At 37.6% G+C, this 144,179-nt stretch overlaps 2 protein-coding genes and 1 long non-coding RNA gene across 11 annotated transcripts; 1 reads left to right on the forward strand and 2 right to left on the reverse strand.

Annotated features, from left to right (window-relative positions):
- Window positions 1-19,767: 19,767 nt before the first annotated feature.
- On the reverse strand, window positions 19,768-82,555 carry suco.S (SUN domain containing ossification factor S homeolog). Of its 5 annotated transcripts, none has more exons than XM_018261047.2 (24): window positions 82,210-82,554; window positions 67,952-68,057; window positions 64,634-64,735; window positions 64,290-64,432; window positions 59,381-59,518; window positions 58,122-58,275; window positions 56,541-56,655; window positions 54,067-54,188; window positions 52,868-52,935; window positions 52,118-52,225; window positions 49,863-49,968; window positions 44,450-44,470; window positions 44,061-44,116; window positions 41,145-41,236; window positions 39,644-39,709; window positions 37,120-37,200; window positions 36,063-36,153; window positions 32,759-33,883; window positions 30,728-30,815; window positions 28,798-28,902; window positions 27,004-27,158; window positions 25,583-25,674; window positions 24,298-24,353; window positions 19,768-22,587 (listed from the first exon to the last, which is right to left on the reverse strand). In XM_018261047.2, exons 1-24 carry the CDS (start codon window positions 82,257-82,259, stop codon window positions 22,123-22,125), a joined length of 3,705 nt encoding a protein of 1,234 aa, XP_018116536.1. In that variant the 5' UTR covers window positions 82,260-82,554; the 3' UTR covers window positions 19,768-22,122. The 5 variants fall into 5 exon arrangements, with proteins under 5 accessions (XP_018116536.1, XP_018116535.1, XP_018116540.1 ...); XM_018261046.2 differs by having other exon boundaries at window positions 19,768-22,590; XM_018261051.2 differs by lacking the exon at window positions 44,450-44,470 and having other exon boundaries at window positions 82,210-82,555.
- Window positions 82,556-82,638: 83 nt separating this feature from the next.
- Window positions 82,639-106,038, forward strand: pigc.S (phosphatidylinositol glycan anchor biosynthesis class C S homeolog). Of its 5 annotated transcripts, none has more exons than XM_018259234.2 (3): window positions 82,702-82,824; window positions 89,246-89,309; window positions 104,733-106,030. In XM_018259234.2, the coding sequence occupies exon 3, from the start codon at window positions 104,767-104,769 to the stop codon at window positions 105,718-105,720; it is 954 nt and encodes a 317-aa protein (XP_018114723.1). In that variant the 5' UTR covers window positions 82,702-82,824; window positions 89,246-89,309; window positions 104,733-104,766; the 3' UTR covers window positions 105,721-106,030.
- On the reverse strand, window positions 90,053-107,765 carry LOC121393331. Its single transcript, XR_005960988.1, has 6 exons — window positions 107,657-107,765; window positions 98,805-98,902; window positions 96,186-96,303; window positions 94,150-94,280; window positions 92,478-92,551; window positions 90,053-90,566 (listed from the first exon to the last, which is right to left on the reverse strand). It is a non-coding gene; the product is annotated as an uncharacterized LOC121393331 (long non-coding RNA).
- Between the last annotated feature and the right edge of the window lie 36,414 nt (window positions 107,766-144,179).

Below are 144,179 nucleotides of genomic sequence, written 5' to 3' on the forward strand. Positions count from 1 at the left end.
AAGATATCATTAGTGATGAGCAAAATTTCTTGTAAAAAAAAAAGATGCCCATAGACTCCAATGGGTGAAAAATATTGTTATGTGTAAATAACATTTTGTCGCCCATAGACTTTGAAGCATTTAATAAACCCTCGATATTCGACCGTCTAAGTAAAATCCTTTGACTTTGAATATGGATTTACCGCAATTCGTTCATTCGAACGATCGTAGGAAAAATCGTATGATCGAACAATTAAATCCTTCAAATCGAACAATTCAAAGGATTTTAATCCATCGATCGAACGATTTTCCTTCGATCAAAAAAAGCTAGGAAAGCCTATGGGGACCTTCCCATAGGCTAACATTGTACCTCGGTAGGTTTTAGGTGGCGAAGTAGGTGGTCGAAGTTTTTTTTAAAGAGACAGTACTTTCGACTATCGATTTTTAGTTTTTAAAATGATTTTTAGTTTGAATCGTTTGATTCGAAGTCGTAGTCGAAGGTCGAAGTAGCCAATTCGATGGTCAAAGTAGCCAGAAAAAACATTTGAATTTCGAAGTTTTTTTCCTTGTAATCCTTCACTCGAGCTAAGTAAATGTGTCCCTAGATGTCCTGCAAAATACCTGAAACTGCACACTACGGGGCACATTTACTATTGGTCGAATATCAAGGGGTGTCGGAGTCGGAGGATTTACCGCAATTCGTTTGTTCAAACGATCATAGGAAAAATCGAACGATTCGAAGGATTTTAATCCATCGATTGAACGATTTTCCTTCGATCAGAAATTGCCTAGAAAGCCTATGGGGACCTTCCCCATAGGCTAACATTGTACCTCGCTAGGTTTGAGGTGGCGAAGTAGGTGGTCTAAGTTTTTTTTTAAAGAGACAGTACTTCGACTATTGAATGGTCGAATAGTGGAACGAAGTCGAAGTCATAGTCGATGGTCGAAGTAGCCAAAAAAAAACTTCGAAATTCGAAGTTTTTTGTATTCTAATCATTCACTCGAGCCTAGTAAATATGCCCCTTCGTGTAATGCTGCCGAAAGCAGTGTCTGTCCCTTTCTATTCTCTGCCCAAAGGCTTAGACTTTTGAAACAATGTAAGACAAGCCAACAGATCTGTCTTTACTGGGGAACCAAGACTCTTGCAACATTGTTGAAAAACTAACAAAGAGGCTTGCTGCTTTTGATAGCAACTGTTTTTTCAAATAACTTTAAAAGCACTGAAAACATTTCATTGATGTATGTTGAAAAGTTGCTTAGAATTCTGTTTTCTATTATTAGGCACATTTTTATTTTGGGTTGATTTGCCCTCTAATTGCATGAATGTTATTGCATACTAAAATACTAAGCCCGTAAGTATGTACAGCAACCTACATCAACTGAACATGTGCAGTGTGGTTGAGAAATTCTGCCAAAAAACAAAAAGGGTGTTATGATGACAGCTGTCATAGAGCTGTTATACCTCTATGCCAGGAGTCCCCAACCTTTTTTTATCCGTAAGCTACATTCATATGTAAAAAAAAAAAAAAAAGATGGAGAGCATCATAAGTACAAAAACCCACATTCTGGAGTTGACCAGCTGCCGAAAACGATAAATATTGGCTTTTTATCGTTTTCGGCAGCTGTTCAACTCCAGAATGTGGAGTCTGAGCGCTGGGACAATGTTGTCTACGGCAGCTGGTCAATGCCACAGTGTGAGTTAGACCGAGTGCTGACGATTTCTTTCTGTGTTACAAATTGCAGCCAAATATTGTCTGGCTGCCGTTTAGCCTTTAAAACAGGGAATCACATATAGATGTATGTTAATTGGCTTGGGGCTAAAAAGCTCTTTGCTATTTCACTATAGCCCCTGAGTTAAGGGAAAGTGCATAGTGGTCTTATTACTCAGTCACATGTTTACTGGGGGACTTGATTTTAAATGCACTACAAATTTATAATGCTCACAAATAGTGTAGGACTCATGTACAATGAGGGGCCTTTACGTGGCACCAGAGTTTATATATTTTGGCCAAAGTGTGGGACTAACACCTCATTTTTTGTAATTATTTTTTAAGGCAAAACCATGCGCTCGCAAATTTTCTCTTTCTACTTCTGAGTGTGTCACTGGTTAAAAGATGAGGAAACTTTAGGAGCAAAGAGGAGTGAACTTCCCCAGTCTGACCCACACCCAACTCAAGGCCCGGATTTGCGGCAAGTCCACAAAGGCCTGGGCCTAGGATGGCAGATTATTAGTAGGACCACATGCTGCCCAGCCGCTCTATGGGGAGCACTGGGGACATGCAGCTCCCTAGTGCTCTAGCACTTTTGTGCACCCGTGAGGACCGCGTGACCTAGGGGCTCCCACTTGGTAAATCAGGTGCTGCCCAACCCTAACCAGCAATGGTTGGTCAAACTTAAACCCTGTTCCACCTAACTGGTGGTAAACCTGCCGGTCAATTCATACACCATTGCTATCTTTATAAAATATTTCCCTGGCCCTTCTTAATGCATAATTATACATGACAAGGTCTAATAAAGGAAGTGGGGAAAAACCCAAACAGGTAATTTGGACCAATCTCACTACGTCATTTATAGATAATGGTAAAGAACATACAACTGTACACTTGGACTGCAAATGCAGGCGAGACTCAACGGTTAAACCAATATAAAGCTCAGTTCTACACAACAGTAATATGAATAGTTATTCATTGATATGCAGCGGATCTCATCCTCATTCTTAAATAGCACCATTACAATCTAAGCATTTGCTTCTTGAGATACAGGGAGAGCTCCCTAAACCATAATCCAATGGTTTACATACTAAGCAATGCCTTTTCTTTTCATAGGACACCCATCCTTACTTCCGGAGCATCTGGGCATATTGTACATGTCCTGTTGGGAGTCATATAGATTTATAATCCTACAATCCTGGTGGGTCCATGATCAGATCTGATGGTAAATGTCTGGAGGCCAAAAAGAAGTGAAGTGGAGCTACAGCTACATTAATTAGGGGTGTGTTTGCTGTGCTTTTCAAAGACCTTTCATATGCTGTTACCAAAGTGAGGAACTTTTTTTCATTACAAGAACAATTCGAGGTGACCTACTTTGATGGCTACAATGTTTTTGAGGTAAGCAAAATATCACTAATCTCCAAACCACCACTTGATTATTATGGGTTTTCAGATTCACTCATGAATTTTTTTTTGGTATATAGGCACTCCCATGATGTCATTTTCAGGTAGCGAAACAGCACTGAATTGGTGGCATCATGCTTCTGTCCTTCATTCAGTTACCCACAAATGCAACATACTGGAAATTTTCACATACAAGTAATTATGAATATTGTATTTGTATTTAAAGGAATTGTTCAGTGTAAAAATAAAAACTGGGTAAATAGATAGGCTGTGCAAAATAAAAAATGTTTCTAATATAGTTAGTTAGCCAAAAATGTAATCTATAAAGGCTGGAGTGAATTGATTTATAACAAGTCAGTCAGAACACTACTTCCTGCTTTTCAGTTCTCTTGGTTTACACTGATTGGTTACCCTGGCTACCAGGCAGTAACCAATCAGAGACTTGAGGGGTGGCCACATGGGTCATATCTGTTGCTTTTGAATCTGAGCTGAATGCTGAGGATCAATTACAAACTCACTGAACAGAAATGTACCATGTGGCCCCCCTTCAAGTCACTGACTAGCTCAGAGTTATAGAGCTGAAAAGCAGGAAGTTGGATTCTGGCTGTTTTATTAGACATCTGTTCACTCCAGCCTTTATATATTACATTTTTGGCTAACTAACTATATTAGAAACATTTTTTATTTTGCACAGCCTATCTATTTACACAGTTTTTATTTTCACACTGAACTATTCCTTTAACAAATCTTAAAAAGAGTAGGAAAATCAAGAAATACTAGGCATGCATCGCATAAACTATTTGCCAATTGCAAATTTTAGCCTGCTTGCAATGCTAAAAAGTAATATGGGGCATGACAATTTTTTTCGGCAAATTGCCTGTAAGCCATCGCATATTATCCCTTTGCTAGTGTCTTTCTATTTTCTATCCAGATACAGTTTCCATAAAAAATGCTCCCGTTGTCCAATGAGAATTCCATGCCATATACGTAGATACTATAGACAGGGTAAACTGGCCTTGGCTCCTCTTCCCCTGTAGAATACTTATAGAAATATAGCTTACTTAAAACAATTAAAAGCACAAAATGAAGACATTTTGTTTTAAACTGCTTTAATGCCAAAATATAAAACATACCAAAGCTAAAAATGTACTACAGGTGTAGAATTTAGGTTAAAAGAATACTTGAGACATGGAGTTTTACAGTTAAGGGATACTGAACTTCTATAATGTGAAGCATCATGTTAGCTCAGTTAATATCAAGTATAAGGCAAAGAAAGAGCAAATAATTTCTCTAAATAGCACATGCTCAGGGATGGCATATATAATCGGAACTTCCAATCAATATATATTTTGGGGTCATACAGTAATGGAGTGTTGCATGTGTCATCATTTCTTGTGCTATGCACCTTTATTTTTGTAATGTGATTTGAGGTTCTCAGCAGGGCCCTGAACTAGAGGTAGGCAGAGGAGGCACTTGTCTAGGGGCAAAGCTGGGGGAGGCCGCCAGGCATGGACCATCTCTGTCTCCTACCCCCAGTCCAGTCCCCTCTCTCCGCTCTGGCCGGCCTCCACTCACACGTGTGTACATCCGCCCAGGTTGCCTAGGGCATCAGGCCCACCACTGCCTTTGCCCATATAACTTCTGTTGTAAGAAAACTCTAGCAAGGTTTACAGAAGCGCCATACCACTTTTAACATAAGAATAAACATAAGAATAAAGCTGCTGTTCTATGCAAATGTCTACATTTGCATAGAACAGCAGTAAGCTGCAGGCTTCATTTTATCTCACCTGCCCTCTGGCACTGAGAACCATGGCTGGGCCAAACCGACCAGGCACCCTAGGCAACCCAGCCACCACGCTCCCCCCCCACATGCATGTGCCCCTCGTAACAGAGGGGGATTAGCAGAGAGGAAGACAGGGGAGGGAGGTGAGAGAGAGAGACAGGGGATGGGAGGGGGGAGGTACAGAGGGGAGCGAACACAGACTAGGGGTAGGCAGAAAAGCCTTTAAGAGGTACCTGCCCAGCTGCCCACCTACTGTTGCTTCCTAGGCAGGTGCCTCTTCTGCCTACCCCTAGTTCAAGCCCTGTTCAGCGATGGGAGAGAAGCTAGTTCAGATACCCACCTGGCAGAAGCTATGGCCATCAGAAAAACACAGTCTTCAAGATGAGGTTTTATGTCAGAAGAGTCCAGAAGCTCAAAGGGTGATACAGAATGTTAAACCAGCATGAAACACTCGCCTGGAGTTAAAGAACTAAAATCCATTGAAAGAGAAAAGGATAGTAAAAAGTATCAACTTCTCACTGCCACTACATATTTAGTGATGTACCAATGGTGTGCCCACCACAAGAGCACTATTGGAAACAGCTCAAGTGGGGCACCTGCAAATTATGACTTAGTAGAAGAAATAAACATACCATCACTAACATTCATGTCCAAGATCTATATAAAATATTGTAGATACATAATCATTGCATTGTGAAGATCATTGTTTCTTAAACACTGAAACCCAGGGCTGCTCCTGCTATGAGTCAAGGTGAGATCCTTGTCTCAGGCAGCAGCAAGCAGCCAATTACAAGGGGAGGCAAAAAGCCGAAGAGCCGAATTTCCAGCTATTGAGGCTATTGCGCTCATTGCACTAGTGATGATGCCCCCCTTTGACCCACTCTAACTCTGATTTTTAAGCACAGAATGGGGGGGGGGCGGCAACAATGTTTTTTTAACTTGTAAGGGGGGCCCTGGTGCCAATGTTTTTTTAAAAAAACTTTTACGGGGGCCCTGGCACCAAAATATTTTGTTAACTTACGGGGGCCCTGACCATCAATGATTTTTAAAAAAACTTAATGGGGGGCCCCGGCACCAATGTTTTTTTTTAACTTATAGAGGAGCCCTGGTCACCAATTATTTTTTTTAACTTGTAGGGGGGCCCTGACCACCAATTTTTAAAAAAAAGCTTTTATGGGGGGGCCTTGCGCCACATTTTTTTAAAATTAAAATAGGGCCCTACCCATCAATGTCTTTTTATAACGTGTTTTAATATTACAGAGAAAATGGAAATCATGTTTAAAAATGTGGATTATTTGGAGTCTATAGGAGACAATGGGTTTTTGGATAACGGGCTTCCAGATAACAGATCCCATACCTGTACATGCTTTGCAGACAATGGTAATTGTTGTCCATCTTGCTAGTACATTTAATCAGGCATTCCTACTCCACATTAACTATCCCTATTTATTTTACTATAATAAGCTTTGCCTTTACAGTACATAGTTTCAAATAAAAGTTGTTTAAATTGCATATCTGGATTAACACACATTCTCTCACGTGCGATCTAGCTGTTTTGTTTAGAAGATCTATCAAAGTACTGCACTATAGAGACACCACTCTGAGCCCTATTGCATTTATTTAATAAGGTCAGCCTATGCGACTTTTCACTCTTTCCTGTGTTGCATGAACCCTGAGTGACAGTCATGAATTATTTTAACTTGCAGATACCAATGCGGGTTAGCACAGCAGTAAATCTGAGAATTTTATATTCTCTCCATTTAATTGTGCTTCCAAATATGAGTGCAACATTTCTGTAGAGCTTGGGGAAAAGACATTACATTTCTAAGGGGAGGATGAGACCCGCAAGATATAATGAAAGAGCAAAGCAGGTCAAAGCACAGAGAGTGCCTGTGGTGGGCTACAAATCTGCTTCAAGCCTGTCTAAGAAAGGACAGTATTACTTCTTAGAATCACCCACTGTTTCCTATGAAAAAGGAGCAGATGCGCAACTACAAAGCAGCACTTTGGTTTTGTGAACTAATATAAACTTAATATCTAATGTAGAGGCGAAAATGTAAAATGGTCGTCCCATACCACAGACTCAGCCTTCAGTTACTCAAAAGTCGTTCAGATTTGCACATTTGCACAATATTCCATTTTGCTGTGGGACAATACAAATGCAAAGAAGCTTGGTGATGTTACAGGGGAGACTGTTCGCGAGCTCTACGAAATTACCCAAAATTGAAGGATGCATTCAAGGTTTTCTGCTTTCTAAGTGACTAAAAGTCAATTATTATGAAGCCAATGTCGATTGCACGGGTGTTAAATCCCCCATTTTCCATATAATTGTGTCTGTAGTGTTCGCTACAAATCAGAAACCATTAGAGAAACATCAGAGACAGTTTTTTTTTTATAAAGGTTTGCAAAATGCATTTAAATGAAAAGGAATCAATGTAGCTCTTCTGGCTTTATTTTCTTTTTTCCCCATGATCTGAAACTAGAACCTATAAGATCTGATCGTGAATTTGTGCTAGGTAAATTTATTCGCCAATCACTAGTGTCTTCAAAGGCACCCGATTAAAATTTTCCGTCCAGCCCGATCGAAGAGCCGACCAATATCCAAGTCTTCTGCCGATATCTTTCGGTTCTTTTCCCACCATACACGCATTAAATATCTTTAGGGTCCTTTTGAGAGGACCTCATAAAAACTATTTCTCTGATTTCTTTACTATAGCCAACACCTCATTTCCTTGGTTCTTGGTCCCTCTGACTCTGCTCACCCAGGCAGACTATTTTTCAGTGTTATACTGTGACACTCAAAAGCTTTTTTTACGTGTGTTTCACTTTTCCATTTGTTGAGTTCATTTTCTTTGTTGTGCTCGGAAATTCTCAGGCTTTGGCCCTTTATTCTTCTGCATTTGAGTGTAATACACATTCAGCAACAGCTCTATCACTAAACTAGGGTGGGCACCTTGATGTTCAGAACTGAATGTTTCACTTCACTGCTATAAATAGCTCCCGCTCTACCTCTGTATCTGATCCCAGCAGTAACCACAAAACACGAGACACTCATTTTATAAAGCAGTCCAAGTTGGTGCAAACGCTTTAAAGGAAGATCAGTCTGCACTAAGTTGTGAGTCTCTGTTATACAGCTGAACCACTCTTTTAAACAAAACTATGGGATTTGACTTCAAAATTCTTCAACACATTTTTTAGAGATAGAATGATCAGATCAGGGACAGGTATATGAGACAACAACTGGATGAAAAATTGGGTAAATATAGTGTGTTTAGCAATTTATAGATGGAGAACAATATATTGCAATCTACCCCATGCTCCAAAGCATATTCAGAGTGATAGTCGCACTGGAAAATATTTTGTCCCATTGAGAAAGGCCTCATAAAGAGGCTCTGTTAGGTATTTAATGTTTGCCTTAAAGCCAACAATTAATAATTAAGCACCTTGGAGCAACATCCAAGGAGTTGGTGAGCAACATGTTACTCAAGAACCAATGGTTGAGGATCACTGTTTCAAGGTATTATCTGAACGTGTGTGGATTTTTTTTTTGTTTTTTTTTTAATATATCCCTTTAAGCTGGGAGTAGATGGTTGGATTTCTTGTGGTGTCCCAACGCTGTAAGTAATTAAAGTAATTGCATGAAACATGCAATATCCATGGTTTATTTCAGCCTGTTTCTGGTAATATTAAGCCCGCAGTGTGACCTGTAAATAGTCTATAATGTATATATATATTGTGCAAAAATCAGGCAGCACTCAAACAGCTTATTGCTCAAAAAAATGCATTAAAATCCTGTGCATCCATCCCATCATAAATACAAAAGGCATTAAAGGCAACATTTCGTGTATGCAATGCCCATAAGCCATCTCACAGTGTAAATCTATTACACAGCAAACAATCTTTGCATACTTCACATTTTAATATTTTAATGTCCATATCTATCGATCCCATCACTGCTTGCAAGTCTATCCAAGGCAACATGTCCTTAGTTACCAGAAGCATCCAACCATTTTTTCTATAGATTGATAGCAGTGTGTCCCACACCAAGGGGGTTATTTACTAAACTCCGAATGCGAAAATCATGAAAAATGTTTGATTTGTTTTTTCCACAAATTTTACGGAAATTATCAAACCCCGAGGATGGAAAACTCCGAATCTGAAAATCCAGCATCTCAGACCTGTCGAGGTTGCATATAAGTTAATGGGAAAGGTCCCAAAAATCAGATGTAAAATATGAAATTATTCGTGAAAATCCGATTTTTTTCCCTCAACGCAAATAATAATAAATAAGCGTTGCTAGACAGTGACCTAAAAAGTACTGATGGGAAAAAATAACAGGCCAGATTTTTTATCTATTTCAGTTACAATGTGGCATTTTAAAAACTGCCACTGGAGAGATCAGTAGTTGATGAGATTGGCTAAATTCCCTGACCATACTGACCCTTTGATAGGCAGCTTTAATGTCAGGAATCATCACCATAATTCACATATGCTTAGTATTTATAAGCCCCTTAGATACGTATTTATTGCCTCTTAAATAAAGCAGATTCTTGTATTTTAACATTTCATTTCTAATGAATTCTAATGAAATATAATATTTCTAATGAATTAGATATTTATTCCGTTTTCACCAGTTTGGGTGCTTCAGTGTTGTTGTGACCTTGCAAGTAATTACATTTAGAGGTCTGTGTTTCTGTGTATCTTTGTGTATCTTTGTATCTGTGCTGCGCTTCGTTTAAACTGTGGTTTGGACTGTTTGATGTTCACAGTTTCCAGAGATAAAAGACACAGCGGCATCTCTCACCACATTCGATTCTTGATTTAAGCCCCAATAACTTGATGTTCCATCAGAAATGGAACAACGCCACCACGTTTTATCTGCAACTTTTTCATGGGAACAACAAATTGAAATATTTCTTTATTCTTCAGGCTAGAATATGAGATACATTAAAAATTTTAAACTAAACCTAGACCATCACACTGTAAGTTCAATACTTGCTCAGTGCTAGACACGCAGATATCGGGCTTCTATGCTCCCTAATTGGATTGAGGGTGACAACTAGAATATGTCAAAAGAAACACAGGGCAAATTCACTATGCGCCGAAGTGCCTAACGCTAGCGTCAATTCGCTAGCGTTGGCCATTTTCGTTACTTTGCAAATTCACTAATGGACGCTGGTGTAACTTCGCTAGTGTAACTTCGCACCCTTACGCCTGGCGAATTTGCGCAACGGACGTAACTACGCAAATTCACTAACGCGCGCAGTGTACTGAACGCTACCTTTTACGCTAGACTTCCTTCGCCACCTCAGACCAGGCAAAGCGCAATAGAGTAGATAGGGATTGCTTCAAAAAAAAAGTTAACATTTTTTCTAAGTCCCAAAAAACGCTGGCGTTTTTTCTATATTATGGGTGATAGGCTGAAAAAGATCGAAAAAATTTTTGGGGCTCCCCTCCTTCCCCCCTACATTTCCTAACTCATGGCAACTTAACTATACCAGCACATGTGTAGGGCAAAATAAAAATTTTATTTGATGTTTTGAAGGTTTCCCAGGCATTTGCAGTGCTGCTACATAATCCTCCATTGAAATTTGAATTTCGCGCCATACGCAAATTAACCATCGCTAGCTTAACTTTGCTTCGCGAATCAACGCTAGCGCAACTTCGCAACCTTACACTACCCCTGAGCGCAACTTTGGATTTTAGTGAAATTGCGGAGCGCTGGCGAAAGTACGCCTGGCGAAGTGCGGTGAAGTTACGCCTGGCGCAACTACGAATTTTAGTGAATGTCCCACATAGTACTCCTGACTTCTTCCAGTTATGCTCAAAATAATAGACCAGGCACAGATCCTACTTAAATTCATTGGTGGAGGAATGTGGTGCCTTGAGCTGCTTCTATAAATCTACGTCTAATGTAGACTTGTACTTGCCATAACCTGATTATGGTGACCGTGCTCAGTTTAGAATTCTCCTCTGGCACATACCCAACCCCAGGCTGTGTGGGTCACATGATTCTTCACTGGTAGGAATCCAAGAAAAAATTTACCTTTTGCTTCTTTTTTAGAAGCTTTTGCTTTATCCTTAATGTACCACACGTAACTCTAACCCACACCCATTGGCTGTTACATTACTATAGTGGGGCTAGCAGAAACTTGACTGCTATCTTGTACTGCTGGGAATTACCATCCTACCAAGTATGACTATGAGGAGCTTCAATCACTCTACCCGTCTCTCCGTGTATACAGTATAGAGTACTGGGGCACTCTCTTAAAGGTATGTCATTTTACTACACAGCTACACCTTTTCTAACATGGACATACTGTATGTGAAACAAGCATGATGGCCACAGAGGAGAACTATCCCTTCACAACATGCACCCATCTTAAGGCTTATAAAGATGGCAGATTTCTCATGACTATCCCCCTATGCTGAAAGCTCTAACATCAGAATGGTCTCATTTTCTGCAAAATGTAAAAAACAAACCCAGAAGTGACAAAAAGTAGAACTTGTACAACTATTTATACTGATTGAACATTCAGCAGGTATACCAAACCACCATGTTGTAGTGAATGCTGACATGCAGGGTCGGACTGGCCCAGCGGGACACCGGGAAAAAACCCAGAGGGCCCAAGCTCCTGTGGGCCCCGCCAGCCCAGACCCGCTCCCTGGATAATCTTCCTGCTGTCCTTCTGCGACCTCCCTTCTGGGCCGCGGCAAAAAAAAAACCAAAAAAAACTAAAGACGGCACGCCTGTCAAAAACCGCACAAGCGAGGAGGGGGGCCCTGGGACTGCAGCACAGGTGGGCCAGGTCCAATAGTTTCATCCTAATACCTAGTGATTCTCAGGATATTGCATATAGTGTGGGATTTAGGTGGACTTTACATTGTACATTCATTGCCTGTAACAAGTGATGAGCGAATCTGTCCCGTTTAGCATCAACAAAACGTTTGTGAAACTCTGAAAAAAAAAATTTGCAAAACGCGAAAAATTTGCAAAACAAATGGACGTCCGAATAATTTTTACGAGATTTGCCGTTTGACGAGCAGTGATTTATTTGATGCAGCAAATTTTGCGGGCAGTTTCGTAAAAACATTCGCAGTCGGTGAAGTGTGGAAATTCACTGCCATTCCATGCCTGCCGAATAAATTCACCCATCACTACCTGTAGCTGATTTTGTCAGTGGCTCATAGAGGTTTAACTACTCCCTTGCCAGTGTCGTAGGATGCACGTTGCAGACAAGTTGCGAGCAACATTCTATGTCTCCAAATTGCTTTCAAATTTATAAAAAGAAACAAGTAAATAAAGCACCTTGACAAAAGCCATGGCCACTTGTAGGTTATGGGTTAATATAATTTCATAAAAAAACAAACTCATACGCAAAGGTTCAGACACAGAAGCAAATATCTTTTATTTAAAGCAAACCATTATACTCCAAATGAATGATTTCTTCTCTCTATAGTCAGAGTATAGATCTGGTCTTTTTCTCCTTGCCATGTGTTGCTAGTTCCCCCTATGGTCTTTATTTGAACTGAGTGAAGTTTGCAATAATTATTAAACAAATAATGAAGTACAATGGTAAATGAGATGGAAAATTGGGCAAGGGAGATGAATCTTTAAATTGTGCTCTAGTGACACAGAAATGAGTCAGGCACTGGGACAAATGATAAATGTACTTACAAGAACTCTTTTTTGTTTTAGCTGCTTGTCACCACAGGTACAGTAGTCAGAGTACAGACCTATATACCGATGTATATGGGTAGAAATGGATCAGCATCTCTATAATAGTAATGATCCAGAACAGTGTCGGACTGGGATGCCTGGGGCCCATCATATGGAAATGGGGCAACTGCTGTTTAATATGCATTCAAGGCAAATCGTTGGGTGAGTAGAAGGGCCCACTGATACCTGGGCCCACCAGGAGTTTTCTTGGTAATCCGGTGGGCCAGTCCGACACTGATCCAGGACTTCAAAGTTGTCACAGTAGTTATCTATCTTGGATTGTGCGTGTCTGTGACATGCACATGCTCAGTGGACTCTGAGCAGCTGTTAAGAAGCCAGGCTAGGGGGTCATCGCAAATTATCAAGCAGAAAATAAGGTTTGCCTGTGATATGAGATGATGCTAATTCTGGTGCTGATTGTGCCGGTTTCTGAGCTGTTGTGTATCAATAATCTGAATTGTTTACTAATCAGCCCAATATTGTGACATTTATATTTTATATATATATATATATATATATATATATATATATATATATATATATTCAATATCTTGTGAATGTGTCCCTAAGATCAGTAAGTGACAGCAGCACAGAGCATGTGCAGTGAATCAGCAGAAAAGATGGGGAGCTACTGGGGCATCTTTGGAGACACAGATCTTTACTGGTAAAGGGCTGTGTTTGCCTTGGGCTGGTACAGAAGCGCACAACATAATGTACAACATGTCTAGCTACTTCTTTAGTTAAGCTTTAGTTCTCCTTTAAGTAATTTAAAGGGAAAATAATATTTAGAATTGTTTTCTTAGCTCCATGAAATTTAGATTCACCAAAAGATAAGAGTGTTTCATGTGAGCAACAAAGACTGAGAAAGGATGCAATGTCACTAAATAAACCCCATGAAACCATTTGACACAGTGAGGGAGCAGAGTTAAAAGAAGTTACATCAATTGAGGCCTGCAATATATAGTGAATAAAGTACCCCCTCTTGTAAAATATAAGGATATTATAAGTTACCGAGGAGTTTCATGACCATATAAAAACACGAGGCCGAAGGCCGAGTGTTTTTATACAGGTCATGGAACTCCGAGGTAACTTCCAATATCCTCATATTTTGCAACTGGGGGTACTTTATTTATTATAATACACAAGTTTCAGTGAGTCATGTGACAGAAATGACATCAGAACTCACCGTTTATAACTGATGACATCAGAACTCACAGTTTATAAGGATATAATTTACAAGCTATTCATGGCTTTTGTGTATTATAAATAGATTAATTACTGTAACAGGTCACACCCACTTGTCAGTAGAGCAGTGTCTTCACTAGAAGTATTAGAATGATGTTCGCTTCTGCTAATAGTCACTTACCTTTTAATGGGTATGCTACATTTTTAATTCTTCATCTTTAATCTTTTAATTCTTGATAGACATATATTTAACATTTTACATTCTTTAAAAAAAATAATGAAAAAACAGCAGGCCCTTTGTCCACATCAAACATCCTTATTAGTGCGCATCATGACATATTTTGTTTACATTCTGTATTCATCTAGAGAGACAGTTAATTTTAATCTGTACATAATCATAAAAAAAAAAAACCTAACGGGGGGGGGGAACACAATCATAGGCTGAGCCCACATCTACCTTGTTGGATTTTACACTTTTCTACCTCTGTATAAACTGATTGATTTGCTCCTTTTTGTTGTATGGCAAAGTGGTTGTTGTTTACAGTATCAATAGCCTGTCCAAGTAATGATTATTAGCACTGGTCTACTTCCAGAGTAGCATTCCTACCCACGTTACATTTATTGGTTGCTGCTGCCTCCACATGATCACATGATGTGCGTTTGGTATGTTCTGTCTTTTGCTTCCACACTTCTTCCTGTTACACTTCTTCTTCCTGTTACACTTCTTCCTGCTACACAAAAAGGTTGTTCAAGGGATAAGATTTAAAAGGGCAATATTTACTTAAATATATATTCCAGTTTGGTAAGATGCCACTTCATTTGATATAAACTATTAAGTATTCATTTTGGGGTATAGTTTCCTTTAGAAGGATTCCCACATTTTTTTATGGATATCTGTCTGAATGCTCATTGCACATGAACAGGGAGAATTCAGTTCTACAAAAAGCCATTCTGCATTCCAGGCTGAGGTCTCTGGAGGAAGGGCAAGGCATAAGCAACTCTCCTGAGGGCAGGCAGCTTCATGGTGCACTGTTGTATGCTAAATGCACTATAAAAGAAGAACTACTGTGAAAAATAATACAAGTTTCAGCTCATGTAAAAAATAACCTATAAACACATTACATTAAAAAATTCTGCACCACGTCTTAATGGAGACAATTGCGCGACAACTGCGCATGCAACGAAACTCACGAAAATTGCCGAAGCACTGGTCTCATTCCGAAGCGGCTGAAGATGGCGCCCGTGAACTCGGATGCCTGGTTCTACACCGAGGGGTAAGTAAAACGTTAGGGGCATTTGCCTGGGATAACACTTAGGCTGGGGGAGGAGGGAAGGGGGTCTATGTAGGGTAGGGGGTAGGTTTTTTTTATCTTTAGGGGTTAGTTCTCTTTTTAAACAATCAAGTAAGTCTTACTGTCTCATTCTCAACCATATTTATCCCTCTTTATGCAAGCTTTGCACTGGATTCAGCTCAGTAGTAAGTAAGGATAGTTCGTGCTAATACATCATTGGCTGGTGTTCTATTTGCCTAGGATTTGCCCTCACCAATAGCATAATAAACAGTAACTTGATTATTCCAGATAAGGTTCAGAACTTTTATCTCATATTTATAGTCTGTTCTTTAGAAGTTCAATTTTGATGGAAGTTTGCCCTAAAAATGGTCCCTGCCTGTAGGCACAACTATTCTCAAATCTCCATTTAATGTGTCTTAAAAACTAATAGATAACATTGAAATAAATGAACTCTGTCCAATAAATGCAATTTTGTGAAGAGAAAAGAGAATAATATTGTATTTAACTCATTCATTAAACGATTATTCTGCTAGCTACTGAGATATAAAAAGATGAAAAGCTTCACCCAGTTAAGTCATCCTTCATCCTATTTATTTATTCCACTGCAGCAAAACCAGATCTATAGTTGGGTTCAGAGAAATAGCAGTCCGACATCAATAACCTGATCAATGACTGTTTTTGGTACAAATTATTAGGGATGCTCCGAATCCAGGATTCGGTTCGAGATTCCGCCTCTTTCAGCTGGATTCGGACGAATCCTTCTGCCCGGCCCGAACCCAATCCGAATCCTAATTTGCATATGCAAATTAGGGGCAGGAAGGAAAATCACGTGACTTTTTGTCACAAAACAAGTAAATTGCCCTTCCCAACCCTTAATTTGCATAGGCAAATTAGGATTCGGTATTCGGCCGAATCTTTCGCAATCCCTAGAAATTATATTTCTATATGCCAAATAATTTACTAATAGGTGTAGTTTTAATGAAAATAATCAATAAGCCCAGCAAGTTGCTTAGATTTATTTGGAAATTCACAGTTTCTAAAATTGCACAAAGTCTCTGGAGTCACAATTTTATTCACAACATAGTTGTAAGCAGTAAAAAGAAAAAAAAAACATAAGAAAAAACAACCCCCCCTATTATTTACTACTTATTTTCTAATAGACAGGGTTAAAAATTAAGGTCAGGGTGATCAGATAGTCTGCATATTCTGTTGAAATGCTCTGCAAAGAACACGTGGATTTGTCAGGAATCTAAATAGTAATAAATACTGTACATGCAGGAGATTCCTATGCAAATGACTTCCATTTTGTTGATGATAAAAAAATGGGATAATTAATGATCTATATATATATATATATATATATATATATATATATATATATATATATATATATATATATATATATATATATATTTTCCAAAGCCTCCCAGCTAGATTATAATAATAAGATGTCAATATTCCCAGATATTGTTTTTTTTTTAAAGGACAAGGAAAACAAATCACTGGATGAAGAGAAAACTCCAACCTTCTGCCCTGGCCAGTGATTTTAATAAAATCACTGGCCAGGGGTACGTGACACAGCACTGCCATCTTCTTTATCTCCAAGTTATTCCTTAAGGTGGGTGCCTGTGCCAAGACTTGCTATTGTCCTATATATCCACCCAAGCCTGCACAAAGAATAATCGAGAGACGAAGAAAGATGCCGATGTTATGACTCAGGCTGGTGCATTATTTTTTATTAAAGACACAATGGCCTGTGCCAGAAGGTTTTTGCTTTAACAAATCTGAACGGCCAGTGATTTAAGGCTCCCCTGTCCCTGAGCCATTTCCTGAGCTAGTCTGCAAACAAGAGTATTAACCAATCTTAACAAATACAAGAACAAAAATATTGTGGCCTAACTGTGCAACTGCAAATATGTATACAGGGATGGGATCTGTTATCCAGAAACCCGTTATCCAGATAGCTCCGAATTATGGCAAGGTTGTCTTCACCATTATAATTAAATAATCCAAATTTTTAAAAACTATTTCCTTTTTCTTTGTAATAATGAAACAGTACCTTGTACTTGATCCAAACTTAGATATAATTCATCGTTGTTGAAAGAAAAATAAGCCTGTTGGGTTTAATTATTGTTGAAATTATTTTCTGGTCAACTTAAGGTAAGAATATCCAAATTACATAAAGATCCATTATCCAGAAAACCCCAGGTCCCAAGCATTCTGGATAATCGGTCCTTTACCTGTATTTGCAAAAATGGTTCTAACTATAAATAACAACAATAAAAACTAAAATAATTAATTGTTAATAGCAGACAAATCATTCTATTTCATACATGCCAAAAGGAGAACCATACAAGCAGAGGGGATTGGTGATGGACCCATAGTTCTAATATAATATGGAAATTTAGACAAAACTTTGTGGTATTAAGCTTTGCCTAGTGTTAACGACTTGCCGTCTGAGCAGTCACAACCTAAGAAGATGCAAGTTAACAAGAAGTTAAAGAAACATACATTTTGTTCCAAGAATATTGAAATACATTACATAGTAATTTGCTGTTTCAAAACATGTTTCACCATGATAATGAGCCATAAAGAGCAACCACATTGTCCACCAATTTTATTTTACTTGACAGAAGGAAACTTGGGCGATTTTGAAAAACAAAGGCACACGAATGCCATCCCGCCAGAGATTCACACTCTTGCTGGTGGGAAGGCATTTTGGGGAGTCTCCCACAGCAGTTAAGATTTATTGATTGGCGACTACTATCACCATTTGCCACCAGCCTAAGTGCCACACTTGAAAAAGGAGAGAATACATAAGCAAAACTTGTAAAAACTGGGTTCAGAATCCTAATAAATGGATAATTGGTCCTCACTGCATACACGGCCTCATCAGACAAAAGCAAATGACTTCATGATCTCTACATACGAACACACACTTCATAGGAAAGTGCTTCGGCTTTTGTGTGTAGTTTTTTTTTTTTTTTTTGAGTAGAACCATTTCCTTAAGACAAGTACAACATTTTTGTACTACAATTTCATAAGAATTAGGTTCAACTAAAAATGTACATGTATAAATTAGAAAAGGCAAAGGGGAACTGATGCAGAAGCATTATTATCATAAACTATGGCTGCCATTATTCCTGGAAAAAAATAGCAGTTGTCCTATTTCTGGTATGTTTCAATTAGCAAGGGTCCAATCATCAATATTTGGTCAGTGTATCATTTTTCCAGCCTTGTTAAAGATATTCTTGTGTATTCGTCACTGCAGGGCCCTGAACCTGCGCCTTGTTGATGGCACTCAAGGGAAGATGACCGTAGTTATAGGACGCCATGGAGCAATATTTGTGTTATCTAGCAGAAGCCCTGGTGGCTTGTTAATTTTTTATACTTTCCTTCAGATACACATACACCTGACAACACACATACCCCACTTACTGGAAAACTGTATTTACATGAAGAAACCTGGGCCAAAGGGACCAAAAAAAAAAAACATAAATCTCAAATATTATTTTTGAGTGATTGAACTCGTACATTGGTATCGGTATGTCTAACCATATTTTAGTTACAAATAAATATAAAACTAGCAAATTAAAATATACAATAAATGGTCCACATGCTGATACTTCAATAGGACAATCACCTAAAACCCCTAACACTTGCCCGAGGGACACTATTTACTAACAAATACAATTGGAAAGCTAGAAAGAAGCACCAGCTAGATTTTGTACCCTTTTAGATCTCTACAGATAAAAGCTGGAAATGAGAGAATCAGCAAAGAGGGAATAAAGGGAATGGCGATCTAGTCAGCTGCTTTGAAGGGCACTGCCGCTCTCCATAGGAGGACTGTTAGTTGCCCAGTTCACACACACTAAGCATTTCATAAAGATTCATGTGACTAAATACAGAACCCTGTTATATTCATATCACTGGGAAAAAAACACTGTATTAATCATAAGGGAGATAAGTTCTTTGACTTTTTCGATTTGTGCCCCCTTTGGCAGTCCAAAAGTTATTTCTCACGTAACAATAAATCAGTATACTCCCCAAATCTCCCTCTCCACTTTGAGCCCCCTAGGAGGGCCAGTCTTGAAGTTTGGGAATCTCTGCATGAAGGTGGCCATAGACGTTCAGATTTTATTTGTAGTAGGACGAACATTCAGATGTCTATCGTACGTTTTAATTAGGGATGCACCGATTCCACTATTTGGGATTCGGCCGAACCCCCGAATCCTTCACTAAAGATTCGGCCAAATACCGAGCCGAATCCGAACCCTAAATTAAGGGTGGGAAGGGGGAAACTTTTTTTTACTTCCTTGTATTGGGACAAAAAGTCACAAGATTTCCCTCCCAGACCCTAATTTGCATATGCAAATTAGGATTCGGTTCAGCCGTGCAGAAGGATTCGGCGAATCCGAATCCTGCTGAAAAAGGCCGAACCCTGGCCGAATCCCGAACCGAATCCTGGATTTGGTGCATCCCTAGTTTTAATGCAACAGTCAAACTAATATACAGATTGAAGTCCTAAAAATAACAAATCTGACAATGTTTTGGCCATTTGTAAACTTTCTTGCAACAATCATACAAAAGTCATGTCCCGAAAATACGTCACCCATGGATATTATCATATAGGTAAAACACGCACAGATATTTTTGTTATTGGACAGACATTTTCCAACCTGTTCTATTGCCATGGTTGTTGGGACGATAATTCAGAACCCACACAGGGTCCGAAAAACCTAGCTCCATATGATTATATGTGTATGTCTATGGCCAGTTTTAAGGTACATAAGGACATTTAAGGAGTATAAAGCTGGCCATAGATGTGAAGGTATAGTTGTATGACAAGAAGATTCTTACAATTTTCTTTATGTGTGTGGAGTAAGAATAATCATCCTGACATTTTTCATAGAATGTCAGTTGGTCGTTTAATCGAATGGAAAATTTAGAAGATATGTCGGCTAACGTATTACTTATCTGATGACATCAATGGGTGACTGTCACTACAATTTGTCGGATACAACTTTTACAATTGCTGTCCGTCAATTAATGGCCATAAATTGGCATTTAAAACCGTACCTTCTCGAGATGTATCATTTTGATTTAACAGTACACAGACTACCTAGCATAGCCTTACTATATGTATATGTCACATAATATCCAAGCATTGCTTTACAAACAAAAATCTATGCAAATGCATTGTTGCTTTCCAAGCAGAAAGAATTCAGAACACGCGAAAATACACTTAATACTGAATTCAGAGACTCGCTGATCCCTGTTAAAGATTGTTTTTGATAATACATTAAAATTTCTTTTTACAGAATAAAACAAAATGACACCAAGAAAGGATCCCCCATTGTTGACATTTTAAATTGGTCCTAAATAGGAACTAACTGTTGGCAAAATGACTGCAGAAACACAACCCAAATAAACAAGAGGGCTATACATTAAAAAGCAAAGTCAGAAGAGAACTTTCCTTTCTCCGATCTGTTTAGAAGTTAAAGCTATCTGTTAATTGGTTGTTATGGGTATACTAGATCTGGACAAACCTGGACAAAATGCTGTGGCAAAGGCCAGCTAGACACATTTTAGTAGGACCATCATAACATCGACGTGGTTAAATGATCACAAATTTGTGGTTATCTTACAAATTGTGGTGGATGATGCAAATGTATGACTTCGGATGTTTTGGGACAAATTGAAAATACTATAGAAAAATCGATGAATTTCCGTGTTTAAAATCATAAGGATTGATAGTGAATGAATTCACCTACGTTCCGACGGTGTTAACAAATTGGGGACAGAGAAATCTAAAGACCTGCAGTTGATTAATAAAGCATCGTTAGTAAAGGAATTAGTACAGGCTGTCTGTGGATTGTGTGTTGCTGCATTATAACAGAGGATTAGCTGCAAGTCTCCAGTATTAAACAGAGACAGATGTCCAATGCAATAATACATACTTATGGTCTCTGGAGGAATTTTCCAAAGAACACAAAACCTTGTAACAAATGCCACTACCCTTACAATGATGCATGGAAATAAAACTGCACTCATGAAACTGAAACTCATGCTACATTTTCTAGTTGCAAACGGCTACTGTGACTATATGAAGCATACAGAGATAAAGCTGTGAGGATGTATAGCACTGCCTATATGGCATATATATTACGTACCTGTACCTAGTTGAGGGCTACGCCTGTTGCAATTTGTGACTTGTGTACAGTACACTTCTCCTGCAACTAGAGAGGTGAGTATTTTCAAGGAGTCTTTGGCTCAGATTGAGTGCATTAATGTGAACCTGCCAAAATTAAATTCGGCTCAGCATCACCTTAACAAATTCAATATCAATAAATATTTCAAACACTCTCTTCTATTGATCATCTCTTCTTAATTATTTTACCAATCCGCTGACTGGAAATTCAGATCCTGTTTTTCTCAATGGCTGATACAAGGATTCAGAAATTGCACGCTAATTTAGTAGCAGAGACTTGCGGCATTCTACAGGAGGTATAAGGTTATAAATATAAATACTCTAGGTATTTCCTAACCAAACCAAAAAAAACAAAAAACACAACACCCATACCACTTAATACATGCAGACATCGTAAAAATTGTATTTTTCCACCAAAATCTGTGTTTCAGTGTTGCTCTAGGAAATGGCCTCATATGCTGTAGTGCTAAACTTGGGAGAGTGAAAAAACTAAACCATAAAAACCTTATCTGGCATACACGCTTGATGCTTTTCCTACCAGTTGCATTATAAATAGACAAAGGCACATAAATATATAAAGGTGCAAAATACAGGAAAAGGGTTACGTATGGAAGGTAAGTTGAGCTTACGTTTCACCCAACAAACTGGGCATCAGAATATTCTTTCCCTCAGTAATTAAACTGTGAAAAATCTACTTGTTTTAACAATTTATAAAATGAAACAGATTCTGCAGGCCGTGTATTAAACTGCATTATGACACAAGTCAAAGCCATTTGAAACTCTGCACATCAGTATCTGCATCTTCTTTGCATTACTGGAAAGTGTATAAATAGGAAGGGTTATACTGTGCCAGCTGCCTGTGTGAGACGGCCAGAAACAGTTGCTACCCCAAATGTTCCCACAGTTAGGTCTTTGTTGGTTTTGATAATGTCATGCAGACTTGGCATGGACCCAGATTTAGCCTGTATTAAGGATTTGATAAACTTCCCTTGGTCCTGTAGTTTTGAGCGCCTGCGCTTTATGGCTCTTTTTTCAGTTTTTGTCTTCTGCAGTGTCCCATTACAGAGGGCTGTGCAGGCACCAATTCCACAGAAGTACGACTCCTCTGACTGAGATGAAGTTTCGGAGCTTCCCTCAGAAGGAGGGCCCTTGTAGGATGAGTGATAAACTTCTCCTACATTTGCAAAATCTCTCTCGTTTGTGAAAGGCTTCTTAGCTTTCAAATCACCATTTGGGAGCACTTTCAATGGATCCATGGGCTTCAGGGTTTCAATTTTTTCACTTTTATACTTGCAACGCTTTTTCTGCTGGAAGAAAATGAATCAGACACATTACGTTGTATATATAAGGCAAAGCTACACAAGGAATTTAATAGCAGGAAGTTTAAAATAAAAGAGAGTGGTATTTTGGTATTTACTGTTTTACAAAAGTAAAAACTATTTTCTTTTAGGAGATTGTTGCTCCTGGCTGCCAAACAGTGGTAATACCTTAAAGGAACTGTTCAGTGTAAAAAAAACTAGGTAAATAGATAGCATGTGCAAAATAAAACATGTTTCGAATATGGTTAGTTAGCCACAAATGTAATCTATAAGGCTGGAGTGACTGGATGTCTAACATAAAAGCCAGAACACTACTTCCTGCTTTTCAGCTCACTTGGTTTCCACTGACTGGTTACCCTGGTGACCATGCAGTAACCAATCAGTGACTTAGGGGGGGCACATGGGTTATAGCGGTTTGCTTTTGAATCTGAGCTGAATGCTGAGGATTAATTGCAAACTCACTGAACAGTTATGTCCCATGTGGCCCCCCCTATAGTCGCTGACTAACTCAGAGTTAGAGCGCTGAATAGCAGGAAGTAGTGTTCTGGCAATTAAGTTACACATTCAGTCACTCCAGCCTTTACACATTACATTTTTGCCTAACTAACTATATTAGAATTTTTTTATTTTGCACAGTCTATCTATTTACACAGTTTTTATTTTTACACTGAACTGTTCATTTCAGCATTATAACGGTTTGAGCTGTCAAAATCAACTCAAACACTGACAAAAAGAAGGGTCAAAGTTACACATTTGTAATATATTTTCTAAGTGATCTTACACATTGATTCCTGCTGAACAGCCCACTGGGTAATAGCACAAATGCTCAATACCATTATGTTCTGCCTGTCATTGATATTAATGGAAACATAACCACTATATAAATCAAGAATAATAATGAAGCAATAATATTTATGTTTTATGATTTGAGTTCCAGGGTGTTGCTAATGCCAACTCGTTTTTCAACCTGGAGGGTGCTAAAAGGGACTGTGCTCATCAGGAGTTTTCACTGCAAATAAATATATATATATGTCCAAAGCTTAAAGAGGAAAAGGCTAGCTCCAAGCAGCAACTGCTCATGCGGATTCATTCATTGGCTGTTTCATTGCTAAGGGTAATAGCACATGCAATGATTCCGGGTCTTTTATTTGACAAAACTTTTAATGGCTCTACTTGTGGGTGACAACACTCTGGAATCACTTGACATTCATCTTGATGACAACCCCCTGGACCAACATGATGCACTCATGGCTCAGGCAATGTAGTCAGCATTTTTGAGCGACAATCACCAGGCCTGTATGTGCACTGTGTGGGTTTAGGAGACTGCTCTGGGATGAATGGGAGGCCTTTCTAAGGGTTTTGTCACCTGCCTGTTCAGCTACTAAATTCTCATGCAGCTGAATGTCTGGAATTGCCAAGAGCCATCCTTCTAAAGCAACTTGCCATTACCTGAAACGGGCAAGCTTACCGAATATGCTGTAAAGTGGGGCACATTTAAAGCTAGATAACACAAAAAGTCATAAAATTCAATCAACACAATTATTTTAAAGAACTATTTTAAACAGATTTTAAAGAGGGATTTCAGAATCACCCTATAAACCACTACCACTACCAAATGCCTAAACAAAACAGTCAATAAACTTATACTTTTTATATATACAATATATATCTATATATATATATATATATATATACCTTTTTCTCAGGCGAAAATTTCAATGGTTCAACAATGTACAAGTCGTCCGGATCCACTAAAAGCAAGTACAATGTATTTTTAGTAATCAGATTAATATTTAAGTTAAAAGAACAAGCTTGCTAATAATAATATAAGGAAGAATCAAAACACATGTCTACTGGATACATATGAACTCAAAATTCTAAATTCTTTATTTTTGACTAAAATAAAGAGAGTTCATATCCTTGCCGTTGAAGTTTACAGAAAAAGCTTCAGGTGGGCTTGGCATGAACGATTGCTGTACTTGGTAGGCCTGGGTCAAAGCTGCAGTTTTATGGGTCTACTACAGCAGCTGGAATAGTTGATACTGCAACAATTTGCACTGTGGCACAGAGCAATACACTTGGATGCAAATGATAGAAGAGGATTTGTGTGGAGCGAAGTAGAAAGAGTGGGATATCTGTGTAGACCAGAAGGTCTTCAGGAAAAACAGGAAGGAAAGAGACTAGAAATCTGAGAAGGAGTAGGAATACAGTATTGAGGGTGTGAATAGGGGAGAGAAAGAGAATAAGAAATGGATCAGAGGTATAGAGATGACATAACAATTTTAAAAGAACAATGTTGAAATATTTGGGATGACATATAGAGCACTGCGATATCAACCCTACTAAAATAGTCACATGGCAAATTAGTAATTTTTTCTTTGTAATTATTTGTAGTGCAAGAGGATCACTTTCTGTAATCTCACAGTATGTGGCGCCCCCACCTTATATTAAAAAAAAAAACAAAAAAAAAAAAAAAGTTTTATGGTGGGCACAACTTTCCATTTTGCTATTATAGGTTATCATCCACATGAAGCCTAGCAGTACCGGTCAAAGTCGCCGGGTTGCCTACGTCACCTCCCCACCGCTCGCACCGAGGATGTGCGAGTGCGCTTGCGTGGAAGACCGGAAGCAATGTAAGTGCGCATATGCGAAAGAGCCAAGGACACTAACTAGTCAGAAGTGCTGCAGGTTAAGGACACTGAACTGCTGCAGGTTAAGGGAACAAGGGTCCGAGCAGGGGATGGCGTCAGAAGAGGTACGTAGGTAGCGCAGTCGAGGCTAGTAGTCAATATATTATCAGGGGATTTCAGTTAACCTTTCGTTTTGTGAAGGTCAGCTATGAAGTAGCAAATATAACGCTGCATAAACATGCTTAACGTACTATTCAAAATTATTTTATATGTTTATATTATTATATATATATTACAAATTAAAACACTAAGAAGCACAAAGCAATTCTAGATAACACCACAGGAATTACCTTCTTTGCTGGAGAGCTGAAATGACTGAGAGCGGATTAAAGGAAACGTGGTCCTTCGTTTAAGATTCATATCATCATAGGAGGAGAAACACCTTTATTAAAAAATAAACCAGACATTATTCGTTATGATTTTTTTCTATATTCAAAACACATATTGCAGAATGTAAAAGTGACAACTAAAAATTTTTTTTTTCTAAACTGTTTTTTTTTTTACGTATGAGAATATACAATCACATTTGCACAAACATAAAATTATATACAATTGTGCGTATTGTGTTTCGACTTTACCTATGGTATAGATTACTAAATGGCACAAATCAATTTTTATGTATAGGTTGCTTTACTTCTGTTTTATTTAGTAATATATATCAAATATCAAGCTCAAATCCAATAATTATATATGATATGGCAAACAAGGAATGACTATGGTTAAAAAAATAAATAAATAAATAAACACTTGAAGAGGAAATATATCCTCTTTTTGACATAAACTCATTCAGTTTGGCTTATGTAAAAAAAAACTATAATATATATATTATTTTTTACATTTTTCACAGCTCATTCTGTTATCCATGATATAGATCTCTTTTGACAGACAGCAGTTTCTCACCCCTGTAAGTTTTAGGCTAGTGCCACTAGGGGCTGCCTCATATGGGCAGTAGCCTCTTTACCTGTTGGCATCTGGAACCATTGTTCTGTCTGGGATACAAGACGCAAGACTTTGAGTGTGTCAGCTCTGGAGCCAACACAACGGTTCCAGTTATGAACAGAAGACTACTACCCGCTGATTTTCAGACAGGTATTTTAGCATGCCGATTTCAGCGCATATGTGTGGCACTAGGCTAACACATAAAGCAACCACACCTTTATCTTGTTCCAAAGTGAAGTGATGGATTCTGGGACTTTCCTTAGTGGGTGGTGCACAGATCCGCAGGAAGCAAAGAGACTTCAAGTCCCAGAATCCATCGCTTTACACTGGAACAAGATATGGGTATGGTTGTATTGCATTGTGTGTCTAAGGCAGGGGTGCCCAAAATGTAGCATGGGATCTACCAGTAGACCTTTAGCTGGTGATCAGTAGATCTCAAGCCACTGTCAACAAACAGCTTGTCTAAACCACCCTCCTATTTCATGCTTTTTATTAGCATATGTATTACATTAAGGTTACATAAGAAATTGTTGTTTATTTAAAATAGTAATATGCATTTTCTCATAAATATTTAAAAAAGAAAATATTAATTTATATTGATCAATAACAATATTGTTATTATTTTGTGTACCTATATTAACAATAAACACTGCAAAGGCAGACAATAATCGAATGTCCTGCTGCACATTTGCAATAGCAGTTTAAAAAAACAGATTCATTAAAATTGACAAAGCTGATTTGAAATGTAAAAAAAAAAAAAAAAAGACCATACCGTTTTGGGCTGGGATAGTTATTGCTTTTTGGTATGTTAGAGAGGTCATCTTCACTGAAATGAGAAGAACTTCTACATCCGTGGAAGCAAATTATAACACCCAAGATAACGCACAAGACTAGGGAAATAACCAAATAACTCTGACGGTCAGACACCTGCAAAGAAAGAAAAATAATTAAATGTTTGAATTTTACATTGTCATTTATGGTACCAAATACAGCCTCTCTCTTGCTCTGAAATTACATAGAACATGGAACCAATAACCTTTCCATTGCCAATATAGGTACCTCACCCCTCTGAATAGCTGAAATTGACACAATTACACCCTTTCCTCATAGATGTGACCTCGTAGAGGTGGCAGTGTGTCATACGTGGGAAATACATTGAGACAGGGCAACATATTTTGTCACTATTTCTTTTCCAGAGAGAAATAATAACTACAAAACGTACAAACCTAATGCTGTGATATTTGCTAGACATACACTTGCAGATTTATATTTTGATTTATTACTTTATAAAAGCCACCCCCACCATATTAACTGGAATTACGGTACATGTTTTAAGGGATATTATAGATCACTGTTTACGGATTTAAACTGAAAGTTGAAGGGGGAAAAGTTTGTTGATCTTAAACTCAAATCGCAATAGATGAGCAACAAACAGATTTTTATAATTTCTTAACAGTTTTTTTCTAATAATTCTTTTTCTAATGCAAACAATGCAACTAAGCAGCTTGTCAGTATTGCATTGCAGAATGAGGATTCAATTAGATCAAGTACAATCTGTCTGACTCGCACCATGGGGCAAATTCACTAAGCGCCAAACGCTAGCGTGAATTCGCTAGCGTTGGGCATTTTTGTTACTTCGCAAATTCACTTCGCAAACGGACGCTGGCGTAACTTCGCTAGTGTTACTTCGCACCCTTACGCCTGGCGAATTTGCGCAATGGACGTAACTACGCAAATTCACTAACACGCGCATTGTTCTGAACGCTACCTTTTACGCTAGACTTCCTTCGCCACCTCAGACCAGGCGAAGCGCAATAGAGTAGATAGGGATTGCTTCAAAAAAAGTTAAAATTTTTTCTAGGTCCCAAAAAACACTGGCGTTTTTTCTTTATTATGGGTGATAGGCGGAAAACGATCGAAATTTTTTTTGGGGCTTCCCTCCTTCCCCCCTAGATTTCCTAACTCATGGCAACTTAACTATACAGTGGGCACATGTGTAGGGCAAAAAAAATGTATTTGCTGTTTTGAAGGTTTCCCAGGCTTGTGTAGTTCTGCTACATATACCTCCATTGGAAATTGAATTTGGCGCCGTATGCAAATTAACCATCGCTAGCGTAACTTCGCTTTGCTTGGCGAATTAACGCTAGCACAACTTCGCAACCTTACGCTACCCCTGAGCGCAACTTCGGATTTTAGTGAATTTGCAGAGCGCTGGCGAAAATACGCCTGGTGAAGTGAGGCAAAGCACGCGAAGCGGACGCCAGCGCAACTACGATTCTTAGTGAATGTCCCACCATGTGCTTTGATTGAAGCCAAAAAAATATCATTAGAGGAACTTCCAAACATATCTTCATATTATTATTATATTACATATGTATGTGTATTATACACCCATGCATACATGTAAAAAAATATGCTACATATGAAATACAATAATTTCAAATCCACTACAATTTAGTGACTTGTACACTTATTCCTGCCAATTTAGTTTTTGAAAACGCATTTGTGGAGGACGCATTTGTGCGGACGATGTCTTAAATTAGTTTGTATAGAAAAAAAAACTCACCTCTGTTTTTAGCTCAACGATACTTGCTGACAGATTAGACACCAGTTGGCTCATATTAAGCAGCTGTGCTTGCAACAACTGAATAGCATCTGACTGTCTCTGATCCTTTAAAATAGTCACAACGTTTACATATTCAGTTAATCATTCTTAGCAAGGTTTCAGAACAGCTATAAATACTGACAGTATACAGTATAAGAAATTACATCAGAGATGGTTCCCCATTTACTAATTTACAGCCTGTAATTATAATGTGCATCTTAAATACATCTACCATTGTAAGGGGACTGTTTTAAAACAAACTTACACCAAATGGTGATAGCACTCCTGCTATGATTAAATCTGTAAAAAATTTAGATGATCAACAGTGCAAACAATTTCAAATAGCCAGTTCTAAACTAACAGTACCCAAGGGAAAAAAAAAAAAATGTATTTATTTTTTTCATTCCTAGTTCAAGAACATCTGATGGCAAGTTGCCTCCATGCTGTGGAAAGAGCCATGCAGTCTTATGGCAGGGCTGACAGACAGAAAACATTGTTATCTTCACAACCCGATGCTTTGTGTCTTACCAGAAGAACCTCACAGTCTTTGCAGGCAAGTCCACCCACTGGACAGAGAAAACAGAAGATTTTTGCAAGGAAAAGCCCAGTTTGCTCATTATGTTCAGGAGTGTAACGTAGGATCAGTGCCCTGATCCTATATCATACGCATGTGAAAAATGAGCTAGCTGAACCACTTGCTAATTTGGTGTATGTCCCAACATAGCTGCCCAACCCCCCCACCTGGTAAAAGGGGCATTTTCTCGGAAAAATACTAGTTTCTTTTATTTGTAGTGATCGCTAAGGGATACTCATCAGGTACAAATTTAACAGGTGCAAATGAATAACCCCCAGTACCTGCTTGAAACGAAATGACACAAACTACAAAGAACTTTAATATCACTGAAAAATGTTATTACTGTATAGTGAAAATGTTGCCTAGAATTAAGATGGCCTGCAGTAACACATCGTAAAATTCTCAGCTTAGGCTTGGGATATTTATCACATTCATATGAGCTATGTTCATGCTTTTAACTATTTTTAATAAATGAAGATTTTAACTAACACACCAAGTGCTCCGTATGAACTATTGTACATTTGTATTCCCAAACGCTGAAGTCCGGAGGCGTGTATACGTGATAGCACTGGTGGAATTAGCACCTCGTGGTTCAGGTGTTGCTATTTGTGTTTTTTGCTTATGACAGTTGGGTTGACTCCAACATTTTAATGTCTGGGAATCCTGCAGAAATCTGTCCTTTATTTATCACAGCAACAGGTGTGTGAAACATGATAAACAATGGCTGCCTTTTCTTAAAGGAACAGTGCAGTGTAAAAATAAAAACTGGGTAAATAGAAAGGCTGTGCAAAATAAAAAATGTTAGCCAAAATGTAATTTATAAATGCTGGAGTGACTGGATGTCTAACATAACACTACTTCTTGCTTTTCAGCTCTCTAACTCTGAGTTAGTCAGCGACTTGAAGAGGGGGGGGGGAAATGGGACATAACTTTTCAGTAAGTTTGCAATTGATCCTTAACATTAACCTCAGATTCAAAAGTAAACAGTTATGACCTGTGTGCCCCCTCAAGTCACTGATTGGTACTGCCTGGTAACCAATCAGTGGAAACCAAGGTAGCTGCAAAACAGGAAGTAGTGCTCTGGCTATTTTGTTATATCCAGTTACTCCAGCCTTTATACATTACATTTTTGGATAACTAACTATTTTAGAAACATTTTATAGTGTTTTTATTTGTATACTGAACAATTCCTTTAACTCAAAAAAAAAAACAATGAATAAAAACGGAAATAGACAAATATCCATTTATTCCATTTTATACAGTTTGGAAGCTGCTTCTATAAGAAGACAGAATACAGTTTATCAAACACAATATTACCTGCTCTTCTGCTATTTTTGAAGTGTTTTGAAGTTTTAATATTGTCTTGTTAAAGGCTCTCTGCATTTCTTCCATCTGTTTTCGGTATCTTAAGTTGTAAAAAAAAAAGAAAAGAAGAAAAAGCAGACGCAGAGCTATTTCAGTTAAGCAAACAACTATTTGAGAAACACATTCATAAAATAGTCAATATCTGCTACCTTCTTTATGTTTCAAGGGTTTGTAGTGGTGACTCTAGCAGTAGCTAAATAACTATGCCAAATGGAGAGAGAGTCCCACAGAGTCCCACAGTGCCTGCATCCAATATGAAATAATATAACAACAGAATATCAGCACTCGCTGTAATTTAGTGAATAGGGATAAGATGCGATATTTTGTGAAATAAATCTGATGCTGATCTTATATAATATATATATATATATATATATATATATATATATATATATATATATATATATATATATATATATATATATATATATATATACACATACACAAACGCACGCACTCTGATCCAGTCTTGAGGTTACTGTGGGTGCAAGGTCAAAGCATTAGCATACAGTAATTGGATAGGGACCCGCACTCCAATGTTTCGTGAAAAAAAGGATTTTTATTTCAACTTGTGCATCCTCAAGTTGAAGTTGAAATAAAAATCCTTTTTTTCACGAAACATTGGAGTGCGGGTCCCTAAAGATTTTGCCTGTTTAATGCAAGAACTGCATATATTTCTTAATTAAAATAATAGTTGAATCAGTAGGGCGTATGCTGAACATTATTTTCCTGGGGTTTGCTGTCCCTTTAAAGAGGCCTCATCAATCTCTTCTCCTTTTCTGCAAGTGCTAATTTTTATGTAATAATTTTTTTTTTTAATCTCTTTTATTTTTCAAAAATAGATATATTGACAGAGAATAACAAATATCTTTTCCAGTACAGAACATTGCAATTAGTTCACAAAAGTACAACTCCAAGTAGTATAAAATACATTAAACGCATTGTTTTGCTCAAGGTTGTAGAAACACATTCCATGGGGCCCAAATTTGCATATGTCTCTCTACCCTGTCTTCTAATAAAGCTGTTAAATATAACATATTCTGTGTTTGAGTAATTTTTGCAGTGACAGCATGAATATCAATAGTGTGTTGTAGCCAGTGTTTCGCTAAATTGGTTCGTGCAGCAGCTAAGATTTGACTCATCAAGGTATTCTGGAGTTTCGTAAGGGCTTTGGATGGGCAGGCTAAAAGAGCCGTAGTGGCTTCAGGGACTATATGCGTTTGAAATACTCGCTCAAGTAAGCTATAAACCTCTGCCCAATATTGTTTTGCCACTGGACAAGTCCACCAGATATGTAGATAATCACCAACTGCTGTACAACCCCTGAAGCAAGAATCGGGAGTGGAAGAATCAAAGCGATGTTTCCTAGCTGGTGTGAGGTGCCAACGCATCAGCACTTTATATGTAGATTCTCTAATGGCAGTGTTAGGGGATATCCGGGAAACAGTATTCCATATTAGCGACCATTCTTGTTGAGATATAGAACGCCCCAAATCTTTCTCCCAGTCCAGCATGTATTTAAGGGGCTTTTCCACATCTATATATGTAATAATTTTTTAATGTATATTGTTTTCTAACAATATACTTTGAGCTTTTCCTATGTACAAGTTTGATTGCTAGTCTTTAAAAAGGCTGCTCATCCTAATTTCACAAATAACTATTTTCTTCCATTTCATTAAGAGAAATGTATCAAATATTGAAAAGTGCCAACTCTGGCTTAGAGAGCTGCCACTATGTAGCATGAACTTGAACTAGAAATGAAACTTGAATTGTAGAAATATTAGGTCAATAATCACTAATGAAATTGTTCTTTAAAATATTACAGAGTGTAATTCTGTAATTTTAATGATCAAAACTGCACCTAATGTTTTTGCTTATGTGTTACTTCATACTTAAAGACATATACAAATTTCAACTACACATAAGCAGCAGTTAAGTATATTTTAATCAATACAAATGCATTTGTGTTGACATAAAACTCACCTTTGACTAAGTTCTTCTAAATAACGACTACTTAGGGACATATTGACTTCCAGAGATTTAATGCGGTTATTTAGTCTCATAAATACAGATTCTTTTTGGTTGGATCCATGAACTTGATTTCCATTAGTGTAACCCAAGTCAGTAGAATTTTGTAGTTCTGCATAAAAATCTGTTGTTGACCTTTGTAGGGCACCTGCGACTGAATCGTCTACGGTCTCTTCTTCCTTTTTGTCAGTTGTAGTTTGGGAGTCAATAGTTTGTGTCACAACTGGCTTCTGTGGCTCCTCCATGTCATTTTCAATAGGGACAGTAGAAGTTTCCTGAGAAACAAAGGTCTCAGTAGTTGTAATATTTATATTATCCACATGGTCTTTGATATTTTGCTCTACTGTCTCATGTATTTTAATGTTTTCCAGGCTTGCAGTTGAGGTCACAACTTGGGCAAAATCCTCACTTGTTTTAACATCAGTGAGCTGAACTTGTAAAGCCTCTGAAGACATTAATTTAGACTCTGAACCAACTTCAGCTTTTGTTGTCTCTAGAACAGGTGTGGGTAATGCAGAGATTTCACTTGATGTTATATGTAAAAGAACGGATAGAGAAATCGTTTGTGTTTGACTTGGTTCCAAGACAATGGATTCAACATTGTTGTCTAAAATATTGCTTGAAGAAATGTCCCCTGTATTCACCAAAATAAAATCTATGCTTCCAATCATTTTGCTTTCAGAGGGGTCAGAAACAGTCTTCCCGTAGGAAGCATCAACTGTAGCTTGACTTGCCAAAGGTTGATAAGTATGTTCATCACTGTCCTCTTTCCTCTTGCTCTCAGAGGTTTTGCTTCGCTGTCTGTGAATAGCGACAGTAGCAGAGCACCATTTGTAAATGTATTCGGAGAAGCTGGAGATGCAACAAATGGTTGCAAGTTCACTGCAGTATATCTGGGTCTCATATTCATACCAGGAGGTCTTTTCTTCCTCCTGATCATCCCTTTCCAAAAGAGTAACTGTTGATTGCCCATGCTGTTCCTCCTCCTCGTCTTGCACCAACTGAACTATGGGGCTCTCTTTTGTAGCTTCCAACTCGATTATAAGTGCTGTGGGAGCAGTTACACTTTCCATTTCCAGCCTACAAAATCAAACAGTGATTAATGCAAAATGAATACCCTATTAAACATTTCATGTCTCCCACACACATTGTCTACATGCATATCTCCTGACCACTGTCTTGCACTATATCCAAAACACAAATCCCTTTTTGTCAGCCTTGGCACAACTCAATTGTTTGTAAACATCAAGCAGATCTGTTGCTTGTTAACTCCTTAAACCAGAAATTTGTATCAATTGGTGCTGGACTGCACAACCTTGATAAAGAAAAATGCTCAGAAAAAGAGCGTTCACAATCACAATTGAACACATTGGACATGTAATTAAAATCTTAGTTACAATCTTCAGAACCTATAATGAATCAATAGATGTTCTAATTTGCAACCGAGTTCTTCGGACTTCGCTTTTAAAAAGATTGATTACTGCAAATACATAATTGTACAGTATATATATTCACTAGTACAGCTCACAGTAAATAAAGAGTGAGAGTTATAAAATACATTCTTATAACCTGCTCCTTCTCTTAATCTTCTTTAAAAATGCATGCAGTCAATTATTTCACCTTCCCGCTCCACATGTAGCTGTGATACCAACTCACTCTGCACTGATAATTCTGGATGAAATCCTATGCAAGTGTTTAAAAATGTCTTGACATGCCCTATGCATGCAGAGACAACATAGCAAAATCTGCATATATCGGCTACAACTTGCCCTCCATAAATGATACATATACAATAATAAATTATTACACGACAGCTTAGTAACTAAGCAAATTCAAGTGGTAAAAAGGTGTGTTTGCATTAAAACCACCACTATACTTTATATAAATAATCTGCTGTGACGTCATGGGGGCATCCATTCAAGCTGAACAGGGCAAAAAGGCTCTATAGAATACAGTGGGTTCCTTCTTACACAGAAATATTAACAGGGGTTAAATGGCTCTCTATAGGACTACAGATTGAAATTGGGCATTTGCTGAGAATAAATAGTTTATCTGTAACTGTTGAATGAACAGATACCAATTTTAAACGGGTTGTCCACCTTCAAGCACTTTTTTCAGTTCAGTAGGTTTCATATAGTTCACCAGAAATAAAGACTTTTTTCGAATTTCTATTTTCTATTTGTGACTGTTTTTATAGAAGTGTAAAGTTTAATTTTTCACCTTCTAAATCAGCTCGGGGGGGGGGGGGTAAGGGACTCTTTAACTAAATTTATACATTGTGTTGATACATTTCTTATCTTTGTCCCAGCTGAGCAGAATCCCTAAGTTTCATTAAGGGCAGCTGTTAGAATTGATACAGTAGTTGCGAATATTCCACAGATACTGCTGAGACATGTATCAACTAATTTCATCAACTAATGTAGTAAATTGTAACAGTTCAGATGCTCCTGGATCACTGAGCTGCCAGAATAAAACCACAAAGTTACGAAAATTAAACTTTAAAGGGTAAGTAAACCTTTACAATAAGGGAATGTAAATTTGATGATGGGGCTATTCTAAGCACTTTTGTAATGTACAATCATTATTTATTTACTCCCCCCCTCCAAGATATTAAAGGAAATATGTACTGTTAATATGAATGGATTTTATTACAACAGCACCACCTGCTGGTCATTTTCTAACCAGTCTAACCAGCAAATAGTCCAGGAAGTTGTCAGGAGAAAGAAAGAAAGAGGCTGCTCTGATGTTCTTCTGCTTAGGAAAACAACTAGAAACCTTTCTCACATCTTTCCTAAGCAGAAGAACATCAGAGCAGTCTCTTTCTGCCCACATAGCTACATAGCAGTTTTTTTTTATATAAACTATAGTAGTCTTTCTGAAGCAAACACACCACTTTTACCACTGCAACAGTACATTACATTGTCAATCCTTTAAAACACTTTCATTTTTTGGTGTTGCTGTTCCTTTAATATCTTGGAATAAAAACAACATAAATATTGAATTTAAATTACAAAAGTGCTTAGCATAGCCCCCTCATCAGTTTTACATTCACTTATTTTAAAGGTTTACTTATCCTTACTTAAATTTGGGGAAAACGATAAAAAATAAAAGATGGAAAGCAATTGAAAAAAAGTCTGTTTATTGAGAACAATTGGAAAACAACTGAACTGAAAAAGTGTTTGGAAGGTGAACAACCTCTAAACATAAACAAAATATTTTCACTTTTTAATGCTGCTTGTCTTTTAATGATTAAACTTACGTGATCTGAGTTGGTGTTTCTTCAGATGGCTTTGCTTTATCTTTATCCACAATTTCTGAGGTTACATTTTCTGCCTTGCTTCCATTTTGTTCTAGCAAGTGTGCATAAGCAAAATCTTTTGTTAAACTTGTTCATTTTATAAATACTGGTTTTGTTAATGTGCTGTAAAAACAAACATGTCTGTGGACACACATAAAGCTACATAACACAGCAATAAGCACAATGAAGTCATTATGGGGTAAAATACTATGCAGCAAAGGCTCATGTCAAATCATGCCCTAGATTTGGTATTATTAAGGTCATGAAAACTTAAGAATTGACTTTTTTAGGCATTCAAGTTGCAATCCCAAAGAGCAAGCAATGTCTATAGGGTGGATTATGCAGCAACTGTTCTTCTTGTTTTCATTACAGACCTGTCATCTAGAGCAAGTCATTTGTCTGGTTATGAAACATAACCAATTGTGCTATGAATACACAAAATGGATGATTACTAATAGAAAATATAATCAAGCAGTTTTTAACTATGAAAGCTTAGGTTAAAAACTACAAAATACAACAGAAAAAGTAATTATCTTCATAGTTTAGGCTTGACCAGTAAAGATCAAGTTGATTTAAATTTAAACACCTGAATTCTGAATTGGATACATGTAAAAGCAAATAGATTGCATTTTGTTTATATAGAGTTTATGTCTCTATTTGTGGCTTAAGTGGTATTACAGCATGTAAACAACTAATTTGCCTTTAATACACACATAATTATGGGACAAAATCACCAGAAATAATCACTACCCTTTTTTAATCTCCAAGACCTAATTTTTGGATTGCTAGAAATTGCTAGACATATGTTGAGCCTTTTATATTTTCCTACCCACAATGTTTATAAGAACAACTTTTGTAAGTAAGGCTGAGCTAATTCCACTGAAAATCAACTTCACATTGATATATTTATATAACATCACTTTGAAGTTCTAGAGCATCTTGATATTATTTCATAGTCCTGTATTTATCACATTACCGTTTATGTTGTACATAAACATAAATATTATAAAATAACTACCTTTCCCTTCAGAGCTTTTCTCCTCTGTGTTCGCACCCAGCATATTAGCAGCAAGATTATTCACCATGCTAAGAATGGCATCTGAAGAGAATGCAGGGGAACACAAACAAATATTATTTTTCTGCAGTCATTTCCATGTAATCGCCATGGAGGGGTTGGTCTGTCATTTACCATCTATTTATATGTTAATGTAACCTCTAAATCCTAACCAAATGATGAAAATATTTATGTTATATTTCAATTAAATAGGTTGGACTAAGACATATGCTACTTAGTCATGATCAAAACAAAAGCAATTATCATACTTCTCAGATCCATGAAGTATGAATTATTTATATCAGTACAACAAATACATTCTGACCAAATGAAAATGTGAAGGCTTGTGGGAATGGTTTGGTTTATTGAATGAATACTTAAAAACAAATAATGCAGGATCAGCATAGTATGTGCCATTGCTTAGGGGATTATTTATTAAAGTTCGAATGCCAAAAACTCAAAAAATTCAAGTTTTGTGGACTTTAAAATCAGAATTTTTAGTGGGAAAAAAAAAAAAACTTGATTTTTCCGGGATCCTAAAGGATGGAAAGAGTCAGAAACCGAAAATCCGGCATCTCAGACCTGTCGAGGTTGTATATAAGTCAATGGAAGAAGTCGTGATCTGCACTGGGTTTCATGCAGTAAACTAAGATTTTGTGATTTGCAGGCAAAAATCTGGAAAAAAAATGATTTTTCAGGCAGAAAATCCAAAAAAATTGTACAATTTTTTTATACAATTTTTGTTCGTTTTTTTTTTCAAATTTGGTCGGAGTATATTTCAGAAAATGAGATTAGTTCGGATTTTGATAAATAACCCCCTTAGTGTTGAAAGTAAAAACGTGGACTTTATTTTATATAGTGTACTGTACTGAAATTACTGAAGTGGCAGTGTGTGTGTGTGTGTGTGTGTGTGTGTGTAAAATGTTGATCACCAATAAATCTCCACTTTCATTTGAATTATTGACTTGATGTATTTCCTTGGAGTGCTGTCAATCCCTGCATTTTGTCTACATACTTCTCAGACTAGCACCCAGGTTTCTGCATACTAATGGTTGTGCATTCCATTCTGTTTGATTATATATATATATATATATATATATATATATATATATATATATATATATATATATATATATATATATATATATATATATATATATATATTTATTATGTTTACTTATACTATGTGTATATGATTATGCATTGTTCTGTCCCTGTTGGATAAAATGCTGAAGCTTTCTTAACTTTGGTAGCAGGAGACCAAGGCAGAAATAAGACAGTACATTGAGCAATAATTTAGCAAGAACAGGTTTGATGACATTGAGCAGTTTAGCTCACAGCAGCATAGAAGCATGCCCTAACAGAACAAACATAACTGCAGCACACTTCAAACAAAGATTTTCAGCAGATTGTTGGGAAAACGTAATCATCATACACATCAGTGATGCAAGCCCTCAGACACTTAGGCGGTTATTTCTCAAAGTCCGAATTTATCTCATTATTTCTATTAAAAAAGTCAAACCAACTCCAAATTGCCCATTGGGCCTTATTTATCATAGAAAAAGCTCACTAAAATCGTTCGGGCAAAAAATCCGAAAAAAAGCAGATTTTCCCAGCAAAAGTTTGATTTCCTGCAAAAAAGTCGGGACTTTTTCTATTAAAATAAAAGCTGGAATAAAAATAAGCTTGCAAAAAAGGATCTGTTATATATAACCGGTGAGTATGATTTTTGGTGTTTTTGTGGGACCACAGCCAAACAAGCCATCCTGTGTGAGTCTAGCATTATAATAAATATATTGCATGCATCTATGTAGTATAAGTGTTCTAGCACTGGCTACTTAATCTACAGACACATAGATAAAAATCCATTACAATTTGTGCTTAAAACCCTGTGAAAGCACTTACATTCTGCAGCTTAAAGGAAAACTATACCCCCAAAATGAACACTTAAGCAACAGATAGTTCATATCATATTAAGTGGCATATTAAAGAATCGTATCAAACTGGAATATATATTTAAGTAAATATTGCCCTTTTACATCTCTTGCCTTGAGCCACCATTTTGTGATGGTCTCTGTGCTGTCTCGGAGATCACCTGACCAGAAATACTTCAACTCTAACTGTAACAGGAAGAAGTGTGGAAGCAAAAGACACAACTCTGTCTGTTAATTGGCTCATGTGACCTTACATGTATGGTTTGTTGGTATGTTTGTGTACACAGTGAATCCTACGATCCCAGGGGGCAGCCCTTATTTTTTTAAATGGCAATTTTCTATTTATGATTACCCAATGGCACATACTACTAGAAAAGTATATTATTATGAAAATGGTTTATTTACATGAAGCAGGGTTTTACATATGAGCTGTTTTATGCAATATCTTTTTATAGAGACCTACATTGTTTGGGGGGTATAGTTTTCCTTTAAGAACATGAAATAGAAAAAACAACTATTTGCAGTTTCTTATAAATAGGTATCTTTGCACTTACTTGTAGCAGAACCAAGAAGATTTTTAGAAGATTTATCATCCCTTGTGTTATAATCAATTGGATAATCTGCAGAAGAAATTAAATGGGAAAATTCTGTAGTAATACCGAAACAAGTTTAAACACCAAAAATATACAGTGGGTAAAAGTGGTAAACTAGGTATGGGATCTCTTATCCAGAAATCAGTTATCCAGAAAGCTCAGAATCGCCCATAGATCCATTTAAAAAAAACAAATAAAAAAAAAAAAAAACATTACAAATCTCTAAAATTGATTTCTTCCTTTTTCAGGTCACTGGATAAAGGATCTCTGGCAATACTCTTGCAATATGTTTTTCAACTGGATAATAGACAGACTTTTTTTCGTATTACCAGTTTTTTGACAGATACTGAGCAAGAACATCAATACATGGAAATGTGTTACTCCTTCATAAAAAAAAATTGAAAATTACATATGTACCATACATCTGCTTGCTAGCTGCCTGAAAGCACAGCAATGTGTGCAAATGTTTGAATACTTCTGAAGTCAAACCTATCTGCTGATAAAAAAACAGAAACCATAGGCAGGTCAGGCAGCTTGCAAAATGAGGCACTAGAATGAAAGAAGGGGTAAAAACAAAAACAGATATAATTATAGCATATAACAGATTTTTTTCCCCAAAAGTGAATTCACCCATTTTCTATGACAGCAGATTAAGCTAGGGTAACAATCTGTGCCTGCCACCAATACCAAATAAACTGTCCCTTTAACAGGTTGTGTAACTGACCGTCACAAACGCAAAAAGCACTTTCTTTAATTTTTTTAGGCTCAGGTCTGATCTTTTTTTATTTTATTTTTATTTTTTTAAATCCAACTCACATTCGTTCAAGAAAAATAACCTGTTTGACAAAAACAATAAAAATCAATAATATATTAGCCCTCAAGTGTAGCTGGCAAGTATTAAAGGAACAGTTCAGTGTAAACATAAAAACTGGGTAAACAGGCTGTTGAAAATAAAAAAATATTTCTAATACAATTAATTAGCCAAAAATGTAATGTATAAAGGCTGGAGTAACTGGATGTCTAACATAACAGAACAGAACACCACTTCCAGCTTTAAGCGCTCTAACTCTGAGTTAGTCAGTGACTATAAGGGGGGCCACATGGGACATAACCAACTATTATGTTAGACATCCAGTCCTCCTCTAAATCACAAACAGTGGATTAGGGAGCCGTGCCAATGAGACGGCTTTTTCAATTTGGTGCCACTCCTCCATGGCTCCCAGATTCCGGAGAGTAAATACTTCTGCTCCTGTGACCCTTCCTCAAGAGAGTGGGATGAGCAGTTGTGCTCAGATCAGCTTCTACCCCTACTTGGGAATAGAGCGGATTCAGAGACTGTAGCAACCAGGCATGTAAATACTTACAAGAGATAGCGTACATACATAAAATAAACATAGCCTTTTTTGAAACTTTGAAGCAATATTTTTTATTATGAAAATGAGATTGGATTTGATAAAATTACCTTCATCTTCATCATATAGTTCTGGACGCTCTAAGCTGTACTGAGAGTCAACAATTTCTTCATATTCCTCCACCATACTTGTGCCAAAAACCCTGGAAGAAACAAAATTACCACGGATATATGTCGAAATATGAAATGTCACTCATGTATCAATCTTTTTGAAGAAGCAGCTTTTTGAAGAAATCTTCAGTACAATTTGTGGTCTATTATTGAGAAATGTTCTTGAATGTTCCAAAATGCCATTAGACAGACCCTAGTTACAAAGTATTAAGTAATACTACTGTATTGTAGGTACCTTGTATTAATATTAACTGAAGTTAGCATAAGTTCACATTGATGGAATAAGTTTTAAGGGTAGATTTATGAAAAGTGAATGTGAATTTTTTTTACTCTGATAAATTCGATTGTAGTCAAAACTAGAATGGGAGGTTATTTAAGAAAAATCTCAAACGTCTAAAATTCGATCAAATGTCACCGACCCGAAAACTTAAATCAAATTCGAATGGAACTCAGTTCTAGTTTTTCTCCGAAAATGGAATGTCAGGAAGGTTATTAACATCTTCAAATGGTTCAACGGACCATTGACTTGAATTTGGCATGTTTAAGGTGGTGAATATTCAAATTAGAACTGTTTCCATGACTGAGGTGTGATAAATCTCACATTCAAATTCACAATCGAGTTGGTGCTTTTAAATTCGATATTGAGAGTTTTGCATTTACCATTCAAACCTTAATAAATCTGCAACCTAATGTTTAAATAGTACTTTTCCATGTCTGCTGTAAGTGCCACTTTACAGACATATTTTTAGAAATACTACTAAATTCTCACCATAATACCAAATCATAATTCAGAGTTCAAAAGCGTCATAATAATCCCAAAGCATGTACTACATGTACTAAAAATGCTGTCTGTGGGCTCCATAAACATTTTTATGTGACAATGTTTTAATATACTCTGGCCCCTTATATATCACATAATCAACCCACCAAACAGAAAATGTTTATTATTAACATTTATTTATAAAAAGTGTCAACATATTCAACATCCCTGTACAAAGGATGGGCGTATACATCAGACATACAGATTACACAAAGCAGATCAGAATTATCATAGGCATCAAATAAGATGCCGATAGTGACTAGCTCTTCCACATGATATCATTAGAGACATACTTCATGCTTCACTCCTAACCAGCAAAAGGTCCAACTCATTTGTTCAAGATGCATAAACATGAATTCTATGACTCTGGGAATCCTTGAATATCAGCACTAATGATGTTAAAATCTACAGCACTTAAAGGGTTAAAGATTACAAATAAGGAGACGAAAGGAATAGAATAATGGTAAAGGCACGTGATAAAATAGTGATATATTAAAGGAACAGTAATACCAAAATGAACGAAAATATCATGTACTGTTGCCCTGCACTGGTAAAACTGATCTGTTTGCTTTAGAAACACTACTATTGTTTATATAAACAAGTTGCTGTGTAGCAATGGAGGAATTTGAAAAAAGGTTATATGCCACAGGTTAAAAATAGTGGATAACAGATAACACCATTATGTTCTACAGAGCTTCTCTTTTATCTGCTGTGTAACCTGAGCCTTTTCTCCTTTGAATAGCTGCCCCCATTGCTACACAGCAGCTTATTTATATAAACAATAGTAATGTTTCTGGAGAAAACACACCAGTTTTACTAGTGCAGGGCCTCAATGCATTCTAATTTTATTACTTTAAAACACTTTCTTTTTTTGATGTTACTGTTCTTTTCAAGGGATTGTGTCACAATTTGTATGGTATAGTTTTTATTTCTAAATTACACTATTTGCTATTTCCTGAACCAGCAAGTGTATGTTTTTTAATTTATCATATTGTTGTGTAGGCAGCCATCTCCGGTCATTTTGCCTAGTCATGTGCTTTCAGAAAGAGCCAGAACTTTTAGATAGAACTGCTTTCTGGCAGGCTGTTGTTTATACTACTCAATGTAACTGAATGTGTCACAGTGGAACCTGGATTTTTACTAGTGAGTGCTGTTCTTAGATCAACCAGGGAACCATTATCTTGTGTCAGGGAGCTGCTATCTGGTTAGCTTCCCATTGTACTGTTGTTAGGCTGCTGGGGGGAGGGTGGCAATATCACTTCAACTTGCAGTACAGCAGTAAAGAGTAACTGAAGTTTATCAGAGCACGTCACATGACTAGGAGCAACTGGGAAACTGACAATATGCCTAGCCTCATGTCAGCTTTGAAAATTAAATGTAAAAAAAAAATCTATTTACTCTTTTGAAAAATGGATTTCAGTGCAGAGGTCTGCGGCAGCAGCACTATTCCAACAACAGTATCTCTTTAAAAATGTAGAACAATGACACAAACCTTACCACAGCATGCTATATGACTTCAATTTTGCATTGTTGTTTTTAAAGACAGCTATAACAATTTCCAACACTGAGGAAGGTGTCAGCAATAGCACAAAAAAAATAAAAATTATATATATATATATATATATATATATATATATATATATATATATATATATATATATATATATATATAATGTACAAGTAGGTTTTAGAAGATTATGATGGTTTTAGCAAACAGCTAAATAATAGATAAACTTGTAAATTAGAAGTTGGAAAAAGAACACAATATCGTTGTAGTATTTTATGAGAAAAAACCCCCCAGAAGATCTAGTTAGAAGAGACGAACATTTACAGAGTTGTTTAAAGTGCTGAAAGTAGGGTAATGACTGGAAAAGAATATTTATAAACTAAAAGTAGGGTGTGTATGGTTTCAGTTTCTGTGAGCTAGTGTTAACCCAAGGTGAAATACCTTTAGCTATACCATCACTGAATTCTGTATGAAGGCATATGTAATGAGAATAATTTTTTATATTTTACAATTATTATAACTAATTTACCTTATGAGACTTAAGGGGCAAAAGTGCTCTGATCCAAAATGTGATATGAGCTCCACCTAAAGAATAAGACCGAAATTAAGGAATACAAATAATCAGATTTATTGCATCAAGAATCAAAAGCAGCAACAATCAAATATGGAGTTGTTCTACCAATAAAGTTTCTCTTGATATTAAGGAAGCGCCAAATCCAGGATTTGGTTCAGGAGTTGGCAGGATTCAGATCTGTCCATATAATATATACTGTGACTTTAAAGCTATGCATAACTGAAAACACGAACTTTTGTATAGGATTTGTTAATGGGCCAAATCCAGAAATTCTTGCTTTCAGTGCATCCTACATGCCATGCACTAGTGAGCTGCACATAAAACATTCAGAGAAGTTTGCTAACCTTTATGTACTTGATGAACATCTGAAGCAAGAAGGATCAGGAAACGAGAAAGAGAAAAAAAAAGTGTCAGTTCAGAGAAGATACATGCAAAAAGAAACATCATCTAAAGAATCATAGCTTGATATGCTTCTTGGAGGAAACTAAGTGTATAAAGTTGTAGTAAATTACAGGTATATGCCCTTTTATAGCCATAAAGCATAGACACAAACACATGCCAGTATAATGCATACAGGTACAGGGTCTCAAGATGGTTATAGACAAGCAGATTTAAACAGCCAGATTTACCTCTATAGATAGAGTTGGAAGCTTATCTGCTTGTGTATGGGTCCTTCCTGACTGCCTTTTCAAATGATATTACGCTGAACATAGTGCAGATAGAGATTGGGAAGGTTTGAAAAGCCATAGGTTTTTCAAGGACACCTGTTACCCTATCATTACTTCAAATCTCTGTAAAGGGGACCTCTCACTCAAACATAAAAAGCTGTATGATAAAAGGTTTTTCAAATTAAACTTGGAGCCTATATTCTTTTAAGTTAAACATCCATAATTGTTATAAATTGTTTAAAAGTCTCAGCTATTATCAGGACAGGAAATTTCTTTCACTTTCAATTCTGCACTTCCTAGATATCACTGCACTCCTCGCATTCCACCTGACCATCTAATTGTGTAACAAGTGAATGGGTATGAGCATCAGGTGTCCCATTCTGGTGCATAAACAAGATTTTGGCAAGATGCAAAGCTTGCCTTAATAGCAAATGTCCATAAAATGGTGCCGGCCTGCTTGATGTAATTTGTAGTTCCAAGACTGAAATTATTATGTAACTTAAGTTGAATTTACTCCAAATCTTGTATTACCCATCAAACTAATGATAGCAGCAAGAAGCCAGGCACCATTTTGTGGAAGTTATCAAGGCAAGGATTACTGCTAAATCACATGAAATGTGCCAAAAAGGCTTGATGCCAGTGCATGCAATAATATCATGCACAGCGTAGGGGATGTGAGGAATAGAAAGGAAGTGCAATGTGTAAATTGATTTTTATGCTAGAGACTGGCAGGTAATAAGCTTATAAAAATTTAGAAATTAAGTCGTTTCCTATTTAACTGGGCTTTTATTATACAGCTTTTTATTTCTAGGTGACAGGTTGCCTAATAAATACACATACTGAATATACTGGATAGCCTACACAGAAAAGGTAAATAAAACATAATATTTTGTTTCTTATTTTGGGACTAAGTTTTACTGAAGAAGAGAAAAGAAAGTACAGGTATTAATGCAGCTTATTAGGAATATGGATTATTGATCAGGTCTAAAGGAAAATTGCAATAACCATTACTAAACCTCAGAATGCTATTAATAGTCATTGTATTACATTTTTACTTAAAGCGATTCTGGCATGATTTTTATGGTACAGTTTTTATTTTTAAATTACACTGTTTACACTGCAAATAATTCACTCTACAACATAAAATTTCATTCCTGAACCAGCAAGTATATATATATATTTTAGTTGTAATATTGGTGTGTAGGCAGCCATCTCAGGTAATTTTTTCTAGTCATTTGCTTTCAGAAAGTCAACACTTCAGGATGGAACTGCTTTCTTGCAGGGTTTTGTTTCTCCAACTCAATGTAAATGTAATGTGTCGCAGTGGGACCTGGATTTTACTACTGTGTGCTGTTCTTAGATCTACCAGGCAGCTGTTATCTTGTGTTAGGGAGCTGTTATCTTGTTACCTTCCCATTGTTCTATTGTTTGGCTGCTGGGGGTAAAGGAAGGGGGGTAATATCACTCCAACTTGCAGTACAGCAGTAAACTGTGACTGAAGTTTATCAAAGCACAAGTTACATGACTGGGGGCAGCTGGGAAACTGACAATATGTCTAGCCCCATGTCAGATTTCAAAATTAAACATTAAAAAAAAATCAGTTTGCACCTTTGAGAAATGGATTTCAGTGTAGAATTCAGCTGGAGCAGCACAATTAACTGATGCATTTTTAAAAAAAATTCCCCATGACAGTATCCCTTTAAATATATAGCTGGTCTTAGATTGAACACTCCCAATTCATTGTTTTCTTTTCAATTGAGAGGAATATTTTGTAATAGTTTATAGTTTAATTGCAACAGCTATGATTTGATTTGATTGCTTTAAAGAGTTATTATAACAGGGACAGACATTATGCTTTATGGTAAAATCAGCTCATAAAAATCCCAGTTGCTCATTCACAATTCAGTATAACTGAAACCAACACATATCAAGATAACCAGATGGAAATGGTAATGTGTACCCTAAATAAGACAAGTAAAACATACTACAACTTTATTCACTTGACTATAGTTTAGTAATGAAGCACAAGCTTTAAACAGACAAATAGTTTAGGGGAAGAAACAGCCTGTTAAGATGCAAGATGAACATAAGTTTGACATTAGACACATCTAATTGACAGCTCCACCCTCAACATTTGCATAAAAGTTCAGCTTTGGATTTTACATTGAGATTTTTTTTTTTATGTAAACTTCCAGATTTAATTCAGAGTGTCATTTTATAGAGTCAAGAGTAGAATCAAAGCATGCAAAAATCGATTTACAACATGATCACACAATTTCATTTCCAAGAATATATCAGGAGAAAGAAAAAAAAAGCACAATGATGGTCAAGGCTGCCGCTACAGATCATAAAAAGGGCCATTATTAGGAATCTTGAATGCAGTTTTTTTTTCTGAAATAATATAAAATTTTCACCTGTACAGTAACTTATGGCAACCAATCAATGATTACTTATGTCTAGACAACTACAGGAAGAACAAAAACAACTACAATTTATAGTAGGCCGTAACAGAACTAGCACAAATTTGTCCAATGAGAACTAGTGTTGTTAACACACGCATCATTAATGAGAGAATTTAACAGCAACAAAGATAAAGCTAACCAGTACTTTGACAGCTGAACAATTACAATTTTGAGTTCTCTTAAAAACAAGATTTGTCTATTTCAGTACTAGAATCAACCAGTACAGTTACAAACAGCATGCAATTATTCTTGTAATCTGCAGGTAATCACTTGATTCCCCAGTTCAATATTCTGTAAAGCAGTATCTCTTGCACTTTAAAGCAAAAGCTCTCAACAGTTAAGCATGATCTAGAAAGCCTCCTTCTGTGAGAATTCAAGCCATTTTGACATTTTTTTCCCATGTTTATTTTTTAAACACAATAGTTATTGAAATGGTCAGAGACTCCAGCAAAGAGCCAGTGTTTGAACAACATTAGGAAATTAAAAAGGAGAGGGTGCAAACATCTTACATTTGCTAAAGGCAAAAAATGTATAGATTATTATAGTTTACTAGTTCACCTTCAAACACTTTGAAGTCTAAAGCTAAATGTCGGAGACTTTTTCTAATTACTTTCTATCTGTGACTGTTGTCCTAATATTGAAGTGTAAAGTTTAATTTTCCACCTTCTAAAGAAGCTCAGGGGGGGGGTCGCCGACTCTTTAACTGTTCTAAATTGTTCATTTAGGGTAGAACTACACAGACGACTTGCAAGCGGTTTTGGCGGATCTGACATGCTGCGCAAAAACGCAGGCGTCAAATCATATGCAACGAAAAATAAGGCAAGAAATAAAAATGTCGACAGTCGCGTCGGACGAACGCTACGACAACATCCAACATTGCTAACCTCATTTCCGTCACATACGATTTGACACCTGCGTTTTGGCGCAGCGCATCAGATCCGCTGAAATCGCTTGCAAGTCGTCATTGCAGTTCTACCCTTAGTTGATACATTTGTTTCCTTTGTCCCTGCTGAGCAGAATCCCTGAGTTTTATTAAAGGCAGCTGTTGCTAATAAAGGCAATTAAAGGCAATAGTTGCTAATATTCCACAGATGCTTCTGAGAAATGTCAACTAATTGTATCAACTAAATGTAGCAAATTGTAACAGTTCAGATTCTAGTTCTGGATCACTGAGCTGCCAGACTGAAACCCCAGAGACACTAACATTAAACTTAAAGTTTGGGAAAATTGTAAAAAATAAACGATGGACAGCAACCGAAAAAGTCTTTGTTTATTGCAAACAATTGGAAAACCAAACTAAAAAAAAGTGTTTGGAAGGTGAACACCCCTTAAACCATGATATTTTGCTAGATGTTTGCTGAAATTGATCAAAAATCATTATTTATCATGGCCCATAACCTTCAGGGACTCAATAGGGGTAATTTATTTCCACAAGTGCAATGAGCAATTATGGATGCCACACCAGTGTTTTTTTAATTCACGGTACAATGTTTTCCCATTATTCCTGGGTCACTGCAGCCTTGAGGGGGTGATGTGCCTGACTAAATTATTGCTAATTAAAGTGAGCACAGTTGTGTTACTTCTAGCACTTGGGGGTCAAAATGACATCTGCAGATTATTAGGTGAAAGTTTGCTACGCCAATTGATGCAGAACGCTGTGGCGCACCTTAGAGAGTGACAGTAGCTCCAAGATTTCCCTTCATCAATAGGAACTTCAGCACAAGCCCTGTACAAGACCTCAGTTCCTTCAAACTGCAAATTTCCATTTTAATGGCAACACGTTAAAGTAATCTACCATGTGCTGATTCTGTGTAAATTTTGATAGGTTTTACGTATTTTTTCCATATACATAATCTCACATTGAGTAGCCGTATAAAATGAGCCACAGGAAACATCCATTACATGAAAATTGCATAACGCTCAAAAGCATTTTGTCATAAAAAATCAAAAAAGCACAAAGAGAAAAAGAGAGGCAGCTGGTGGCTGTGTGCTTTTACGTTGGGCTTGGGTACGGTAGTCTGTGTAATTTATTTAACTACATCAATGTATAGATGTAAGTAAATGTACCTAAAGGAGTTATGGAAACATTCACTGTAATTAATATGTATACAATAAACATATTGAGGTACCTGGATAGTTCAAAAGGCCAGCCAGGCTCAATAAGTAAGCTTCAGCTCTCCTTTCAACAGAATTATAAGGAAGGCAGTAAAGAGAGTTTTTTTTGTATGCATACTGGCCACATGCGAACCCTGGCAAGATGGTAACAGTATTTCTGATAAGTGCACAATGAAACATCTCTATGCGGATTCCTCGATTTGGAACTATTCAGGTACCACCAACTTCTTACAAAATTGTGGAAATCACTGTGCAGGATACCTCACCAATGTTAAAATACGTGTTATGGAGGCATACAACTTTGATGAAGATTTTAAGCAGATAGGTCCTCTTTAATCAATTTTATAATTAGCTGCAACTTGATCAAACATGTTACACAACCTAGGATTTATAGACATATATGTGGAATTATGAAGCATAGAATCTGAGTGTATTATCTAACGTATGTCATGTGCACCACATGAATTAATCCACTCACCATATGACTGCATGAATATTAAAGGAATCCTCACCTTGACATATTTTGCATACATCTGTTCATCAAGTGGAAAACTTTGAACATTTCTCTCATCTCTTGCATGGAAAGTACCAAGCTTTACCCATTTATTTGTGGGATACCTATAAGAAGGAAGGTGTATACTATATATGTGAAATATGTGGTGATTTAATATACTGTAAAACAACAATACTTATGAAATTAAAGCAATTGAACGAACAAAGGTCACAATATCACTCTTTTGTCAACACAGGTGCAAGGCAGCCTTGTCCTCATCACCTGACTTGGGGCAAGTGGTAAGTACAGGGCTCCTTTGCACCCTGCTCCCCCAAATGAATATAGACTTGCTGATAAAGGTAGTGCTGCATTCATGGGTGAAATGAAAGGCATGTGCTCTATTCTAAACACAAATATCTGAGCCCTTAGTGTAAAGAGCGAGCAAGTTACAAGAGTGCAAAAAAATTGTGATTTGCACCCAATTTTTGCACATTACATCCTGCAGTTCGTAAATGAGCCCCCTTGATTATTTGTTTTGGCTGCTATCAACCTAAATGTATTTGGCACATACTTTATATCTCATAGCTGCATGTATATAGTTTGATATAAATAACAGTTATTTGAATAAAGCAACACACATTATTTTTTTCTGGGAGGACAAGTTACTAAAAGCCGTGTAACTTGTCCATTTATAAAGACATGGCCACTGACCTCTAAAAAATCATTTAACATTAAGCCGTGTTAGATTACAATCCATGAGTTACCTTTTTATTGGTTTAGACTGTGGAAAACTGTATAACATGACAAATATAATAACTCACTCAATACATGTAGTGAGTCAGTCAGTGTGTTTTGCATAACTTGTTTTGAAGGAACAAAATATTCCTGTACTTTCTGTCAAACTATTTGCTCACTGTAAGTGATACCAAAACATTCCTGTAACTACTAGACATCTAGTATCAAAATATTCCCTTAAAAACTGCATCTAAGTCACACTGCTTGCCAACACTCTTATGAGACCTATGCTCCCTGAAAGCAAAGACACAGTTGTCACTCAAGGAGAGGTGGAGGCAGTGTGATCCTTCAAGAGGCTGAAGTGTCGTCTGATTTATTTTTTTTCTCCCTAGTCTTGTGGAAGGACTGCATCGCCCTCTGCCCAGTGTGACCTACATAGTAGGTCTGTCTCCATATCTTTGTTAATAGATAATACTGTAGTGCTGCGTTCCTAGTAATACTGAAACATTCCTTACTGGAACAGGCCAGTATCAAGTTAACTTTTAGTTATGCATGATTGCATCTCCTTTGCTTTCATTGGGTGAACACTCTAAAGGCAGTAGGTCCTTATTATGAGATCTGCCAGTTAAGTGTGCAGCCATCTCATTTACTGTGCTTTTGTTCCTATAATGCACGAGATCAAGCAGCTTCTTTTCAGTGCTAAGCAAACACAATGGTAAGCCCGCCCCTCCAGTAGTGCTTTATAGTTATGTCTGCACAAGCTTATAAAATATATTCCATACATAATCTGTGGATGGGTTGAAGAGCTCAGCTAAGTAAGAAAATACAATCTCACTTAAAAGGAGAAATAAATGAGATGTAATCACTATTACATAGCTGATGAACATCTAGGCCTGTATAGCAAGTTCAATAAATAAAATACGAACATATTAGAATTTAAGGTTTAGTTCTCTGGTGCTCCTGTTGGGTTGAGTTATCTGGTGCACCACAGAGTGACAGTCTTCGTCTGCTTTTTGTTCTTCGATGGCACCAGGCTGCATGCACAGTAGAGTGGAATAACTTCTTTTCACTGAACTGTGCATGTGCACCTGGCACAAAGAAGCAGGAAAATGTCAAGTAATAATGTAAATAATGAAAGTACTCATAAAAGGCACAAACTTTAGGGGAAATGTTTGCTTATTGAAGAAGATCCCTCAGTTTAATGCAACACAATAAACTGAAAAGCTATCTGTCAACAAAGCAAAGACAAGAATCACAACACTACATGTTTTCACCTATCCATTAAGTTACCCCCCCCCATTTAGACTGTAAGCCCCACAGGTAGGGTCCTCAATCCTTTTGTATCCTTGACACTAGCACTTTATATGTATTTTAATTATATATTATATTTATGTGAATAGTATTTCTAATAATGCACTTATTGTTACTTATTAATGCAGTAAACCCTTGTTTGTTACTACTAATTTATTGTTTTGCTGCACAGTGCTTTGCCCTCAAGGAGCACTATACAAATAAAAATATACACACACACACACATACCTGTCACTTATAGAAACCAGGAAATCTTTTGGAGTAGAAGAAAATAGCTCGTAGTTCGCTATATCAAGTTGCTTCACTTGGATAGGCTCACACAGTTCAATAACAAACCTGTTAAGAAAAAAAAGATGAAATGCACATTGCACTTTAAATATGTGGATATTAGAAGTTCATTAATAGACCAAGTACTTGGTTAAGCAACTTAATTGCACAAAGAACACACATTTTTTTCTATTGTACCAAACCCTCACATTTAGTACTCAAATCCCTGAATCCTACTTAACAAATTCAGCATATCGAACCGTATCCAAACCATTGTGCATGCAGGAAAATGGCATTGCACATGCTGTAAATGTTTTGCATTACATAGGGTTCGGATTCAGTTCAGACAGATTCTTGTATTTAAATACGAATCCTGCTAAAAAAGGCTTGAATTGAATCCAGTATTCGGTGCATCCCTAGTTCCCTAGATCTGCTGTGGCTGCTCTTCACTTCCATTATGCCAACTAAACAACATTTTCTGTTAGGAAAGATGTAATTGGTGGTCTAGAACAGATATAATGGTGATTGATTAACCTGGTAATGAGCAAAAACAAAATAAAAATGAACACCCTTAATAACTATTCATGTCCAGGGAATTCAACTTAAATACCACTGCTTTATAATGGGGTGTATGTTTTGAAAATTAGCATTTTTTTTTTTTTTTTTTTTTTTTTTGGATTAAAGCACGGTCAGTTACTGATTACGACTTACCAAATTTTTGTGCTACATGGATTCAGCATGTACAGGTCCATGTTTTCTATTAGTATTGCAGATGTGCTCTGAAACAAATCACAAAACAGCATTAGTCTTGAGACAATAAATGTTCACTGTAACCAGCAGAGTTTTTGTCGCCACTGGAAACATGTTCTCTGGAGTGATGAAATTTGATTCACTATATGGCATTCTAAACGAAGTCTAGGTTTGGCAGATGCCAGAACACTACCTGTCTGGATTCTTAACATCATATGTAAAATTTGATAGTGGAGGAATAATGGTGTAGGTGTTGTTTTCAAATGGCAATGGCTAGGGCCCATGGTTTCAGAGAAAACCTTAGGCTATGGGCATACAGGCTGTTGGCTCTGGCTGTTGTCAGCCTGTGTATTTTTGCAGGCTGAGAGAAGCACATCTGCTCTGTGCCCCTGTTCCATTGATTTGAATCTGATCAGTCTGTGTGCGAACACACAGAGCTGCTGAAGTTAAGGTCAGCCCGGAGATGCCTCCTTTTGTGTATTTGAACTGACCTCAGCTTCAGCTCCACTGTGTGTGAGCACACACAAGCTGATGGAGCAGGGTACTGAGCAGAGCTAACATTCAGGACCAGTTAATTCTGGCTACCTTGTATGAAAAGTCTGGAAAACATCCTTTCCTGTTCATAATATTACCCCCTGGTTTCCTCAAAAAAAGATATAGATAGGTCACTGCTCCTGTATAAACTATAACAAACAAGGGAAAGTTGTGCTCACCACTATTTTTTAAAAGCATTAGGCGGGGGTGCAATGAGGCTGTGACCACAAAATACCTATATATATATATATATTTATATAGATAGATAGATAGATAGATAGATAGATACACACATACACACACACGCACACACACATACATACACACAATGGAATTAAAAGAACTTTAGTGCCTGTAAAAAGATTACAATACCAACTGTGAACCAGGGCAAATCCCAACAACAATGCCCCATCACTTATTAATAGCATAGCAGCAAAGGGAGCACCACATAAATATCTATCATTTTACAATAAAAATGTTAAAACAGGCAAGCTTCCAGACACTTTTGGTAATGTAGTGCATATGTCAGCATAGGTATTTCCCTATCTTACATCAATTCATAAACTGCCCAAAGCCATAATTTCTTAGATATGGGCCACATTTATATTAATGCTTGTTTATATTACCTTGGCCTCAGGGCTGGCAGAAAGTATTTTTGCTCCACACTCCACTGAAGCATAATTGTTACGGTTTTTTTGGACCTTCACAGCAAGCTGTCCTCCATTAGACGAAGGGTGCATTGACTGGCCTAGAAAAACAACATATTTATTTATACTAAAGAAAAGTATATGTGAAGAGTTATTTAAAAGTGCTGACACCCATGTGATTAAAGTATAACACGTGCCTATGATTTCTAAGTACATAACTTCACAAGCAGGTGATTGCCCTCTAAGGGGCCTTATGGAATGATCATTTGGCTGTTACTTTATTCCAGAACTAGCTTTAATACCAACGTAAAGTTAGATGGAAATAGATCAAGCAAAGGGCATCTGTTGTACAATATCAATACCTGTACGAAAACCAGTACAAAAAAAAAGTTAAAATAAATAATATGATTGTTAAAAAAAATGCAAGGAGAAATAATTGACTATGTGCACAGATTTAATTTTTGCTGGATATCTCCTTCCACCAGCTGCATTTAACATTTTTACAGTAGCTATCATAGTAGTTCTGTTGCAAATTAAACATATTCTTTACGAAAACTATTACAAAATCCACTGTAAAATGCATAGCCTGAAAAGCTTTGCTTTTAATATACACACTCTCAAAGACCCTGATGGTATGTGGTTTTGGTGTGCTGGGGTTAAGTTGAAAAGTATGTATATCAAGCCACACCTACGTGCATCCAATAAAAAGGGATGAGCTGCATTTTAGTGTATGTATGTATGTATGTATGTATGTATGTATGTATGTATGTATGTATGTATGTATGTATGTATGTATGTATGTATGTATGTATGTATGTATGTATATATATATATATATATATATATACACACACACACACACACATACATATATATATATAGGACCAGACTGTAAATTATATCCTTAAAAGCGGCGTGTTTCTTACATCCGGCCGCCGAATTTGACCTCGCCGCGTTCAAATTGAACGCAGACAAGCCCGAATTGGACGCCGGCGCACCCGATTTGGACACCAGTGACCAGAATTGGACGCCGACCCCCCTCCCAATATTTCACACAAAATGTAGATTATAATGCATACTGTACCCCCTACTGAAATTTATAAAGATATAGAAGTCACCTCGGAGTTATGCAACCTGTATAAAAGCACTCGGCCTTTGGCCTCGTACTTTTATATGGTCACATAACTCCTCGGTGACATAATATCTTTATAAATTACGTGTATGTGTGTGTGTGTGTGTGTGTGTGCGTGCGTGCGTGCGTGCGTGCGTGCGTGCGTGCGTGCGTGCGTCTCTCTTATCCAGAATGCTTTTGACCTTGGGTATACCAGATGAGGGATCTTTCTGTGATTTGGATTGTCACCTTTAAATTAATTTTTAGTATGATGTACAGATTGATATTCTGAGACAATTTGCAATTCTGTTTCATTATTTATTATTTGAGGTTTTCCAGTTATTTAGTTTTTATTCAGCAGCTCTCCAGTTTGCAATTTCAGCAATTTGGTTTCTAGGGTCCAAATTCCCCTAGCAACTATGCTTTAATTTGATTTTAATAAGAGACTGGAATATGGAATAGGAGAGGGTCTGAATAGAAACATGGTTAATAAAACATAGCAATATTATAAATGTGTAGCCTTAGAGAGCATTTGTTTTTTAGATGGGGTTAGTGACCCCCATTTGAAAGATGGAAAGAGTTAGAAGAAGGCAAATAATGCAAAAATATAAAAAAGAAAAAAATGAAGGCCAATTGAAAAGTTCAAATACAAAAAGGGGGGTTGTGGTGCACTCCTAAGGCTAAGTAAAAATATATTAAAAGTATAATGGAAGTGCTACTGGCTTGGCCAATTAATCAGTGCACATTCCCTGCCCCCCTTTTTGTACAGGTATGGGACCTGCTATCCAGAATGCTCGGGACCTGGGGTTTTCCGGATAACGGATCTTTCTGTAATTTGGGTCTTCATGCCTTAAGTCTACTAGAAATTCATTTTAACATTAAATAAACCCAATAGGCTGGTTTTGCTTCCAATAAGGATTAATTATTTCTTAGTTGGGATCAAGTACAAGCTACTGTTTTATTATTACAGAGAAAAAGGAAATCATTTTTAAAAATTTGGATTATTTGGATAAAATGGAGTCTATGTAAGACAGCCATTCCATAATTCAGAGCTTTCTGGATATTGGGTTTCCGGATAAGGGATCCTATACCTGTATTTCAATTGAAAAGTTGCTTGGAATTAGGCATTCTATAACATACTAAACATTCATTTAAAGGTAAACCACCCATTTAAGTCTATTAAAAAATAATTTAAACATCAAATACACCTAGGGGAGATGGCCTTCCTGTAATTTGGAGCCTTCTGGAGAACAGGTTTCTGGGTATGGGATCCTATACCTGTATAATAAACAGTTTGTACACAGTGTCATCAATATTCATTTACAGTTTCAGCTTCACTTACTTTTTTCTTTTTCAACTTCCATAACTTGTTTTTTCCATTCATCAAATGTCGGAATGTCCTTTGTACCTCCAGGAGCTACTAAGTCACCACCTGTTGCTTCTTTTTGATCAGATTTCTGCAAGTTCAACAAATATGCCCACAATGACCATGAGTCCAAAGCTCCAAAACATATACTTTCTGCATATTGGCAACTTCCAACTATTAAATAATGCTGACCTCCTTCTACTAGCACTAATAAAATGAAATGTTAAAATACAAAATATTTGACTTAATAAAACAGACTTTGGAGTTTTCATTGATAAATACGACTGTAAGGGGCAGATTTACTAAGGTTCGAATGGTAAATTCGAATTTTGTTTTTTGGTCAAACCTCACAATATCGAATTTAGAACCACCAACTCAAATTTGAATGCGAGACTTATCACTTTTCGACCCTGGAAACAGTTCTAATTCGATACTTGGCCACCTAAAACATGACAAATTCATGTACAAGTCAATAGCAGCGGTCAGTTGAACCTTTTGAAGATGTTAATAACCTTCCTGACAATTAAGTTTTTTTTTTTCAGAGGCAAACTCGATTCGAATTTTCGGGTCGTTCTTATTCGATCAAATTTTTTCCAAAAATTAATGTAACTGAATCAGTCTCAGTGGGACTTGGCTTTTACTATTAAATGCTGTTCATAAATCTACCAGACAGCTGTTATCTTGTGTTATTGACCTGCTATCTCGTTACCTTCCCATTGTTCTGTTGTAAGGCTGCAATGTACAGCAGTAAAGAGTGAGTGAAGTTTATCAGAGCAGGTCAATAACACAATAACAGAGATAGCAGGTCAATAACACAAGATAACAGCTGTCTGGTAGATTTATGAACAGCACTTAATAGTAAAAGCCAAGTCCCACTGAGACTGATTCAGTTACATTAAGAAGGAGAAATAACATTGTGCCAGAAAATAGTTCCATCCTCAAGTGCAGGCACAAGTCACATGGCTGGGGTAGCTGGGAAACTGACAAAATGTCTAACCCCATGTCAGATTTCACAATTGAATATAATAAAATCTGCTCTTTTGAAAAATGGATTTCAGTGCAGAATTCTGCTAGAGCAGCACTATTAACTGATACATTTTGAAAATGTTTTCCCATGACAGGATCCCTTTAAAATTATATAAAATACAACCACACCATGGAATCAGGTTTTCCAAACCACTTTTGAGAGAACCTAAAATGTCCCAGTAGTGGTGAGGTAGAGATCAGCCAAACTCTCCAATTATACTTGTGTATGTATGGCTACATTCAGATACTAAAATATGTCTAATCATACACTTTTACGGGGGTGGTAAAATGCACTATTATTTGAATGGATGGGGAGGTATGATGTCCTTGTATTACTATTTGGAAACATCTTTAGGTTCAACTGAGTTTAAAGCAAGCCGGCTGATCATGGAGGCAGTATGCTGCATGCTATATTTCCAAGAACCAGTGATGTTGATTCTACTTTGTTTATGCTTTCCCCATAGTATATTCTGCACCCACTTTGACACCCATACATCCTGAAAGTCCTACACTTAATGTTAAAATAGCTACCTTTTTTTCTGTATGCTCTGAAGAACCCATAGGTAATTTTTTCTTCTCCTTTTCTGTTTCTTGAGTATTAGACACCTTTTCCTCTTGTTCTTGTGATGTTGCTTTTCTTTCACTGTGCTGAAGGGAGATGTTTTCAGTATGGTGACCCACAAGTCTGAGAAGAAATATAAAAAAGACAAAAAAAGAAAAATGCAAAACATACATTTTTTTTTTTAATTGCTACCCATGCATTTATCTGTAAGCAAGCACTGAAGATGCAATATCCACAGATGCAACATATAGAAAAATAAAATAAGGCAAACCCCAAAGCAATCAAACTAAAATGGCTACATGCTTTCTTTTAAATAAATATTTTCTTTATTTTTAGCATACTTCCTGAAATGAGATATTGCTTTGCATTGAAATTACAGATGCTGCCAACGGTGCAACTGAAAATGCTCAAGATGACTGTGTTGCAAGATCTCTCATCTAATTGAAGACTGTGAGTAGTTACGCACAATATACAGTTTACATTCCGCATAATGCTTTGCGTGTTCAATTTTTACTCTTTAAAAGGGGTGGTTCACCTTTAAGTCAACTTTTAGTATGTTATAGAATGGCCAATTCTAAGCAACTTTTCAATTGGTCTTCCTTATTTGTTATAGTTTTTTTAATTATTTGCCTTCCTCTAGCTTTCCAAAGGAGTCACTGACCCCATCTAAAAACACAAGACACTCTGTACAGCAACACATTTATAGTTATCGCTACTTTTTATTACACATCTTTCTATTCACGCCTCTCCTATTCATATCCCAGTCTCATTCAAATCAATGCATGGTTGCTAGCGTAATTTGAACCCCTAGCAACCACACTGCTGAAACTGCAAACTGGAGAGCTGCTGAATAATAAGCTAAACTCAAAAACCACAAATAATACAAAATGAAAACCAATTGCAAATTGTCTCAGAATATCACTCTCTGCATCATACTCACAGTTAATTTAAAGGTGAACAACCCCTTTAACACAAAAACAAAAGGAACTAAAACATGTCTTAGACAGACAGACCCTCATATCATTATCTTGAAGGCTTTTCTGTTGCACCTCTGCCTTTTCATACTTCATGCATACACAATATGCACATTTATAAATGCAACACAAAAAGCGAGGAGAGCGTTTGAGCGGTTGGATGCTGCATGTTTAAAGGAGCTTACGACAAGTTACCTTTTTCACTCATTTGAAAGCTGTTTGCTTTTGCAAGTTCAGACTACTTCAATACTCACCTTGCTGGTGGTTTGATAAAGGATGGCTCACTCATAGGGTCAACCTCTACCGCCCCCCCAATGTCACAGTCAGATTCTGACTGCCCAGCTTCACTAAAGCTGGCTACAGGGAGAGCGCCACTGGAATTTTCTACAGCACTGAAGGAAAAGAAATAACATGCTTTTTACCTTTGACGTGTTTCAAGAAAGGAATCAGACCAGATAAATTGTCTATGTGCAATGGGGTGTGGAAACTACTAAGTTTCATATATTGCTGCAATGACCTCTACACTTGGCCAGGGTTCTAGTCTATAGTGATGGTTTTGCTTCTTTAAAGGAACAGTTCAGTGTAAAAATAAAAACTGGGTAGACAGGCTGTACAAAATAAAAAATATTTTTCGAACATAGTTAGTTGACCGAACATGGAATCTATAAAGGCTGGAGTGACTGAATGTCTAACATAATAGCCAGAACACTACTTCCTGCTTTTCAGATCTATAAATCTGAGCTAGTCAGCGACTTGAAAGGGGGCCATATGGGACATAACTGTGAAGTGAGTTTGCAATTAATCCTTAGCATTCAACTCAGATTCAAAAGCAACAGATATGACCCTTGTGGCCCTCCTTCAAGTCTCTGATTGGTTACTGCCTGGTAACCAATCAGTGGAAACCAAAAGAGCTGCAAAGCAGGAAGTAGTATTGTGGTAATTATGTTAGACATCCAACCACTCCAGCCTTTATATACATTCAATTGTTGCCTAACTATATTAGAAACATATTTTTATTTTGCACAGTCTATTTTCCCAGTTTTTATTTTTACACTGAACCATTACTTTAAAGCACTTCTTCGAGAGGTTGTGCAAAAACACATGCTGGGAAAGGGGAAAAGCCTGAAGACAAACATGCCATCAAGGTGTTAATTGCACAACCCCCTACTTGCCTTGGGCAGGGATCTGTGAAATAAAAATTAACGGAATGATTAAAATCAGCATCACTAAAAGAGATTTAAAAACCATCAGTTAACCAATTTTTTTATTTCAATATATGCTTGTACATGTATGGGACCTATTATCCAGAATACTCAGGGCATGGGGTTTTCCAGGTTAACGCATCTTTCCATAATTTGGATCTCCATACCTTTAATTTACTATCTTATTATCTTATAAACATAAAATAAAGCCAATAGGGTGATTTTGCTTCCAATAAGGATTCATTATATCTTAGTTGTGATCAAAAACAAGGTACTGCTTTATTTTTACAGAGAAAAAAGGAAATAATTTTAATTATTTTATCCAATTATTTGGATAAAATGGAGTCTATGGGAGATGACCTTTCTGTAATACAGAGCTTTCTGGATGATGGGTTCTGGATAACGGATCCCATACCTGTATTATGAACAGCATAATGCTATGTAAGGCTTTTGAGGCTTAACAGCACAGTTATTTTGTGCTCACTTTTCTCCTAGGGACAAGTTGTGGCATTTATTGCAGATTACTTCCTAATGCAGCCAATGGGAAATGGAGATACACCACACTGATCCAATATTAATCAAAAAAATGCCCAGGTTGCCTTATGTGCCACACCTCCCATTGATAGACAGATATCAGAAACAATTTGACAGTTACCAGCATTTAGCACATTGACCGCTTAGGTTTAGCTGCAGTTACAAAATACCATATTGCACAAAACAATAAACTACCTTGCACATAAGATTCGATTTATAACTTGCTAACAAAGTTTAGGAGCCCCTGCATGGAAACCAAAGAGACGACATATAAATAACTGAAAAGGAGCCACGAACAGGCAAATGATACAAAGCTTTGACTGCTCAGCCATGTATCCCCTCTTGAAGTGGAGTTCAATGAATGGGACTTGTGCTAAACAGACTTTCTTTAGCTAAACAGAGCAAACAGCAAAACTGAAGCTACTCCATGTTTGGTTCTTGTGAGGTAGATTATTAGGTTATAAAGAAAAAGATAAACAGAAAAAAATGATGTGTTATCTGAGCTCTGGCAATTAAATTATCTATGATGCAAGGACCACACATGGAATAGCCATACTTTGCCCGTTTAGCTCAAGAAATAAAAAAAAGCCATTGATTTTTTTCGGTGATTAAATTAATTAATAAAGCGTATGTTCTGTCAAGCTCGTTGCATTAAATTCATATTAAAATTGGGTTTATTACTGCCCCTTAAGTGTTAAGATATAGCATCCAAAGTCTGGAAACCTGTTGTCCTCAAAGATCCTAAATAAATCATTGCATTTCCTGTTTTGCATCCCATTTAAACAAATTTCTTCTATGACTAATTAGCTTCTCCACTTGTAGCACTAAATGAATCTAGCATACAACTGATGAACAATCAAGTCTGCTATGTTTGTGAAGATTCTCATTCATCCAGGTCATGCTATAGCTATAGAAATAAGTCAAATCCACTCGATTTGATTTATTTCTATAGATAATCAAGTCTACTGCAATTTTATAAATATACAGGCTTAGTACTCCTAATTAATTCAATTCTAGATAAATGCTTTCATAGCTGTACAAGGTTTCTTTTTGAATACACCAATTCCTATTTGTGACTGGTAGCTTAGAAAAAGTTAAATATATTATTAATTGAATTCATTTAGGTTAAACATGGCATTTCTCATACTGTCCATTTCTGTAGTTTTGTCCTATGCTCCATGAAGGTAATGCAACAGTGAAGCAATCGTATTGTTAGTATTTTAAAGAAGTTCATAATATTTATTGGGCTTAATAACAATATTGGGAATTGGAGAAATAGCCCGATGAAATAAACATGTTGCTTGCATATAAGCCTTGAAGATACAGAAGGGTTATAAATGGAATAATAAATATTAGCTATGATCTCCGATATCTGCAGATATAGTTCTTGCCTTTACAAAGCCTTGTCAAATCTACTGCACACCATGAAAATAATAATGGAGCTTCTCCAAATATCTTCCCCGTGATATGAATTTGTTATGGTTTCAACTTTCCCTCTAGTTTACCTTAATAAGAAGACAGAAGGCATACTGTTCAGCAGTAGCAACCAACAGTGCAGGCAAAAACAGATGGTTATGTTGGCATGTGTTCACCCTATGCTTTGATATATTCCTGCTAGTGTCTGAAAACACAGTCTGGAACACAAATTAAGTGCGTGTATCTTAGGCTAATGTAGAAATGCAGAAGTCACAGTCAGTCTGGTGACACTTAAACCCTACAGTCCTCTGTTCATTATTATCGTTTTAAGCTGCTGCTGGGGTCTATTATATACCACAGTACCCACAGTACTAGCACAGGGTAAAACTTTCATCTGTATATACACTTTTAATCCATTTCCCCACTGCCCTACCCCAAAAAGATTTAGTTCCAGAGATCCAAGTAGCTGTTCTGCATTATGAATTACAGCATAGAAGCAATGGGATGTTCTTTAAAGGTTGAAATTAAATTATCAACATCAGTTCCCCAATAATTAAATATTAACAGAATAGAAAACTATGACATTTCTGACTGTAGTTTATATTTGCGGTGATGAATAACTTGATGGCCGAATTGAAATATTTACATATTACATACTATATTACATAAACAGCTTGTGTTTTACCATGAAACATAATCTAAATAAAGGGAATTTTCATTGCATAAAACATCAAAGGCAAACCACAACACATAACACATATCAAAGAATAATAGGGTGCTATCTTGTATGCTTTAGGCTTTTTGAATCAGAATCATTAAAATATGAAAACATTTGGTGGATTGAAGCTCCCAAAAACAATGCCACCACTTAAAAGAACAGTAACACCAAAAACTTGAGGTCTTTAAAACAATTGCAAATATAATGTAGTTTTTTGATGCACTTGTAAAACTGGTATGTTTGTTTCAGAAACTCTATTATAGTTTATATAAACAAGCTGCTGTATAGCCATGGGGGCAGCCATTTGAAGCTGAAAAGGGAGAAAAGGCATAGGATACACAGCAGATAACAGATAGGCTCTCTGTAGTATACAATAGGATTCTTCAGAAGTTATCTGTAATCGACTGTGTATCCAGTGCTTGATTGGCTGCCCCCCCATGCCCCCATCATACATACAGAAGTGAAATACTCCTATGGATAATTGTAATGTAGACAACAAACAACAGGGGGCAGATTAATTCAAATAAAACATATTAAGTCTGTATTAAACACCCCCTAAATTGCAAGAATATGTACTTTGTGATGATAGCCCAACCAGAGTTAGCTAGTATCAGGTCCAAATGGAAACCAGGAAAAGGGGACACACATTAATTTCACTGCTGAGGTTGCAGCAATATTTATATGGATCAGTCACAAAAGCAAAATATAGGGGCAGATTTATCAAAGTTTGAATTTAGAACTCACCACAATAAAACTCACTCACTTCCTATTCATTCCTATGGGACTTTTTAAAAGCATATCAATTAATTTAAATAAATAACTGAAAAGTTAGCAGTGGACATGTATAGTAGTGTCACTTGGAAATAGTGCCTGCTGTCATATGGAACACTATATTGTACTTTTACAGGCTTTCCAACATGGCCAACAAGCTGCAGGCCTTCTGACCCAGGCAATAAGTAATCACAGTTCCTTGAGTGTGTGGGAGACTAAGATGAGCTTTGAAGTTGAATATGTATTTGCTGTCCTTGATATTCCTGGAACTCTGACTGAATGGCTGTGTTACGTGCTATGAGTGGCACCAGGCAAATGTTGGTTCTCAAAATGGGGCTTGAGCCATCTGGTATCCAACAGATGCAATAAGTATCCAATCATCTTCGTTATGATAGCAACCATTGTTGGAAAATAGAGAAGTACAGACGTTCACTTGTGCGTACCATTTTTCAGCTAACATAAATCAATATTAAATTGAAATATGACAACTTAAAAATGACTTGTATTATAATGCAGACTTACTCTGACTGAGGAACAGAAGGAATTGAGATAGATGAACTAGAAATGTTTTCAGTGTCAGTCGCCAGATTCAAAGTTCCCTTTTCAAGGTCTTTAGCATCTGTGTCAACCACTGGAAAAGTTTGAACTTGCTCTGGATTATTAACCTAAAGCAACAAGAACAATTTATAATTAGGTGACCACAAATCCATTATATCATAATATTATTATACTTACCGGTAATACATATACAACCACTAAATAAGAGTACATATTTAAAAATGTAAAAAAAGTTTAATTTTAAACGTGTTTTCTGTACTTTGAACATGTTACTTGCAGGTCGTCTTTTAAACCTTACAGAAACGTACCTTTTCCTCTTTTGCACAGTCTTCCAAAATAGTATCTTCTACTTGATTTTCTGATGTAATGGTTTCCATTGGTTCAAGGGGTTTTAGCTGATCCATTTCATTCTTCAATGTGCAAAGGAGAAAAACAATAGAATAATAATCAAAAACAAAGTAGTCCACCTGTGTATAGTGCTGAATTAAACATGGTATTACATTAGGGGGTTATCAAAATCTGAAAAGTTCTCACTATTTTCTTAAAACGACTCCGACCAAATCTGCACAAACTTTTTCTCCCCGTTTATCAATACATTTTTCATTATCAATACATTTTTGTTGTGCAGGGACAAAAAAAAATCGTGAAAAAATCCAAATCGTAAATATTTTTCAGGATTTGTCTCAGACAACTGCAAATTTTTAGGATTTGACGCCTGAAAATCACGAAATATTCGTATCATTGAAAGAAATCCAGTGCAGATCAGGATATCAACAGGACATTTGCCATGCCTACATGAACTCTGCAGGTCTGAGATGGAGTACTTTTTTTTTTATTAAGATTTTTAACACCAGAATAAAAATGGACTTTAATTAATAACCCAGAGTGTTTACAAATAACAGTACAGGTATAGGATCCCTTATCCGGAAACCCGATATCCAGAAAGCTCCGAATTATGGAATGGCTGTCTCCCATTGACTTCATTTTATCAAAATAATCCAAATTTTAAAAAATGATTTCCTTTTTCTCTGTAATAATAAAACAGTAGCTTGTACTTGATCCCAACTAAGATGTAATTAATCCTTATTGGAAGCAGAACCAGCCTATTGGGTTTATTTAATGTTTAAATGAATTTATAGTACTTAAGACATGAAGACCCAAATTACGGAAAGATCCGTTATCCGGAAAACCCCAGGTCCCGAGCATTCTGGATAACAGGTCCCATACCTGTATTATATTACAATGCAAAGGTGGACATGCACGAGATGTGTAACATTCAATAGAGGACTTGCAAAAAGATGGAAAGGCAGCACTCCGGTTAAAAGAGAAAAAGGTGGTTTATTGCAACAGGTCAAAACCAACATCACCTGACGTGTTTCGGGAGCAACTCCCTTAATCATATAAAGGACAAGATGCATGATTTAATGGGCTTCTCTGTACTAAATAGTGGGAAAAAGCAAAGGAAAGCATTTTCCTAGTCATCGGGCTGTGTTCTACTTGCAGCAATCCAAAGCTTAAAGGAATAGTAACACCAAAAAATGAAAGTGTTTTAATGGAATGATAATATAATGTACTGTGCCTTGTATTAGTAAAACCAGTGTCTTTTGCTTTAGAAACACAACTTTAGTTTATATAAACAAGCTGCTGTGTTGGCATGTGACAGCCATTTAAGCACAGGGTTCCAAGTATATAACAGATAAGTTTTAAAGAATCCCATTGTATCCTGCAGACCTTATCTATCTGCTGTGTATTCTGTGCCTTTTCTCCTTTTTCAGCTTCTAATGGCTGCCCCCATGACTACACAGCAGCTTGTTTATATAAAATACTGCAGAGTTTCTGAAGCAACACATCAGTTTCACCAGTGCAGCACAGCAGGACATTATATTTTCATTATTTAAAAAAAATTCACTTTTTGGCGTTGCTGTTCCTTTAAGTAATGGGAAGGTTTTTTCAGGTGATCGGTTGTCCACGGTAGTGATTTACAAATGTCCTTGTGTGCCAGTGCCCAATTAGTTAACACATTCAAATGCTGCTGCATCGTGAGTCTATGATGCACCTAGTTTAACTGCACTTCTCAAAACAAAGTAAGCTAGCTATGTCTTTTTTTTTTATTTATTTATTTATTTTTTAATACTTTTGACTTTTCTCCAATATTGTAGTTGAAAGGGGTTGTTTACATGAAGAGGCAGATTTATCAAAATGTGAGTTTAGAGCTTAATAAATACAAACTCACCCACGATCTATTCATTCCTAGGGAAATATTAGAGAACAAAATTTATGAAATGGTGAATTCTAACATTCACCCATTGATAAATATAATTCTAAAAATCCTAGAATGAATAGAACATGGGTACGTTTATTTTATTTATTAAACTCACATTTTGATAAATCTGCCCCTAAAACTGATGTAGAGTTTGATATCCGGGGGGAAAAAATTTTTTTTAATTATTTTGCTTTTTGTTCAGCCACTCTCCAGTTTGGAATTTCCAGTCTGGTTGCTAGGGTCCAATTTACCTTAGCAGCCAGGCACTATTTTGAATGAGAGGCTGGAATATGTATAGTAGAAGGGCCAAAGAGAAAGACGAATAATAAAAAGTAAAAAGAACAATAAAACTATAACCTCACAGAGCAAAAGTTTTTTCTGATGGGGTCAGTGACTCCCATCTGACAGTTGATATGAGAAAGATTAAATAAGCAAATCATTTAAAAAACTAAAAGAAATGAAAAATGAAGACCAATTAAAAAGTTTAAGAATCAATTATTCTATAACATACTAAAGGTTAACTTAAAGGTGAAGCACCTCTTTAAAGTTTAATTTTTAACAGTTCATGACTCCCTTAAACAGCTCTGGAGGGGGATGGGGGTCACCAACTCTGTATACTGTTCTAATTTGATACATACATTGGTATATTTCTTATCTTTTGCCCTGGTAAGCATAATTCCCAAGTTCAATAAAATCAGCTCTTATGATTAACATTACAGTAACTAACACTGCACAGATGCTGCTGACAGATGTATCAACTAATGCAGTAAATGGTAACAGTTCAGACTCTGCATGTGGATTGCTGAAATACTAGACTAAACACCAGAGAGAGGAACAAAGTTTAAACTTCAATTTTAGAAAAACATTAAAAAATAGAAATTAGTAAGAAAGTGGGTATATCTTTATTCCTGGCATATGAACTAAAACATATTTGGAAGGTGAACACACCCTTTACAGGGCCAGTAAAATAAATAAAACTGAAAAGATTTTCATTTTTTTCCATTAAAATGTTCTTCATCCAGCACCTATAAATATTGATTAGAAATGTTTTCTTTCTATTGACTTTTAGAGAGCCATCAATGGCATTTGTTCCCATTTATTGTCATATGTAAGAACTAAACACATTGTATTCTATACAGCTTATCCATTATCTGGTGTCTAAATATATGCATGTTTGCCCAATTCAGCTTGAGTGGCTGCCAATATGGTTATGGAATAGCTCATTTATATAAACTGGTGTAGTTCTTTTGAAGCAAACACAACGTTTACCAGTGCAGAACATATTAATTCATAAAAACACTGGATATACAGGTTATACCACATTTAGAAAATGGTCAGTAACTTTAAACCACAAAAGGCTTACATTTTGCTTTGTGGTCTCGTCTTCAATCGTTGTATAATCTGCATTTTGTTCACTTGGTGAAGAATGAATTGTGTTCTCGCTGCAAAACACGTGCTGATATGGATACCTATGAGGAAAATGGAAAAACAAAGGACAAACTTTAAAAGTCTTTCAAAAAGTGTCACATTTCAGGCAATACTTAAAGAAGACATATGGGATAAATGAAAAAAAACATAATCGTGTAGGCAATTATAAGTAATATATGGTGTTGCTTTTACATGGTGCTAAAAATTAATATTATCTTTAAAAATAGCCCCTTAATTGGAGCTCCCTATAGATGTTCACTGGTCCCTGTCTGTATTTCAAATGAGGGGTGGGCGTATCCTAACAGTCCCCACCAGAAGCACAGTAGGAGGGGGACAGCCAATCACAGCCCTGCAGGCACAAAAGCACAAACAGACTTTAGTTCCCTATCAGGTCCTGCTAGCTGCTGATTCGTTCATGTCCTACAGTGCAGTGAGCGGAGAGCCACCAGCTCCCCTGCACCACCTGGGAATTCAGGGAGCAGGAAGTGGAAGAGAAGGGAGGGATTATTAGGGTTTTTGCAGAAATATTCAATAAATAAGCCTGAAACACTACTTTTTTAAGCACAATTCTTCTATATCTAAAGGAGTATAATGCACTGGTGCGTTCTTATTTTTACAGAAAATGTCTCCTTTAACATTCCCAATCCTTTTAATTCATTTCTGTGATTTAGTTCACTTGCAACTTGTACAAGACACAAACAATTTCCTTGACTATGGCTCTCAGGTAGAACAGGCTTTGTGACTGCTCTGCAAGGTGATAAGACACATTGCAGCTATTCTATAGAATGCTATAGATCAATACTTGGAATAGTGTGGAGTCTGATCTATATTACATCCACATACGTGGGGTTCTAAATCAGGAGGATTTTTTGTTTGTTTGTGGCAAATGAGTGATTGACTGGCCAAATAATTATTTAGGGTAACACGTAAAGACTGAAGTTGCCACATATGACACATATAAGAGGCAACAGTGCAACTATTAATTTTCATTGGGTCTCTGGATGCCTAGTTGTGTACAAGAAAAAATCCTATATTCCATAATGGGCTTACTATGCTGTCACATGACATGACATTTTCCTCTTAACATTTTGGTTCTAGAAATATAAACATATGGTATGCTATGGTTAGAATGAAGCCAGATTAGCATCACCTACTGTGGCGAAAAAGAAAATTTAATATAAGCTTCATCATACATAAGAAATCAATTAAATATTCTGCATGGTTTCTGAATTTACATTCACTATCCCTCTCTCAGCTCTGTTTCTCTTCATTCTGTCTTCATGCAGCAGTTGGTTGTCAGATATGTATTGACAGTTAGATCCAATATATCTTATGATTGAGCGCACTCAAATAACTGGTTCCAGTACAAACAAAATCCCAATGATTTGGAGAAGAAAGAATACTGGGGTGTTGGGAACTATCGTGAAAATGAAAATGTATATACGTTCCTACTTCATATATTGAAGTAGGAAACTTTCTAAATATAATCAATTGTTTCTAAAATAATCAAGTTTATCTTCACTATTTCTCTCACAGCATCTGTTTCTCTTGTCTTCCTGCAGCAGTTGGGTGTCAGATGAATGATCCGATATATCTTATAGGGGGGGGGGCTCACTTTCCTAGCAGACGTATTAGAGCTCACTCAAATAACGGATTCCAAATAAATACAAATAAAATCTAACACAATAACTGCCTTTTGCACAAATCCTGCATGTAGAGAGACAATGTCTGGTGATTTTAAAAGAGTGAGCTCTACATATGTCTTCTAGGCAAAAGGAGCCTCCTATAATATATAGGGATGCACCGAATCCACTATTTTGGATTCGGCCGAACCCCCGAATCCTTCGTGAAAGATTCGGCCGAATACCGAACCGAATCCGAACCCTAATTTGCATATGCAAATTAGGGGTTGAAAGGGGAAAATATTTTTTACTTCCTTGTTTTGTGACAAAAAGTCACGCCATTTCCCTCCCCGCCCCTAATTTGCATATGCAAATTAGGATTCGGATTCGGTTCGGCCGGGCAGAAGGATTCGGCCGAATCCGAATCCTGCTGAAAAAGGCCGAATCCTGGCCGAATCCCGAACCGAATCCAGGATTCGGTGCATCCCTAATAATATATATCGGACCTAACTTTCAATGATTATCAGCAAGCCAACTCCTGCATGAAGACAGAATGAAGAGAAACAGATGCTGAGAGAGGAATAGTGAACATAAACTTAATTTCAGAAACAGTACAGACATTTTTATTGATTGTATTTAGAAAACGTCTTATTTCAGTATGCTGAAGCTTATATTAGATTTTCATTTTGCGATAGTTCCCCTTTAAGCATTTCCATAAATGTCAATCCACTTATATTAGTGGCTTCGTTTTTGAGCAAAAGGGTGAGAGACATTGGTGTCATGCACCATTCTTGTGATAATTGATGTTCTGTATTAATTAAATTAGCCTATGTTTATTAATGTACATATAACTATATGCAATGATCTGCAGAGATTAGAATGTCAAAGGCAATACACAAATGCAAATGTAACATATTCACTGACCTGGGAAATTAGTGTTTAGAAAATGAGGTCACAGTCTCATACAGTGGCTTTGCGCGTCTGTCTTAATTTTATGAAACTGCATTAAAATCAGAAAACTCATCTGGTACTACAGATGAATCTGTGCAGCATTATACTTTCAAAGCATTAAAAGACAACAGCTGTAATAAACAGATTAGTTCAGTGTAAAAATAAAAACTGGGTAAACAGGCTATGCAAAATAATTTTTTTTTTAATATAGTTAGACATACGCTCATTCCAGCCTTTATATGTTACCTTTTGGCTAACATAATAACCAGAACACAACTTCCTGCTTTGCAGTTCGCGAACTCTGAGTTAGTCAGCGAGTCACATGGGAAATAATGGTTTGCAATTGATCCTTAGCAAGGCAGCTCAGATTCAAAAGCAAACGGCTATGACCTATGTGGCCCTCCCTCAAGTCACTGATTGGTTACTGCCTGGTAACCAACTGGGATGGGCAAATTTTTTCGCCTTGTTTCGCCAAAAAAATTACACCCATAGACTTGTATGGCGTTGTGCATCAAAATAAAAAGACGCGCATCAAAAAAAAAAATTCACAGCGCGCAAATTTTTTTTGACGCCCATAGACTTTACTGGGCGTCGGCGACATTTCGCCAGCAGCGAATTTTTGGCGAAAGGAAACGGGTCAAATTCGCCCATCCCTAATAACCAATCAATTGAAACCAAGAGAGCTGCAAAGCAGGAAGTAGTGTTCTGGCTTTTAGGTTACACATTCAGTCACTCCAGCCTTTATACATTACATTTTTTATTTTGCACAGCCTATCTATTTACACAGTTTTTATTTTTATACTGAACAATTCCTTTAATCTGTTTGGCAAGCATCTAGAAGAGCTGATTTTACTGCAAACTATATAGGCAAGGGCAGAAAGTTTGATACAGGTATGTGATCTGTTATCCCAAAACTCATTATCCAGTAAGCTCCAAAATACGGAAAGGCCATCTACCATAGACTCCATTTTATCTAAATAATACAATTTTTTTTAAATGATTTCCCTTTTCTCTGTAATAATAAAGCAGTACCTTGATCACAACTAAGATATAATAAATCATTATTAGAAGCAAAGCCAGCCCATTGGGTTTATTTAATGTTTATATTATTTTCAAGTAGACTGAAGGTATAAAGATCCGAATTATGGAAAGATACATTATCCAAAAAAAACAGGTCCCAAGCATTCTGGATAACAGGTCCCATACCTGTACTAAACTTTCTACTTTTTGACCCAAGTTATGAACATGTACAGTTATAGAACCGGTTATCCAGAACACATGGAACATGGGGCTTTCTGGATAAGGGGTATTTTAGTACTTTCGATCTCAATACCTTAGGTCTGCTACAAATGCTATAAACAAACCCAATAGGATTGTTTCCTCCCATAAGCATTAATGATCTTAGTAAGGATTCATTTCTTTTTAATTATTACAGAGAAAAAGGAAATCATTTTAAGAAATGTGAAATATTTGATTAAAATGGAGTCTATATGAGATGGTCGTCTCATAATTCTGAGTTTCGAGGCAGAGAGTTCCAGAGAAAAGCAGAAGCATGAGAGAAGTCTTGTAGATAAGAATGGGCAGAAGTGATGTGAGGAGAAGCGAGGCGAAGATCAGAAGCAGAGCGAAGGTTGCGTGAAGGAGTGTATTTGGAGATCAGAGATGAAATATAGGGAGGGGCTTCATTATTAAGGGCCTTGAAAGAGAGCTGATTGTGGTGCATTTTATTAAGGGCATTGAAAGTGAGTGTTAGTAACTTGAATTTGATTCTAGAGGAAATTGGGAGCCAGTGAAGAGACATGCATATGGGAGCAGCTGATGTTGAGCGGTGAGATAGATGAATGAGTCTAGTGGCCGCATTTAGAACAGATTGGAGTTGTGAAAGGTGACTTGTTGGGATACCTGTGAGGAGTAGGTTGCAGTAATCAAGGTGGGAGATGATGAGAGACTGATTCAGTGTTTTAGTTGATTCTGAACTGATATATCGTCGTATTCGGGCAATGTTGCTCAGTTGAATGCGACAAGATTTTGCAAGTGTTTGAATGTGTGGTGAAAAAGACAGATGCGAGTCTAGTATAACTCCTAGGCAGCGTGCTTGTGTGGTGGAAAGAAAGGTGGTGTTGTTTAATGTGAGTGATATCTGAGGGACAGGGGAAGATCTTGGAGGAAATATAATGAGTTCTGTTTTTGAAAGGTTCAGTTTCAGGTGGCGCTGTTACATCCAGGAGGAGACAGCAGAGAGACAGTGTGTCTGAGTGGACAAGTAGAGATGGGTGTCATCAGCATAAATGTTATACTGAAGTCCAAACGACTGAATAAGTTTTCCTAGCGAAGTTGTATAGAGCGAGAACAGCAGAGGGCCTAGAACATAGCCTTGTGGAACTCCGACAGAGAGAGGGAACATAGTAGAAGTAGAGTTAGAGAAGGCAACTTTAAACTTATACAGTGAAGCAAACTGCTAAGGTTGATAGAACCTAATTTAAATATGTATATTAAAACAATGTGTCACTGCTAAAATAGCCCCAACGATGTAACAGGAGGTTACAGAAAGGAATGGCATTGGGTAGAACGGCCCTGGCCAGACTGGTTGGTGCTCCCTGTGGGGTACCTAAGTGAAAAGGCTGCAGGAAGGGAACAAATTGTGAGGACCCTATTAGAACCGTATTCACATATACAGTAAACCATAGTAGAAAAAATGGCCCAATGATTTGGAGAAGAATTAATACTGGGTGGTCAACAGGAAGTGTGCTTCTTTAATACAAGCAACCTCTTTCAGCTCGGTGACTCAAAGGGTGGGAAAATGCATGCTGGTAAATATGATGCCATGGATAACTTGCAATTGTATATTAGTTTGAACCATTCTTTGGGAAATATGTCAATACTATTATCCTTTATTTCTATAGTGATGACATGGCCACATAGTATACACGGAGTGTTTTCATCAGTCAAAAAGCCAATCCACTCCTTACAGCCCCATGTCAACAGCACTGCAAGAATGATAATCCACCTTCTTTATCAGTTCCTGGAACCAAATCAAAACTGCCATACCTGTTTCAAACTGATTTAAATACCTCAGCTGTCAATCATATTTTGCTAGCCCCACATATATGCACAGAGGCACAGCAAATTCTTCCACTTTCATTTTTGCATTTCATGTATATCTCTACATTCCCACATGCCCCCCTCTCATGATCAAACAGGATCTGGAATTATTTTTTAGTCTTATTTAAGGCCCCCCTGAAATAAACACACAGAGTCAATTTCATCAGGCCTTCTAGAGGAAACCCATTCAGACCTGAAGGAACATACAAACTGCAGATCAGAATCAAACATCAGTCCCCAGCACTGCAAAGCAAGGTGAAGCAACTCTATTACTGTGGCTATTGGGGGGGGGGGGAAATCTATAAAATTAAACATTTCTGAGATTGCCGATAGTACATCCCTTATCAGCTCCTTGCTATAGATAATGGGCAGTGCCAGTCACATTCAAATTGACATAAGAAATCTAGTAGCTAGTATCTTGGCTGCCTTCCTCCTGGTTTGTTCAATTTACTATATGGTTTTCAGTTTAAATAGCACAGAAACATACAGAACCCAAAACAACAGAATGTTTCAATTGCTTTCAAAATCACATAGGTTTACTCATTTTTCTCAATTGCCTTGCATCTGCAAACAAATCTGCTCTTATTCTTGCGAGTCGACCAATACTGAGTAAAATCTTTGTTAGACAAACTATGCGGACAATTCTCTAGTAGCACATGGGGGGGGGGATTAATTAGTATTTCTGTTTGTAAAGAACAGCATCAAGTCAGCGACAAAATTCCACTGATGATATAATTACAGAGTTGGAAATGGGACAATTGTCATGTATCATACCTCACAACAGCCAAGAATGGAAAGGGACAACATTTTCGACCACAACCATTTCATGACCACACCCCCTAATTACCACATTCATTTTACAAAATTTGGCAGGTTTATGAAAGTTTGAACAAATTTCTGGGAGTTTTAGGACAATGTTTTGTGTTTTATAACAGAGTTGTAAATGAAGGTGAACTTGTCCTTTATGCTGCAAGTGTCAGTTTTCCCAAGAAACTTGATTATCTTAAATAGTTACAATTGTATCTTTGTTTATCTTAAATTGTTACAAATGTATCAGATGCCGAGTGTTCTGGGCTCTACGCAAAAAAAACTCTTATTTTAATTTAGTTTCAAAAATTTTGTATATTTTTCTGGCATCAAATTCTGGACTTTTTAAAGGGGTTGTTCACCTTTTAAACTCTTTTTTCAGTTCAGTTGTTTTCAAATTGTTCACCATAAACAAAGCCTTTTTTCAATTGCTTTCCAACTTTTATTTTTTACTGTTTAACCAAAATGCAATCTTAAACTTTAATGTTCCTGTCTCTGGTGTTTCATTTGGGCAACTCCGTGATCCAGGAGCATCTGAACTGTTACGATTTGCTATAGTTAGTTGATACAATAGTTGATATATTTTTCAGCAATATCTGTGGAATATTAGCAACTATTGTATCAATTCGAACATCTACCTTGGAACAGGAACAAAGATAACAAATGTTTCAACTTAATGTATCAATTAAAGAGTCAACGACCCCCTCCCTCAAAGCAGTAATTTGTTTAGAGGCACATTTATCAAGTCAAATTTAGAATTAATGTGAGTTTTTTTAAAACTCCCATAAACCTAAACTTTGACTAGTCAAAATTTATAAATAAAATCAAATTTTTCCAACTCGGACGAATTTAAATGACCTGAAAACTCAAATCAAATTCAATCAAACTTGATTTTTCAACGAAAAAAACTTGAATGTCAGGAAGGCGGCAAACATCTCCAAATTGATCCCTGGACCTCTCCCATTGACAAACTGCAATTCAGTAGGTTTTAGGTTGTGAATAGTAGAATTCAGATTCTTAGGGTAGGACTTTGCGGGCGATTTCGGCGCAATCCGACGCTCTGCGCAAAAATCACTTCGGATGCGACGGAAATAAGGTAAGATGGAAATGTCGGATGAAGTCGCAGCAACACCATCCGACAATGCGATTACTTAACTTATTTCACTCACATCCGACTTGACCCCTGCATTTTTGCACAGGGTCAGGGATCGCGCCAAAATCGCCCATGGAGTCCTACCCTAAAAGGCCAGAGTACGATAAATCTCGAAAATTGAATTCAATTTTTTTTTAAAAAAAAAATACGAATCGACTTTGGATGACTCCCTAGTTGAATTTCACAGTTTTGACCATGAAAAATTCTAATTTTCAATTCAACCCTTAATAAATCTGCCCACTAGTGTCACATTATGCAAAATTATGTGTCCACCAAAGTTATGGACCAATACAAATCAAAATAATGTGCGAGGAGGAGCAGAAGACTGCATGCAAATGAGATATATATAATAAAAAAAAAAAAAATATATATATATATATATATATATATATATATATATATATATATATATATATATATATATATATATATATATATATATATATATATATATATATATATATATTATTCATCAAGCTGGAGCACTCATGTAATGAAGAACAACTGCCTGGGTGCAGGTTAGTGGTATTATGTATAACAAAATGTTGAAAAAAACGCACTCACAGGGCTTGTAAGGTGCAAAAAAAAGAAAAATTTATTATTTATTACAACGAAACGTTGTAATACATGTTTCTTTTTTTGCACCTTACAAGCCCTGTGAGTGTGGTTTTTTCAACAATATATATATATATATATATATATATATATATATATATATATATATATATATATATATATATATATATATATATATATATATATATACATATACATACATATACATACACACACAGAATGTTCCTTTCAATCTGTAAATTAAGGCATGTCTGTAAAAAAAAAAAAAAAAAATATATATATATATATATATATATATATATATATTTTTTTTATTTATTTATGGAAGTTCAGATAGTAATGATGCGCTATTTTGCTTAAACCCTAATGAATTAGCTTAATTTTCCTTAAAAGGAATAGTTCAGTGTAAAAACAAAAACTGGATTAATAAATAAGCTGTGCAACATAAAAAAATGTTTCTAATATAGTTAGTTAGCCAAAAATGTAATGTATAAAGGCTGGAGAGACTATATGTGTAACATAACAGAACACTACTTCCTGCTTTTCAGCTCTCTCACTCTGAGTTAGTCAGCAACTTTAAGGGGGACACATGGGACATAAGTGGTCAGTGAGTTTGCAATTGATCCGTTCCGTTCCATTCTGTTCCGACTCGTGTCCCCCCACCTCAAGTCACTGATTGGTTAATGCCTGGTAACCAATCAGTGCAAAGCAGGAAGTAGTGTTCTGTTATGTTACACATCCAATTAGATTTCTCAAGTCAGCACCTATGCCTCCCAATTCTTAAGACCTGATGCACGTCCAACGGTTTCCACCATGTGTCCGTTTACTCACAATTTCCAGATGTCGACAGCACCAGCCATGGATTACGCTGTTTAAAATGCCTTTATTGAGACATGGGTTTTTGGCCCCAATACACTTGGCAACGTTTCAGACCGCCATCGGTCTTTTATCAAGGCTTGATAAAAGACCGATGGCGGCCTGAAACGTTGCCAAGTGTATTGGGGCCAAAAACCCATGTCTCAATAACAGGGGCGCTCCGCCAATGAGGCAAGCTGAGCCGCTCGCCTCAGGCGGCAGCGCCAGACAGGATTCCAGGGGCGGCAAAAAGCCGCTCCTGCACCTTTAAGAGCCGAATTTCCGGTTTTTAAACCGGAAATTCGGCTGCGCTATTGCGAGAGAGCGCAATTGCGCTCTCCGCAATCGTGTTCCTGCCTCCCCTCGCCGACAGGTAAGTCGGTGCGGGGGGCGGCATTGCAGAAGCCGCCTCAGGCGGCTCCTTCCCCAGAAACGGCGCTGCTCAATAAAGGCATTTTAAACAGCGTAATCCATGGCTGGTGCTGTCGACATCTGTAAATTATGTTACACATCCAGTCACTACACAATATAATATAAACAGCCAGATGGATAATGCCTTCACAAGCAATTGCATTTACCGGTGGCTTAACTACTTGCCAGCGGGCCCTGGTTCAGGATGGGCACCCGGGACCCCATCAGGCCCTACCCCCTATGAATTGTGCTGTTGGCATGCATGCTGCAAAATCTCCCCTGCCCAGCCTCCCACAATAACTGTTATCATGGCTCCTGTGGGCCCCAAAGGGGTCAGGGCCCAGGTACGATTGCACCCTTTGCACCCCTGGTAGTTACGCCACTGGCATTTACAGATAACCTTAAACCACTGGCAATTGTAATACTTGAATATTGGTGCTTAGAATTACACTTGCTTTCATTATCCAAAAAATGTTTAAGTGAAGAGAATTGAAGAGTTCTATGACCTGTATGTCATTGCACCTGTAACTGAATTCCTCGATATGGCCTGGGCTGAATTGCTGATTTATAATATCTTTATATGTTACAATAAATGGAACATTATGTAATGTATTTTAACAGTTCAGTTGACTGTTTCAAAAGACAGTCTATGGATGACCAATAAAATATATCTGGCAAGCCACATTTTCACTGTTGCTCAGGCAGACAAAATTAAACCATAACCCATCTAAAACAGTAACCAATTGCACTGAAGGTACAGTTCATTGTAAAATTACCTTGGAGTAAGATTTAGACAGCTATTTACCCAGTCTTAAATTTAAGATACTATTTTGGTGCCTAACACACTGAAAATGTTAACATATAAGCAGCATGATCCAAATTCAAAGCTTAAGGGTAAGGCCAGACGAGGAGATTCAGGGAGATTTTGTCGCCTGGCGACTTATCGCCACGTCTTTTGCGCGACTATCTCCCCGAACTGCCTCAGCGTCTTTTCCCCATAGGCTACAGCGCAAAATCACCTGCGCTAATGCACACGCGGCGATGTGTTTTCAATAGTCGCCCAAAGTTGCCACATGAAAATGTAATATAAGCTTCCTCCTACAGATGTAAGAAGCTTTCTAAATACAATCAACTAAAATTCTGGAACAATCAAGTTAATCTTCACTAGTCCTCTCTCAGCATCTGTTTCTCTTCATTCTGTCTTCATGAATCAGTTGGGTGTCAGATAAATGATCCATTATATCTTATAGGGGGGGGCTCCCTTTTCTAGCAGATGCATTAAAGCTCACTCAAATAACTGATTCTAGTACAAAATACCTGCCTTTTGCACAACAAACCCTGCATGTAGAGAGACAGGTTTTCGGGTGATTTTAATAGAGTGAGCTCTAATATATGAGAATTTTTAATTGATTGTTTTTAGAAAGTTTTTTTTACAGATTTTTTTCTATCACTAAACATTCTATTCAGACCATCTCCTAAATATCTTTCAGTCTGCCATTCAGATCACAAACTGGTTGTCAGGTTAAGTGGGACCTTGTACTGTACAGCAATATTGTGACAGAAATGTGTAAACCTATTTGATCTTGGCCATTATGGCAAATTGTAGATTTCCTGTCGTGTGAAAGAGAAACGTTTTAGGGCAATGACACATTGGCACTTGAATATGCCGTCTCATTGTGGAACTTTGAAATCACTGAGGGTTTGTCAGTAATTGTGTGATAATTATAGGCTGGCATTCTCATGCTTTTAATTAATACACCTTAATGTAAAGGCATTTTTGTGTTTCCTGAAATGTTCAGCTGGAGACAAAACACCCCCTTTGTTATTGGCCTTAACTTTTGATGTCTGAATAACTAGCTTCTTAATGCTGCACTTGACACATGATCTGGCGTCAAGTTTTTTTCCAGCTTCTCTAAAAAGTTTACAGTTTGCGATTTAAAAATAAATATCATACCAGACAGCATGAAACTGTACAGTAAGTGATACTTTTATTGCCTAACTTGAAGATTACAAAATGCAAGCTTTTGGGGATGCTTAGGTCTCTTGTTCAGGCATGGTATTATACAGAAACTAAAATGTCACAATGCATATACACAAGCACAGAGTAAAGAAATGGCTATACATCTGACATGCAAAACCAGTTCCTGTACAGATACTGATCAGTCATTTTCCTGCCTTGATCAGTGGCTGATACTACACTGTGCTACTACAAATCAAAGGGGAACTATCACGAAAATGAATAATCTTCCTCATACTGAAGAAAAAAAGCTTTCTAAATATAATCAATTAAAAATAATGTGCCGTTTCTGAAATAATCAAGTTTATCTTCACTAGTCCGCTCTCCGCATCCGTTTCTCTTCATTATTCCTTTTCTACAAAATGAATTAGAGTTCACTCAAATAACTGATTCCAGTACAAACAAAATCTAACAAAATAACCACATTTTGCACAAATCCTGCATGTACAGAGACAGGATTTCTGGTTATTTTAATAGAGTGAGCTCTAATACATCTTCTAGGTAAAAGGAGACTCCCTATAAGATATATTGGATCATTCATCGGACACTCAACTCCTGAATGAAGACAGAATGAGGAAAAAGATGCGGAGAGAGGAATAGTGAAGATAAACTTAATTATTTCAGAAACGGTACAGAATTTTTAATTGATTGTATTTAATGTTACATTTTCGGGAAAGTTCCCATATCTCATTACAGTTCAGTATTATGTCTGATAAACCTAAAATCTGGGGTTATTAAGTCATGAGACAAGTTATATGATAAGCAGTGGGCACAACAGAGGAAAAGTGTTAGTAGAGCTCTGACAGTCCAAGGCAGCAGGTAATACATGTACCAATTAAATCGATGCTGATTGAAGTCAGAAGTTTGTTCTAGCCCAGGTCTGTTAATCAATGGACTATTGAAATATATAGTTGCAGGAGTCAGAGCCAACAGAGTTGAAAATATAAGTAGCCAGATAGATCCGGTTTCTAATTGTAATGACAATGACAAATAAAAACCAATGAAAAGTTTCAATCAATGTATATTGTAAAGTTGTCATCCCCTTTATACAATATATGATTTTGCCAACCACGGCATCCTTTTAGATGAGAACAACTGCTGCATTCCTAATCACATTCCCTGAAACTGAATACAATGGAATGCTGTCAATCTGACTCAGCAGCAACTCCAACTTCTGACTAAGACAGTACCGACATTCATTACTGAATAAGAATCTAAATCGAAAGAATAGTATTACATTTTAAAAAGATATCAATATAAAGTTACAGCATATTTCAGGTCTGGGGAAACCAAAGCCTATTGCAAAATAAGTTAACATAAATGTGTATAATGCAATAGCAATGAACTTGTGACCCACAATGTGCATATGTTCCAATTATAATACACAGCTGTCATTTAGGGAAAGTCCTACGGAAACTATTTCTGATGGTATCTTCCAAAGAAACAGGTTGTTGACCTATCCTTTTAAGCTCTGTCCAAATAAAGGTCAAAGAGTATTGTTCATGCAAGTAAAAGTAAATACACAAGAAAACGTCTTAGGGTAAGGGCACATAGGCAGATTCGGGGAGATTAGTCGCCTGGCGACAAATCTCCTCTCCTTCGGGCGACTAATCGCCCCGATCTGCTTCCCCTCCGGCTGAAATGTAAATCGTCGGCAGGATGGCACTCTGAGCGATTTGTTTTCTGAAATCGCCCGAGGTTTCCTCATGCGGCAACTTCGGAAAACGAATTGCTCAGAGTGCCATCCTGCCGGCGATTTACATCTTACCCGGTGGGAAGGCAGGGCAGGCAGATCTCCCCAAAGCAGAGGAGATTGGTCGCCCTCCCCGAATCTGCCTGTGTGCCCAGACGCTTGCCAGCCATATATCTTTTTCTTAAAGAGCCAAAGACTATTTTTGCATGATGATAGAAAATGTAATACTAAAAAACTGTCAAATATGCTTCAATAGAAAAATAATGTCAATGTTTATGTAACTGCAGGTCTCAATCAGCTGGCTTCTGCTACATTGCTTCAGGAGTGACAACCAGTAGTGCAGACTTCAGAAAACAAATCGCTCAGAGTGCCATCCGGCCGGCGATTTACATCTTAGCTGGCGGGAAGGCAGATAGGGGAGATTAGTCTCCCCGATGCAGAGGAGATTTGTCGCTGGGCGACTAATCTCCCCGAATCTGCCTGTATGCCCTAACCCTTGCCAGCCACTTTTTCTTAAAGAGCCAAAGACTATTTTTGCATAATGATAGAAAATGTAATTTTAAGAAACTGTCCAATATGCATTAATAGAAAAATAATGTCAATGTTTATGTAACTGCAGGTCTCAATCAGCTGGCTTCTGCTACATTGCTTCAGGAGTGACAAGCAGTAGTGCAGAGAATAGAAGCTGCTGCTGTAAGTAAGCACATTCAAATACAACTGATCATCTTTGAGCGTTTGTGGCCAATGTATATGGGAAGGTTGCTTAGAATTACAATGAAATGATAGATTTTATAATGGCTACTGTGGGTTTATGACCATGTAGAGACGGTTGCATTATTGCTGGTGTTATGGCATACAGCTACATTTATTCTACACTGAGAAGCACTGAGTTCAGCGACAGGACACTGCCATTCACACAATGCAATGGGGGGAAACCCCCTAAGGACATGACAGCGAGTCAATCATACACTTCAAAAGACAGTCGCGGGGCCCTCCAAGAACTCACCGTGAGCCAACCAGAAAGAGGCAGAATATAATAAACACCCGCTTCGTCATCTTTCCCGGACGTATTGTTTCATCCTCGCTGGCGTTTCCCGGCCCCTTTAAAGAGTACTAGTTATCCAAGGCACCATTGAAAATGTTCCCGTCGGTCTATGGTGCCAAGAAGAACAGCGCCTCCTCTGCTTTCCGTACTTCCCCTTCCAACAAGCACTGCCCACAGCACGCGACAAACCTCCAACGCGGCCGATACCCTGCGAATGCCTAGAAACGTACAGCAAAATTAGGTGGAAGGAGACGCGTCACTCAGTCCAATGTTAGCGAATCAGATCTGGTCTCTACTACCCTCCCCTTCAACTGTATTGGTTTAGTCCAAAAAGGATGCCTCAGCTCTTTTCAACAACAAGGCCTCTGTAATAAGCCGGGGGTGGAGACTGGTGTAAGCGAATCGGAATCCAGGCGCCCCTGGCAACTATTTCCTGTTTCTAGCGGAAAGGTCCCAAGAGCCAATCGCAATTCAAGATACCACCGCTTCTGATTGGCTGCCGAGCGTTAGCTGCTCAGGCAAGGATTGGATTGGAATGGACTGGAGTAACCCGGAAGCCTGGCATTGGGAAATCAGGTACCCACTCACTGGTAGTTACACTAATTTTCAATTGGCAGCTGCCCACTTGTATCTCGTCTCTGTACCTCTCCATGTTTTTCTCTTTGCATTCCAACTAACCTACTTCCACTGCGGTCTGCCGGTACCCAAACCCTACAAAGCGTTAGATTTTATTTATTTCGTAGCTACCCTTTTTATCTTCAATCTGTCTCCTTTCATTCAGATGTTTGGGGCAGGTAATTTATAGGCTAAACAGCCTAAACAGACAAAGAGGGACCAATTTAGCAGCTGCCTGTCATTGGATGGAATTATCCAAAATACTGAGTGGCGGACAGGGTAATTCATCCTTAAAAGGACAATTTACTCCCCTTTTCAACATGTAATAGGACTTGTGCTGAACATACTACTTGTGTAATGATAATTAAGAGTTTTTTTTGTTATTTTTGCCACTAAAAAGTATATTAAACGCTCATCACTTCCTGGTCCTGCTGAGCAGAGAAGAAGCAGATAAAACTAGTTACCAATCCACTGAGAAGCCCTCTGATAATGAGATGCTCAAACACATGAAGAGATGGATGTGTTTGTTTACAGGTTGCTCAAAAGAGCAAACCGATTTTTATATATTTAATTTTGAAATCTGACTTGGGGGCTAGACATGTCAGTTTCCTAACTGCCCCAGTCATGTGAATTGTGCTCTGATAAACTCTTTACTGCTGTACTGCAAGTTGGATTGATATCATCCCCCCTCCCCCAGCAGCTCATCAGCAGAACAATGGGAAGGTAACCAGAGAACAGCTCCCTGACACAAGATAGCTGCTTGGTAGATCATAAAACAGCACTCAATAGTAAAATCCAGGTCCCACTGTGACACATTCAGTTACATTGAGTAGGAGCCTGCCAGAAAGCAGTTCCATCCTAAAGTGCTGGCTCTTTCTGAATGCACATGGCCAGGCAAAATGATCTGAGATGGCTGCCTACACACCAATATTACAACTAAAAAAAAAATACATGTTGGAATAGGAATGAAATTTTATATTGTAGAATAAATTATTTGCAGTGTTAAGAGTGTTATTTAGAAATAAATACTACATCATAAAAAGCATGACCGAATCCCTTTAAGGAATATATGGATTTACATAATAAAAAAGAACAGACAGGATACATTCTTCCACTTGTCTTATTTATTGTACTTCTTTTTAGCAAATGTGTTTTTAATGTATACTGTTCCTTTAAATCTATGTTTCTCGCTTGAATCTGTAGCACTTGATAAAGCCCGCCTGTTTTCTCGGAACAAACAATTTAACTAAATAAATTTGCAGTGTTATGTCTATGCATGCTAACCCCACAGAAACAGTGAACTGGGTATTTCGGTGTCAAATGTGTGAACTGAAACTGCCTACAATAAAGCTGTAGTCCAGAGCAAGATAGTTTGATTCCCATTAATAAAGGAACCCAGTATAGTGCCCAGTATAATAAATTAATTAATTAATTAATACCCAATTTCAAACTATAAAAAAAACTTGGGTTGGTTTGGTTTTACTTGAACTTTGATCTTCCTTTGTTATTTTGATTGAGCAAAATGGTTATATATATATATATATATATATATATATATATATATATATAAATACATATCTCACATTAAAAGACCGCACCAATCAGGTCTTGAAAAAAAGTGAAAAAATATTTATTCAACGTTTCGGCTCCTCGCTTGAGCCTTCTTCAGGATTAGAGACGGCCTAAGTGACGGCCTATTAGGTAGGTGCACACAAAGAACCAAAAAATGCCTAGGTGCTGGAACAGGAATCTTATTTACAACAAACAAAAAAGTCCACACTCTAGGTCTTGTGTAGAAAAAATGTGGATTTATTCAACGTTTTGGCTCTTAAACGCGAGCTGTCATCAGGAGGTGCAGGCCCACTACAAACACATTTATACACATTAAAATTCAAAAAGAGCTCCAAAACACTAATTGTGGGCGTGTATGTGAAACTAACGTCATGAGTGATTTTGAACCCTTCCGGTAATACGAACCCGTGTTAATCTTTCCATCCAATTGTCTATGGTTATCGATAAGTTTAGTGCATAAGAAAGTTCATACAAGACCGTGAAAATCAATGAATGTGTCCAAGTGGAAATCTGCATTAAAAAAAAAAAACGATCTATCTATCTATGTTACCTTATCAGTATCTCCGATAGGTAGAACCATCAGCAATTGTCAGATTGCAACATATCGCCCCCCATTTCAGGTATGGTATATCACGTATTGCAGAGCAGTCCTTGTAGCAGATCCGTACCTTCCATAAGTCACTTGTTCTATTATAACCGCCAGCCCACAACTAGTGCAACACCGATAATACAGATGGATTTGGAGTTGCACTAGTTGTGGGCTGGCATTTTTTTTCTACACAAGACCTATGAGTGTGGACTTTTTTGTTATATATATATATATATATATATTTGACATATTGATGTAATTTCACTGATGGGTGGACAATCGACCACTCTTTTTAATTGTTAGAGTTATTTTTTCTTATCGAATCGATATAAGGAACATTCATAATGTCATCTCAACTTGTTCCTGTCTGGAAGAGGCAGAACTGTAGAGTGTATTTGGCAGCAGCCATGAGTGGTCATGTTACTTCCGAGCCTTGGCATTGAGAAGGAGCATGCACACTGGATCTGGTCTATTCTTCTAGTGGGCATGCACCTGGTCAACAATCAGGGGCAGATTTATCAAAGGTGGAGGTGAATTTTCGATGAAAAAAATTAAAATTTCGAGCTATTTTTCGTGTACTTTGACTAGGGAATAGTCCAAATTCGATTCGATTTTGAAAAAAAATAAAAAATTCGAATATCGAAATTTGTCATGTACTGTCTCTTTAAAAATTTGACTTCGACCATTCGCCATCTAAAAGCTGCCGAATTGCAGTTTTAGCCTATGGGGAACCTCCATTTTAGGGAGTGTGATCTATACAATTGGCGGCTGTGCAGGAATACTATGATTGGCAAAAAGTTTTAATCAAAAGTACAGTAATTTATCTTTTCCATATTTACTTTCACATTTTAAAGGCTCTGAAGTTTTCATATTAAATTTTGATTCTGTTTTGCTCATTCATCTTATTATACAGTAAATGTGCCTACTTACATTTAGCAAAATGTCTCTTGAGTACTGTTTAGCCTGCTTTGACTTTTTCCGCATATAGAACATGACCACTTATAAAATTCAGTGCTACGTGGCAGTGCTATTATCAGGTGGAGGATTAGAAACATAGGTCACTTTGATCTGCAAATAGAATATTTCCAGGTCAGTAAATCCTGCCGCTACCCTGCCTGCCTCACTCCAAATTAAACACAATTCAGAGGATTTACATGATCACTAAAACTGTTAAAGCACATGTATTTTGCCTTGGGTATTGTATCAAATATAAGATTCTTGCATGTGTTGATATATATATATATATATATATATATATATATATATATATATATATATATATATATATATATATATATATATATATATATATATATTGTGTAGAGAGTTCCATTTGTCTGAACAGAAATTTGACTGATCGCCCTATTCCTCCAGCACTCCCCCGGCAGTGATGGGGTCTGCTTCCTATAAATATATAAATATATATATATATATATATATATATATATATATATATATTTTTTTTTTAAGTGCAAACCTTTCCCACATCACTTTTTAGCGTAACCCTGCTTATTTGAGCTTACAATCTGATATAGTCATGTTCCATGTGTGGAATTTAGTAAGCCTTTAGTACTACTGAATTTTACAAATGATATACAGTAAAATGCTTTTCCCTTTGGCCCACATTTTATTGCCTTTATTGTTCTTTGAAAAAGTTGAAGCAGTCAAAAAATGTAGTGGCATCCCTGCCATTTCAAAGTCTCTATAAGTACTCTCCAGTATTTTTTACATGGAATAGTGCCAGCCTTTGAAAAATATAGTAGGCGGGACCTTTAATGTTACGTGGCTATTTGAAACCCAGGTAGTTTATCCATTGAGGGATATTGAACCAAGTTCACGATTACAGCATCTATCTGGCTGAGTTAGAGCAGTTATTTGTACCACTAGACTTTGACCGGTGCCACTTAACCGAAGCCACGTAGTGAGCTTGTCAGCCTGATGATAAGAAGGATGACAAATGCTTGCTTAAGATTACTCTCAGATACTAAGACAAACATAGTGAACTGAAAACAAAGTACATTTATATAGGGAAAATATTTAACAGTGAGGTAACGGTGATGATTTGATTACCGAAATAACATTTATTCTTTTTACAGTAATTAGCAACTTACCATTTCTACCGTATCATTCACTTTTGACAACATACAGTGTTGGAAAAAATGGTTTTATATACATGTATGTGTGCTTGTGTGCATATACCTCATGATAAAGTATCTTAGTCAAAAAGCCCACTGACACTAATGCAGTCAGCTGATCTTAGGTCTACCTTGAGCCTGTTAATGAGCATAACGTTGCTGCTGACTCTCTGTTGTTTAACCCTTGGCCTGTTTTCTGACTAATCCTGAACTCTGCCTGCCTTGAGCTGTGCCAGAATGTGACTAGAATTCTGCCTTTCTCCTTTCTTATGACATTTTTAGAGCTGTTACTGGACCTATTTAGCATGATTCCTGAGTACCAGACTTTGCCTGCTCTGCCTGTTCTTCAAATTCCTCCTTAATCATTACTGTTCCTCATCCTGAAACCCTCACAGCCCAAACAATGTGCAACACATAAGGTGCCCTATTCTTACCAATCATTCAAGGATAAGTGACATACTCAAAAGGAATTAATAATTTGATAAATGGGAAAAATACATTTTCTCTCCTCCTATGACACAAATTCTAGTTTTAGGGATCTTTTAAAATCTGATCCCAAAATGGGAAATTTATATACTTTACCATTGGATTTTATTATTATGCCATTACAGTGGCATAATCTGAAATAACAGTCCACTACACCCCCAGAAAGGTAGCAAATGTAAAATTACAGGTTTCCATAAATGTGATAGCAAGAGTATATAATATAGTGAATAAAGTACCCTTTATTGTAAAATATAAGGATATTATAAGTCACCGAGGAGTTCCAGGACCATAAGGGAGTAGTCTGGACCAAGGAGGAAGCCAGGAACAAGAGTCCAAGATCGTGGTATCCGAGGGGTTAAACAAGAGAATAGTCAAAGTCCAGGCAAAGTTTCAGGAGGCAGGCAGATCAGGTTCCAAGTCAGAGTTTCAGGCTGGAATCAGGATCAGGATAGCAATAGCAAAAACACACCCAGGTTCTATAGCACAAGAAACATATAATTAGGCAGGGTTTCAGTGTCGAGAGTGCCCTTTAATGACAAAATCCCAGCACCAGTGATGACTTCATCATGCAGTGACGCTGCACCCATGTGTTCAACATGGGCGCTGCCATCTTGGATTTTCATCGGCACCAGTGATGATGTCATCATGCAGCGACGCTGCACCCATGTGTTCAACATGGGCGCCGCCATCTTGGATTTTCATCTGACCAGTGATGACATCATCATGCAGCGACGCTGCACCCATGTGTTCAACATGGGCGCCGCCATCTTGGATTTTCATTGCAACCGCCGGGAAGGTGAGCAGCACCGTCGGGTGCTTCTGGCAGTTCTGACACATATAAAAGCAGAAGGCCAAAGCCCAAGTGCTTTTATACAGGTCACGGAACTCCGAAGTTACTTCTAATAGCCTCACTCAAGTAAGGGGAACTTTATTATAATACACAAGTTTTAATCACTTAGCTCCATTCACCTGATGATATCACTAAGAGCCATTTATAAGGATATAACTTACAGTATATTCATGGCTTTTGTGTATTATATGGCATTAAATGCCCTTACAGCCTAGCCTATATAGGTAAAGAAGCTGCACAATTAGGGTCAATAACTAGTTGGTATTTCACTGGCATTGCCAGTAAAAATAATGCTTGATGCCATGTGTTGTTAATATGGAAAAAATATATCTAGACTAGTATTTTTTTCCAGAAAAGGTGGCAACCCTACACACAATAAAAGTATGGTTGAATGAACACATATCAAAGATCAGAAACTAGACACCTCTGTGTAATGACGAAAAAAATAAATAAACATTGTTAGCTAAACATTTATCAGAAAAAAAACACCAGGTGTAACAGCTGAGGTTACAAATACTGGAGAAAGTTAAACCCGAATAGAAGGAGGAGTAATACATTTGTAGCCTAAAAGAAAATTTGTTTCTTAGATGGGGTCAATGATAGCTGGAAAGAGTAAGAAGAAAAAGGCAAATAATTCATCTATAAAAAGAAAAAATTAAGACCAGTGGAAAAGTTGCTTAGAATTAGCCATTCTTCAACATACTAAAAGTTAACTCAAAGTTAAACCACCCTTTAATTGTTCTTTTACAGATAAACACTGGAAAATGGTAAACATGACTATACTTTATTATAAGGCCTAGATGTAATATATAAGGTAAGGCCTTCGTTTGCTTTTACTGTAATGTCTTTGTGGATATTTTTTCTGATATGGACTTTAAATTGAGGTTGTTCAACTACAATTGTATGTATTCTTTGATTCTCTTTGTGTGGTAATTTAATGGGTTCTATAATGGTATGCAGCACATGGGACATGCCCACAAAAGGTATTGTGCAGTTTATCTGACACAACAAGCACTAGGGGGCAAATTTACTAAAGGGTGAAGTGGCTGTTGCTAGCCAAAATTCGCCAGAAATATGATCCTCAGGGACCACCACTTTACCAACAGGTGTAGAGGACAATACGCTAGTGAAAGAGCTCAGTGCTAATGAGGTTTCGTGCCCTTTCAGCAGGCGAATTTTCACTCAGACAAACTATCTTTACTCTGCAAATTCACATCTTCATTTACATTACCCCTTTCTCCAGATTCTGCTTTGCCAGGTTATACCTGACAAACGGGTAAAAATTAAGCTACATCCTCCTCAATATTATATCAGTAACATCATATCTTGTATGCGGAAACGTCATAAAAAAAAAACCGCTGGCGTTTTTTCATATTTAAAAGTGGTATTGTGTTTAAAAGTTGGAACTGTTACATATATTTTAATACATTTTTTAACCATTTCAGGGTCATTCCACATTTGTTTTAGGGTAGGTTCATGTCTAGGACAACAGAGGATCTATTTTGTCTTTATTTTGCTTCCTTGTACATTTTTAATAATAAGTGGCCACTTCAAGCATGTGCAACAACATCTCTAATAAAGACATATATATGACCAATATGTACCCATCCTATTCAAACTGACTTAAGCGTAAGTGTGCTAACGGAGTTTTTCTAAACAGCTATGAAATGCTCGCGCCAGCTTTCTTCTTGCTCTGTAACATTTATACAGATGGAATTACACATTGTTTTTTTTGTTTTGCACAGGAATCCATTGCAAATCATGCTTTATAAACATGTATAGAAGTATTATAAGTACTGCAATAGTAATGTTGCAGCTGTGACTTTGGCTAAATTTTTTTGTAGCAGTAATTCAGTAAGACAGTTTGGGCATCCTATTTAGCATCCTTATCAGCGTCATTGTTGTATTTCATCTTCATTTTCTTCCATGTGAGGCCCAGAAAGAGAAGCAAGGGAGGTGTAATGTGGAGTCTCTGCAGTCCGCGGGACTAGAATGTGAATGGATGGGTCTCCAAAAAAGTGCTGCTGTAGCATGGTCAGGCCATCTAAAGCTGGATTAGCCTGGATTCGCTCTGCAAGGGAGAAAGATGAGCAATATTATGTAAACATATACCTGTAGGACTAGTACGTTTGCATATCTCCATGTTTCTGCAAACTAGTGCAAACACGTTCGTAAATTATGCAAGGGCAAATCAGGGGAAAGTAAAGCATCTGTTTTAAATGTATAATAATTCCTCTATCTTATTTTCTGGGTTTACTTGGCCCATATCTAAATATTTAATGTGCTTCATTGTTTGTGGGATGCTATTCATTCTGTAACTGTTTTGCTTTAGGAGAATTACAATAGTAAGTAATGTCAGAAGCAGTCTAGTAAAAAAAAAAGCCATTTAAAATCGTAGTTAATAGCAATAGTTTTTCAAGTGATATTTTAAAGGGTAAGAATAAAACCCCACCTTAAAGGAATAGTTCAGTTTAGAAATAAAAACTGGGTAAATAGATAGGCTTTGCAAAATAACAAATGTTTCTATTATAGTTAGTTAGCTAATAATGGAATCTATAAAGACTGAAGTGACTGGATGAACAGAACAGAACACAACTTCCTGCTTTTCAGCTCTCTAACTCTGACTTAGTCAGCGACCTTAATTGCGGGCACATGGGACATAATTGTTCAGTGAGTTTGCAACTAATCCTTCAGTGAAAAACCAAGAGAGCTGCAAAGCCAAAAGTAGTGTTCTGGCTATTATGTTAGACATCCAGTCACTCCAGCCTTTATACATTACATTTTTGGCTAACTAACTATATTAGAAACATTTTTATTTTGCACAGCCTATCTATTTAGCCAATCAAAGTTGCATGTCAGTATTTTTAAAATGTGTTAGTGGCTGATAATGTGTTTTTACCACTCACCACACACAACTGGGAAAATGTTAAAAAAACTTGGCATGCCCTATTTTTCTGCATTTGAATGAACGTGGTGATAATACTGTGACAGTAGTGTGCCTTTAATGTATTTATATCCCTCTTGTGCTTAGAGCAGCCAAAAATCTGTCTTAAAAAAAATGACTATTGGGATAAATCCATAGTCATTAAAATAATATAGTAAATGCTGCCTAATAAATGGTTTCTATGGATACCAGAGCTGGAGCGTAACTGTTGTTGTCATGCTTAGTCACATTCATCTGTTGTCTGAACAAGTCCCACTTAATCAGTTGTGTTCAGTGGAGCCTCAGATCATTCCTATATAGATGCAAACTACCCCCAAATGCTCGAAAAACTAAAGGTATTTTCAATTTGGACAGAGTATAAAGTTAGCCTATGTATGGATGTCTTTAAATTTGAGCCACAAAAACCTGTTTTTTAGTTTTCCATCTATTGCTGCAATCATTTGTACAGCTTTACAGTATGTAAGCGATGCTGTTTTAAACAGGAATAGTCACTCCAAAATGCTGACAGTTGTAGCTTTGGAACAGCTGTAGTACCAAAGGGGGTTGTTTGCCTTACAAAACTTCAGTTGGTTTCAGATAGTTCACCAGCATTTACCAATTACTTTCTGTTTTCTATGTGTGACTGTTTTTTTTTAATATTGAAGTTTAAGTTTAAATTTTCACCTTTTTATGTCTGGAGGGGGGGATCACAGACTCTGGCCCTTCTAAGCAGAAACCCTCAGTTTCATTAAATTGATACAATAGTTGCTAATATTCCACAGAAGCTGCTGAGAAATGTATCAACTAACGCAGCAAATTGTAACCGTTTAGAATCTGCCGCCGGTTACTGAGCTGTCAGACTGAAACACCGGACAGGCACATTCAACTTTTTAAACTCGATTTTGGAAACGCAGTAAAAAATAATAGATGGAGAGCAGTTGAAAAAAACACTTTATTTTGGTACACATTCGGAAGACAACTGAACTAAAAAAAAAATTTTAAGGTGAGCAACCCCTTTAAGTTTGGGGCGTTATATTGTAAAAGTGTTTAATAATATACCTGGTAACATTCCTTGGCAAGCGTGCCAATCCCTTGGTTGACTATGAGAATGCATTGGCAGCAGAGGCTTCATCCTAAGAGAGAGAGAGAGAGAACTGTAAATAAAAGGCATTTCTCAGATGAAGATCCACGAATTGGGAGTGGTCTCAAAAAGACTGGCCATCTACCGATCAAGATAAGGCAGATAAGATTTTCAGTTTAAATCAAGAGCAGTATGGTTTGGTGAAACTGACCACCCCATCCCAAGATGCCATACATGTCCCAGTGCTTGGGCAGTATGCTTGATATTGACCAAATTGACAGACATCACTTCACCTTGTAGGGCAGTTTACAACAACCAAACCACATTGGCCTACTATAATCCAAGAGGGGTTTCAGCTGATGACTGATCATAAAATATGTTCCCAAAACGATCTGAATATATGTTTAAAAAGGATTCTTTATTTTTCTTACTCCAGAAACAGGAGCAAGCTACAGTGAATTTTGCATACTTTTTGTTTGTTTTCTTTGCCTTTTCTGACTGCCATAAAAATGCAAAGGCGACCTTGTAAAAATGCTTCCCTGACTGGTTGCCAATGAATGTGGCAGGTCTGCATGGAATTATATGCTGGACTTCGATACTCTATACTTTAACGTTAACTTCTTCTTTATGAATTTGCTTTCAAGCAGACACACCATGAGCTAAATATATTCTGACATTTGCACTTGCTTTATGAAGCGCTGTATTGATTTGTCAGAAAAGAAGCTAGTGTTACCTGGTAAAGCCTTGGCACCCAGCACATGTTATCATTCACTGAATTACACAACGCTTTCACAGAGAATATGTAATGGCTGCACTGAATAATGTTTTCTACCAGCTATAAAATATTGCATAATATACAGTATTAAACTGCCCAGCTCTGGGACATTTGTTTTAAGTTATTTATGGCACAGTGGTTTGGAATGCAAGCTGTTATAGCTAATTCTGGGTTTAATGCCTATGATACCTTTGGCTCTGCACAATGCACATGTTGCCTTATTTGTTTTTTATTTTAAAAATCTGAATTTAAGGACTGTAAACATTAGTATGGCTAGAACTGCAATATTTTATATACAGGTATGGGACCTGTTATCCAGAATGCTTGGGATCTTCATACCTTAAATCTGCTAGAACAGGGGTCAGCAACCTTTACTATCAAAAGAGCCATTTTGCCCCCTCTTCCACTAAAGAAAAGTAGTCTAGAGCCGCAAAACATAACCGCTTATAAACTTTTAAAAGTTTTAACCTTTTTTTTAATTTTAACTGCTACAAAGTGCTAGAAGTGCAGTGTGTAGGCCTACTTTGAAATAAATTAAATGCTGACTAGCCCTATCAAATGCTAGTGTTCTCATCTGTTTAATGTGACTTCTGTTTCTGAAGCTCCATGCTGATCTTCTCTCTCTTGTCTTGAGTGTGTGATAAACTTTGATCTAATGAATTTGGATTACAATTGCACTTATTAATGTTCCATGGTTCCCACAAATTAGGACCAGTGTGGTTACTCGTGCCCACTGTCTGACTATTCTAGAGCATGTACAAGCAGGATCACTTACATAATTATAGTAAAAATTATCTATACAGACACACAATCATAGCTGCTAATAATAACTCTTTATCTAAATTTTTCCACATAAAGTTCACATGTCTGCTCACCGTGCTTTTTTTAAACGACCATGCCAGGATGGGTGAACCTCTTCAGACTGGCTTTGCCAATCAGCTCTAGTCTCTTTTGTTTCATTTTGTAGATAGGTTTCAGATTTAGATCGCTCATCATGAGGAAGATGCTATATACACAAATTTAACAATTGTAAGGCATTGGGTGACTTTCTAGTAAAGTTGAAACACTTAAGAAAATGACTCATCCTGTGGTTAATTGTCCCTGATTATCAGCATACAAAGATCAAATATAAACTGTGAGCCATGGACTCAACAGTCAGCCTTTCACCTACTTTCTACCAGAAACATAATAGCTGCTCCTCAGCCAGAGGCTTGTGTAGGTATGAGCCTTATGGCACTTAAGAAACTCTTAAAGGAACAGTAACACCAAAAATTGTGTTTTAAAGTAATTAAAAGTTGCTTTACACTGGTAGACATTGTGTGTTTGAGAAAGACTACTACAGTTTATATCAACCAGCTACTTTCTGGCTATGAGCTACAAAGAATTTGACTCTAAAATGAAGAGCAGCGTAGCTCCTTGGCAGCAACTCCCGCATTTAGTCACATCTTCTGGGCTCAACATGTGCAGTTGAAGCCGATTCCTAACTAGGCCCAACTGCACATGCTTCCACAGGCTTCGTGTCGACGTTGAGCCCCGAAAGAATAAAAAGTTGAGGAAGTTGTGGGTTGTTTTTTCACTAATGCACAGTGGGGGGAGGGAGTGAGGAGGGGGTAATGGCAGGCATTTAAGGGGGGCTTTTTTGGCGAGTTTAGTTCTCCTTTAAGGTGGACAGTCATGGGTCGATAAAAGACGCTGACAGTCCAAAAATCTGAAAAGCATCTGGATATCAATCAGACAGGCTTAAAAATCCTGTCAAAGCTCCAGCTCTCTGTATTTCCATTGTTGTGATCTCTAGAGCCCAATGTTACGTGGGCATATTTTCAAAATATCTGTTTGGACTCCCTAAACTAGCAGGTTTTTTACTATATCTTTATATATTCAGCTGCCATTTCATTTAATACTGCTTTTAAAGGGCCACTTCCACTTCTCAAAATGTATCACAGAATATTGGAATGTTTGAATATTATTCATCTGCAATTTTTCTTCAACTGCTTTTTGTTTTCCCCCCCTGTCGTGGTTTCTAGTAGTCAGATAGTTTCTTTACATTGTAAATAATGTGATTTAGTATAATTAATTAATACATTCCTCAGGAACTGCAGCTTGAATACTCTTACCAAGCTTTACAAAAGTCTGTTACTGAGCAGCTGTTACAACTGACACATTAGTTGCTTTCTCTAATCTGATGCTGCTGAGAAATGTAACAATTCAGGTATCATATTTTAAGGGCTCTTACTGACGAGCGGTTGAAGCTGCGCTCCCCTGCGTTCTGTTTTTCTGCGTTCAGCCGCAGGGGAGTGCAGGAATAGATTTTTTTCAATGGGGCTGTACTCACACAGGTGCGTGTAGGCGCCGAACGCAGGAAAAATGCAGCATGTTGCGTCTCAACCTGCGTTCGGCGCCTACGCTCGTCTATGTGAGTACAGCCCCATTGAAAAAAAACGAATGCGTCTATTCCTTCTCTCCCCTGCGGCTCACCGCAGAAAAATGGAACACAGGGGAGCGCAGCTTCAAACGCTCGTAAGTAAGAGCCCTAACAATTCAGAAAGTGACCTAGCCAATGGAGTTTAAGTAAGAGAAGTACAAAAAAAGAAACATTCATTAGTTAAATAAACACTATAGAAAATATAAAATGACTAAAAAAACGAAATCATTTGTTATACTTTTTTAAATCCAATCAATTTTTTTGTGAAGCGGAACTGCTCAAATGGTCCTATTTGCAATTTTGTTACAAAGTTTTTAGGTGAGGAATGTTTGGATCATTGAATTAATGAATGCATTCATTAGAAGCAGCTGGATCTATTTTACAAATATTTATCTATTACTGGTATTTTGGAAGCTTGATTGAGTTTGTTAAAAATATCATTGATGATGTAGGTTTGAACAGAGGCAGTATTCTTTAATTCCCACTTACTTGTTGTGCTTGGCTGGGCAGGCAGAGGGGCCTCACCAAGAGTTCTTTCTGCAGACTGGAACTTAATGCTTCTGCTTCTTCATCCTTGCATGCTTTTTTGAGAACTGTGGGATGTAATCTTCGAACACATTTATTTAACATATTTTGAAAAACTGTATTCAGCTTTAGTGTACCAACTTATATCAAGGTCACAGGGATCTGCAGCTGCAAATTTCTAATATAAAGGAGAATTATGTGTGTGTGTGTGTGTGTAGCCTGTTCTAGTGAAGAGTAAATCTCCTTTTCCAAAATAAGACAATTTTATTGAATTTCAGTCTGTGACATAATTAGCTGAGTCTTTAAAAGTAGTGCTGAGCCAAATACTGAATTCTACACAAACAATTTAAATGATAATACAACCAACTATCAGTCTTATTTACATTAAAACTCATAGAAATCTACCAAATGTTTTTGTACTCTAGAAACAGACTCTGCCCATTCCAGTTTATTTGAATATGTCACAGTTACACCCAGTGATCTACCTTAGATGAATACTGGCTATTAAGGTAGAACTATTCTATCTTTAAAAATAGAACAAAACTGGTGGCAGATGAGATTCAATGTTGATAAATGTAAAGTCACACACCTGGGATGTAAAAATATCCAAGTACAGTATACCCTTAATGGGACTACACTAAGTAAATCCATAATGGAAAGGACCTGGAGTCCTTGTAGATAATTCACTTTGCTGTAGCAACAGGGCCGCTCCTGCCATGAGGTAAGGTGAGAACCTTGCCTAAGGCGGCATGGAATGGCCAGTTACCAGGGGGGGAAAAAAGGCACCTCTGGTAACTTAAGGGTAGGACTCCACAAAGTATTTTGGCGCGATCCGACGCGCTGCAACAAAACGCATTAAAACAAAAATAAGTTAAGAGAGAGAATTGTCGCAGCGTTGAGCTGACGTGAAACGACTGTCGGATGCAGACGCTGCGCGCTGCATTTGACAGTCGTGTCAGATCAGCACTGCGACACCATGCGTCTATTCTATCTCTTACCTTATTTTTGTCAGATTCGTTTTGTCGCAGCTTGTCGGATCGTGCCAAAATCGTTCATGGAGTCCTACCCTAAGAGCCGAATTTCCGTTTTTAAAAGAAGATCAGCTCTGCTAGTGCAGTGAGTGCAATGGCACTAGCGATGCGCTCCCCCCCCTCGACCCCCTCGACGAGCTGGGCAATCTGAACTTTAAAAAACATTTTGTTTCCCAGGCATAGCTTTGTTGAATGAAGGACACAATCCTCCTTTAATATACACACATACAAAGACAGATCTGCTTATAGTGGGAAACAACCCCTGGGTTTGATCACTGTTTGCACATAACAAAAATGTTTGTTACTAGAAAAGTGAATCAAGTAGCAGAACAAAACAAACATCAGTTTTATGAAACTGACCTAGTAAAGCAAGTAGTCAAGCAGGTTAAAGGGACAGTAACACCAAAAAATAAAAATGTTTTAAATGAATCATAATATAATGTTGCCCTGCACTGGTAAAACAAGTTTGTTTGCTTTAAAATCACAACTATAGTTTGTATAAACAAGCTTCCCTGTAGCCATGTGGGCAGCCATTCAAGCTCTGGATACACAGTAGATCCCAGATCAGTTCTGAAGAATTCTATCGTTTGCTACAGAGCTTGTTCTGACATCTGCTGTGTATTCTGTGCATTTTCTACTTTTTTCAGCTTGAATGGCTGCTCCACGGCTACACAGGAGCTTGCTTATATAAACTATAGTTGTCTTTCTGAAGCAAACACACCAGTTTTACCAGTTCGGCCAAACAGGGCCAGATTTACAAAGTTGGCACCCCTAGGCCTGCTGTCGTACGTTGCCCCCATCCCTCCCTTTTATTCGCTCAAATTTTCATCATTGGGACTGGAGCAATGGGGATTGGTGCACAGGAGATTTAAAAATCTATTGTATCTCCTGCTCATCCCCATTGTTTCTGAACCAATGTGGGTGTGGTTGGGCAGCATGCCGCCCCTAAAATCCTGCCGCCTAGGCCCGGGCCTTGGTAGCCTCTCCACAAATCCGGGCCTGCAGCCAAAGACTATATTATATATTCATTACTTTAAACCCTTTCATTTTTTGATGTTACTGTTCCTTTATTACACATGTAACATAAATAACTAGGCCATGGCAGAATGAGCTTTCTGACTTCTTTTCATGTGGTTGCAAATAAGAGAACGGCATCTAATCACAGTTGTGCATGCCTATTTAGATAGGTAGAAGCGATGAAGAGTTTGCTAACTCTATGTAATACCTGTATGTTACACAATCCAACACAACGAATAAGCACCCAAGTTAAATCCAGAGGTTCTGTAATGTAGAGGCCTTCATGTGCTGGTAGCCAATCATTTTTTTGAGTGTGTGCAAGTATGGAGAATTCCCTCATGCGTCACATTTATATTGTTTGCAGAAAATTTTAAGTTCACATATACCAATTGATAAAGCACACATTAAGCTTTCCCTTCAGCTATGGTTCTCACCTTTGGGTTATATTGTGTGTTTTGTAATCATCACATACATCATCTAGATAAGGATATTTTACATACTATTGAAAAGCATTTCTAGTATATCAAAATCTTACCGTCTACTCTTCTGGGAATAGAAGCCAGGAGTGCTTTGTCTGTTGGGTTGTCCATAGGGGTCTGGTTTGGGTATCCGGTCTATGGTTATAATGGTCACCTGTGGAAAAAATATAATGGGACAAATTAACTAAAAGGCTCTGCCACAGTTCGCGCTACTTCTCCAGGTGTAAAGTCCTTACCACTACATTAATTTACTAAAATGTGAAGTTGCGTCTCAGCAACTGAACGCTAGCGTTTATTCATCAGCGCGAGCATTTCTTATCGATCTTTCGCTAGCGTTCAATTCTGCCTAGTGAAACTTCATTAGTACTCTTACCCTTAGGTCAATTTGAATAGGACGGGTACATACCGTATATACTCGAGTATAAGCCGACCCGAGTATAAGCCGAGGTACCTAATTTTACCTACAAAAACTGGGAAAACTTATTGACTCTAGTATAAGCCTAGACACAACTACAGCCCTGTCTCCCAGCAGCGCACATTCTGCCAAAGCGACCCCCCCAGCGATCAACCGGACTTCTTTGCAAAGCTGATGGTGACAGAGAATTGCCAAACGGATTACTGTGTGCATTGTCCCACTGTCCCACTACCATGTGCAGAGGGTGCTGTCTGATATTGCCATCAATGTTAATCTTTCATATAACCAACAAAGGGCGCTGTGTGATATTGCAGTTACTGTTATTCTTTCATATAACCAACAGAGGGCGCTGTGTGATATTGCAGTCACTGTTAATCTTTCATATAACCAACAGAGGGCACTGTGTGATATTGCAGTCACTGTTATTCTTCCATATAACCAACAGATGGCGCTGTGTGATATTGCAGTCACTGTTATTCTTTCATATAACCAACAGAGGGTGCTGTGTGATATTGCAGTCACTGCTATTCTTTCATATAACCAACAGAGGGCGCACTGTTATTCTTTCATACAACCAACAGATGGCGCTGTGTGATATTGCAGTCACTGTTATTCTTTCATATAACCAACAGATGGCGCTGTGTGATATTGCAGTCACTGTTATTCTTTCATATAACCAACAGAGGGCGCACTGTTATTTTTTCATATAACCAACAGAGGGCATTGTGGGATATTGCAGTCTCTCCCCAAGTGAACTGTTGGTATAGGAATGATTAAAAGTGACTGCAATCTCAGCTACTCCGGTCGGGCACAGCTGACCCGAGTATAAGCCGAGGTAGACTTTTTCAGCACATTTTGGATGCTGAAAAACTCGGCTTATACTCGGGTATATACGGTACATATCGTATAGACGTCTTTATTAGAGATGTTGGTACAAATGCTTGAAGTGGCCACTTATTATTACAAATATCCAATCCAATCAAATGATCCTCAAATGACCTAGACATGAGCCCATCCTAAAACAAATGTGGCATGCCCCTCAAATTGGTTAAAACAAAAAATCTTTTATAGTTTTGAAGGCAATTCCGCTTTAAAATATGAAAAAACGCCAGCTTTCCAACTTTTATGAGCTTCCGGCATACAGTATATGATGTCACTAACATAAGATTGAGGAGGATGTAGCCTTATCTTATCAGTTGCCTGGTCTAAGGTGGCGAAGGAAACTCTGGCAAAAGAGGTAACGTTCTGTAAACTTTACACTTTAGTGAATTTGCAGAGTAACGATTGTTTGCCTGAGCGAAAATTCACCTGGCGATAGGGCGCTAAACTGCGCTAGCGATGGATTCTGACGCTAGCGAATTGTCCTCTATGTCTGTTAGTAAATTGGCGATGTTCCTGTGGATGAGATTTCTGGCGCATTTTCTCTAGCGACGGCCACTTCGCCCTTTAGTAAATCTGCTACTATACTTGATAAAGTATGGTAATAGCATTGAGTCCTATATGCCCAAAGACTTTGTATAACAAGAGTGCAGTAGGTAATATATACAATACTTAACTTTGCATTAACCCTTTTGTACTGTATTGAGCTCATATATTGCCTTAATTTTACAACTGCATTTAGTGGTTTAACTAAAACTTACTCCCACCTAAATATTGGAACAAATACATTTTTCATAGACCTATATTAGAACTGCTTATTAGTCAATCCCCCCACAATCCTGCATCTTAAGGATTTACTGATTCAAATGGCCATTTGCAGCATTTAAATGGAATCCTGGAAGTACTGCCTCCTGCTAAACCTTTGCATCTGTCTGTGTTGTACTTTGCATTAGTATGCAAATAAAAGATTTTCTTTAGAGCAGGCTGAAAAAGTGCATTGCCACTATATGCAAGTTATAAGGAGCATGCATGGGCTGTAGTACCTTTGTGATTTTGCAACCATTGTAGTGCATTTGTAAATGAGCCATGTATCAATGAAATAAAAAACAAGACGTCGGCCTTGGAAGAAACCCCAGGGAAGCTTCTTAAGAAGCCGGGGGAAAGGGACTCTTTAGCCATAATGTGAAGGGGAGTCTGAAGACCCTTGCACCTTGGTGCCTTTTGACCTGGGGGTCAGGGATAAAGAGGCCATCCCTAACTTTGGCGAAGGAGAGCTTGAAGATTTGTATTTTCACATGTAGCATTGGACCATTTCCTTTAAAACATGGGCTATTTTTGCACTCTTTGTGCATATGTTTACTTGCACTTTGCACTTCTGCACTTTTTTGTACTTTGGAACTAGTAAGCAATGACCTCTGGCTTTCAATTTAAAAAACATATATTGTTTTAAATATTTACTGGGGTAGGTTTTCTATCTTTAGAAATGCACTGCAAAATAAAAACATATTTTGTTTCTACTGTAGGGAAAGGCAGTGGAACCAGTTTTATATCTACATGACTGCATTCCTTTTATAGAATGATGATATTGTCATGGGCTAGAAAAGGCAGAGGATGTGATGTATTACTCAGAGCTTATATAAATATGTGTGCTTAAGATCCCTGTACTGATATATAGGGCATTCGTAATCTGTTTTACTTGATCAGGCAAGCCTTTAGGGAGTAGTTCCCAGAAGACCAATTCTTTATAGAATTCTCCTGTCCATCCTGTATTCAGATTTCTTTTACAATATCCACAATACAGCGGAAACATCCGTGTGCCAGCGTTTCTTTTCGATTTCATGCATGATATTAGGGGTGCCATCCTCCTTACACTGTGAGGCCGGCTGTGCACTTGTTCTGTCACAGTTATACAATGAGACGTACAGTATTGTATCTCTTTCAGCTGGGTGCCAACTTCAAAGGGGTTATTTATTGAAGTTCGAATGTTAAAAATATGAGGTTTTTTTTTAAATATAAAATCCGAATTTTCCAAGATTTATTATACTCCTAGGCTGCAAAAAGTCAGAATCCGAAAATCCACCATCTCAGACCTGCTGAGGTTGTATATAAGTCAATGGGAGAGGTCCCTATCCTACTTGGAAGTTTCTGTGATCTGTGCTGGAATTAGCCCCGAAAATCTGACTAAGTGTCGTCACATACCCGGAAGTGTAGGAAGCGTGTGAATGGAGAGCCCTTGTCAGTGATTAAACTGAGTATTTATACCTCCATTAAACTTGGCAAACATCAGAATCCACTTGACAAAGGCCTTGGTGCCGAAACGTTGGGGCTATTCTCATTCCTTTGGTAGGTGTATCCGCTCCTTGTTGGTGTTTCTTTTTGTCAGGTTTAACCAATGGGTGGTATATATGATGTGTATTGATATTTGATGTAATGTATAATATATGCCAATTAACTATGATATTGTTTGTGAATTTTTTCTGCATAAGAGTAAAGCATTATTTTTTATATATACCACTCCTGTCTCCTAGATTGTATTTTTTAAGTGTGCGAACCTATAGACATATTTTATTATTTATCATCCAGCAGTAGGTTGATCAACATCAAAAAGGGGAATGAAAAACTATGTTCATTGGACTATAGTATAAGATTACCGCATCAAATGGTGGGATTTTAGAATCCAGTAGCCAGTAGTTTATAAAGATTAAAAAACACAATAGCCTTACGCGTTTTGTGTCTCCAGGGGACACTTAGAGGCACATTTATCAAAGGTCAAATATCAAATTCATGTGTTTTTTTTTAAACTAAAAAATGTGAATATACTCAAAATTCGATAGGTTGGTTATATGAGAAAAAGATTGAATATCTAAAACTCGGACAAATTTTACCTCGAAATTTTAACTCGAAAACTCAAATCAAATTCGACTAAACTCGAATATCAGGACGGCTAGTAACATGTCTAAATTGGTCCCGGGACCTCTCCCACTGACTTGGCAGGTTTAAGGTGGTGAAATCTCGACATTCTAATTAAATTTGATTCAAGTCTGGATAATTCACAATTTGAATTTGAGTTTTGAGCATGAAAAATTGTTAAATTAGAATTTTCAATTTGACCCTTAATAAATCTGCCCCTGTATCATAGGCTAACTTACACTTAACAGACATAAAATATTTTAAGGAAAAGAAGCAGGTTGGGCGGAGTTTCCAAAGATAAGCCAATCCCATAGATTTCAGTTCATGATCCAGTATATAGGCTCAACATAGTAATTACACTATGGGGCCCATTCACTAAGTTCGAGTGAAGGAATAGAGGAAAAATATTTTGAATGTTTTTATTGGCTACTTCGACCATCGAATTGGCTACTTCGACCTTCGACTTCGAATCGAACGATTCAAACTAAAAAACGTTCGACTATTCGATAGTCGAAGTACTGTCTTTTTAAAAATTTCTCCGACCCCCTAGTTCGCCACCTAAAACCTACCGAGGCCAATGTTAGCCTATGGGGAAGGTCCCCATAGGCTTGCTCACAATTTTCTGATCGAAGGATAATCCTTTGATCGATGGATTAAAATCCTTTGAATCGTTCGATTCGAAGGATTTAATCGTTCGATCGAATGATTTAATCGTTCGATCGAATGATTTAATCGTTCAATCGAATGATTTAATCGTCCGATCGAATGATTATTCCTTCGATCGTTCGATCGTAGGAATATCGCTAAATCCTTCGACTTCGATATTCGAAGTCGAAGGATTTAACTTCGACGGTCGAATATCGAGGGTTAATTAACCCGCGATATCGACCCTAGGTAAATGTGCCCCTATGTATACATACAATATATTACAACAGGTCTCATACAGTTAAATAAATCAATTAGTACAATGCACATACAGAAAAGAGGTTTCTTATAGATAACAAGACATATCAAATTCAAAGTTGAATCCGGATGGCTGTCTAGCACCCATAGTGTACACGCACACAAATTCACATTCATAGAGAAAACGAATTGTATCCCTAGGTATTATGTCACTGCAAAAAGTCATCCAAGTCTCTCTTAAAGAGATACTGACACATTCCTCTTTGAACAGGAATCACTGCTGTTCTCTTCTAACTGATGTGCCCTACTGCCTCCCCTCAGATCACCCCTTACTAACCTGTGTTGGTGAAATAACTGTTTCCTGAGTGATGGTCCTTTGGGGGAAAAGCAATGTTCTCATAGGCTGGGGCACTGTTTACATTTGTCCTCCATCCTATGAGAACACTGTCTCACCCCAAGCATATTGCCACTCAAGAAGCTTTTTAACTTCAAGCCATAATCGAGACGACACGGGTTAGTAAGGAGTGAGCTGGGGATAGCGGAGGCACATCAGTTAAGAGAAGAATAGAGACAATAGGGTTTATGTAGGCATAATGGCACATTCCTGTTAAAACTGGCAATAATATTGTAAGACAATTTTTGTGGTTTATTGTTTTCTATTCTGCATTTTTTAGATTTACACTGTTTCGTTTCTAAAGTTTAATTACCCTAGCAATAAGCCAGCAGCTGCGGAGTCAGATGAAAATGTAAAAGCCAGTTAAATTAAGTTGTTTTGAATAAATTAATCATATTAATAGTTAATTTTAAGGTGAACCTCCTCTTTAATGGGTAATTAAATTCTGTGTAATAGCTGATCTACATTGTGCTCATTTTCCAGGTATTACACTGAGAGCATCTGGCAAAGAAGCGGAATGAGCCCAGTGCTGCAGAGCCCTGGGGGAGAACATTACTCTAGTCTGTCATGGGGAGCAGGGAATCCTCCTTCAGCTCCAGTGGGCTCCCCGCCTATCTGGAAAAAGGTGTTATACGAGCATCAGCCATTCCCTGATAATTATGTAGATAACCGCTTCCTGGAGGAACTGAGGAAGAACATTTATGTACGTCGGTATCACTACTGGGCAGTGGTGTTTGAAGCTGGAGTTGTAATCCAACAGCTCTGCAGTGTTTGTGTCTTCTCTGTTATATGGTGGTACATGGACCAGGATTTGCTGTCTCCTCAGAAGCTGTGTGGGGTCAGCTTGCTTCTCACACTCCTTGGCTACATATTGTTTGATGCTGTAGACAAAGGAGAAGGAAGAAGAGACAGTGGACGAACGCACTGGGCTGATCTGAAGAGCGCACTTGTATTTGTAGCATTTACTTATGGGTTTTCCCCAGTGCTTAAAACACTGACTGAATCTATTAGCACCGACACAATTTATGCTATGTCAGTCCTTATGCTTCTTGGACACCTGGTCTTTTTCGACTATGGAGCCAATGCCGCTGTAGTTTCTAGTACTCTTTCCATAAACATGGCCATTTTTGCTTCTGTTTGTCTTGCCTCGCGACTTCCACGGTCCCTTCATGCTTTTGCTATGGTCACTTTTGCCATCCAGATTTTTGCTCTGTGGCCCAGCTTGCAAAGAAAGCTGAGGGCTAACACTCCTCGAACATACATAGGCGTAACCTTTCTCTTTGCCATTCTTACCATGGCTGGACTATTGAGCATTTCGGGTGTGGGGGCTTTGCTGTTTTTTCTTCTCCTCCTCTCCGTGACATTTTTATGTCCATACTGCCTAATTCGGCTGCAGCTTTTTAAAGATAACATTTATGGACCATGGGATGAAGCAGAAATTAAAGACGACCTTTCTCGCTTCCTTAATTAGAAATGTGCAAATCAATATGACGCACTTCTGACAGCTTTGTAACTAAGAATAAAGGCAGAATTTCTGTTTTTAACCATTATTAGGGAATATTTTACTAGATATTTTGATTTTATGTTTGTGGGGTTGATCAGTCATTTCTTAGTAATCATTTTCTTTTTAATCTCATATTTATTTACATCCATATTCCACATGTGGGTTTATAGACTTTACTAGGTCAATACCAGCTCAATACTGACCAATTATCCACCTATATAGTTTGTATTTGGCAAATGACTGCACAATTCTGTTTTTAATAAAAAAAAAAATGCTACTGAAAAATAGTTTTGAATATGAGTCTTTTTTTTCTGAATTTTATATTTAAAGGGTGCCTTATCCTTTGATTATTGTGCCCTTATACAAGAGCATCTGCGTTTACAAATATAGAGGCAAACATTCAGTGCCTGGCATGCTCATTTGAATTAAGATGCTCTATTAATTGTGGATGGTCATGGTTGGCTGATATTAATACCTCTGCAAACATGAAACATTTATTTAAATAAAAATGTAGCATGTGTATAGTAATTTACAACCACAGAACCTGTCATGGCTGCAAGGTATATTTATTCTTTTTTCAACTGCATGTTTTAAACATTACATTAGTTATCTTAATGCATTAGTAAAATCCTTACTACAAACATAGATAATGTGGATGTGTTCTGTTAGATATTAGGGGCAGATTTATTAAAAGTCGATTAGTAAATAGGAAATTTTGCTCAAAACGCTCAAATTTGAATTGTGAATTATTCAAAATCGATTTAAATATTAATTCAAATTAGAATTTCAAGATTTATCAAACCTATACCTTAGGAATAATTGGAATTTGACTATTTGCCACCTACAACCTGCTGAATTCATGTATAAGTCAATGGCAGAGGTCCAGTAACCCATTTAAATGCCTTCCTGACATTCTCCGAAAAAAAACTTGATTTGAGTTTAGTCCAATTTGATTCGAATTCAATTCGAGTTTTTGGGTCGGCAGTATTCGTTCGAGTTTTAGATATTCGATTTTTTTTGTTAAATATTCTCGAAATTTGAATTTTTTAGAGTTTAATAAAATGGAGTATTGAGCCTCATATAAAGGCACTCGGCATGCATCTATGGTATATAACTGTTTGCTTGTCTACGGAACTGCTTAGAGGTTTCTAGTATTATCTCCAATAAAATACAGTTCTTACTGGAATATTGCAAACAAGGTTTCATTTACATGTGAAATCAGGGATAAATAAATGGAATGTTGGTTAAGTTAAATTAATTTAGGTCTGTGTGATCTAAAAATAAACAGGAAATGGAAATTACGGCAAAATGTAAAATCTAGGTTTAATCATTTGGTTTCCATCCTCTTAAAGAGGCTTTGGCTGTAATTTAGTTCAGTGGATTCAATGCTTTGGGTTATTTCTAGCCCCTATTATTCCTGATACTATTCAAGGGAAACTATACCCTTAGAATAAATAATTTACTAACAGATAGTTTATGTAATATTAAGTGAGCCTATTAAAGAATCTTACTTAACTGAAATAAAGATATCAGTAAATATTGCTCTCTTACTACACTTAGAGCAGAGGCTCATGAAACATTGGCTCCACTGCTCTCAACATGCATTTTGTTTTGCAGGCAGAGAGAATCGGATCCGCTTCCTTTTGCCTCTAACTGTACTAACAATTATAACTTCTGCTTGCGTGTAGTTATAAGGACTGGAGATCAGCCTGAAAATGCTTTTGAGTTTATGGGTCAATCTCCACTTCCACTGTGTGTAGCTGTACACAGGCGGAAGCTATGATTGTCAGTACAGTTGGAGACAGAAGGGAACAGATCTGCTTTACGGAACGCATTTAGGACATCTTCAGGAGAACACATGCTCCTGCGTGCGCTCTCCTAACGAAGTAGTATGCAGACTCACCTCTTATTATATTCACTGATCCCAAGAGGCTGCAGTCACACCCCCGTGCTGCCCATATATGCTATTGCGATCTCCCCCCCTCGTGTCTCATTCCTCAGCCCTCAGTACAAACGCTCTTCATCCTCATCCCACCCTCCTCAGCTCTCAGCCCTTCCTCCTCAGACCTCAGCTCCTAAGCCAGGCTGATGGCTGAGGAGGGAGGGCTGACGATGGAGAGCATTTGCACTTAGGGCTGAGGACCGAGGAGGGAGGGCTGACGGCTGATGCCTGAGGAGGAAGAGCTGAAGGCTGAGTAGGGTGGACCCAGGACGGAGGTGCGACTGCAGCCTTTCAGGATGTGTGAGAGAAAAAGCTGGCGATGCTGCATTTCTTTGTTTTAGGAGATTGCATGCAGGAGAGCGATTTCCCCTGAGGATGTCCTAAAATACTTTCCATACTGCTTCTCTCAGTCTACAAAAAAAATACAGGTTTTTGAGCTGTGGAGCCAACACTCTGTGTGTCTCTGCCCTTACCTTGAGCCACCGTTTGGTGATAGTCTGTGTTGTCCACCAGAGATCACCTGACCAGAAATAATGCGGCTCTAACTGGAAGAAGTGTGGGAGTAAAAGACAGAAGTTTGACTGTTAATTGGCTCATGTAATCTAACATGTATGTGTGCCCTTAATTTGTTTGCGTGCACCTTGAATTATGATCCCAATGGGTGGCCCCTAGTACTTTTAATGGCAGGGTTTTACATGAGCTATTTATGCAATATATTTTTATTGTGAGTTACATTGTTTGGGGGTATAGTTATTTCATAACATTACATTTCAAATACTTCTGAATTTTGTCATTTTATGTGTCTGTATGCCGTTGTGTATGCCTCTTTCTGGTCTCATATAAACTAAGCTTCCAGTAGGAAAACCAAATTGTATTTTATTATTTCTTCATTATTCAGAGATCCTCCAGACTAGCAAATAATCCACATGGTTCCCAATTTCACCGAGTATGGTCTACGATGGCAAAGCAGGCGTTATGTGTATGCAGATTTGTATAATAGAAAGGGAATAGATTGCTGTGGTTTTTCTCAGTTATGTTTGCCATACACAGTCTTACTCATGGAAACACATACAGGTAGGTAAATAAATAAATGTATATGTAATGTATATTATCAGCTGTTTGTGCACAGCATTGTACACTTTTCCCCTGAATGCATTGCAGAATCAGTGTCACAATTGTCTATAGCAGGAAACTATACATTTCTTGTTTTCATTCAGAATATAACTAAAATGCAGTTTCTGATCATCACCTGTTGTAGCCCAATAGCTTGAAGGGAAAACCATGAGCTTATTCAGTTGGGCTTATGTAAAAAAGGTGCATGGACACTTGTCTGCATCGAAACTTCCAAAAATAAATCTATATTTTCTTTATTTTAAACAGACATGTGATTTTTCAGATGAAAGGAAAACCATGGTAGTACATTTATTTTTAACATGCACCATTTTCCTCACCTCCACTGGGCTGGAAGTCATTCATTCCCTCCTTTATCTTATATTAAAGTAGTGATTCTGGGATTTGCAATACTTGTGCTTTCTATAGTGGGTGGTTCACAGATTCTTTGAAAAGCAGAACGGACATCAAATCCTAGAGTCCATCACACCAACATGGATCTAGGTGAGGGTGGGGGGGGGTTAAGGACTTTGCTAGCGTAAGAGGGGCAGTGAAATAGTCTGCTTCTAACTTGTACAGATTATCGTGGATTCCCCTCAATTGGAGGCATCAGGTATGTCTGTGAAAAATAAAAATCTATATAAATTAGGGATGCACCGAATCCACTTTTTTTGGATTCGGCCGAACCCCCGAATCCTTCGAAAGATTCGGCTGAATACCGAACCGAATCCGAACCCTAATTTGCATATGCAAATTAGGGGTGGGAAGGGGAAAACATTTTTTACTTCCTTGTTTTCTGACAAAAAGTCACGAAATGTCCCTCCCACCCCTAATTTGCATATGCAAATTAGGATTTGGTTGAGCCAGGCACAAGGATTCAGTCGAAAACGAATCCTGCTGAAAAAGGCCGAATCCCGAACCGAATCCAGGATTCGGTGCATCGCTATTATAAATGTATATTTGGATGTTCAGACAGTCTTATACACTTATTTATGGAAGTCCAACTTAATGAGCTCATGCCAAAAAGAGGAGTATATATTCCCTTTAAATAATCTGCTGGACTTCACGGATATCACAACAGAATGTGAAATATAAATAAATCTAAAAATGTCCAATTAAACGGTGTCCATATTGCCAGAAAAATAGAGGATGGGATGCTTAACTTTTATAAAGCAATGGGGCTATTTACCATGAAATGGAAATTAATATTTAATATTAAAATCCGTAACGGGTCAGAATAAATTGCTATGTCCCTGACACTGCATACGAAGTCCTAGTACTTCAGTCCCTGCATACTTAGCAGGGCTGCTTTGACTGCTAGAGAACACTTTGTGTCCCATGGTATCTCAGAAAATCAGAGCAAAGAGGATTTCATTTGCAACATTCATATCAATACTGCACGTTATTTACTCCCATCATGTGACTAAGATTATTGATGACTAATGCCATATTTGGGGGTGTATTTATCAGAACATTATATATAGGTAGCCAAAGGGAACTTTAAATACTTTCTACTTATTTGTATAGAATTTTAGGGGCATTTTGCTGCTGTACTTTGACAGAAACCATGGTGGTTTAAACACCCCAGTCAGCCTGTTATTAGTGGGTAATGTTGTCATTGAGGGACATTAGGGAGGGGATATTTGGACTGGTGTTGCTTTCTGTAGGAATAAAGGGGAAGTAAAAATAAGGCATGGTCAAACACACTGTGCTTTATTTTCAACCAAATGCAACGCTACATCCTTATTGACTGGAGGTTTGTGCAAAATCCTCACTTCAGAGGCTTCAGATTGTGTAGAACTGTGTCTCCTTTCAACTGAAACTCTCATGGGCACTAAACACGTCTGGCCATTCCGTTTTCACAATAATTCTGTATGTTCCTACTGCGTGTTCATTTTTTTTCTTAGAAAACCACAGGGATTTTGTTTACTGTTTATTGCACTACACTATAAACTGTATTTAAATGTAATCATTTTTTCTAAACATTGTCAATATACTATACACTTCCCTAACAGCAGCATGGAAAATTCACTGGATAAATATATATTTCATCCCATTTACTCTGCTAATTACACTTGTGAAAGGCTCAGTCCTGTAATTAGTTACATTATTTAAAGCAGTGGCTTTAAGTCGGGATCTGTCCATGCTATGCTTGGGGCCTGTGGTTTTCCAGATATTGAGATTTTTCCCATCATCATGCCATTTTTACTCTGCGTCAGAGACAACAGATACTCTGTAAGGCTACAAATGTATTGTTATTGCTACTTTTTATTACTCCTCTTTCTATTCAGGTCTCCCCTATTCATATTCCAGTCTCTTATTTAAATTAGTGCATGGTTGCTATGGAAATTTGGACCCTAGCAACCAAATTGCTGAAATTGCAAACTGGGGAGCTGCTGAATACAAAGTGAAATTACTCAAAAACCACAAATAATAACAAATGAAAACCAATTGCAAATTGTCTCAGAACATCATTCTCTACATCATACTGAAGGTTAATTCCCCTTTAAGGGTGCAGCCCTGGTGGGCCCTGGACACCCGTGTCAGACACTGCTCTGTGTTTTTAAAAGTCATCCCAGTGCCAAAGTGCATAAACATGAGCAGATTGAAGCTGAATTTGATAAGGCGTTTATTTTTACTTTCACATACTCTGATGCGGTTATCTGCAATTTCTCATTCCCCATAACACACTGCGTAAATTAAATGATGCAGGGCACTACTAATGACAAGGTGGCATGCTCAATGTTATCACACAATGATATATACTACAGAATTACTGGTGCCATCTTGAAAATGCAGCGTATTGCAGCCGTGTGCGGTAGTCACCATTGCACGTGAATTGCGCTTATTATGTTTAATGTGAAAGCATTATTGGACTTATTATTATGCCTCAAAGGGATTTAAAAAAAAATAAAAATGTAAAATGTCTTGTGTGGCTTTAACCTAAAGAAGAAATAAAGCCTGAGTTATAACTGAGCCCCCCCCCCCCAAACTGTACCACTGGGGACTCCATACATGCTGTTTTTACCATGTTCTGAAAAGCAGAGTGAAGTATCAGGCAGCATCTTGCTTTCCTTTTGTGTGATCACTAACACTGACCATATGCAGTTGAAGCCAAGTCTGAATCATAATTAAAGGGGTGGTTCACCTTTAAGTTAACTTTTATTATGTTGTAGCATGCCTAATTCTAAGCAACATTTTAATTGGCCTTCATTTTTTCCTTTATGTCGTTTTTGAATTGTTTTCCTTTTTCTTCTGTCTCTTCCAGCTTTCAAATGGGGGTCACTGACCTCATCTAAAAACAAATGCTCTGTAAGGCTACAAATTTAATGTTATTGCTACTTTTTATTACTCATCTTTTTATTCAGGCCTCTCCTATTCGTATTCCAGCCTCTCATTCAAATCAATGCATGGTTGCTAGGGTAATTTGGAGAATAGCAACCAGAATAGCAACTAAAATTACAAAATGGAGAGCTGCTGAATAAAAAGCTAAATAACTCAAAAATCACAAAAATAAAAAACAATTTTAAATTGTCTGAGAATATCAGACGTCATACTAAAAGTTAATTTAAAGCTGAACAACCCCTTTAAAACTCTGAATACTGCTGTCTGACGAAGAGAAGAAGACCTGAAGCAGACCTCTGACTGCTTTTGCCATCAATTATGTAAATGTATGTAGCTTAGTTACAAGTATAGTTACATTACAAAGCTTTTTAAAGCTTTCTGGATAATAGATCTTTTTTCTATGCTCTGACAGCCCTGCAATTATTCTGGGTTACTTCAATAGTCACACTGATGACCCCTCCCAGTCGTAGTCATCACGATTTCACAATCTAACCAGCAGTTACAAATACAGCAACCCATAAGGATGATCATTTCCTAGATCCGGTCTTTAAAACCTAAATCTTTCTGCATTTCACAGTGATCCTTTTTCACCATCTTATTTCTTTTTCTGTTTTCACACCCCCCCCCCCCTCTGCTAACCTCAACCAAAATTTTCTGGCTCATAACACCTGCACTTTTGATATAATTATCTGATTGATGATACAAATATCTGATTCTCTCAGTTCTAGCTTCTCCTCCATCCCTACTTCCTCTGATCCTGATTCACTGGTAATTACCTACAACTCAGTTCTGTCTGCTGCTATCAATAGTGTAGGATTTCTGACCGCACATGCAGAGTAAGCGCAGTGGAGCTCACAATCACCATCTTCTCTTTGGTATTCATCGGGTCTTCTTCCTTCCCTGGCAATTTCTGTCACTTCCGGCGCATGCGCAGTTGTTGGGAACCGGCAGATTACTCCAACTGCGCATTCGGCAATACAGCGCTCACTTTACAAAGAGTACTGAAGCACTGAAGATGGAGCCTGCGAGCTCCGCTGTGCTGACTCTACTTGCGAGGTCAGAAATCCTACAGGGAACACAATTTTGGGGTAACACTGAGCAGGGGAGGCAGGGAGGGGGTTTAGTTCTCCTATAAGGAGTGATCTCTCAATCGCTTCAAGAAAAAAAACTAAAAGTCTACCTTTTGGAGCACTAGAACATTAATCTAGTCCTGTACCTATTGGACAATGCCTTCACCTTGTGCACTTTTATTTCCAATTTGTGCCTGTATGTTAGCCACCCAGCCACTTAGACTGTAAGCTCTCCGGGGCAGGGACTGCCATCCCACTGTGTCTCTTATTACATAGCACTTAAAGTGATACTAACACTAAAAAATGAATTTTAGCATATGAATGTACATTGATTGTTACCTATAGGTCATGTTGATCATTTTTTGCTGAGAGGTTTGTTTTTGTATATAATTGTTAGTTGAAGTTCCTAAGCCTGACTCTCTGACACTCTGACTTTGCCAACCTGACTGTCCCATCTCAGCCTGTTAGTTACAGTTTCTAATGCTAACGGACTCCTGCTGCACAAATATGGCAGCCCCCTCATACAGGAACATGGGGGATCAGACAGGTAATGTAAAAGCATCATGCAAATTCTTTATGCCAAAGTTAGAAGTAGCTTGCAAATCCAATATTATAATAGATGTAAAAAAAGTTTAATTTCAGGTGTCAGTATCTCTTTAAGCTCTGTGTCCTTATATGAGCTGTGTGTACTTTGTATTAGTGATGAGTGCAATTTTTCGCCATGTTTCGCCGCAAAAAAGATTCCCATAGACTACAATGAGTAAAAAAAAATTGTGGCAAATTTGTCGCCCACAGACTTCAAATCATTTGGCAAATTTTTCGATGTTTCACTATTTTTTGACAAAGCAAAACGGGTCACATATGCCCATCACTACTGTGTATATTTGTTGTATTTATTGTGTACTTTTAAACAGTATATTGTACTGCTTTACAAATAAAATTATACATAAATACATCCTATACCTGTACAGGTACCAAATTTTTTCCCCATTGTACCGTTTACTGGCCAGCAAGTGATACAAGTGAATAAGCAAGGAGATGTTTTTACCCCATTACATCATATACAGTATACAAAATAATGATTTTCCTGCATTTTTCTTAATGTATCGGACTTGTATTTTAGGGTTAGTGACCCTTTAAAGCCAATTGGACATTTAGCAAAAACAATTTCTATCTAAACTAGATATTTTGATTCCTCTTAATTCACCAAACTGCTTTGAAACAACTGCTTCATTTCACTGTTCATTAAAATGTCGGGGGAAGTGATATGAACTTGCCCATGTAGCAACTACCTAATACCTAAACAATGAGCTGAGTATTTATTGTAAATCCCTGGCTAAAGGCAGACATATTTTATCTGTATCGGTGAGATGTGAACTGTACAATCTGGTTTTATTTCTGAAAGGAGGTAACATGGACGCACACTGTTAAATCAAATTAGCAAAGATATCAGGAATAGTTTTTTTGTGATAAACAATATTTCATAATATCCTGCACGTTTTATAATTTTTAGTTGCTGATTCAGGCTTGTATTAATACAATGAGATGTAGAATACCCACAGTGTGTGAAATATGTCACTTCTGAATAAATAAACCCCCTTTATAGATGGGTCATCATGGCTTTGTTTAGTACAGGATTATATAGAGACACTAGGAAATTTTTGTTGATCATTAATTTACAGCAGCCAATCAGATGTTTCCTTTTAGTATAGTAAAAGCATGTGAATGGTAAATGCTAACTGCTGATTAGTTGCAGTTTGTTAGAGGTGCAGGGAATTTTCTGGATGCAGAATACTATGAGACACTTGTGTGCTGCCCTTTTTGGCACAACTCCTATAAATGGATATGCAGGTATGGGATCTATTGTTTGGAATACTTGAAACCTGGGGTTTTTCACATAAGGGCTATGCCATAATTCGTAGCACTATGCCTAATATTGACTAATATAACTTTAAAAATAAAAAAATATAATAGGATTGTTTTGCCATCAAAGTGGATTTCTATTGACAACGTTAAGTACAAGGTCCTGTTTTATCACTACAGGGAAATAGCAAATCATGCAAAAATGTTGAATTATTTGTTTAAATAAACGAGTTTCCATGATTCAGAGCTTTCAGATCCCATACGAGACTGAAATATTTTTGTCTTGCTTTCAGTACCACAGTATGGCTGCATTTTCTTACCTTTGTGGCACTAGCAGAAGAATGGACAGCTGCCATGAGAGTGTTGTTCCTATGCATTAACCTGTACAAAACTTTGTTGTGTTTGGCTAAGGTGCTGCTCTGAGAGACGGGAAGGTTACAATGCCCAGGGCAGTCCCTCCTACCATTGGATCAATATAAGAGCAAAAGAATAGATAAGCTGCAGTGACAGTTGCATACAATGGGACACAAAGGGGAAGTAGTAAGAGCAATAATGACAGGTTGATAGTTTACCTTAAGGGCTAGTCCACACGGGGAGATAGCGACGCGTTTGCGGTCGCGGCGACAAAGCGCCGCGACAGTCGCCGCGACCGGCGCAGGCGACAGTTTTGTATGGGCGCCTATGTAAAAAACGCCTGTGCTAACCACACGAGGCGATGCGCTTTTCAACACTCGCCAGGCTTTTTCAGGCGACTGTTGAAAAGCGCATCGCCTCGTGTGGTTAGCACAGGCGTTTTTACATAGGCGCCCATACAAAACTGTCGCCTGCGCCGGTCGCGGCGACTATCGCGGCGCTTTGTCGCCGCGACCGCAAACGCGTCGCTATCTCCCCGTGTGGACTAGCCCTAAAGGGATCCTGTCATCGGAAAACGTGTTTTTTTCAAAACGCATCAGTTAATAGTGCTACTCCAGCAGAATTCTGCACTGAAATCCATTTCTCAAAAGAGCAAACAGATTTTTTTTATATTCAATTTTGAAATCTGACAGTCAGTCGATCTATTTTAACCAGGCACATTATACATACAAGGCTCTGTAAGTGCAAATTGCCTGCAGGGCAAAACATGAGCTCCGGCGATATTACACTATCACAGTTTCCTTTCTAGGTGTACCGGATAAAGCCTCTACTATACCGCAAAAATCTCTGTGATAAGCAGAAAATCAAGTCATTCTGTGAGTAGATCCGATTATCCATCCACTTTTTCGGAAAAACTGTAATACACCATATTTATCTTTATGTAGGCATTGAAGATTGCACCAGACCCAGGAACTTTTCATTGTACACTCTGTGGACAGGTGGATCCACACAAATCTCTGGTGCTGCTGACTATCTCCCTAATTGGACTCTGCGCAGCGCTCACACCTGATTGACATTAAGGGGCACATTTACTTAGCTCGAGTGAAGGATTAGAAGGAAAAATACTTCAAATTTCGAAGTATTTTCTTGGCTACTTCGACCATCTAATTGGCTACTTCGACCTTCGACTACGACTTCTAATCGAACGATTCGAACTAAAAATCGTTCGACTATTCGACCATTCGATAGTCGAAGTACTGTCTCTTTAAAAATAAACTTCGACCACCTACAACCTACCGAGCACCAATATTATGGGGGACCTTCCCCATAAGCTTTCTAGACAATTTCTGATCTTAGGAAAATCGTTCGATCGATGGATTAAAATCCTTCGAATTATTTGATTCAAAGGATTTAATCGTTCGATCGAACGAATTGCACTAAATCCATCGACTTCGATATTCGAAGGATTTAACTTTGATTGTCGAATATCGAGGGTTAATTAACCGTCGATATTCGACCCATAGTAAATGTGCCCCTTAAAGTACAGACCTCTTGTTCTATATCATGTGCATCTAGAACTTAATGAATAATGTGCTAATTAGGGCCATGCATGTGAATGCCCAAATGGCGGGTTCAAGTCATACTCTTGTGTACTGAGCTTCATGTGGATGTTTTGAATTTGGTAAATGAGCGGTTATATCATAGAGGACAAATCTCTCTCCATTTTGCATGATCATTTTCTTGGACTAAAGATCTGGTACCATCAAAGACAAATTATGTAAACTTCAATAGCAATAGTTGTTAGGCAGATATCGGTAGTTTCACATCTAATCTAATTTAGTTTAATAAACAAAACCATTTTCTAGTAACCCAAAATATTTTCATTTTCTTCTGCCTCTACTCAGCCACTGTTCTGTGCCTTCCTGACGGGACATCCCCACACTGCCACACCAGAATAAATTGTAAACCATAATAGGGTAGATTTGCGCATCAAAATTATTCAGAGGCCCATTGACTTTAATGCATTTGGACAAAATAGGCGCACGTCAAAATTGTCACGGGTATCAAAATTGAGGCAGGCAAGGTATTAAAAGAAAGGAAATGTAATCATTTACTGGCTGTGACTGGGGGAAAATCTCTAGGAGCGCGTTTGTCGGATGGTGTTGGATAAAAAAACCCACATCTGACAAATCAGATGTAGTCTCATGGGTCAAAATATAATATATATAGAAAAATCTGATTTATAAACTACATAAAATTTTCCATCCAACACGACACTGCCGGATGAAGACACAGCATGCTGCATCTTCATCTGACAAGATAAAAATGGATGGTGTTGGAAAGACTTTTTGTCATCGAAATATATTGACTCTCGTGTAAACGCATGAAGGAAAGACTCCATCTGACTTCATCTGATCTGACTTACCTCTAACCTAGGTGGATCAGATTTTGTAGCATCCTACAAAATCTTGTGCTGTTGCATGGTATTGCATGGTGGATCAGATAAAATCTGACCCACAAAATCTGATGAAAAGTGATTATGGAGTTTTACCCTTAGGGTAGGGCTCCACCGGCGATTTCCACACGATCCGACCCGCTGCAAAAAAACACAGGCGTCACGTCGGATGCGACAGAAATAAGGTAAGTAATAGCATTGTCGGATGGTGTCGCAGCACTGATCCGAAGCGACACGACTGTCGGATGCATACGCAGAGCGCAGCGTATGCATCAGACATATATATATATATATATATATATATATATATATATATATATATATACACACACACACACACACACATATATATGCACTAGACCTTGGGGCAAATTCACTAAGATTCGTAGTTGCGCCAGGCGTAACTTCGCCGCACTTCGCCACACTTCGCCAGGCGTAGTTTCGCTAGCGATCCGCAAATTCACTAAAATCCGAAGTTGCGCTCAGGGGTAGCGTAAGGTTGCGAAGTTGCGCTAGCGTTGATTCACTTAGCGAAGCGAAGTTACGCTAGCGATGGTTAATTTGCATACGGCGCCAAATTCAAATTTCAATGGAGCAATATGTAGCAGCACTACAAATGCCTGGGAAACCTTCAAAACATCAAATAAAATTAGTATTTTGCCCTACACATGTGCCCACTGTATAGTTAAGTTGCCATGAGTTAGGAAATGTAGGGGGGAAGTAGGGGAGCCCCAAAAAAATTTTCGATCTTTTTCAGCCTATCACCCATAATATAGAAAAAACGCCAGCGTTTTTTGGGACTTAGAAAAAATTTTAACTTTTTTTGAAGCAATCCCTATCTACTCTATTGCGCTTCGCCTGGTCTGAGGTGGCAAAGGAAGTCTAGTGTAAAGGGTAGCGTTCAGTACAATGCGCGCGTTAGTGAATTTGCATAGTTACGTCCGTTGCGCAAATTCGCCAGGCGTAAGGGTGCGAAGTGACACTAGCGAATGTACACCAGCGTTCGTTAGTGAATTTGCGAAGTAACGAAAATGACCAACGCTAGCGAATTGATCAGACATCAGGACAGAGTGGAGCTTACAGAACACAGCTGTGCTTGTAGATGGAGCAGTGCTTGCAATCAAACCCACTTGCCTAGTAGGGGACAGCAATGTGCCAATCACTGTGCCAACTTATGGTCTTACTAGTGCATTCATAGAGTTTTCCTCCAAGGATCTTGAGGAGTATCTTCATTATTCAGCTGTGCATGTTAAGACTTTTGCAGCTACAGTCCTGTTTTTACACAGGTTCTATAATGCCACAGATTTACTCTCTTTTTTTAAGAAATTAGATGTAAAACAGTGCCCTGTAGTGCTGCCATAGGAGTTGCTCAACTTGTCTCACTGCCGCAACACCCCTGCCAAAGAACTTAAAGGGATTGTTCACCAAACACTTTTTCCAGTTCTGTTGGTTTCAGATTGTTCACCAGAAATAAAGACTTTTTCCAACCACTTTCTATTTGTGACACTTTTTCTAATATTGAAGTTTAAAGTTAAATTTATAACCTTCTGAATCAGCTCTGGGAGTGGGGGATCGCAGACTCTTTCATTGTTGTAAACTGATACATTTAGTTGATACATTTGATATCTTTATCTCCTACACTGAAAGTGAATTTACAGTCGGGTATCATGCCCAGTTCCCATAAAAATGGGTCCCCCTAATATAAATATATACCCTATATAACTGCACATATATATATATATATATATATATATATATATATATATATATATATATATATATACACACACACACCTATATAACTGTGTGTGTATGTATGTATGTATGTATGTATGTATGTATGTATATATATATATATATATATATATATATATATATATATATATATATATATGTATATATGTATATATATAGTTATATAGGTGCACACCACAAACAGAGTCTGTGACCTGGGTGCAGAGTGAAAAATATGTAAAGCAAAAGGTAAAAACTGGCACACTATACAAACCTGTGCCAGTTTTTTTGCACTTTCCATCTGGCCTAAATAATGCGAAACTTCTTTAATCCAATAATGACCATGTATTTGCTTGCAAATAATTAGCATTTTACATTTCAACCTAAATCTGCTTTCTGGTTTGAAGGCTGTAACCAACCCAAAAACCAGACAGAGAGAGGCAGAACAGAAAGCTTGAATGCAAAAAATTCAAGAAATAAAAAAAACAAATAAGAAGACAAATTGCAGTTTGTGAATATTGACATCTACATCATGCTTAAAGTGAATCTGCAGGTGAACATACCCCAGCATTCTGATATTTTGCCACTGGAGGCCACTGTTTCACTGGATTTTTTGCTGGATAAATCTCTGCTTGGATCTGAGGATGGTGTTTCATCTTCCACATATATAATATATATATATATATATTATATATCGGATTATGATGTAAATCTTAAAAATAAAAAGCGATTTTTCTTCACATGAATGCAGTGAGTGCTGATCCTTCTTACTCTATTTATCCTGTTTTGATCGTGCACCACGGACAAGCTTAATGATCAGAGTGCTGGTACTGCGGGACCACATATACATATATATAAATTTGTAGAAGGAAAGCTGTTGCACGCAAGGGACTCTATCTAATTTTTTATTTTTTTACCTCCAGATAGAGTCCCTTGCGTGCAACAGTTTTCCCGCTACAAATTTATATATATATATATATATATATATATATATATATATATATATATATATATATATATATATATATATATAGAGTCCCACAGTGCCTGCACTCAAACCAAAGGATGAAGCCAGAAGTGCACGATCCAAATGTAATTCATGTATGGAAAGAAGATCAGCACTCACTGTAGTTTTGGTGAAATTGTGTTGATTTATTAATCAAAATCACATCTTATCCGACGTTTCGGTCCCACATGGGGACCTTTCTCAAGGATACAGTGTACATAGAGTGTAGAGAATAAATACCCTCCCCCATCAGTGAATTTGGGCGCCAAAAATGACGTCATAAGTCCATATAAGGAACATAAAGTCCAGAGATTTCTTCTGTTTCTTTCACATATCTGGTGCGCCGCTTTTTTTCAACCACTAGGTGTCAGTGTCTGACCAACTGTGTGTGTATAAGTGTCCATTTGAAACTGTAACATTTCATGTATCAAAAAAAGGAAAAAAAGAAAAAAGAAACTGTATCTTTCTACATACAGACAATAAAGAAACATTTGTTACTCACATACTTTGTTTGAGAGTTCATTTCTTAGCTGTATAGATCTTATATATAACTTTTCATGGAGAGGAGGAAACAGAACCTGTTAACGTAATGAAAACCATATTAGGCAAGGAAACAATTCAGTTGCAGTTGTCCATTCAGCCCTTTGGGGGTAACACAATCCAATTCATAAATCCAGAAGGCCTCTCTTTGCAGCAACAGCTTTTCCATATCCCTCCCCTAAGGGTTTTTTTTATATGGTCAATGGGCATGCATTTAAATTGTGAAGGGTCATGTTTAGCTTCACGCCAGAGCTAAGCCCTGTAGAAAAGGAGGCAATTAAATCATTAAAGGGTAATAAGGATATTATCATCAAAAATGCGGACAAGGGAGGAGCAATAGTTATTATGAACTATAGCTATTACAAAAGTGAATTATTGACCCAATTGTCTGACACGATCAATTATGGTAAACTTACCTTTGACCCCACTACAAAATTCAAAGGACAATTAAGGTCCTTGGTAGATATGGGAGTGTCATGTGGGTGGTTGTCAGAAGACATGGGAACATGTTTGGTCCCTAATCATCCAGTCCTTCCTGTCATATATACCTTACTCAAGATACACAAAAATTTGGAAAGGCCTCCCGGTAGGCCAATCATAGCATCAACGGGCTCACTTAACGAGAAAGTTGCACAGTACTTGGATGTGTTATTACAACCATGCATTACCTCCATTAGCAGTTACCTACAAGATACCACAGATTTTTTGAATGTAATCAAAAGTATTGAATTACCAGTGGAAAATTTGCTATTGGTCACGATGGACGTCCAAAGTCTATATACATGTATACCACACCATGCGGGCATAGAGGCTGTTAAGCAATAGTGATGGGCAAAATTTATTCGCCAGGCGCGAATTCGCGGCGAATTTGCGCGATTCGCGGCAGGCGAATAAATTCGCAAAATGCCCCGAAAATTCGCAGACAAAAAATTCGCCGGCGTCAGAAAATTTTTCGGAAAAACGGACGGCGACAAAAAATTCGCCGGCGTCAAAAAAACGGGCGCCGGCATCAAAAACGAGACGCCGGCGCCATTTCGCGAATGTTTCGCGAATTTTGTGCGAAATTCGCGAATTTTTCGGCGAGGCGAAACGGCGTAAATTCGTCCATCACTATTAAGCAATTGATAATACAGAACCCTGACTACAAAGGTCCACCTGTAGAGTACATGCTACAGTTGTTGGAGTTCATACTTCATAATAATTATTTCAAATTCAAACAGCAATTTTATATACAGCGTACCGGGACCACTATGGGTTCGAAAGTAGCGCCAGCCTATGCCAACGCATTCATGTGTGATTTTGAGAAAAAGTATATTTATGGTCATGAACTATTTAAGCAATTTGGCAGCTTTTACAGGCGCTACATTGATGATCTGTTTTTTCTTTGGACGGGCACACCAGATCAATTGGAGTTATATGTAAACACCCTCAATGCACTAGATTCACCTGTTAAACTTACGTTGAACTACAACTCACAACAAATAAGTTTTTTGGATGTACAGGTTTACAAGCATAATGGGGGCCTGCAGACACGTATTCACACCAAGGACACTGACAGAAACACATTGTTACATTACACCAGTCATCATCCTAGGCACTTGCTTAATTCACTCCCTAAATCACAAATGATGAGGGTTGTTCGAATAGACAGTGATCGTGAGCAGATGAAATTGGATTTAGATATCATGGGACAAAAGTTCCTAGATAGGGGCTATCCACAACGCTCATCAGTGAAACCATAGATATGGTTAGTGCCATGGATCGAGCACAGCTTCTAAAGAAAAAGGCAAAACAGCTAAGAGACAATGACAGTAACAACATGTATTACGTCAGTAAATATAACCCTCATAGCAAGGACACTAGGGGTGCAGTGTTGAACTACTGGGAAATAGTGGTTAATGATGACATCATGGGCAACAGAATACCACGCAAACCAAGGTTCAGTTATTCCAGGAACACCAGCCTCAAGGAACATTTAAGCCCATCAGACCCTGCAGGGAAGTATACACACCACACAATTTTTAAAAACAATTGAAGGGTTCACAGTAGGACCACATTCTACTATACTTTGCACTATAGATGTCAAAGACCTATATACCTCTATCCCACATGATGAGGGTATTGAATGTACCAGGGAATACTTGTCCCGTGAGAATTTGCCCACACATGAGATAAATTTTCTATGTGATTGCTTGGAGCTGGTGTTGAAACGTAATTATTTTCGGTTTGATTCTGACTATTTCCTTCAGGCCCAAGGTACCAGTATGGGGGCCAACATGGCTCCGGCCTACGCAAATATTTTTATGCATAGGATTGAGCATGAACATATCTTACATAACCCAAAATTTAAGGAACATATTGCCTTATGGAAAAGATATGTGGATGATATGTTCCTGATTTGGACAGGTTCCCCTGAGATACTCACAGAATTTTTCACATATCTTAATACCATCCATGATACCATCAAATTTACCACCTGTATTGGTCCCAATAGTGTTAATTACCTAGATGTACAGGTCACAAGTTCAGATGGCTCGCTTACGACGGACCTGTATAAAAAACCCACTGATAGGAACAACATGTTGAGAAAGGATAGCTTCCACCCAATAGGGACAATTAAAGGGCTCCCAAAAAGCCAATTCATAAGGGCGAGAAGGATAACATCATCTGAAACATTATATAACAAACAAGGGGAGGAATTGGTGTCTAAATTTGTACATAGGGGTTTCTCCAAAACAGATTTGGATAAAACTAAGGATGAGGTAGGCAGAATGAAAAGGGAAGACCTAATGGTAAGAAAGACACCCACGCAGAAAAAACTAGGGATACCTTGCGTCACTACATATGGTCCTCACTCGCCTTTCCTTAAAAGAACAATCAATAAACACTGGTCCATATTACAAAATGACAAGACTTATGGGAAATTGTTTTTGAATAACCCATTGTTTTCATACAAAAGGGGTAAAAGCATAGGTGACCAGCTCACCAAAACTGATATTAAATGGCATAAGTACAAAAAACCAGTATCCGAAAGAGTGGGCACCTTTCCATGTCTCAACTGTGGACACTGTAGTGGTGTAATAAAAGGAGATGTCTGTACCCATCCCAGCAAAGGCTTCCCCATAGGACTAAAATGTTTCGCCACTTGCAATACGGAAGGGGTTATCTACTTATTAAAATGCCCATGTGGACTGGGATACGTGGGACAAACCTCAAGGATGTGCAGAGTAAGGTTAAATGAACACAAAAGTGTGATTAGAAACTTTGTACCTGAAATGGAAGGGTGTGACCCGGCGATAAGTAAAAAGAAGGACAGAATCAAAAAAGAAACTTTATTAGCGAAGCACTTTTATGTACAAAAACATACAGTATCGCAATTAAGGTGGCAAATCCTTGAAAAGATTACAGCACCACAAGGGAACGAGATGAAGCTGGCATTGCTTAAAAGAGAAGCGTTCTGGATATGGAAACTAGAAACCGTGCAACCTAAGGGTTTAAATGAGAATTTTAGTTTATCTTGTTTTCTGTAAACACTTCACTGCTGTTACTTACACTGTGTTTCCTTTCCACAGATAACCTGGGCCAGCGGGAATTATGAGAAATAGAGATTACGGTTAACACCCCGCTGGTTGTGAGTAGTATTAGCCATTTTTGGCTATTAATAATTATAATTGCTGTGCTGAAGGGATTACATACATGCATTTCTGTATATATGATTGAACTTTTGAATCTACACAAGGACAATGAGTATCAAGCCTCACTTTGAAATACACTGAACCCTGGTGGACTATGGGTAAAGGGGTGGGATCACATGTACCCCAAATGCCTTAAATATGTTTGTAGCACTTAAGTTTGTATCCTGACGAAGGGAGGGTTAATCCCCCCCGAAACGTTGATGCACAGGTGGTCACAATAAAAAATAGGGGACGCTCCCCACCTGCAACATATTTGGTGTCTGTGCGATTCTCTTTCTACTTTCCACTGTAAGTATACACAGTCCCCATCACAGCATTTTTTAAGCCCACGTCCAGGAGTACATAAATGCACAGGTTGTGTTATTTGTAATACTTTGATACTGGGAACAGAGTTTAGACACCCGAGAACGGGAAAAGTGTACAAAATTGGGCACAAAATGACATGCACTACGACAATGGTAGTGTATATTATCAAATGTCCATGTGGGCTAATCTACTGCGGGAAAACTGTTCGTCAGCTTAAAGAGAGAATTAACATGCACAGGGCAAGTATAAGGGCAGCACTAGACACAAACAGGCAAATAGATCCTGGTAAACAAGACATTGCCCAACAGCCAGTGGCTAAGCTCTGGCGTGAAGCTAAACATGACCCTTCACAATTTAAATGCATGCCCATTGACCATATAAAAAAAACCCTTAGGGGAGGGGATATGGAAAAGCTGTTGCTGCAAAGAGAGGCCTTCTGGATTTATGAATTGGATTGTGTTACCCCCAAAGGGCTGAATGGACAACTGCAACTGAATTGTTTCCTTGCCTAATATGGTTTTCATTACGTTAACAGGTTCTGTTTCCTCCTCTCCATGAAAAGTTATATATAAGATCTATACAGCTAAGAAATGAACTCTCAAACAAAGTATGTGAGTAACAATTGTTTCTTTATTGTCTGTATGTAGAAAGATACAGTTGGTCAGACACTGACACCTAGTGCTTGAAAAAAAGCGGTGCACCAGATATGTGAAAGAAACAGAAGAAATCTCTGGACTTTATGTTCCTTATATGGACTTATGACGTCATTTTTGGCGCCCAAATTCACTGATGGGGGAGGGTATTTATTCTCTACACTCTATGTACACTGTATCCTTGAGAAAGGTCCCCATGTGGGACCGAAACGTCGGATAAGATGTGATTTTGATTAATAAATCAACACAATTTCACCAAAACTACAGTGAGTGCTGATCTTCTTTCCATATATATATATATATATATATATATATATATATATATATATATATTAATATATATATATATTCTGTTGGCACCAGGGCATTATCTCATTTTTGAAGTGTGTGCAACAGTCTTACAATTCGTATATATATATATATATATATATATATATATATATATATATATATATATATATATATATATATATATATATATATATATATATAAAGATTTATATGCAGATGCATATGACTTCATGGGGAATGTATAATTAAGCAATTGAATTCTTAATGAATCAGATGAAAATTAAGCGTAGGACTGGCCAGATATGGGATGACTTTGACGTAGTTGGCCAGCTTAAATATATTGCAATATATGGACAAACAATCCCTGTGTTGTTTAAAGGGTAAGGCATTTTTCAGTAGCAGTATGCACAAAATGTCTCTGTCTTAAATATATTGATAATGGGTTGAGTGCAGAGGACTCTTGTATTTGACTATATGTATTTTGTGGTCACAGCCTCATTGCACCCCGGCCTAATGGTTTTAAAAATAAGTGGTGAGCAAAACTTTACCTTGTTTGTTATAGTTATACAGGAGCAGTGACCAGCTCCATGTTGTAGCTCCCACCCTTCCCAGCTATAGTCAGGTGATCCCACTGGTGTCTAATAAAAGGGCAGCCAAGTTTGGGAGTTTTACTTTGAAAGCAGCAAATAAGTTGCAGGTAAAACTTAGTCCCAATATGACTTCATGGGGAAAAAAGTCTTTGCCAAAATAAATAACACTTAACATTTAGAGAAAATAAAATGAATGTAAGGAAAGCCTTATTAATAATAGGGATATCATGCCTTTAAAGGGTTCACCTTCCAAACACTTTTTTCAGTTCAGTTGTTCACCAGAAAAATTCACCAGAATTGTTTTTTATTTTTGAAAAATTTTCCAAAATTATAGTTGAATGTTCCAGTCTCTGGTGTTTCACTCTAGCAGCTCAGTGATCAAGATGCAGATTCTGAACTGTTACAATTTGCTGCATTTAGTTGATACAATTAGTTGATATTGTATCAATTCTAACAGCTGCCTGTAATGAAACTCAGGGATTCTGCTCAGCAGGGACACAGATAACAAATGTATCAACTAAATGTATCAATTTAGAACAGTTAAAGGGGTGGTTCACCTTTCTATTCAGGCCTCTCCTGTTCATATTCCAGTCTCATATTCAATTCAATGCATGGTTGCTAGGGGAATTTGGTTGCTTAAAAGTTGCTGAATAAAAAGCTAAATAACTCAAAAACCTTAAATAATAAATATTGAAAACCAATTGCAAACTGTCTCAGAATATCACTTACTACATCATATTAAAAGTTATCTTACGGGTAATCCCCCCCCCCCCCGCAGAGCTGCTTTAGAAGGTTAAAAATGAAACTTCAATATTAGAAAAACGGTCAAAAAAAGAATATGTAAAGTAATCGCAAAAAGTGTTTATTTCTGGTGAACAATCTGAAACCAACTGAAATGAAAAAGGTGAACAGCCCCTTTAATAATGTATATGTTTGTGTTTTGATAATTCCCAATGCTGAACAGCTGAATAAGAACTGAAACTCCTGTTTCTGTAAAAACAAAACACAAGCTTGGTCACTAGAGTCCAGGAAGCTACAGAAATGGACAAAGAGGCTGCATTACTATTTGAGTTAGAGAAGTTGTAGTTGCCTGGAAATAGCAGCAGGGGGAGCACTGAATCCAGAGCTAAACCAAAAATCCCTTACTCCCCACAGCATGTCAGGTCACTGGCAGCTACGGAGCCTGTTCACTGGAAGCATTTCCCCACTGCTGCTGCTGCTGCCACGGCTTTGAGTAAATAAATGACTCAGCCCCATTATATGTTTAGTCTGAAGCCAAGAGACAGTCTCTAGAGGATTGGGGAGAAGGAGTGGGGGGAAGGGGGGAGAACACAGAAAGACGGTGTTACCCCTAGTGTTCTTAGTTTGTGGTTTAAGAATTACTTTTCCTTTTAACTTTAGATTGCAGCATTAGCTCCTTGGAATTGATTGACACTGGTTTATGAACACAACAATCATTTTCATTTGATGGAAGAAGGTTTGGCTTTGAAGAGCAAAGATAATGAACGAGCTCTAGGGATTTCTGCGTGCACTTGCCTTCATATATGTAGGAGCCACATGGAAACACAGGGGCACATTTACTTAATGTGCCAAAATGACAATGCACTAAAAGGCGCATAAAGCAATTCGATAGCAAAAAAAGTTCAGTGCAAGAGAAGTTTTGTGAAATTTATCCGCAAATTTATCAAAGTGCTAACTTTTCTGTTGCGCCAAAGTCCATTTCAGAACGTTCTGGCTAGCGAATTGATAAAATGAAGCTTAATTCCTCAGAATTAATGTGTCAGTGGCGTCATATTCAGTCACTCAAAAAAAAGTCATTAAAAAAAAGACAAAACTTTGGCGTTTTTTCATGTATTAATGTGGGATTATGTTTAAAAGTTGTAACTATTAAATATATGTTATTTACACTTTTTTAACCATTTGAAGCTCATGCCACATTTGTTTTAGGGTAGATTCATGTCTAGGTCAATCAAGGATCTCTTTTGTCTTTATTTTGCCTCTTTAGACATTTTTAATAACAAGTGGCAATTTCACCAACATCACTAATAAATACATATATATGACCTTTATGTACCCACAATATTTAAATTTACGTAAGCGTAAGTATATTAACAAATTTCGCTAGGAAGAAAGTAAAACTAGAGAAAATTCGCTAAGAAACATTTGCACTGACAAATATAACAGCACTGTCATTCTGTAATGTAACTAGGTGGGGGCGGGCCATGCAGGCGGGCCACGCCCCTCTGTAGCGATTTTCTTAGCGGCTGCAGCCAGCTACAGAGGGGCGCAATCTGGGGGGTCTGTGGGGGTTTGGGCCCTGGTCCAATCGCACTCCCTGCTCCCCCGGTAGTTCTGCCGCTGCTGTAATTTTGTTATATGTCCAGGTTTCATTGAACTACAGTTCCCAACTCTTGGCTGATGGGTACTGCTGGAAGGAGCAGCTGAATGGCAGTAGGGAGTCTTCAGGCTGCTTTAAATTGTGCTTTACACAACTTTGCGACTGGCTTGATTGCTATCCACTTCATTCTGATGTAGTATTTATATAATTGCCTATAAGTATCCATAGAAATTCCATCATGAATGAGTCAGTTCACAGTGCACTCATTTTATTAAGACCTCACAGATCAAAAGCCTATTCTGTGCTCTGCATAGGTCAAACAAGGATTTATTATGCCAACCAAGATTTCCCTTTCATCCCGTAAATTTTCTTTTCCATGTTAGCGGTGGCTTACACTGCACAGACAGTTTAATGATCATGATCTTCAGGTTCCCAGCCCCAGTGGCACACATTCTAGAATGGTTGAATGTGCTGGAAATAACAGAGGAGAAGCACAACACCCTAGGCTGGCCTTAAAATCATTTAGGAAGGAGTCATCATTTCAGCCCCAGTAAATACAACAGCCTTTAAGCAAACTCATTTGACTCTCCAATATTAACAGCCTGCAATTGCTACCTGGGTGAGGGTTACGTAATTATTCTAGAGCTGCCCAGGTTGGGCCCTGCCCATTGCTTCTGAACCACCTTCAACTTTTAGTGCTTGCTCAGTGTTCAGCATCAGCAGAAGGCCCCACGTTATTACACAACATACATTTTAAACTTGAATTAATTGTTATGTGTTCATGCTGCAAACAGTTAAGAGGGAAAATGTGGCAAAAGGGACACATTCTGTTTTAAAGCAGACATTCATATTTTAGATATCCACTGGCCACATTATACTTTAATAAACATACTTTAATAACCACATCAGAATACTGGAAATATCCCAGGATGCCATAAGGATTCTTTCATCAAAAGGCAGAAAACAAAATAGTTTAGTAAAAAGTGACTAAAAGCTGAAATGTCAAGCAATGATTTTGGATGAATAATTATAGATTCATGTCCTCTTCACAGGTATGACTGGTCACAAATTGAGGGAATGTCATAGAATGTGGTAGAATTTCTTTCTTTTTAACATTAATTTAAAATATTCATCTTTTCATAAAAGGAAATTTTGAGGATACATGCCCTAGTTTATTCTTAAGATCCAGGTTCATATCATAATGTAGAAACTAACCATTCTACTTGTAAGTCTGATTTATAGAGACAGGTATCCTTTTGCCCAGCATTCAATTTGTTGTTTGGGGCACTCTATGGGGGTTACTTACTAATCTCTGGTCAGGCTTTTTAGGGCAAAACTTGAATTTTTTTTTTTTTTAACTCAAACTGTTTGAGATTTTTTAAAGCCTGATGCTGCAAAAAGCCCAAATCTGAAAATCCGTCATCTCAGACCTGCCGCGGTTGTGTGTAAGTCAATGACAGAGGTCATACTATACATACTACTACTATACTATTTTGAAGTTTCTGCTGTGGTCTGTGCTGGAATTAGCCTGAAAATCCAACCTTTTTAGGCAAAAATCTGAAAAATCCGAGCTTTACTGGAAACATTCGATTTTATCAATTTTTTACCCAAACCAATTAAATGTAGTTTTTTTAATAATACATAAGGTCAAATTGTGGATTCTAGTTTTGTCTGACTTTTCTTTTATTTAAAAAAATCTGAAAATCTGAAAAATTTGGATTTTGATAAATAAGTTTAGCATCGGCAGAATACAAAAGGGGGGTTGTGTGAACACTACTAAGGCTAAGTAAGAATGTATTAAAGTATAATGGAAGTGCTACTAACTTGGCCAAATTAATCAGTGCACATTCCCTGGGCCCCTGTTTAAGTAATTCAGTAGAAATGCAAATGCATGTGTTCACAAAGACAGGGGTTTTTAGTTACAAAGTTATGATCATAAAGTTGATAAGCCACCATACCACGTCAAGGTAAACCCCGCACGGTGGTCCCTAACTTGTTTACCTCTGGTCTGGACAAACTAAATTAGGTTTAGTAAAATGTGTAGTAAGTGTGAATAGGTGCAAAGTGTTGCTTGGTGCAGTTAAAAACATAGGGCCACCGTTAGTTAAACGGGGTAGGTATGGGGGGGGGGGTGCTACAAACCACATGAAGCTCAGCCACAGCTTCAGGCTACATTTCAATACAAAAGGGGGGTTGTAGGAGCACTCCTAAGGCTACTACATCTAATTTAGTTTGTCCTTTTTTACTTATTTTAGCTCACACCTATATTCTTATCTATACTCACTCCCATACCCACACATATATACACACTTTTAAAGTGTGCACCTATACATACAATTTTACTTTGCCTTCACTATTTTAAAATTTTAAAATTTTTTAAAAAAAATGGGCGTTGGTTTGGGCAATCACTCTCTCTTAAAAGTCGCAAGCTAGTGGCGGGGGATTATATAGCCCTCAGACTGAAACCAAGGTTCAGCAGACATTTACTTCAATTAATGCTACTATGCAGAGAGGCACAAGACCTTTTATACTATGATCAGAGGTAAACAAGTTAGGGACCACCGTGTGGGATTTACCTTGACGTGGTATGGTGGCTTATCAACTTTATGATCATAACTTTGTAACTAAAAACCCCTGTCTTTGTGAACAAATGCACTTGCATATATACTGAATTACTTAGACAGGGGCCCAGGGAATGTGCACTGATTAATTTGGCCAAGTCAGTAGCACTTCCATTATACATTTTTACTTAGCCTTAGGAGTGCTCCCACAACCCCCCTTTTGTATTTGAATAGCAGCAGCAGAATAAAGGTTCCATTTGCCATAAGAATGGAAAGATTGACTGAAAATGGATGGGAATTTTAGTCATCCAAAGAAGTAATCTGTGGAGTTGGTACATAGGAAATTTTTATAGAATAGAAGCAGACCAATGCAGGGCTGGATTTCACTGGTGGACCCACACTATCTACCCCCCGTGCTGCGCATCCCTAGTGCTCCCCAAAAAGTTGCTGGGCAGCATGCCGCCCCTAATACTTTGCTGCCCTAGGCCCAGGCCTTTGTGGCCTCGCTACAAATTGGGGCCTGGACCAATGGCTGCATCTGTCATAAAAATCTGGTATAGTGGGTGATTTTACTTTTGTTATGTTATAGAATGGCTAATTCAAAACATTTTCAACTGGCCTTCATTTTTATAGTTTTGGAATTATTTGCCTTCTTCTTCTGACTCTTTCCAGCTTTCAAAAGGGGGTCACTAACCCCAACATCCTAAAAACAAATGTGAACAACCTCTTTAAAATAGATAAAGTGTCTATATGAAGTGCACTTTTAAAGTTTCAAAATAGGAATGCACTTTATTGAGGAATTCGTTCAAAATTCATCCAAACACCAGCAAATTTTGCATTTGGATTCATATGAATCTTTAAGGTTCAGTTTGGGTGAACAAAGTGATGTGGGCAACTGAATGCTACCATTTTTGTTTATAGATGATGCAGTTTTTCATATACAAATATGCAAATGATCACAAACACATATATGCAAATTAAGTCCCTCTCTCACAGAAAGGCCCTGTATAAAAGTCAGTAAAGATGGTCAGAGGCAGATTTAAACTGTTGATTTGGCTGCTTCAGACCAAGTAGGCAGCTTAACTGCCCATATGGCCTCTCCTGCAAATGTCTGGCTGAATAACAGGCAGATATCTGTTGGACAGGTTTGAAAATACCTTTTGGGGAGGACCACATTGGCACTTTGATGCATCCTCTTTCAATGGCCTGCATTGGCCTCTATAATGATCTAATTGTTGACCCAAGGGACAGATGATCAGATCAGCCCAGTATGGCCCAGCACATAGATGGCCATATTGGGCAAACGTCCACTAGTTTGGTGACCTTGCCAAACAATCATATCTTTACTTCATTACGGAGCTGCAGTTAATTTCCTTATTAATGCTAAAACAATGTAAGAATGCACAGCAGATGTACTTGAGTTTACAAATAGTGGAAAGGCTACCACTTCAGCAGTTCCATCAAGACAGCTAAAGACAACTGAGATATTTCTTTACATGAGGTGGATGTTTTGTATGAGGATATGATTTGGGGGGAAATAATCACAACTTGAAAGAGCCTCCATGCTTGCCAGGTTTCTAGGTATTGCTGATGGAAGGAGCCAAACAGTGTAGGCTCCCCTGAATTCAGTAAAAGCTGTTAGAAACCTGGAATATCCCTCTCCAAGTTTATAAATGAGTAAGTTAACTTACTCCTGATAAAGCCACTGCTATTGTGAGTGCATTAAATAAGCACATAATAGCAGTAATGTTGTATATATGGTCTGTTATTAATGCCAAGAAAAAGTGTGCACATTTCCTACCAATCTCTGTCATATATTACTTCCAACTGATCTTTTAATTTGGGATTTTTGTAATTATTTATTTAAAAAGTTGAAAAAGACAAGAAGGTCCAAAAAAAAAGAAATCAGAAAAACATTGCATATGAATTATTGTTATGTCTGACTGATATAATAAAGAAGACTGTTTCATGAAACGCTGCCTTTGATTTCAGTTTAAGGGGGATGAATGAATGAGAAACATATGGCATGTGTAGGTAATGAAGGAAGACATGATTCATCCTATGAGAGGTTTTTAAGGTAATTTTAACAGATAAGGCTGTTGTTTAGAACATTCTCCTTTTCTATCTTGTATGTTTATTAGATTAGCAAATGAATCAGTTATAGTATTAAACCAGTCTGGGGAAGAAAAGCCTGCAACAAATACATTCCGTTTTTTTACCATTGTAGTTGTAGGAATGACCCACAAAGCTGGCTTTGGTCAAAAGCATATGGAAATTGTATGAGCAAACACAGGAATGTGGAGTCAGAGCATTCAATGGCAGGATAGAAGCAAGTAAACATTGTTACCATCTGGAAGGTGTTCGGAGCAGAAATTTTGTCAAGTAAGGAGAAGTGTGGAGGAGAGGTTTGGGACGAAGGCAACTATTTTCAAAAAGTATATTAAAGTAACCATGACAGTTATGAGAATATGTGCCAGCTTAAAGGGAAATAATGGTGTAAATAGAAGTTGCTCCCATATGAATGGGATTTAGTAACATGCAAGAATAAAGCACCCACGGAGGGGGTATTGTTTGAAATGGTGGGAAGGTGTTAAGGAAAGAAATTTCAAGCAGAGTAAAAAAAACCACAGGCTACAATGCTTTATTATAGGACGTTTAAAGAGTGACAACATATTCCATATCTGTACAAATGAAGACCTAAGGCTAAGGCCACACTAGGCGATAGCGCGGCGATTTGACTCGCGGCGACTTTTCGCCGCGACTTTTAAGCCGCAATCGCTGGGGAAACTTTTGCGCTGGCGTCTATGGGGAATCGCCAGCGTAAAAACACACGCGGCGATCTTTTTTCTATTGTCGCTCGAAATCGCCTAGCGAGGCAATTTCGAGCGACAGTAGAGAAAAGATCGCCGCGTGTGTTTTTACACTGGCGATTTGTCGCGATTCCCCATAGACGCCAGCGCAAAAGTTTCCCCAGCGATTGCGGCTTAAAAGTCGCCGCGAGTCAAATCGCCGCGCTATCGCCTAGTGTGGCCTTAGCCTAATAAAGCTTAGTAAGTCCAGTGTTGGATTTGAGGATTCATTTAAGGAACCCACATTATGAATGTTTTAGTTTTAATAGGTTGATAGTGTATTTTAATATAGTACATGTACAGAATCTCTTATCCACAAACTCTGAAGGCCCCCATACTTGGGCCGATAAAAGCTGCAGACAGACCGAGTCAGCAGCTTTTTGGCTCATGTGTGGGGCCATCCGACTGGCTTCCCCAATCGATATCTAGATGATAGTCGGGCAGATCTCGAGGGGGCAGGTTAAAAAATCCCGTTGGATCGCGGCCGCATCTGTGCGTGTATGCGGTCCCACAGATGCATTATGATCCAATCGTTGAGCCCTAGGGCCCACGATCGGATCAGCCTGATATCTCCCACTTCAATGTGGGCATATCGGGGAGAGATCTGCTCGTTATGTCGCCAAAATAGCGGATCTCTACGTTTATGGACTTATGGAAGGAACACACCAGTTCTGCCCTCACCAGGGACTCATTAACAATGGTGTGGGAAGGTGTTGCATCTGCAGTGTCAGGGCTTTCTAATAAAGAAGCACAATGAACACAGGACGGGGACATCCAAATCACAAGCAAAGGATCTATTCTTCAGATAAGGGGCTTTTTCCATAACTTTGATTTTCATACCATAAGGCTACTAAAAAAACATTTAAACATGAAATAAAATTAATAGGATTGGTTTGCCACCCATATGGATATATGTAGCTTAGTTATGATCAAGTATAATGTACTGTTTTATTATAACATTAAATCATTGAAAATAGAAGTTTTCACTTAAATGAACTCTATGGGAAAAGTACTTTCAATAATTTGGAGCTTTATGGATATTGGGTTTGTGGATAAGAGATCCCATACCAGTAGTTTATTATACAAAGGAACAGTATAATGAGTTTGTATTTAAAGCCACAGGCGTTGGGTAAATGGACCCCAACAAAAATGGACTTTGGGTCCCCAGAACACATAACAGCAATGAGCATACAGGATTAATCAGCATTTGTACATCTACTAAAGTTTTATTTTCAGCGTGTGTTTTATTAGTAGGCACACACTGTTTTACTGAAAAGTACCGTACTCTTACTTACTTGTATGATATTATTATTTGTTTTAATTGGGTAATTCACTGATGGCGAGTTTGATCTATGCAGTGTGTCATATTTACTGGCAACACATAGGGGGTTATTTATCAAGCTCTGAATATCCGAACCTCAAATAATTCGTAGTTTTCAGAGCAAAAAAAAAAATAATTACGAATTATTCGAGATTTAGGTCTAATCCAAAACCCCGGCATCTAAAAGCTCCCTGTATAAGTCAATGGGTAAGGTCCCAGTGTCTGCGCTGATGTCCGTACCAATATCTTATGATTTCGGGGATTCTGTGAAAAAAACTCTGAAAACTCAGAAAAAATTGTATTATTTGCGGAAAACTCCCGACAATTCAGAGATTTCGGGGAAAGCTCCAAAGTTTTTGCCCGACCCTATTTTTTGGGCTTTTTTCTTCATAAATAAGGTCCATTCTGGAATTTGGAGTTGCTCGAAGTTAGATATACTGAGATAAATTCGGACCTTGATAACTAACCCCCGTAATGTCCTTGGTCATGATCAAAAGGCATTGGCAGTGAGAGGGTTAATATAATACTTTATAGTCCACCATTGAATATGGATAATGGTTCGGATCATTGGAATAGTTGCCATACACGGTGTTGTCACCTTCCTGTTGTTGTGTTTCTTCAGGTCAGTGCACACAAGCAAGCATGTCACAGGCATCCTTAAAGTACAAAAAAAGCTATATACTGTAGTTAATACAAAATATAACAGTATAATGTGCATTTATAAGGTGGTATGAAGCATAAGAAGGGTGACTAATTATTTCTGTTCTTTTGTGTCCTTTTATCTTCTTGAAGAAGCATTGAAAAGGGGCATATGATCAGTTTGTATAAATATTGCAAATGGAGATGAATTATTTGAAGGGTTGAATCTGATGGATAGACGGGTGGATATAATTCTTTAGCAAAGGCATTCTCCATGGTCTTCAATGAAATACACCTCTGTGTTCATAAATGCATTCTAACAATGTATTTATAAACTGGGGCTAGGATTATGGTAGTACATACTCATATGTATAAATTCAAAAATGAAGAGAAGGAATTCAACAAAATTAATTCATGATGATTCAATGCATATAGTATTTTGGAGAAAAGCAAGAAAAAAAGTTTCAATCTAAGTTTGAATTTTTGCCAAGAAATTATAGGAATAGGGAGGATAGTGCCCTAAATACTCCCTCTCCAGCCAAACAAAAAGCAGTGTCAGGCATGCATGAAATTGTTCATTGTACAGGTTATTACAGAGCAAATCTACAGAAAAGCCCACGGCACATTTTTAAGATCAGCCTAAAATTGCATAAAGGTTTGTTGCAAAATAACAGCTTTTACAGAAATAAGTTTTATTACCTTGATTAAACAATAAAGCAGCCTGCAAAACACATAATGTGCTACAGTTTAACTAAACTGAAACAGAAATTCTGTCTTGCTCTATTCCAGAAACTTCAGACATACTCAATATATCAAAGGTACTGTCCCACAAAACAAAGCAGGATCAATTACTCTTCTAATCTGAAAGATTAATTAATTGCTGCCCTGCTGCTGGAGATTTTTATGGGGAAAAAAATTAAGATGCGTTAAGTAGAGTTAAGATGGGGATACATGGGCCAATAAAAGCTGCTGATTTGCAAACGTATAGTCCCTTGAATGGGGTGTTACAGATTGCCTGCTCAAACAATATGTGGCCAAAAATCAGCCAGATATCTTTCAGGCAAGTTAATATTCTTGCAGTATGATCCAATCATTGAACTCAATCATTGTATATGTATTTGTTTATTAATAGTGTTAACACCCATCTTTTATGGGCCTCCAATAAAAACAATCCCTGGCTGCTTCATACGAAGAATACCCAGATTATGGGTAAATAAACCCTTAAATGGTACAACCTTGAAATGTTGTATTTGAACATAATATATGGTTATAGCTTCCCCCTTATTTACAACTTATATGAATGCAACATATTCTGGATATGAATATTCAGTAACGGAAGTGTGTGTGAGGTACATTAAAACCCATAAAATAGGGTAAGAATAATTTTATATATCTACATGTGATGCCATAAATTTTGCAAATGTTATGTTTGAGTTTTGACTCAAATTAAACGGGTTTGTTATGGACGTTTCTATGCTATTTTCAGCTGATTTTTACTAAGCTGCATCTCTGTTTTTCTTCTCTTTTTCTTACTTTTTTGGACTTTATTTTGGACTCTATTTAGAATATTGCTCTATTGATGGATGGGATGGAACTGTGATGGATCAACAATGGACATTTTGCATTGTTAGTTTTTTTATGCTTTTAGTTCTTCTAGGTTGTAAGGGAGGGTGTCCCTATTTGAAACCTGCAATTTACCAATTGGTTGATCAATTATGACACGTTAATTGAATCATTGTTAGTCTATTTATATGTACTACTAGTACTGTTTGTTCCGTATGCTTTATAAAGAGGCTCGTCCCCGAAATGTTGCACAGCACTCCGCAATAAACACTTGAAGTGTTCCAGCAGACCTGTGTGCCATTGGGTTTTTCTTTTGTACATTAAAACCCCCATTTGTTATGTGGGGGGCGTTCTATATGCTATATAAAGTAGAGCCTGTTATAAGAGTAACAGTTATATTATTGTTTAATGTTTATCTACAGTACATTGAGCCCTTCAGTTGTTGATTTAACATTTTCAGCAGAGGAGGTGAGAATTGTAGTTCAAGATTTGCCCAGGTCAAATAGGAATTAACTTAAGAAATAGGAATTAACACTCAAAATATGTTCTTTGGCTTTGGTTATATATATATATATATAAATAAATAAATATATATATATATATATATATATATATATATATATATATATATATATATATATATATATATATATATATATATATATGTATATATAGATTCCCCAGCTAAAGAACTAAAGTCAGGCCTTTTCTGAGTAATATGGAACTCCATAAGCTACAGTATTTGGTTACATATATGCTTTAATGTCTCTTACTTCATTTCCCATGTTCCTTCTTTACAAGCAGACAATGCTGAGTGTGCCCCAATAAGCTTACACTTTCTACTTTTCCAAAAGCTAAAAACAAAGGTTTTGTAGTTGCCCTTTTGCACTCAGTGTAAGTCCTTTTCACTGGACTCATGATGAACATAGGTGAATTTGGACTCTTTAATACCAATTCTGTGCAGTTTTAAAAGGACAATAAAATAGCCACATAACCTCTAGTCCTCTGAAAGAGGTTAAACAGAATAGACGCAAAAAGGCAATCCAGCTGTGTGGTCACTATCAATCTTCTGTTTATATGACCTGGGCACACGACCCCCCTTCCTCTTTAAAACAAAATACAGCCTCCTGCACTGGAAAAACCAACAAACCCAAGTCTGAAAGCAATCAAACCCCCCACATGCACAGAGCAAGAGCATAACAACATTCTTATAGAAGTTATAGGTTAGTACACATGCTGTGAGTTTCAAAAACTAAGAATTAAAACTAATTATAAATTAATAAGTAATAACACTGCAAAATACATGTGAAAAAATAGCATTTTATTAATTAGTATCAGGTAAATACTAAACAAACAGCTTAGGTACCTCCTAAGCAATAATCCAGCAATGTCCTTGGCCAAGGTCAGAATTGGCTCAAGGGACTGAATATTTCCGATGGTTCCCCAACATTACTGGGGCCTCCTGCTACCCCATCTTTTGCTTTGCATCTTTTGTGACTCTACATTAAATACAAATTTTTTCTCTAAAAATTAGTTTTCTTTCTACAAAGCTCAATCAGAAAAAATTGAGGCTTATAAATAGGTCCCTTGGTGTCCTTGAACATGGAATGGATAGGGCAAATGTAGATTATGCTTGAATACAATACTTTACTTTTATCTTTCGTGACCCCTGTGGAATCCTTTGGAGTGACAAGTTGTCCATTCCACTTTAAAATGGTTGGCATGACCATGCACCAGATCTAAATCATGTTCTGAGAATTGCAACAGAAACTTGCTGAGAAACATGCACTTGTTGAATCTGTGAGAGCCGAGCCGCGTTTGCCATGACAAAAATGCCAGGCTGGGCTCTCCATGTTGATCAAAACCAGATGGGAACAGCGTCCCCCACCCTACCCTCAGGGAACTCAGATTTCATGGTGAAAGTTTTAATTCTGCTTTTTGCAAGGCTTTATTTTAGCAAAGAAATCTCCAGAAAATATTGTTTGAGCCCCAGTTAGTCTATAAGGCAGCTCTTATCATGATGTATTATGCACACTAGGTGGGATTTATGAATGCAGAACAGCACATATACAGATAATACTTTAAAATGTTGTAAGCGATATCTCATTTAATCATATTACATGTGGTTATACATGTATGTTTACCCGTGCATGGGTGCCCCCATTAATTCACCATGATGGACCCTTTGCACACACCAGAACAAGGATTCCCTGCCTGGATGCATAGTTGGTTTTCTTTGAACAACTGGCACAATTACTTTGAATTATGAAGTTTCAAGTGTCAAACAAATTCATATTGTGATGCACAGGTTTGGGCCATGCTGACGGGGCAACCTTTCTCCACACCTGCCCCACTAGTGATCGCACATGTGTGGTGACAGCAGGGGTTGGGGACGGAGAGATGAAGAAGCAGGAGTATCGGGGGAATGTCCAGTACTGCAGCACCCAGAACACGTGCTTCTTCTGCCTACCCCTAGTTCCTACCCTGCTGATGCATTCAATTCGCTCTATTTGTATCACTAATGACATTCTGTAAGCAAGTATTAAGTCAACAGAAATGAAAGGCAAATGATATTATATTAAACTGGTTCTCCGGTAACCCCTGCAGGCAATTCTACACATTTTAGGAGACTTCCTCCAGACTAAAATATTTATGGGAAACACAATTCTTCCCCTTCTGAGGCAAACTAAAGAGGTTTCAGAAGATCCTTCTTCTGGATCAACTAGCAGGCAGATTTTATATAGATGTAAAAGAACTTGACGGACACGTGTCTTTTTCCACCTTACTTACTATATTAGTAAGGCATATTTTTCATGTTATGCTTATTTTATTATTGTTTGGAATATAAATTTATTATTTGGCGTATTTTATGACATGATAATTACAATATTTTATTTATTCTTGGTTGTAATATCAATGTATGATAAACATCTGCTGTAGTTGTTGGAATTTAACAAAATTGATGTTTTAAACATGAATGTCTTTGGTTTTGGACTTGCCAGTATGGAAAGCGTACAGGCCTTGCCATTTCTTTGAATGCATATTAGCAATGCTTGTCATTAAAGGTATTCTGGCTATTATTTATTACGTTAAATGACACAATAGGAAACCCATTGTGTTAATAGATAACTTGAAAAATGAAAGCAAAAAAATTAAAACAAGTTAAGTTAAAAATAAGTTAATGAGGCATTACCTGTACCGTTATACTTTAAAAATGTAATGTTATTAGGCTTTGAATAATTTACCTTCCTTATCTGCCTCTTTCCAGCTTGCAAATTCAAATATTGACCCCAAATAAATATATTTTGGGAAGCCATATTGTGCTACTTGTCTGGAGTTATACAGCAAAAAATACAGTGTGCATGCAGACATTATTGGCATATCAGAGGTTTTTATATTGAGGCTCAGAGATCAATATATAGGACAAATTTTAATAAAAAAAAGTCCGACTAAACAGCAATCCATAATTGGACCTTATTTATTATTTAAAAAGCACGATTTAATTGGTTCGGGGACCAACATGAAAAAATCTAGCAAAATATTTTTTTTCCCCGAATTGTTAGATTTTTCACCCTTTTTCCAGAAAAAAATCCACATTTTTGGAATTTTTGCCCGAAAACTCTGTGTCAGGACTTACCCTGGTGGTCTAGTGGGCAGCGGGGTCCACCGCCGCTCCTTCAGCGTGGACGCCCGCTGCGCAGCTCCTGCTCACTTCCGGTTTCCCCTAAGGTGCGCGCGCCGCGCACGCTCGGTTCTTAAAGGCGTAGGGACGCTGGCGTGTGACGTCAGCGCGCAATGGCGCCAAATTCAAATGTATTTAAAGGGAATTTAGGTTTCAGCAAGTTGCCCGTTGTTAGGTTCAAATTAGCTTGTTCCTGGGTGCTATTACTTGTGATTCCTGATATATCTACCGTGTTTGACCCTTGCCTGCCTGATTTACTACGCTGATCTCTCTAATCCTGACCTTTTGCCTGTCTGTTAACTCCGAACTCTCCAATCTTGATCCTGCTAGTCTGTGACTATTCTGACATCTCCAATCCTGACCTCTGCCTGTCCATTGACCATTCTACGCTTTCTCTATCCTGATTTTGGCCTGTCTGACTATTCTACGGCTTGGGCTGGCCCAGCCTGCCTGTTCCTGTGGCTTCCTATCTTCCAGCATCCTTGTAACAGTCGTGCCCCATTGCCTGCCAGAACTTATGCCTTGCACCTCTCGTTAAGTCCAGGTGGCATCTGAGTACGCCGAGGGCTCCTCCCGAGGCCAAAGGCGGTCACTTAACTGGTGAAGTGGAGCCGAGACCAGGGTGCTTGGCATCTGTTCTGGTGTAGGGTGCCGACCGTGACCCTCTGAAATAGTCGGATTTTCAAGCTAATTCCAGCGCAGACCACAGAAATTTTCAAACAGGATAGGGACCTCTCCCATTGACTTATATACAACCTCGGTTGTATATAATTTTTTGAATTTTTTGAGTTTTTGTCATTCAGACTTTAATAAATATCCCCCTAAGTGTATTGGTCTGGGTATTATTGCAACAAGAACTAACAAATAGTTATAAACCATGTATTTTCAAATAATTAAGCCAAGAAGATTCCTTAAAATAAGGCACCCTACAAAACAATGGTTTCTATGATGTATATATATTTTATTTAATAAACCGCAAGCTTTTTAGAACAAGGTCTTCTTTCATAAGAGCGGCTTTATAGACTAAGGATTTATAAGCTTTTCCCAATCTGTCACTTTGTTTTCCTTTCAGTAATTTGCATGTGTTTATATATGGTCATTTATGTCTGAATCACTGTTGTTTGCTTTGTAAATAGTATGAAGATTATAAATAATTAACCCACGTGCCAGATATGCAATGTAGAAAAACAAGGAATATAATAATTGCTTTATCTACTCAAAGAATTATTGTGAGAGTCCAACAGGAGGCCCTGACTTTCCTGACCTCCAGAAAGACTTTTCCCTCTCACTGTTTTCTTAGTAACTGAAACAAGGAAAAGGGAAAGAAACCAATAATGAAGGAATTCTTTGCTGTTGTTGGGAGGAGGAGTCCTGTTTAGTTATGGTACTTGCCAAGCTTCTGTTGGACTCACACAAAGGAACATTGTCTCAGTCCTCGTGCCAGCCATACACGAAACAGCTCTTCTCACAGAACACCCTCACTCATTTCTTTTCTTTTATGTGTTACTTATGCAATAATTATATTACAATTACAATGATTGACTTACAATGATCAAATAAAGTCTGATATAGGATGCACTTGCAATGCTGCTTATATGCTCTGCCCATGCCTATGCTTATTCTAGGCTTTAGGGTTTCCCTGCGTGGACTCAACCAGCAGTCGGCATAAGAGATCAGCACATGCAATGTGAAATAACTCAGGAGAACCACATTTGCTGCATAACCCTCATTGGCATGACACCGCTGACTTTGGGTTATGTAAATTATTTTACCAGCAAGGTTAAATATTCCTAATGCTTGACTGAGCCTGTCTTAAATAATTCTGCCCCTACAGAACTGACCTGTGTGATTAGACCCCTGACATATAAATGGCTAGGATTCAGGTGTGTAATATTTCTGGAGAATATCTACAGTATAGTTGTCTTTTATTATGTATTTAGAGATCATGATGCAACTAAGCTGTTGCCTTTTATGTGCAATCCTTTATGAAACATAAAGGTGTGTAAGTCCATCCCTGATCTCTCCTTCTGTTGCTATGTACTCCTAGATGACATGTGTGAGATATTAATATCTTTTTTTATTCCTTTATTTAAAAACACTAAATCATTTCATCATGTCAATCCCTGCCCCAGAGTTTACAGTCTACATTCCCTGTAACATAGAATTGTCAGCATTATCAGGAGCTCGTCAACTTGCCTGTATGTTTTTGGAGTTTGATATGTTTCACCTTGGTATACTATATGTGTATGAAAATGTCAAAATACAGAGTGTTTGATTTATGCCAAATATATAAAAGAAGTTAAATCTGTACTGCTGCATAACTGTTCTGTATAACCCTCAGAAAATGAGCTTGGACTGTATTCTAGTTAATATTATTGAGGCTATAATAATTTAGGGTATGGCTGGCAAGGGGCATTTGAAATTAGGCCACCCTGCTCTATTTCAAAGACGTCCGCTGCCCACATAGTGCATGAGTCACTAAACATTCAATGAAGGAAGTACTGTTTGAGGGCCACTTC

Source organism: Xenopus laevis, chromosome 4S, assembly GCF_017654675.1.
Source record: "Xenopus laevis strain J_2021 chromosome 4S, Xenopus_laevis_v10.1, whole genome shotgun sequence".
Classification (NCBI taxonomy): Eukaryota; Metazoa; Chordata; class Amphibia; order Anura; family Pipidae; genus Xenopus; species Xenopus laevis.

Bases quoted from the DNA above. Each gene is read 5' to 3' on its own strand.
- suco.S (XM_018261046.2), bottom strand. From the start codon at position 82,259: ATGACGAAGCGGGTGTTTATTATATTCTGCCTCTTTCTGGTTGGCTCA. The intron at 58,276-59,380 runs GTGAGTATTGAA...ATTTCTTCTCAG, and splicing joins TTTATCAAACCACCAGCAAG to ACTTGTGGGTCACCATACTG. The intron at 24,354-25,582 runs GTAATTCCTGTG...ACTTGCTTTTAG, and splicing joins TCAGCTCTCCAGCAAAGAAG to TGGATCCGGACGACTTGTAC.
- pigc.S (XM_018259232.2), top strand. From the start codon at position 82,784: ATGGACTGGAGTAACCCGGAAGCCTGGCATTGGGAAATCAG. The intron at 82,825-104,732 runs GTACCCACTCAC...CTCATTTTCCAG, and splicing joins GCCTGGCATTGGGAAATCAG to GTATTACACTGAGAGCATCT.